This window comes from Castanea sativa, chromosome 7 (genome assembly GCF_040712315.1).
Source record: "Castanea sativa cultivar Marrone di Chiusa Pesio chromosome 7, ASM4071231v1".
Lineage (NCBI taxonomy): Eukaryota > Viridiplantae > Streptophyta > Magnoliopsida > Fagales > Fagaceae > Castanea > Castanea sativa.
The window spans coordinates 6654602-6779080 of NC_134019.1; the positions used below are offsets into that span (position 1 = coordinate 6654602).

The following is a 124479-nucleotide window of genomic DNA, read 5'->3' on the forward strand; positions in this document are numbered from 1 at the left end:
TTTGTATCTTTCATTAATGGGAATTTTGTGATGTAGTGAATACTTTGGTTATTTGTTGTTCAAGATTTCTTTTTTCTCATATCATCCGCACCATCCTAGTTGTTTGTTTAACGAGGCATTTATTTCTTTGGTGGTTTGCTTTATAAGACATTTTTTTCCCATTATTTCTAATGGAATTAGATAATGGGAGAAGTGCCAACAGCATCCTTAGGAAAGAATTAAAGAAAAATATTGTTCTATATTAAAGATTACACCTTGTAAACAAACACATAGACCCAAATGAGGTTTGAAGGAGAAAGTTAGAGAGAGAAAATGTACAGGCAAAACTATTTCTTTCTTCAATAATATTTTTATATGTGATGTTGGCACTTGCCAAATCATCAAATTTTGTTAAAAGATAACAGAAATGCTCCATAAAGTGAACCACAAAAGAGATAAATATCCCATAAAACAAATTACAAGGGAGGTAAGTGTTGTGAAATAAATCGCATGGTAATTCCATATTTAATTAAAAGGTAGTTATATGTGTAATTTACCATGAATAATAGGGGGAAAAATGTGCCATGTTTATCACAGATGCCTATGCATTTCATTAGTAACGCAAATGAATCAGACATTGAATCCTATCATATAAAATAAAATTAGATATCCAAATCCATCACACTGGGTGTAAATATAGGGTTCTGCACACAATCCTTACTGAATTTAATATAGTGCATCAAACAGTTTATTATTTCACACATTTTCCTTTTTCGAATTTCACCATTATCATTCAGATTCCAAACAAGTAGAAACTCCATCACTAGAAAAATAAATCTCAATACAGAAAAGACATCAAAACAACCCATTGCTTTGCAACAAAAATGTCAGGTACTGCTGGATTCATAAGTTTTCTTGGAGCACCAACACTTTGGTTGATTGTAGCACCTGACTCGTTGTAAAATAGAAACTGCCTTGGATTTAGCACTATCATCAGTCTTTGGGTGATTGCGGCGCCAGATTCGTTGTAGAGTGGAAGCTGCCTCAACTTTAAATTGCTTGTGAAAACCTAGAATAGAGATTACCCTTCAGGTCGTTGGCCATTAGAGCAAAGGCTTCCACCTTTGTATGGGTTTTGAGGGTTTTCGAGGAAAGTGGGAGTTTGGATAGGTTGTATATGTTGACAGAGGAAGGTTTCCAAGCCCATTCAAGAAGTTTTTTTCCAAAGAAGTGACCTTTTTAAAGACGCTTAGCATGCCTTCCTTCATCAATATTACTGTTTGTATAGGTCCATGCGATGCCGTCCGTAATCAACATGAGCCACAATCTCTAATAGGCCACAACACATTAAAAGAATGAGACATGAGATAATTTCCAAATAAACCGAGGTAAACTATGATTTGAAACATATCAAATTACGATCACAGGACCTAAAACGAATGAAAGAAAGTTAAATTACTACTGATACTGGAAGTGGGGGTGTCTGTAGAAGAGTTTGTTAGAGAGTGGGTCACTCTTCTATGGCCACTGATGGGAAGATTAAATTGGGATTGAGAGTTGTATATCGAAAGGAACCAAAATTGTGGGAGAACCTAAATTAGGGTCTTGAAAATTTGATAAAAACCAATTCTAAATCTAAACCACCAACCAACCAAAATAGCCAAACCTAAACTATTAAACGCCCAAAATTAATATAAAATATTTTACCTGTAGCCATTCTAGAGGTCTGAGGCTAGCGGGATGCTGAACATTGGGTTGGTGGTGTGGTTTGGTGAAGTAGTAAGTGAGGTGGAGGGCTTTGCAACCATGAGAGCAGAGATAGAGGAGAGGAATAGATTTTAAAAACAGGATATTAAAAAATTAAATAGAAAATAGCAATGAGGTGGAAAATTGTGGAGGTTTTAAAACTAATGTGATACAACATGTAGAAATCAACTATTGGTCGAACATATTCAATTTTATAGATATTTATAGATGTACTCGAATTACAAAAGCGAGATAAAAATTTCTTATAGAAAATTACAAGAGAGATAAATGTCTCATAAAGCAAATTACAAGGGAAGTAAATGTCATGCAATAAACTACTGAGTAGTTTCATATTATAAGGGTATACCACATGGGTAGTATGTGTGATTTACCTTTTATAATGTCGAAGAGAAAAAGTCCTATATATCGTGGTGTCCATACATTCCACTAGTAACGAATTTATGAAGCATAATGGGATCCTATTGTATGAAATAAGATTAGATATGCATCGCATGTGTTAATACTTACAAGATAAAGGTTTTACGCAGAATTCTTATTTAATGTTACCCTAAAGAGTTTATTATTTCAAGACCCTAATTTAGGTTCTCCCTCAATTTTGGTTCCTTTCGATATACAACCCTCAATCCCAATTTTTCATCTTCCCATCATGATGGGAATATGAAATTGTATGAAATATATTGTATGAAATAAGATTAGATATGTATCGCATGTGTTAATACTTACAAGATAAAGGTTTTACGCAGAATCCTTATTTAATGTTACCCTAAAGAGTTTATTATTTCACATATTATTCTTTTTCTAAATCTACCATTATCATTTTCAGAATGGTGCACCTACACAGAATCCAAACAAAGTAGCAGCTGTATGACTAGAAAAAACTAACCGATCCATCAAAACTAACTTAATACATGTAATTAGACATCAAAAGTACTATTGATTTACAGCAACAGTGTTGGCACTGCTTGATTTTGACGTTTTCTTGTAGCACCAACACTTTGGTTGATTGCAGCAACAGGCTGTAATAGTGAACAATTCTAAATAGAAAGATTCTATTATTGCATAAAATGGCTAGCCAATTAAATCATTGAGTCCAGCTCTGTTTATATAGTCACAGAGGAGAGAGCTAAGCTAAAAAGGTGGAGATTCTGTTACAACAGGCTTAACAACAACTTAACCACCTATTACACGTGTGAAAAACAGAAATCAAAAGCTAAAATAACTGAATAAATGAAACACAGCGTTTTTCTCTTGATTACAAACTCATGATTTTAAGTGATACGGTGCACCTGACAAATGGGATTCAACACGACACCGTTTCCATTGTCTTTAGCAAAATCATCTCTGATCCTCTGCTCTTCAAATAGAAGCTGTCCTGTCTTGAACAACATCATCATCCTTCTTTGGGCGACGCCGGCGCCAAGTTCGTTGTACACGGATTGCAGCCTTGGATTGCAATTTCTCGGGTCCTAATAGTGAGAACTTAGACTCCAATATTTGTTTGAAGTCGTGGGCCATTAGAGCGAAGGCTTCCACTTTCGTGTGGGTTTTGAGGGTTTTTGAAGAAACAGGAAGTATGGATAGGTTGCGCATATCGTCGGAGATAGGTTTCAAAACCCATTCAAGAAATTTTCCTCCAAAGTACTGACCTTTTACAAGGCGCTCAGCATGTTGGGAGTTAGTTCCTTCACTATTATTGCTTGTACAAGTCCATACAATGCCTTCTGTAATCAAGAATACTGCATCAATAGGGTCTCCCTCCTTGACGATGTAGCAATGCTCATTGTAGAACTTTGGCTGGAAAGAGTCGCAAATCTTAAGCAACAGATGTTTACGCTTAGCCAAGCCATTCTCTTTTATGATTTTGAGCTGATCAAGAAAAACAAATAAGCTGAAGTACTCCTAACAAATAAAATAAATTAAAAAAAAAAAAAAAGATGCTTACTTTCAAATTACCATAAAATCTATTAAAAAAATTTAACGACAAAATAGTGGGCCAAAGAATTTTGGATAGGAATGACAATGGGGCGAGCCAAAACCGAATGATGGGATCTTCAAGATCCACAACAATTCTATTAACTATTATATCTTTTTTTTTTTTTAAATTATAAAACTTGTTTCGTTAATATAAATATACTTACAAATACATCTACATTATACATCTAAATGACTAGTCACGATTTAAACTCTTTATAATTATTTATAAAGAGTTAAAATGTGAGACTCATCACATATCCACACAACACACACTTAAACAATGTTCACAAAAAAAAAAATTAAGTATGATGTTTTTTTTTTAGTAAACAGTAATACTTATTGAAATACACACAAAAATAGTAATACTAGTATTTTAAACTGGGTGTATAATACATTACATAACCAGAGTATAACTGCAAAATGACATAATCTTTGTAGTTGTAGATTAGAGTTATAAACAGTGGATACTAGACACACACAACTAATATGGGATAAACGTCTCAATTTAAATATGATGTTAGTATTTTAAACTGGGTTTATAATGTATTACATAACCAGAATATAACTACAAAATGACATAATCTTTGTAGTTGTAGATTGGAGTTATAAACAACGGGTACTAGACACACACAATCAATATGGGATAAACATCTCAATTTAAATATGATATTAAGTATAGGTTATGTAGCTCTAAGAATTAATCATCTGATTCATAAAAAATTAAAAAATTGATAGAATAAAATAAACAAGCCATGCGAGCTGCTTCAGCCTGCTTGTGTGATCATAAAACCGATCGTTTATTAATAAAACTATTCTCTTTTTCATATTATTATTAATGAAATTTATAATACAGTTATTTAGCAAATTTATAGAGGTAATAAAACTCACATCCTTTAGTAGAGGTAAGCAGATGTGGCGCTTGACTTTCGTTTGAAGATCTGGAGGAAAATCGGGGATCCGGCTCTCCACATTAACGTCTTCGCCTTCTTCATATCTCTGATTTATGTATGCCATAATCAGGCTTTTTGTTGTACCATCAAATTTCTTTCGGTAAATCCATGATATCATGCTCTTATGTTGTTTTTGTCGTTGACTTGACTTCATCTTCATGCGTAGCTTATCCCATTTTTTAATGCATTTTGATTTTGTCCACTGCATGTACATCTGTCCCACCTCTACAAAGTCAGTTCCATTTTACCAAATCTGACCTTGTATAATTTTTTTTTTTTTTTTTAAGATCAAAATATAATTATTTTCAATGCCTAGAATATTTCATTGGATTAGTTGGGGGGGGGGGGGGGGGATTAAAGTGTATTTCAGTAATACTTTTCTTTTTCAAAATAAATAAAAGGAGGCTTAGGTTTCAAATCCTCTACCAAAGGTGTAGAATTTATGGACTTCAATATTTTTTTCCCAAACCACTACCTTGGTTAGGAGAAGAAGGAATAAAATTGTTAGCCTTATGGATGATGCTGGTACCTGGCTTTCCAGAGACTCAGACATGCATCTCTTATATTCGATATAGATTCATTGATTTAGAAGTTTATATGGCTCTTCCACAAGGCTTTCACAGTGAGGGAGAGATGATTTGTAAACTTAATAAGTCACTTTATAGACTGAAACAGGCATCAAGGCAGTGGCTCTCCAAATTTTCTATCAACTTTTCTCCAATTGGGCTTTACTTGGTCAAAAGCTGATTTCTCTCTCTTTACTAGGCAACAAGGGCACTTTTTCATTATTCTTTTGGTGTATGTGGATGATGGTCTAATTGCTAGTAATGATCAAGAAGCTGTGAATCAATTTAATGTGTTATTGGATTTAAAATTCAAGCTTAAGGACTTAGGTGACTTAAAATTCTTTCTTGGGTTGGAGGTAACAAGATCAGAAAAAGGAATCACTACTCTTTGTCAAAGTAATGCATTGGAGATACTGAATGATGCAGGTTCAATTTGTTGCAAGCCTGTCAAAACTCCAATGGAACAAAACATTAAGCTTAGTACATATGAAGGTGAGATTCTCGATAATACAAGCATATATAAAAGGTTGGTTGGTAGGCCGCTATACTTGACCATTACTAGACCAGATATCACTTTTGATGTTCATAAGTTGAGCCAATATATGGCAAAACCAGGGAAGCCTCATTTGAATGCAGCACACAAAATTCTATTGTATTTGAAGAATGAACTAGGGAAAGGAATATTTTTATCATCTAGTGCAGAACTTCTTGTACAAGGCATTGTTGATTCAAATTGGGCTTCGTGTCCAGACACAAGAATGTCTGTGATTGGATATTGCATCTTATTTGAGATTCTTTGGTGTCTTGGAAGTCTAAGAAGCAACCAACAGTCCCAAGATCTTCAGCAAAAGCTGAATATAGATCCATGGCAATTGCTACTTATGACATAGTTTGGATATTATATCTTCTCAAGGATATTTAAATTGAAGGGAAGCTTTGTTATTTTGTGACAATCAATTTGCTCTCCACATTAGATAAAATATATATTGTGTTCCATGAGAGAACTAAATACATAGAAATTGATTGTCATGTGGTAAGGAATAAGGTATTAGCAAAAATTATCAGAGTAATCCATGTCAAGACTCAATGCCAATTGGCAGACCATTTGACAAAAGCTTTGAGTTTGAATCAATTCTCTAGCCTTCTATCCAAGATGGGAATAGTAAATATTCACTCACCAGCAGCTCATCTTGAGGGGGAGTATCAAAATATAGAGAGCAAGAAGAGAGAACAACCAAAAGAGAAGAACGAAAAGAATCAGATAAAGTGCATGTTAAACTACCTGCAGTTTTTTAGTTACAATTACTTGTTTTGGTTAGTAACCACGTGCTACACACGTGACTTCATTATGTAACAGAATTAGGCGGGCTTATAATTTGGATCCATTATCCATGTCCTAAGGGATTGCCCCTTTGCAAGGCAATTTGAGCTTTTCCCTTGGGGACAATTGTCTTGATGCTTTTTTTTTTTTTTTTTTTTTCAACTTCTTTATCCTCGTAGCATTAATTTAACTCTTCATTCCTATCGTTCTCCTTGGAACTTGGTCTTCTCTTTGGGAATATGGGCCTTGTGGTTACATAGAAATAGATGTGTGCTCAAAAACTATACTCCTAGTCCTTCTATTGTCTTTGAGGTGAGTAGTGGATTTCTTCCACTTTGCATGTGAAAGACCAAAAAAAAAAGAAAAAAAAGGAATCAAAACCACAGTGCAAGTTGAGTGGCGCAAACAAGCAGATAATTGGGTTAAGTTAAATATCAATGGTTCCTCTTTGGGTAATTCAAGTTTGGTTAATGCTGGTGACATAGTTGAAGTTAGAGATTATAGAGGGTGTTAGGACATATGTGGTTCACTTGTTAAGGATATATGTGGTTCACATGTTAAGAGCATATGTCATTCTTTTATGTAATTGGCTAATTCTTTGACAAAACGCACTTTACTTGTATTTGGGTAGATCTAGGATATTTTAATACTTCAAGAAATAAGGTTTCAAGATCAAGTGTTAAAGCCATGCAAGTCTGTCCAAGAAACAAGTTGAAGAAGTGTCTGTCATTAAAGCTCGACAGCTGGCATCTATCAAGCTTAAGAAGCTCTTCCACCTCCGAGGCTCGACAGCTGCTCGACAACATCTCAACACCTCTAGCTGTCGAGGTTTAAGAAAAACAGTTTTTCAGATCTATTTTGATTCCAATCCATGGATATGTCTTTGGGCCTTCTTTTCTCATAACCCTAGACATATAAAATGATTATTTTAAGGGCCGTCAAAGTAGACACAAGTTGCATAAGCATTGAGCAAAGTCTGTTCAAGCAATTTGTGACCAGAGACAAAGTTTGCCCTAGTTCATCTCTTTGTGAAGAAGCTGTTGTGTTTGTGCATCGTAGGGTTTTGTAACCACGCATCTTCTTGTTCTTCATTGTGAGAATGATCTGAAGAACTATGCAGACAACATCGTTCTCAAGTTGGTGATTGAAGTCGCGTACTGAGATTTGTGCAATTGGTTAGTTATGTACTGGAAGCCGTGCATTGAAAATGAGAGATTGTCACTACAAAATAAGTCCAATTGGGTATTGGGATAAGGGTTCAACTGTAGGTTGGTATAAGGTACTAGGATTCCTTTACTTGTAACTGCTTGTTGTGATAATAGTGGATTCTCAGAAGTGGTGACCTTAAAATCACCCGGTGGGGTTTTTGTCTTGGACGTTTTCCTCATTTGTAAACAAATCACCGCGTCAAATTTATTTTCTGCTGCATTTTAGTTTATTGGTGATTTGTTTGTGCTACCACGCATTTGCATGTTAAATTGGTTAATTAATTAAACTTGGCTAATTAATCAATTAATATATCATAAGGGGTCAATACGTTTTTAGCCTATCAGAGAAATTTGAGTTTCAGGCTTCTCAAGGGCTGTAGATATCCCAACAAGCGTTACAGTAGAACCTTGAGATATCAAAGACGAGTTGAACTTATTCAACCAACTTCAATTACAACTTGATAAAGGTTGTTCTGAAACGGTAGAGACTGTTTGGACCAACATTGATCACTCTGATCTTGGTATTCGGGTGGTTCATAAAATTGATAAATGTGGAAAAGCCTTACAAAAATGGAGTTTAAGTTGTTTTGGCAATGTATGGAGGAACTTGGATTTGAAGAGAAAACAACTTCAGCAGGCCGAGAAGGAGGCACTGGTGTTTAGGGTAAATTTTCGGGTGTTGGAGTTAAGAAGTGAAGTTAATGACTTACTTGATAAAGAGAATATAATGTGGTTTCAAAGATCACAGTCATTACTCAGTCTATACTTTCTTTTCTTAATTCTGCTTCCCTTTCTCAACATCTCAACCATACTTTTATTACTCTCATTCTGAAAGTAAATAAGCTTGAACTTGATTTTGAATTCAGACCTATAAGTCTTTGTAATGTTCTATATAAGATTTTTTCTAAGGTCTTGGTTAATAGACTGAAGAGAATTCTACCAAAGATTGTCACCATTGAGCATCAAAGTGCCATTACCAAGAACCGTCTCATCTCTGACAACATCATGGTGGCTTTTGAGACTTCATAGCATGCAACATCACAATTCAGTCAAAGATGGTTTTATGGCCCTAAAGCTGGATGAGTAAAGTTTACGACAGAGTGGAGTAGTCTTTCCTAGAGTCTATAATGAGAAAGATGGGGTTCATGAATATTTGATTTTTTTTGTTAATGCTTTATGTCAAAACAATCTCTTACTTTACTTTAGTCAATGGGGAACTAAAAGGTTTTAACAAGCCAACAAGGGATATTAGACAAGGTGATCATCTTTCCCCTTTCCTATTCCTCTTATGCATTGAAGGGCTCCATGGTCTTATTTCTCAAGTGGCTAAACAAGGGATTATTCGTGGATTCTTTTTGAGTTTGAGAAATCCCAAGTTGACCGATCTTTTATTTGCAAATGATAGCCTTCTATTCTGTAAATCTGCACCTAAGGAATGTCAAAAAGTGTTGGATATCTTGGGGGTTTATGAGAGGTGTTCAGGTCATTAGATTAATAAAAATAAGACTACTATCTTCTTTAGTAAATCTACCTCGGAAGACAAGAGGACTCAAATTAAGGAGGCTCTTGGGGTTACGGAGATAAAGCAATATGAGAAATATCTAGTTTTGTCCTCTTTTATTGGTAGGAAAAAGAAGGCCAACTTTGAATACATCAAAGAACATATATGGAGGAAGCTGCAAGGATGGGAGGAAAAGCTTTTATCACAGGCAAGAAGAGAGATTTTGATTAAGGCAGCTGTGTAAGCAATTCCAACTTATTCTATGAGTTGCTTCAAGTTGCCATTGGGTTTATTTAATGATTTGGAGAATTTAATCAGGAGGTTTTGGTAAGGAGGGTGAGGTAACTGTAGGAAAATTCATTGGGTGAGATGGGAGGAATTGTGCAAGCCTAAGATTGAAGGTGGTATGGGTTTTAAAGATTTAGCTATGTTTAATGATGCTCTCCTATTGCATAATATAAACTCTATTTTATAGGGTTTTTAAGACAAAATTCTTCCTCAATTGCTCTATTTTGGAAGTCAAACAAGGTGCGTCAAGGTCTTATATTTAGAAAAGTATTTTGAAGGGTAGGGATGTGCTTAAAAAAGGAGTCTATTGGAGAGTGGGAATTGGGGAAGACATTCTTCTATCTAACTTGTGGCTATCTTCTAGGGATCAACCTCGGCTTCAATTTCCTTTATCTGAAGAGTTATCCACAGCTCGTGTTGTTGATCTCATAGATGAGCTCACCAAGCTGTGGGATTTAACTCGGCTAGATAATTTGTTCTTGCCTCATGAGGTTAGTTCTATTTTATCCATTCATCTTTGTAGAAATCGGATTCAGGATACACTTATTTGGCCTTTTAATCAATCGGGTCAATACTCTTTAAAATCTTGTTACAAGTTTTTAGTTGAAGAGTTCACGGACCTGGATCAAAGAGAGTCTTCATCGGGTAAAGTGGAGTGGAAGAAAATATAGGGTTTGACAGTTCAGAGTAAGCTAAATAATTTATTATGGCTGGCTTGCAAAGACTCTATCCCATCTAAGCAGAATCTAATACGTAGGAAGGTCATTTTTGAAGACATTTGTGATCATTGCCATCAATCTTCAGAAGATACTTTGCATGCTCTTTGGAGTTGTCCTTGTCTTTCACCAATCTAGGATTCAGACTCAATGTAATATTTTCTAAGTTCAACATCTTTCTCTTGGTTTGCGGACCTAGTTACGTATGTTATTGATAGAGGAGAGAACTTAGATCTCTTCAGTGAAAATGGCACTGTAGCACCTTTAGGCGAAATATATGAAAATTTACCACTATTTTGGAAATAAGTAGTAATCTACCACTTTTTTGATACTCGAGTTCATGGGACTCGAGTTCATGGAACTCGAGTGCTTTCATGAACTCGAGTTCCATAAAAAAAAAATTAGGCTATTTTGAAAGCTATTTTTTCAAAGAACTCGAGTTCATGGAACTCGAGTATCATTTAGAACTCAATTTTTCCAAACTCGAGTACAAAAAAAGTGGTAGATCCCTACATATTTTCGAAATAATGGTATATTCATATATATATATATATATATATATATATATATATATATATTTCCATGAACAGTGATAGAAGGCCATTTTTGCCAATCTCTTCAATGTTTTGGTGTGGACAATCCGGTACAGGAGGAACTTGCTGTGAACGAGCAATAAATGATTCCCCATTGGTTAGGTGAGGCCTATTGCAATTGTTTCTTATGAAGATTTTACTCAAAATCACCCAAGTGTTGCTCCAGACATTTCCCGTAGTCCAGCCATAGTTTGTTTGATTCCTCCGCCCCGGCCACTTTTCAAAGTTAATTTTCATGGTGTTGTGTTTAATGAAGATAGGAAGGCTGGTGTTAGGATTGTGATCCAGAACTGTTTGGGACAAGTTATGGCTTCCATGGCAGAGAAGTGCAATCTACCCACATTTGTTGATGAACTTGAAGGCAATTTAGAGAAAATTATGAATACCTTCAAAAATGATGAACCTTCTTTTGCTTCTTATGGTCATTTGATTGAAGAGAAAGTTTTTTTTGCAGAATCCTTTGTTGTTTTCAGTGTTTTTCATGTTAAGAGACAAGATAATTCTGTAGCTTATAATCTTCCTAAATATGCTAGACATATTAGTGATTTGTCGGTGTGGATTGAGTGTGTTTCTATCTTAATGTTGTAATCTTAGTTGATATGATTGTTTAGTTTTCATTAAAGTTACAATGTTTCTTCTCATTAAAAATAAATAAAATAAAAACTTCAACTATTAGCTATGATAGTTAAAACTTTTGCTAGAGTTGTTGATCTAGTATCTGGCTATCTTTCAACTACCATTGGGCTTTCTTCTATGGTTAATGATGTAGGGAATTACCACGAAATTCCCAACCTGTAAGAAACAAAAATAGAGAAAACACAAGCTAAAGAAAAATAATCACACGCACAAGACAGTATTTACGTGGTTCGGCAATTTGCTTACATCCATGGAGTTGTAGAAATTTCACTATTATCAGGGAAAAAAATACAAAGTGCGGCTACAGTTTTTCTCTCTCTCAAAAAACAACAACCGAAACCCTAATCACCAAAATAACGTTTTTCTATATCCTACGCACAGAATTCACAATGAGCGCTACGGCTTGGGCCTATCGGCCCAAGCCTTCGTTTCATGGACTAAGCCACAGAAAATCTCTCATTAAAAACCACGCAACATTATTTGGGTTGGGTAGGGTTGGGTCATCAACCGAATCAAACACAACTAGGCTCCACAAAACCCAACAAATGATTGCAAGGCTCTTCTAAGTGAGTGATGAGGACCCAATTTTTGTGTTGATTGCTTCCCTCCCAATTTTTGTGTTGATTGCTTTGAGGGAACCAAGACCTCCAAATTGATAAATGGACTACTAAGGAGTTCATACCTTTAAAGTGAAAACTCACTCAATAATCATATTTTTTAAATGGCTTTACAAGATAAAGTAACATTCAAAATCAAAGAAAACCAAATCTCTCTCTCTTATAAGTAGATAATATTTATTTAAAGACTAACCTAACAATGTGTCATATTCTTATTTAATTATCCAACCCCTAATAACAGAACTATAATCTTGAAATGATAGATTATTTCTGGTGTTTTCAACAAAAACATCTAATGTACAACTTTCACTTACCCTATTGAAACAATCAAATTTATAAAATAAAAAATAAAAATTTGTATCAATAAAATAATACTACTAAAAATAATATGATTATTAACATATAACTTATTAAATTATTGATGTGTCATTCCTATCTAGAAATCGCACTCTCTCTCTTCTTCATTCAGTACATTATGTACCTAGTGTATTACAAACCTCTCCACATAAACATGGGTTTTATTTGTTAAACCCACACCAATTAGAGCTTACTTTCCTATAAGAGAAACGTGTAATACATTAGATCTATTGAATAATTTCACATGTAACTAGGAGGCTTAAACATTTTTTAGAGAGAAAAGAAGAAAAAAAAGAAGTGAATTGGGTACTCACCTGCAAATTTCACAAGAAATATAGAAATAGAATCAAGCCAAAGATGGAAATAGAAAGTGCAAAGCAGTTTTCCCATATATAGTTACTTGTTTCGAGGTTTCCACCAAGAGAACTGCAAAAATGGCACAAATATAGTGTCTAAGATACTAATCTCAAAAATTTATAACTACAATGCATAAGATAAAAATACACAAATTTTAGGGGGAACCAAGCCATTAGAAGGAGATGTGAAAATCTACACTTGGGCATTCAAGATAATTAGTTTATGGCCTTTGGTCCTCCCAAAGGACCACGTAAGCAATATCTGATGATCTTCCTATCTAATAATATTGTGCCATTTGTTATAATTTATAAAGTAGGATCCTAATCACTAGACTAGTCATGAAAAAAAAAAACATAAAAACATAAAACATTAAAAAAGAAAAAGAAAAAACAAACAAATAAACAAAATCCTTCCCCTTCACTGTTTCTGTCATTGACTCCATAACCACCACCACTATCCCCAACTCCAATGTCAAGAGTGATATTGGTCCTCCCTAGTTAACTTTAAATAATTTGCAACCTGATTTAAATAAAACTCATTTTACATTTTACATTTTCTCTTTCTTTTTGTTTTTTGTTTTTTCTCATGGCAAGGTTGCAACCAAATCTACAAAGTGAGTCCCGAGAAAAAGCCCAAACTCCATTTGCAATCCAAAGGTTCTTGTGCACTCATGTAATGCGACCAAAATTCAGGAACTCCAAATGCCCTAAGATTTATGTACGGCCTCTTTGGCAATATTAATACTTAGAATGGAACTAGCCCAATTGGTCGCATAAGAGAATTTAGATCCAAACATCTAAAAAATTTAGCTAGCATTTCAAAAAGCTATTTTATCTATTTTAACACCATTTCATAACTCACACTATATCTGGTCTTCTATTTTAACATTCAACACATATAAATAATTTAACTACTTTAACACGCAACCCATTAAAATAATATGTATAAAACAAAAAATGAAAAGAAACTGTTAGTTTCTCCAATCCGCCTCTTCATTCTCTCTTCCCCACCTTTCAATCTATCTTCCTCAACCTACAGCACAACTAGACATAAAACCCAAATTGAGAATCGAAACAACCCATGATGATCCATGGCACAACCAACCACAAAATCCATAGCAACCAGCCACCCAACCACCACCGTAACCCACAGCCCAAGAAAAAACCCATCCATAACCCAACAAAGTCAATCCACAACCCACCACCAAGAAACACCTTCCTCGGCAAAACCCATTCCAAAATCAACCCATCAACGCAACCGCAAGCCTATGAACCCACCGTGGCCCATTCCAAAATCAATCCCAAGCAATCGCCAACCATTACCACCATGACCCTGAGAGAGAGAGAGAGAGAGAGAGAGAGAGAGAGAGAGAGAGAGAGAGAGAGAGAGAGAGAGAGAGAGAGAGAGAGAGAGAAGAGAGTGATTTTTTAATGGATAAAGTTTGATTATAAACTAGATTGTAGCCTAAAGTTACAATTGCACTTAATATCTTTTTATTGGATGTGAAACAAATCCACCATTAGATCTATTTTCTTCTTTTATTCTCTATGTTTGCAAATTTTCTAGAAAATCAAAAATCAATTAGCTATGTCATCAATCAAATTTTTAAATTTTTAGTTTTTGTAATCTAAAATTATGCATAAAAAAATAAGTTTATGAATCATATAGTAAATAACATCTGATTGACATAAAATTTAATATATATGTTAAAAACACAAAGAACATACAATCCAACAATTAGATTTTCAAAATATATAGCAATGTTTATTTTTTTAGTGAGAGTTAAATTTTAGCCTTAGACTACAACTAAGTTTTTAGCCAAACTTAGTCATTTTTTAATTGAATGAAAGAGATAGAATTGAATAAATAATGGGGTTAAAGGTTTAGCTTGTTGCTATAGTAAGTACTATTTATAGCAGTTTACTGTAGCTTGTTCCTAAAAAAATTTGGATATATCCAACCAAATGTATGCACTTTATTTGGTATTTGAGGTGCTAAAATAGCATTTTGAATGTGAATGCTCTTAACAACTAAGCCAAAGAATTTTGGGAGTGTAAAAGAAACCCCATGAGAAATTTGGTGGCAATTTAATAAAGGGTGCGTGGAATGGATGGTGAAAGTTAAGGGGAAGGGAAAGAGTTTGACGATGAAGGGGAATGGCTATATATATATATATATATATATATATATATATATATATATATATTTTTTTTTTTTTTAATTGAATTGCTAATTAGGATTTGACTCAATAAATTATAACACATGGCTCAAGATAAGGTTTTTCTACCGTGCAAAGCTTGGGTCTATTAGACCTGTTATAATGGTGACATATGTTCATTTTTGGTCATGTGCCATTATCGCAACAAGCATTGACCCAAGCCTAACTCTTTCCTCCAACCAAATTAGAGAATGATTGGAGGAAATTTCCTTCAAATTAGATTGCATAGTGCATAGTTCAACGCTTCTTTTATATTAAAACAATTCATTAGCGAAGAGAGGGGAAATTGGTGGATTAACAAATGTGTGACGAGGATTTATGTTCTTTTTGAAAAATTTAAACGAGGGGAAATTAATTATTATAGTCACAAACATCAAATTTAAGAATAGATTAAATATAGAAAAATAAAAGTCTACTATGTGCAAACCTCAGATTTCGCATGCCCCACCAGAAACTGAAAAATAATTGTTGTGGAAAATCTGGCGATTCTAAGACACCAGACTGAAGGGCTAGAAGAAATATTCCAAAGTCAAAGGTGGACGTTGTACTTGGGACATTTATTGGGCAAATATCATTTATAAAAGAGAGATCTCCAGAACTGCGATCATTGCAGTTAAAAGAAGTTCCATAACATCTAGTACGATTTTGATCACAAGCTACGTGCCAGCAAGCTGCTACTCGTTGAGTAGAGAAAAAAAACCAAAAGGCTCCCAATACCTAAAAGACCGCAAAATCATTAATTAAACATTAATAAACTATATACGTAGATATCCTAACTAATTATTATTAATTGTGAGCAATAATAATAAAAGAAAAAAAAAACCGTAGACACGATGAAACTTCTTAATAGCTTTAAAAGATTATAAGAAAGGGATTACAGTACTTTATGTTCTGTTCTTTAAATTCTCCTTTTAAAATTCAGCCATGTGACTATTTAACTAAAAAATACACTTCTAAAAAATTCATATAGCAAAATCTTAAAAGAGGAACCTAAGGAACAACACTTAAGTATTGTACCTAAGTCTTACTCTTAGAAATAAACCATTTTCGATAAGCGAATGTAGATATTCTAAAATTCCAGGACCGATAAAAAGATACTGAGTAAGCTTACTCAGTATTTTTTTATTGGAAGTGAATTTTAACAAATCTACTATTGGATTACATCTTCTTCTTATATCCTCCATGCTTGCAAAATTTCTTTAAAATTAAAAATCAATAGCTATGTCATCAATAAATTATTTAAATTGCAAGTTCTTGTACTTTAAAATTATGTATAAAATATAACTTTATAGATCATATAGTACATAATATCTAATTGACACAAAATTTGACATATGTATTAAGAGTGTAACGAGCATAAAATTTAACAATTAGATTTTCAAAATATATAGTAATGTTTATTTTATTAAGTAAGATTATAGCCTTAGGCTACAACTAATTTTGAAGCTAAATTTTGTTCAAAAAGTAATGCAAGATAGTAGGATCATCACCAAGAGCTAGTTTAGATAGAGTAAGAGGAAGGGAGAGCAGAGGGGAGCTGAGTAAATTTGGCTGGAATCTATACTGGCCACAAGTTGATAACATGAAGCCTTTGGAATCTTTTTTTTTTTTTTTTGTACGTTGGTTCATTTGAAATGAATGTTTATCAAAGCCAACAAGCCATTGATAAAATATCAAAACTTGTCAAGAATAAATTTATGTTGCATTTGGAAACTTAGATTTGGATTTGAATTTTAAATCAATAGATTTGAAATGCCATGATTTTCAAATCCATTAATTTTAGATATCATTATAAATTCAAGAATTTTAAACGTTTAAAATTCTCGGTAGATTATATTTGTCAAATCTAAATCCTTGACATTTTTAAAGAAAAATGATATGTCCACAACATTTTTACAACAAATCTTAAGTGGTAGGTTGTTACTGGTTGTTATTGTTAGGACAAAAAAGTAATTTTAGTATTAGGTTCAAATTTGAACTAATAACAACTAACCACCTATGATTTGTTGTGAAAATATTGTGGACATAGCACCTCTCTTTTTTAAACCATCCAAATAAGGTATTTAGATTTTAATCACCCAAATCCAAATCTATATGTCCAAATCCTGCCATCCAAATACACACTATTAATGAATATGAAATTACTCCGTAATCAAACTTACATGTCCAGCAAGGATGTATAGAATGAAATTCAATGAAGCTTTGACCAGTATGATTCTATCAAATTTCTTGTCATTTGTTATTAGTTTCCTCTAGGATAGGTAGATTTGATAAACTCTAGGCACATATTGGAAGAGAATAATAGCGTTCAGGAATTTTACTTTATTTGTAGATTCTGTGCCTCCCATTTCTGAAATAATAATTGGAACTACCACCTGAACAGATTACAAAAAATTTCGTGTTTAAAGCGAATGGACAAAATCCATGTGTAGGGCAATGATAATTTAAATAAACTAGTGATTTATGGGTGTAGTGGAAATTAAACTAGGATTTAATCTTTAAGGGGTCAAATTTTGAATCCATTTTTTTATTAAAAAAATTCAAAAATAAAAAAATAAACTAATGGTCCATTTGGATTGAGGGGAAGTAGAGTAGAATTGGCCCAAAATTAACCTATTTTCAACTAACTCTACTCTACTCTTCCTCTCTCTCCCCTCAATCCAAACAGGCCCTAAGATTCAACACTAAATTAATACAGAAAAATGTAAACTTTTTTTTTTTAAAAGAAAATAAAAACGTAAACTAGCATATACTAATTGTTGACAAAATAAAAATATAAGGAACAACATAAAATAATTATTTTTTAATACATGTCAACTTAATCATTAATTAAAGTAAAACTCGACAATTTTTAATACTCAAAAGTCACTTAATTGATTTTGTATTGAGTTTTGGGGTAATTTCCCTTTAAATGTACAAAATTTAAGAGCCGGTTAGAAAATTATCTTCTCCTTTATTGTGAAACCTAGTTTTGACCATTTTTTTATTCGAAAAATCAAATGCTATACTTGAATATAATCAACAAATAAATTAAACGTCATATTTATTACTAGATTATATTTCCAATATTTTGTTAACTAAAAATCTAATTAATGTTGTCAAATAAGAATAAAATAAAATAAAAGCTTAATTTGATAGTTATAATGAAAGATGGTGCATTTGAACTTTGGAAGTCTCCATTATAAATACCAGAAGATAACAGTTAAGCTATAAAGCTCTTGAAAAAAAAAAGCTTACTTGCAAACAAAGGTTTGAAAATATACAACTTTGACCGCTTAGTATTACAAACATAGGTTTTACTTACAAATTTTACTATATGAGTCCCAAAAATTGATGTCAGAATTCTGCACACAACATGAAAAGTAATTCAAATACTCATTTATTTTCTTATTAAAGTGTCCTCAATTATATTCCTCCCTACATCACTTTGTAATTAGAGTCAAATTGTACTAATTTTAGCATTTCTAGAAAGAAAAAAAAATTATGGACTAACATAAACTTAACCCCATAAAGTGAATTAGTCATATCGAAAGCTATGAATAGCACATTTAATATAAAATATTAACTGAGATCTCCCTTACCTGTGGAATGGGAAGAATAGATAGAATGTCGAATAAGAACCAAGGCCACAAATATTTCTGAGCTATTTTCCAAGCATCTGTATTTAACTCAGGTTTTCCCTGTTTCCGAAGTTCCTCGTCAATAAAACTAGTGCGAAATTGCAATATAATATGCAGTACGTGAATGATATCGAAGAAAGATCGCAAAACGAGAGTTGTTTTCCACAATCTACTGTCAAACCCAATGCACTTCTTGCTTTGATTGATCACAGGAAGGTAAAAGAACAATGGATCCAGTGCTACTGCAGTCACACACGACAATACAAATCCTACACTCCATCTTTTAAGGAATTTCTCTCTCGGGTCAAGAATATATGTCTTCAATGTCTTTGTTTCTTTCACTGAATCACCTCCACCATTCTTAAGAACTTGCCCCTGCCCCTCAATGTCGTCCTTCCTGAATAAAACACCACAAATATAAAATTAGGGAAATCGATTGTAATTTTGCTAGGGGAGGCTTAGGTCCTGTAGGATTTGGATTGGATGCAATACCTAGGGTATTGCTACCTAGGGTATTGCATTAGGTGCAATTAATCCCTTAGAGCAACTGCATTAGTTGATGCAAAATTTGTTCCATTTTGCACATCTAAAACCTACTTTTTCTATTTTACACTCACATTTTTACAAAATACCAACATCAATTTGTCCATTATACACATTTATTCAAATAAAATATTCATTTTTTTACCCACACAGCCACCGACCCACACCCACAATCCACACCGGTATCACACCGGAATCCACACAACCCACTGGCAAAAAACCAGAAAAACAAACCCAGCAGAATAAAAAATGGATCAAAACCCACTTATCAAGATCGACGCCTCGCCTTGAGCAACAAGATCAACGCCTCCGGTGGCGATAGCGAGAACGAGAAACAAGGTCAACGCCTCTACTGTGCAACAACGAGAAACAAAGGCAAGCGGTGGCGAGAGACATTCAACCCCATTCAACCCAAAACCCACTGATCAAGCCCATTCAACCCGAAAACAACGAGAAATAAAGGAAGAAAGAGGAAGAAAGAAAGAGCGGTGGCGATGGCGATCGGCAGAAGCTAGAGGAAGAAAGATTGATGAGATGAGATAAGAGGAGAGCTGTGCGCTTGAGAGAGAGGGAGTTGAGAGTTAGTACAAAGAGGAGAGAGAGAAATAATTATTAATATATTATATGCACATGCTACAGTAATCGTGCATATTTGCACGGTTACTGTAGCAATTTGCATTTATACACAAGTTTACACCCACTGATGTGGGTGTTTTTTTTGCTCAGATTGTGTAAAATTAGTGAATTTTTCTTTTTTGCAAAATTTTTCACAAACTGATGTGGTTGCTCTTACCTCTTAAAACATTTTTACCACTTTTACTTTTTAACTTTTGTTTATTTAATATTTGAGATTGGAAATTGCGTAGTACTGCACCTAATGTAAATCTGATCTAGTATGTCCTATACATTGGACCCTATAGAATGCTACCACATGGTAGCATCCTATCGAGGGTCAGCCTATCAAGTCTAGTGCACAGGACACTAGACCCAACATGAACTCATTAGTAATAATAGTTGATTATTCAAATAAATTCGATTAGATTGGGATTAGGATAGAGTTTTAATAATAGATTATAAGAAGTTAGTATTTATCTTGTCTATTTGAAAGTTTTTCTTGCAAAAAATTATGAGTAATGCTATTAGTAGTTCGGTATTACAAGTTTTACTGCATTGATCTTATAAACTGATATGTCACCAATCATAAAGAAACAATTCAAATATTCAGTCATGAGATAACTGAAGCCCACTAATCACATTCATTGTCATATCAATTAATAAGACTTATGTTTTAAAATTCAAAGAACTTTTAACATTTTCCTAAATTACATGGAGGTTTGGACTCTCCACCCAAAGCAATTCAATTTTTTGTGATCTTAGCATTGTTCCAATTACATTGCAATACATGAAATAGTTTAGTAGGATACGATCTTCTCTTGCTTTTTTTACAATATGTAATTTGAAGTAACTATTGAAATATCAAAAAACAAATGTATGGAGATTCTGAAGGTATTTTGGCATGACGATTTTTAGGGATGGAAAAATGCACCCAATCCGAGGGTACCTGACCCGTTTAACATTAGGGTCGGATCTGGGTTTTCATTTAAAAAAAAAAAAAAAAAACCGAAGCGGGTTCGAGTCAAGTCTGGGTATTAGGCATACTCGGCCCGAACCCAACCCGTATATATGATATTAAATTTTTTTTTTTTAAAAAAAAAACTCGAAGTATAAATACTCATTTTTCTAACCCTAAATCCCTCAGACCCATTCACTCTCACCCTCCCTCTGTCTTGCCAAGTTGCCTCCCATTCTCTCCCTCACCCTCACTCTCACTCTCACTTGAACAAGATCACTACTGCTCACTTTGCCGGTGCCGCTGCTCCTCGCATACCTCACCTCCCCGGCACCGCTCCATTCTCCACCTCACTAGTCTTTCCTCCCTGCCTCCCTTACCTTGCTACAGCCTGCAGATGCCGCTGCTCCTCCCTCACCTCACCAGGCCCTCCTTCACCTCACAAGGCTGCACCTCTCTCATCTCCCTTACTCAAGCTTTTGCAATGAAATTGTTCTTTTTGTTCAAAGAATCAAATTTTTTTGTTCCGAGTTTAAGTGCTATTTTTGTTGAATAGGATCGACTTGTTTGATTTAATTTTGTAGGGTCTTCTTGTTCGGACCTAGGGTTTATATGTTAATTCTTGTTTTTACTTTTGATGTGGGAAAATTTTGTAATGAAAAAAAAGGGTTTTCGATCTGTTGGTTGCTGAGAAAATAATGGGTTTTGTTGGTTTCCAATCTGTTCAGATCTGGATTTTCTTGAGTGTTCTTTTTCCCCTACAGTTTGGTTGCTAAGAAAATCGGTATCAGCAAACATTTTTTTATTGGGCCACAAAATGGGTCCTAAAGTACCATGGCCTAACGGGACCCGTGGAGCCTGACGGGACGGGTTTGAGATTTAAAAAAAGAAAGCCCGTTTATTAAACGGACCAAGTTCGGGTCATGGGTGCAGGCCCACGGGTTAGGTTCAGGTATAAAAAAAACCCGCTTCGAACCCGACCCTTTGCCATTTCTAACAATTTTTAGGATTTTTTTTTCTTATATTTTTGAGGTTTATGTTTTCTTGAGTTCAAAAATGGCTGAAAATGTTTTATGCCTTAATAAGAGTTTTTTTTTTGGTCTTTGAAAAATGATTTCACTTTGACCTACTTTTTTAGTAGTTCAAAACACCTAAAAATAAGGAAAAAAAATTTATTTTATTTATATTTTATTTTTTTTTAAAAACATCTTCTTAGGCTATGGCAAGAAAAGATAAATGTTACTCCCTTCATCGCAAATTGTTTCGCCCACTTAGGAATCCCAACTATTTAGGGAATTATCATTAAATGTCTTATTTCTTTAAAAATAAGCTAGAAGTTTCCTAAATTACCCTTAAACAAATTTATCAAAAATTTAAAAATTTAAAAAACTGTGAATATAAAAAATAAAAAAATAAACTAGTTTGCTAAGAATTTTTCAAAGTTATTCTAGATTGCAAATTCTATTGGTGTACTACTGCTACAATTACATACTCTATTGGCAGTAGATTACAAACTTATCTTCAAATTTAAATTATGTAGCCACCACGCCTCACCCAAATTTAATCTTGATCTTCAAATCAAATTTTAATACAACTACTGATAATTTCTATAGTGGCATAATGGAAATGTTAATAAAATAATGGGGTATAAGAAAAAAAAAATCTCAAAAATCATCTTACCAAAATAAATAATAGGATAAATTCCATTCATACTCCTTGAGGTTTGGGCTAATGTCATCCAGTTCCAAGACTTTTCAAAACTAACTAATTTGGTCCCTAAAGCCAATTTAGTCCCTAAAACAGTTGAGAAAAAATAACTAATTGTTTAAGAACTAAGTTGGTTTTATGGACCAAATTGGCTAGTTTTAAAAAAATTTGAACTTGATTGGCATTAGCCCAAATCTTATGGTATATTAGTGTAATTTACCCTAAATAATAACAACAACAACAACAACAATAATAATAATAATAACAACAACAACAACAACAACAACAAATTGTCCTAACAAATTAGAGTTCGCCGCTTAAACGACTTGAAAGCGAGCTTGGAAGGCTGCTATAATAATAATAATAATAATAATAATAATAATAATGATAATAATGTCAAGAGCAAAAGAAACTAACCTTGCACTATTCCTCGTGGATAGCAAAGATAACTCATAATTGCTTTTTTGAGAATTTGGATATTCTGATGACTCTGAACTAATGCTTACTGATGATTAAGAGCCTATTTGGTTTAGACATGACTCAATTTTCAAAGCTCAATACTCATAACTCATAATCCAAACCCTACTATCACTCAAAAACTCCAAAATTGTTGTTTGGTTATAAAACTTAGTCACATATCTTAACTTTTAAGTCCACTTTTGCCAAAATGGTGGAACCCACCCCACTGACACTACACAGGGTTATGGTTGCTACCCGTGTCCATTTTCTCTTCCCCTCTTTCATATTCTCCCAAGTCCATCACCACCATTAATGGCAAACTCAGAACCCACCACTGTCAACACCACCAGAGACCACAAAATGAAGAAAAAAAAATCTTAACCAAAAGAAAATCCAACCGTTAGCTACACCCACAAAAAGAAAAAATTTCCAATCATCAATGCTACCACCAAATCACCAACCACACAAACCCACCTCCATCACAACCCAAACTTCAAACCACAACTACAAACCCTAGAAAACCCAAACACACCAACACAAAATCTTCAGATTGGTGATCCAAAAATTGCCAACCCAAACCCTGGAATCTTTCGATCGAGGACCAAAATCACGAAAATGAGGAGTGAGTTTCTGTTTCTGGATATATATTTATGCGTGGATGAACATGGTGAGTGGGTCTGAAGAAGAAAGAAAGAAAGAAAGAAAAAGAAGAAAAGAAAGAAAGACAAAACCAGGAAGAAGAGGAGGAAAAAAAACCGTTGGTGGTGGAGTGGGTCTAACGAAGAAAGAAAGAAAGAAAGAAAGAAAAAGAAAGAATGAAGAAGAAGTAAAAAAGGCTGTTGGTGGTGGAGTGGGTACAAAGAAAAAAGAAGGAAGGAGTAGAGAAAAAGCAAAATAAAAAAAGCCAGTAGAATTCTGCAAAAGAAGAAAGAAAAAGAAAAAGAAAAAAAAAAAAGTAGTATGACAGTGTTACTTGACACTGTCCAAAATGAAGAATCAAACTTTAAACTGTGTCTGGACCCTGCGAACTTTACCAGAAAAGTCTGGATTTTGATCCCTGGAAAATTGGAAAACATATTTGTGCTTAGAAAAATAGTGACATACTACCAATTTTCATTTATCTCAAATGCAACTTCCCATGACCTTACAGGTGTGCACCACAAGGCTTTTTCATTATTTATTTTTTTCTTGGAAGAAATGAAAAGATTTTCTTGAACCATACTACTCACAATCACAACTATTGACTTGGTTTTGGCTTGAGTCCAGTACTTCAGTCCACTGGATCTGACACATTTCGGATTTGTGTTCCTGTTCGTGTTCAAATCATGTATCTCATAATGTACTAGAGTCTGAAACTTTGGACGGAAGCTTTACTCCTTAGCTTGATTGTTCAGAGTATGTAACAATAATAAACATAACAATAAGTTGTTCTAACTTCTAAATATAAATCCCCTTAGAGTAGAAGAGAAGGTGTATATATATAAAACGTACATCGAACCTGACTAACTCAAGTCGCACGCATTTTACAATGTGGAGCAATGCATAAAGTGGCAGAAGTTGGCTTTGTTATGGGATTTTAAGAGTGCGCAGAGGCAGAGCAGATGCAAGTAATAAGCAAGAGCAATTCCTGGCTTGCTCTTAAACAGTGTGTGAAGTGTGAGAGCTATTCACAATGGTCAATCCCTCAAGTCTTATAATATTGTCGTTTTTTCAGCCACCGACAAGATAAGTTCAGAATCTTTGAGTGGATATTTTTCCGGCCATGTATGAGAAAGCTGCGTTTCACTGATATACTAACATGTATGTTTTTATTTATAATTTATTATAAAAATATTGTAAATATAATATTTTTTAATAATTGAGACCCAAATATTTGATGTGGTGGACTAAATTAGTGAGGCCATAACAATTCTGTTTGTTTTAATAAAAGAAGATTAATTGCAACAACTAAAAGAGGAACAAAAAGAATCTTAAAGACCTGGCCATCTTCAATCTGCTTCAGACCCAAAAACACTTAGTAGCAGTGTGTAGTGAGAACCATGGACAGTAGTCTGGGGTTGTTTGGTGTTGTTGTTTAAATAACAATTTTCAGTATTTAAATACCATGATATATCTTTTTACAATACTTTTTAATCCATAGTATTTTCACGACACTTGAAAACGATACTAGAAATCTCTTACCGAACAGCCTTAGTCTCTCTTTAAGATTATCTTCTTCACTAACAAATAAGAACTCATTTTTTCTCTAAAAAATTATTAGAGAACTATGTTGGTGTCACAAATTGTGGCACAACTTATACCACAACTCATCCGTATGGTAAGTTATAATTGGTGAAAGAATGATGATGGGTCTATGTAGAGACACCCCTCAACCAATTCCAACTCACGGCATGGTGAATTGTGGCCTACAAGTTATGCCACCAGCATTAGTCTTTATTAGGCCCTCAACGGATAAGAATTCAATCTTTCTAAGAAATTAACAGGTCCTTCCAAAAGGACATGTTTCATTTATTCCAAAGTCTTTATTTATTTTTTATTTTGAGAATCTCCTTTATTTCAAAGTAAAATCAGCTAACTAAACATAGCAGTGTGGAATATGAGAAAGCTACGTTTCACTGACAGACTGACACGTATATTTTTATTTAAAATTTGTAGTGAAACATAATATTTTTTAATAATTGAGACCCAAATATTTGATGTATCGGACTAAATTAGTGAGGTCATAACAATTCTTTGTTTGTTTTAATAAAAGAAGATTAATTGCAACAACTAAAACAGGAACAAAAAGTATCTTGGAGACCTGGCCATCTTCAATCTGCTTCAGACCCAAAAACACTAAGGTTCCGTGTGGATACTGCTGAAAACTAAAAACTAAAAATACTTTAGTAATATAATTTTTAAATTTGTGAATAGTGCAGTGAGACCCATTTTTAATGAAAAAGTTACTAAATAAAGTACTTGTGGGTCCAGTGAACAATGCACGGAATCCACTGGAAAAGCATAATCTGCTCTTCTCAAGCAAAAAAAAAAAAAAAAAAAAAAAAAAAAAAAAAAAAACGTGAAATGCTGGACGTGAAACGCAGACTCAATATTCAAACAGGTACTTAGTAGCAGCGTGTTTAGTGTGAACGATGGCCAATGGTTTAGGGGTGTTTGGTATTATTGTTTAAACAACAGTTTTCAGTATTTAAACACCACAAAACATTTTTTCACAACACTTTTTAATTTACATATTTCCACAATACTTAAATAACGATATTAGAAATCTTTTACCAAATAGCTCTTATTCTCTCTTTTAAGATTGTCTTCTTCACCAACCAATAAGAACTCAATTTTTTCTAAGAAATTATTAGGGAGCTATGTTGGTGCCACAACTTGCGGTGAGTTGTAATTGGTAAAAAATTAGTGATAGGTCTATATGAGAACACCCTTCTACCGACCACAAGTCGTCACATATCCAAATTGTGGCACAATTTATAGCAACGACATTAGTCATTATTAGGCCCTCATCGGATAAGAATTCAATTTGTTCTGAGAAATTGTCAGGTCCTTCCAAAAGGACATGTGTTATTTATTCCAAAGTCTTTATTTATTTATGCTTTTTGAGAATCTCCTTTATTTCAAAGTAAAATCTGCTAACTAAACATAGTAATGTGGAATATATGGCGGAAATGAAAATCAACATGTTAAAGCTTAAAAGGACATATAATATTTTCCAAAATTTAATAAGCCGAGAATTATGATTTAAGCTAAATTACTTTTAAAAGAATTTGCTATTGACAGAATTTTATATTATAGGCTAATCACCATATATCATATTAATAATTATGAAATATTTTATATTTTTTGAATAAAAAAAAAATCTAAGTTCGCTACTTCTTTAAAAAAAAAAAAACAATGGTAAATTTTAAAAAAAAAATATGTACGCTTTGCAATATTTTTCAATAAGTTTTTTTTTTTTTTTTTTTTGTAAAAATACAAAACTGACCTTTTAACTTTCACATTTTTTCATTTCAGTCCTCTAACTTTTAATTATGTCAATTCAGTCCTCTAACTTTCAATTTTTGTCAATGTAGGGTTTCGTTACATTTCTGTTAGTGGCTGCCGTTAGACCCACTAAAACGATGTTGTTTTGCATTTTTTTTTTAATTTAGAATTAAGAGAAAATACGAAAGATCTAGAAAAAAAAATAAGGGGAAGACCCAAATCCCTAACCCATCACCGATTCAGTATCCACACAATCCTAATCCTCTCCTCCTCGCCTCAACAACAACATCAGCGAAATCCTCCAGCAACGCAGCCTCATCGAATCCCTAACCAGCCCTGACCTCCATGACGCTGCTGCCGTTTCCTCCTCCTCCTCCTCAGCTCTCAAAGTTTACTATGATTTCGACCCCACCTCTCACCTCGGCAACCTCATCGTCCTCTCCTGGTTCCACCGCTTCAGCCACCAGCACGTCGTCCTCATCAGCGGGGCCACCGCTCGTGTCAGCGACCCTTCCTGCAAGTCCCTTAAGCGTCCCAACCTCGGCCTCGACTCTCTCTGCCACATCACCGAGTTCACATACCAACTATTGCAAGGCTATGATTTCTGAATCGGTGATGGGTTAGGGATTTGGTTCTTCTTTGTTTTGTTTTGTTCCCTTAATTTTTTTTTCCAGAATTTTTTTTTAATTCTGAATTAAAAAATTAAATGCAAAACAACGTTGTTTTAATGGGTCTAACGGCAGCCACTAACAAAAATGTAATGGAGCCCTACATTGACAAAAATTGAAAGTTAGAAGACTGAATTGACAAAACTGAAAGTTAGAGGACTGAAATGAAAAAATGTGAAAGTTAGAGGGTTAGTTTTGCATTTTTGCCTTTTTTTTTTCTTATTACTTCAACTTTGTTAGCAATTGCACACTTGTAATATTTTAAAAATAAGTACACTTTGCAAAAATTTTCAGCATATATGTTTTATTAATTAATGAGTAAATAGTTAAAACCAAATTAACTATAAATTGAAAATAATATGAACTAAGTACCTGTTTGGATACAGCTTAATAATTCCAGCGTCTGCGTTTTGTTTTTTTTGTTTTTTTGTTTTTTTTTGAGAACGTGCACTGTGGATCCCGTGCAAGAAGAGAAGAGCTTTTTTTGCTTTTCCAGTGGGTCTCGTACACTTTTACGAGACCCACAGGTACTTTATTTAGAAAAAAAATTTTAAAAATGGGTTCCACAATATTACTTACACATTTAAAAATTATTTTACTACAATATTTTTAATTTTTAATTTTCAATAATAAGCGGTATCCAAACCACCCTTAAATTAACCATTTTCGTGACCAAATTAACTGTATGTGACCCATGCCGTCTGTTTAAAGCTGTTTTGTTTTGTCCACTTGTACCATGTGAAAGACAGTCGATGACTTTTAGAATAATTATTTAACATATGACTACCTATTTAGTATGATAATTTCTTAGGAGAAGCTATTTGGTATCAAATGATACCAAATGATATCATATCAGCAATATCAAAATCCAATAAGTGTGAAATATATTAGCAAAAAATAATTAACCCACTAACAATTGAAAGACATGTGTTAATGGGTAGTTATTTTTGTACACATATCTCTCATTTATTAAATTTTGATATAAAATATTTTTTCATTTCGTAGAATCTATTTACTAAAGACAGTATATATCTACTCACAAAAAAAAATTCTACTAAGAATGATAACAAATGTCGTCGTCTTTTAACAATAAACAACTAAGGTTTAATAAAACATTGTCACAATATATAAAATTTCACAATAAATGATGACATATGCTACAATTGAAACTCTTTATCAAATTAAATACCTACAATCATTCGCAATGAATATTTTGTTATTCATACTTCCTTCTTTATCATTTTATTTTATGAGCCTAACTATGATGCTTAGCTTACTTAATTTTTAATGAACACCTTTTTAAGAAAGAAAAGAAAAAAAAAACATACGTCATTGAAATTTCTATTAGATAAAATTATAAATCTAGAAGATTTAAACCACTAATAAACATTGTAGCTACACGCATTGGCACTTTTTGACCATCTATTTTAAGAAAGTTTTTATGAAAAATTGAAAAAACTATCAAAATAATTAATCACTTTTTTTCTTTTTTTCCATAAAAAGTTTCCTAAAATAGTTTCTAACGTACACTCTAAGGACACACGTTAGTAAAACATATATATATATATATATATATATATATATATAATTATGCAGGTAGGCAGTAGCACGTAGCATATGTAAATATATTATTATTATTATTATTATTATTAGAAGTAGTATTGTTGTTGTTGATATTCATGGTTAGGTTTCTATATCATTTAGAGTTCATTTAGTTAGAAGATTGGAAATGTGAGAGGATAGAAAATAGGGAAGGAATAAAAAAAGTTGGAAAAAAAATGGAGAAACTGAAAATTTTGAAAAATAAAGTTGGTATAAAGTTACAATTATGTCACTATTAAATAAAACAAAATACAACATAATTTTTTATATACATTTATTTATTAAAAAAAATTGTGTATGAACACTTCACTTTTTTTTTTTTTAAATATATATATTTTTAAAAGCATAAGCCAAAACAATCCAAAATTGCCGAAAAATATAAAAAAGAAATAAGAAAAGAAAGAACGAGAATGAAAGAAACCAATAAAAAAAGAAGTGAAATGAGTGCGCGTGCACACAAAAAAGAAGAAGAACAAGAACAAGAACAAGAAGCTCAAAACCAACGAACAATGGAATAAGTTTAGCCCAAAAAAAAAATGCAAACAGTGAAATAATACAAGGAACGGAAAAATAAAAAGAAGGAAAAGACAAAAATTTACTTATTGGTTGGGAATGACATTTTTGTCAAAACACATCGTCCTTTTTTTCATTTTTATTTTCTCTCCAATTTGAGGAGATCAAGTTTTGGTAGGCCCAAAGAGAAAGTAGTTGGACCCTGTTAAATATTAGCATTGATACACTATGTTGAATATGCTATTATAGATGCGGAAGCGAAAACATAAAGTATAGAACACAATAACACAAGAGGATTACGTGGTTCAGCCTAACGGCCTACATCTTCGGAGGAAACCCTAAATGGCTACATCAATAATATATTAGAGTGTAGAACAAATCCTGTGTTACAATGAACCATAACATGTGTATATATAGTAGACTAAACCCTAAACTAATAGACTTCTAGTACAAGTAGGAAACTTGGCTTGCACACAAAGTAGAATTAGGCTTGGGCTTATGCTAATGGGCTAATATATCTCTAACAGACCTTACTATTTTTCTCTCCCCCTCCCCTCCCAACCAAACATTCCCCCCCCTCCACCCTATTTTCTTTCCTATTTTCCATTCTTTTTTTGCTTCCTTCCCAAAATCATCCCAACCAAGCATACCCACTAAATAAAATAAAATAAAGACTGAGGTCTTAACAAATTATATGAGCTTATATCAAACAATATGTGTGTGTAGAGCTGGCTTAAGACAATAGGGCAAAATTTTGAAAGGGGTCTATGTATATCTAAATATAACTTAAATAATATTTATTTAGTTTTTTATATTATAATTTTTTATTGCAAATATATTATTAATATGATTAATTCATCCAAAGCTAATGATACTACAAATTTTACTATATAGGTTTTACAAACTAACTTGTTTACCAATTTTTTTTTTTTAATGTTATTCAAACATTCTATTACATTGTCCAAGTGACACCAATCATATTTGTCTGGGTGAAAATGATTAACTACTCTCTCAAAGACACAACTAATTTGTAGTATGGGGCTACCAATAATCCATAGTAGGAGATTTGAATAAGAACAAAATTCTACGTGAAAACTAGGAAGGCGAAGCTATATTATTCATGCAAGAAGCAATACAATACACTTGGTTACTTTCTTCTCAAGAACATGCTCTTAAATATGTTCTAAAGCTCTATTTTATGTTCACAATTACCTCTCTTTCTTTCATTCTCTAAGTTTTTGTCTCACTTAATGTGTGTTCTCCTCTTCGCCCTTATCCTCCCTTATATTTGCCCTATTTTCTTCTCTGGAATGTGTTGTCCCCGCATAGCTGAAGGGCTTCTTATCCCATCCGGCTCTAGCTTCCCTACTTCATGATAAATGGAGACTTTTAGGACTTCCTACACTATTCAGGCCAGTCACTCATCAATAAATGTGACTGTGCCAAGCATGTGAGTCTTACGAATGCATAGGTAATTGTTAATTTATCAGGAAGCTTCAACAGGCTTCCTAGGACAATTCTGCATTTCCCATAGTTCTTCCACGATAGCTCGGCAAATGCATCATCCTTGGTAGCTTAGTAAGTGTCTCATCCTCAGATTTTGATCTGTAATATTCCCAAGGAGTACAATATTCGGTTCTAGTATGTGGTTCGAGGTCTGATTCTTCCAAAGTGGTCTGCAATCAAAATGGGCCGGTCAGTCTTGGGTCTATTTTCATTCGAGATCCAATATCATTTGGGCTCCAAAACCACTTTCCTACAATATTCTTGCCATATTAGTTTGTAAGTTTTTTATTGTAAAATTTGTAGTAGTTTTAGCATTTTTCATTCACTTAATGGTGATTGAATTGAATTTCTATTAATTCATAATTTATTTTTGGAAGAAAATACTAAAGTTATTCAAATTATACTGTAAAAAAAGCTTACAAATTAGTATGACAATGAGGCATCACTTCAAAAAGAATAAATGAGTATTGAATTACTACTTCTTATGATTGGTGACATATCAATTTACCTATTTTAACACACAATTTTACAACTTACCCAACATCCCATTTCTTATTTATCACATCCAGCCAAACACTATCCATTTATTTATTATAAACTTTATATATATCTTATTGAAGCAACCCAACAACCTCAAACCCACCGCTGCAACACCACCACCGCCAACAACCACTAAACCCATATTTGTCTCAGCCCAACAAACCCACATTAACCACACACACTATCAAATATAACAACCACAATCACTATCACCCTGCCATAATCAACAACCATCACCAAAACCACAGTCAACAACCACTATTAAAACCACAAACTCATCGGAATTCACCACAAACCTAGAACAACAAACCTGTCCACCACCCACCACAAACCCATAACAACAAAACCCATCCACCACCCACCAAATCCCAACTTGTCGATCCATATGCACCCATTGATCAACAGCCTAACCACCAATCCACAACCACCCAAATTGCCACCCAAAATTGAGAGAGAGAGAGAGAGAGAGAGAGAGAGAGAGAGAGATGAGAGAAGAGGAGAGTGAGAAAGACCGAGGGAGAAGAGAGAATTAGAAGTGAGAGAGACAATAAAATTATCATTTTTATTTTTACCATCATAGCTAATAGTAACTTCTATATTTAAGAAGTTAATGTAGCTATTGCTAAAAACTTTAGCAATACCCACCCGATTGTTGCTTGCTCTTTGTTGTTTTAGATGTTAAAACAAAAATTTGGATGTTTTGAACACCCCGATGCTAATGCTCTTAAGAGCATTAGCATTGGGGGTTGTAAAACCCCCCAATTTGCTATTTTACAACCTAAACATGTTAAAATCCTTCTTTACCCTAGTGTGCAAACCCAAATTTTTTTACAACCCTGCTATAATAAGTATGGGTATATAGAACCTACTGTAGCAGGTATGTAAAATTAAAATAATATTATTTTATTTCCTATTTCTTCTCACTCTGACTATGTGACTCTCTTTTCTTTCTTTTTTTTTCTTCTTCTCTCACTCTCTGTCTCTGACTCTTCTTCTCTCACTCTCTGACTCTCCTCTCTTCTCTATTATTTCTGTGTCCCTCTCTCTCGCAATTTTTTGGCAATGGATTGGTGGTGCTGTGGATGGACAATGGGTCTTGCGATTTGGGTGGTAGTTGGTTGAGATTTTGGGCTGGTGGGTTGCAATTTGAGTTTCAATGGTGGTTGCTGGCAGAGTTCTGGTGGTAGTTAGGTTGGTAGTTGTGGTTTACGATTTGGATTTCGATGGTGTGGTTTGGTTTTTGGTGTTTTAGTTCGCTGTTCTAATGGCGGTGACCGTTTAGTGTTTCAGGGGTGGTGTTGGATGGGTGTTTCTATGTTTATTTTGGATTTGGATCGCTTGTTGATTTTGGTATGGATGGATTTGGTTGCTGGGTAGTAGAAAGAGACGGAGAGGAGAAGAAGACCGGTTGCTAGTAGGTAAAAGCAAAGAGAGACAAAGAGAGGGAAAAAGAAGATAGAGAGGAAGAGAGAGAAAGAATAAATAAATGAATAATATTGGTTGGGATGTGAAAAATAAGAACTGAGATGTTGGGTATATTGTTAAATGAGTTGGTAAAATAGATAAAGTAGTGTTTAAGAATGTAAAATAGGTCTTTTTTTACATCCTCAGATGTAAATGCTCTAATAGATGGAAAAAAAAAAACAAGTAACTTGCATATTTTAATTTAAATTTAAAGCTATTTGGAAAAGGAAAGCACAAGCACTTGGGCGGAAAACCCTCTCTGTCGACTCCACGGTCAGAAAACTCCAATAGTATGCATAGTTGAAGAACAATGATTACTATGTCCAAGCCCATGTCCCCCTAAGTACTTGAGCTCTCCAAGCTCGATATAGCTAGCAATCGGCTTCATCATGTTGGAAATATTCATGAATTCCTAGATATGTGAGATGTGAAAAACAAAATAAAAACAACACACATACAAAGGCAATCACACAACACAAGAAATAACGTGGTTTGACAATTTGCTTATGTCCTTGGAATTGTAGTGCTTCACTATGTTTAGGGAAATTATACAAAATGAGACAATACAATTAAAAAAGTCTCCCAAGTCTTCACTTCATGGAGTAATCCTCAAAAATCTCCCATGAATAAATAGTAACACTTTCATATTAGGTCGGGTCATAATCCGGATTAAACACAAATTAGGCTCCACATAACTCAATACATTGAGCCATTTCTTCAACTAGCTTCCCAAAATCACCAATGTTGAGCCACCAATGGAAAGCCACCAATATGATTCGGATTTGAACTTAGGCTCCAATGGTTTCCATGCCTTCAATAACCTCACAACATTTATTTGTTTGGTAATGGAAATGAAAGTTACAAATTTCTCTCAACAAAACGGAATGTTTAAGATGAATAAAATGGACTCTCTCTAGGTTTATATACTCAGCTTTGACTGATTTTTCACGTCTAGCATGCACAATGCGTGTTATTTGTCATATTTGATAAAGCTGAAAAGTCGATCATGACAGCGTAGGAAATGACGTCTGCATGCTGGTCGCAGCTTGCATATAACAAAGATCCCAAATTTAGCATGTTATGCACGTCACAAGCAGGTTGCAGAATGCAACTTTGGCCGAGGTTTAACCGGCTCGAGTACATTCTACCCAAATATAATAATGCCCCAGAAAAATACATAAAGATGAGATAATAAATACACACAAAATTAAGCCAATAAAAACAATGATTAAATATCAAGTTTAGTGTCTAGCCGCTTTCTTGTAAAGAAATCACAATGAAGCAAGCCAAACTTGTGGAACCCTTCCTCATTAATCCTAAAATCCAAGGCCATTTTAATCTCATAACTCTTGATTTTGTCAAATTACATTATGTATAATTTGAACTCATCTTTTTATATTATAGTATCTTCATATAGATATAATGAGATGTCGCAGTCCTTTTCCATCCCATGGAATTAATCATCGGAAGAATTTGCTATTTTGAGCATTTCAGTAGTTAACACGAAAAAAAAGATTGCAGCTTGGAGCTTAACAGTTAACAATAATGATTGAAACTGTCGCAATATATGAATACCAAACATAGGCTAACAAACACAGTTATTAATATTAAACATTACTACTTCAAACAACTGCAATTATATATCAACTTATCCTTCTTTTCTTTGTCTCATCCTCCAGATATAATTAATCCTCAATCCAAGGACTCAGCTTAGGCTTCCCAACATTCCTAAGAGCCTTCCAAACAATGTTGTATATATAGGTATATACAAGAATAGGTTGTAATTATGATATTTGAGTTTAGAGAATATGGTGTTCATAAAGTGAAAATTCAAGTTATGGAATTTTCTAAGTGAAAATTCGAAAATCTGAATTTTCAAGAATTTTCTGGTGACTGTTCAGAAAGGTTGAAGAGGTTTCAATCTTTGTTAACCGTTTTATCAAAAAATAACTAACTCTTCACATGTGCCTTTTCATGAAATATACATGCCTTTTCATGAATAGAGGCTCATGTTCTCTTGAACAATAACTAACTCTCCATATGTGTCTTTTCATGAAACATAACTCTATGGGTATAAATAGAGGCTTATGTTCACTTAAAAAATAACACAAGAACCACAAGAAATCCTGTGGTCATTCTCTAGAATTGCTATCTGTAGAACCCAACATCTTGGTTGTATCCTAAGGACAAATTTGCGATAACCTTTTAGCAACAAAAATGTGGGAGGCAAATATTGTCTAATTAAAACGATATAGTGCCTTCAAGTTATTTATTTTTTGTTTGTCTTTTGTGTTAACCTTATTTTTCCATTATTACTTTGTGTAATATCCTCAACAATCTTAGACAATATTTGACTACAAGACAAAGAGTAAATAATGGTGCAACTTTGAAGATGTTGAACCATAGTTTGGTATAATTGGATCGCTTTGATGGAACCAATTTTCCACAGTAGAAAGAGCAATTGTGTGAAGGAGTTTGTAAGACAAGCAAAGAGAAAGATTTAACGTATGGGTAATCAATTCAATAAAGGTACGTGAAATCGTGAATATATAACCCATATAATATATTCTGAAAAATCCAATTCACTTTATTTTGTTTATTACTTTCATGTTTATTGCAATCTCTCCTTTCCAAAAAGAATGATATCATTAAGATTTTGTTGTTTTTTTTCTTTCTTTTTTTCTTTTTTTTTTTGGGTGCGCGTGCTTGTGAGTAAATAAGATTATAAGAATATGGATATGAGATAGGGGAAAGTATGAATATAAATCAAAGGCAAGACTTAGGTACAGTATTTAAGTGTTGTTCTTTAGGTTCATTTTTTAATATTTAACCATGTAGATTTTTTCTTATAGGATGGAAGTTTATTTTTTATTTAAGTAGCCACATGGCTAAATCTTAAAATGGGAACCTAAGGAACAAAACTTAAGGTACTGTACTTAAGTTTTGTCCATAAATAAAATATGGATATGCCTCACACACTTGTCAAACACCTATTCAATTATTGATTCCTCAAGAGACTTTTTCTTTTTTGGGTGGTATGGACTCAATTTTTGTGTTTGTTGCTTTGAGTGAACTAATACCTCCTAATTTGATAAAGAGAAGTGTTATGTCTACAGTATTTTCACATTAAATTATAAGTAATAAGTTGTTATTGGTTATAATTTAAATCCACCACTTAAATTATTTTTTCATCCACCCATAACAACCAATAGTAACCTACCACTTAAGATTTGTTGTGAAAGTGTTGTGAAAATATTGTAAACATAGCATTTCTCTTTGATAAATAGACTACTTTAGGGAGTCCAAACAAATGCATTAGATTAGCCAACAATTTTAACTAAGAAATTTATGACTATTTTTTATTCATTGTCAACGACCTTTGAATTATATAAGACAGACTTCCAAACATGGGCGGAGCTGTTATTGGACTAGGGGGGGCAATGGCCCCCCCTAATTTTTTTTATAAAAATATTATTATATTAATAGGTACTAAGTTTAACAATTTTGTCCAATAAAATTACACTTTGCCCCCCTTAATAATGCCATTAATTCTTTTTGAGAGTAATCTTATAGCCAAAAACGTTTTTACAATGTTTATACAAACTATTAAGGTAGCAAATTGTTATTAGTTCGTACACTTGCATAACTTTTTATATATCAATAACCACTTATCACATTAGCAATTTGTAAAAATTTTGTAGTTTTAGCATTTTTCACCTTTTAAAGGACATAAAAAATTAATAGACTAAATCTAAAACAAAATATAAAAACTCAAAAAAATTAGCTCAACAATAAAAATTACCAATATAATAAAACTAAAAAAATTAAGTCCAATCAATATATTTTACCCAGAACAAACTACTTGGCCATTTAAAAAAATTTTAACAAAAATCCTTAGTAGTAAAAAAATAGACTCAAGGGTCGGAGTCACCGCACACAGCTAGCAGCAAAGTCGCCCCCCCTAACTCTAAGTTCTGGCTCCGTCCCTGCTTCCAAATAGATCAATACCACGAAACATAACTCATCCTAATTCTAAACCAAACTAATTTATTTGAATAAAAAAATCTAATACTAATTCAAATAAAGTAATCACATAATTTTAAAATTTTAAAATTTTTTTTATAGAAAAAATAGACAATACAGCAGCTGCTTGTGTGAACATAAAACCATTAATTATTAATACTTTTATACAGTCATGATAACAGGTGTGCAGGGCAAGAAATAGTATAATGGGCTTATATTTACACATGATATAAAAAGTTCTATAACAAAAAATTAGGAAAAAATGGCCTGACATGCCTTGAAGTAGTGGCCATTACATCTTTTGAATATTTATTTTAGTCAATTTACTCTAAATTTTACACACGAGCCAAATTAGCAATTCTGTTAAATCTGCCATTAAAATATATTAAAATGAACTAACGTCACTCATTTTGTTTAGTACGAAGCAATCCACTAAACTAGTATTATCCTTTGTTTAAAAATAATGTTTATATTTCGACGAATTATGTTACAAATTATGATCATAAAACCGTATTAGCTTTGACAAGCCAGTGTTTAGATTCAAATAGAATTTTGATTGAAGAAACCCAATATTTATCTTCGAAACTGTCCAACAAGACTTGATGTGATTTATTATTTCTTGCTGATATGGAATGGAAGTCTTTTCTGTTTCTCAAAAGAGAAAGAAAAATGAAAAATTAACCGTATTAGCTATTCTTTAAATCAGCCTAGTCATGAACTAAAAACCAAAAGAGAATTTTTGGCATTCAAAAATACCTTCCCATCCCAATAGCCCTACCTTTCCGCACTCCAACGTTAAAATACAAGTAGCTTTCAATTCAAGAGGAATAATATTAACCCACAACGCGACCATGATTTCAAAGGATAAGCAATTGGAAATTAGACCAAAAAAAAAAAGAAAAAGGCACAAAAGTAGAAGAGAGAGGACGGATGAAGCACGCTCTTGAGTAGTCTTCACCGCACCAGATCAGAGTAGGCTACATCGTTGCTGCTATCGAACGGCACGGTGGGACCACAAACAGCGAGATTGGAGACGGGAGGGAGGGAGGGACGCCGCTGTTCAATTGAGAGAGACCATCTCCCTGTTTGAGCTGTCTCTCATCAATTTATGTCTCACAACTGAACCTCTAGTTTCTCTATCTCCCATTTCTTTGGTTAGGCAAATTTTGTCCAGCTGAGAGGCGTTAGTAATATATTTAAACTTAAGACCTAACAGAAGTATTAATTTGGCTTATGTATGAAGTTGAGAGAGTAAGGTGTTTAGTAACTAGTTTTTCCCTTTATTTTATATTTTCAAAAATAATTTTCTATTTTTGAGATTAAAAAACTTGTTTGGCAATTCAAAATAGACAGAAAACAAAAATTGTTTTCAAAACTCAATATACAAAGGAAACTGAAAACATGTAAAATGCTGTTTTTAGTTTCTAATTTTCAAAAGTCAATGAAAACACACATTTAATTTAATGAATCTGTCTCATTTAATGAGTTAGTATTAGAGTTCAAATCCAAGCAACAACATATTGTAGTATTTTTTTTTTCTTCAAAAAACTATATTTTTAATTTCAGCTAACCAAACATATATTTTTTTTTCCAAAAATACAAGAAAATTATTTTTTTCTTTATATCCCCAAAAACAAGTTTTTAAAAATTAAAAACAAAAACTGTTATCAAATATAACCTAAGTGTCCGTTTGAGATCCACTTATTTTATTGAAACTTAAAACTTTTTTCTAAAAATACTATAGATAAAGGTAAAAATTGGCTAAAATAAGACCCATAAATAGTAGCAAAAATAAACTAAATAGTAAAATTAGTTGACAAAAATAATACTTGCCAAATGCACACTAAATTGACTGAAATAAAAGTTCAAGGGGTGTAATGCCTACCATACACCCTTGGGAAGGTGTAAAAGCATTTTTCCCACAAATTTATAGAGTTAAACAAACTATTCTTTTTAAAGCAGATATGGTGCTTGGCATCGCTTTGAACTTCCCAAGAAATATTATGGATTAGGTTCTCCACATAAACATCTCCGTCTTTGTTAAATCTCTTCTATATGTGATCCATAATCAAGCTTCTCATTATACTAGGAGATTGTTTCTGGAAATCCACAATTCTATGATTGCCTTTAATTTATTCTTCAAGTTTTCTCCTTTTAGTTGGTAAAGGTTTTTCTTCTTATTTCTTCTTCTTTCCCCGCCGTAAACTTTTAACTAATTGTGAAGTTCTCTGCTGCATGTACACCTGTCACACTTCTACTCGTAAGTTAATATCGCCAAATATTACACCATATAGGCATTAAAAAATGTATATTTTTACGAGTATTGTTAGAAGTATGTGTTTAAATGATTAAATATAACACATTTCAATAGCTTAAACTTTTGAGACAATCAGTAATTTAATATGGTATATATAACATCTCATTATTCCACACACTGATGCACACAACCTAATTGGGTAATATACAGTGACAAAGTCTGAATTTTTTGTTTGGAGGTTGGATTATATTAAAGACATATCAGTTAAAACATACTCAAAACAGTGTGTGTATGAAAAATACTCAAGAACATACACAACCTAATTGGGGTGACAGTGTGTGTGTGTGTCCGCGCATGCATCTATGAAAAGAAGTACCAATCTTAATTTTATAATGATAGAATAAATTATAACTTATAAATATACAATATACAAAGTGTTCATACATAAAAAGACAAAAATATTAAAGAGAACTTATCATCTTCCTAAATTTTACAAAGCGAACAAAAATTGTGTGATTTGCTACAAACATATATATAAAAAAGTTATTTAAAAAAGAATTTAGACTTAGTGATATTATTTTATGAAATAAAGTTCATCCTTTTTATTATTATTTTTTAGATAGGTAGATAGTTGGGGGAGGTGGAGTTCAACTCATGGTTTTAGAAACTAGAATGATCAAAGAACTAGAAAAGGGATCGGTTCTTGATTTTTTCTAGTTCTTAACCAATTTTCACTAGCTTTTGTCAAACCGGTTTCTGGTTCGGTTCAAATGGTTGAACCGATCGGTCTGATTTTTAAAACAATGGTTCAATCTCTTTAATATGTTTTTGCTTTGTCTCGTTGACCATCAAACCTTTTTCTTCTCAACACATGAATGTGATAATTTTGATTTTGTGGCTGGCTTATGAAATTTATAATATTTTCATCTTCATTTGAATTTATAGATCTATAATCCACAGTTTTATAATCTAGTATTTAATAATAATAATGAAGAAACCATAAATAAACCAACACTTTTTTCATTCTTTACCAAGAGAAAATTTTATGCCCATTGACACTTACTATTGATTTGAATGTTATCCCACCATTTGGCTTTTCTCTATCCAATTTATTAGATACATGGCGCACTTTTTCTTCATCACAAATCTCCCAATAATTAAAGTACTCTTCCAAATCTAGAATCCAATCAATAAAATCCAAATTTTACATCTCTCCATAAAAAATTGAACTTTCTCACATTTGGGAATGCATCTACGAATAGATTAACTAGTGTTGTTGGGGAAGGATTTCCTAGCAAGAAGAGTAGCGACTACTTGTTGTAATTCGTGTAATTCTTGTTGGTTCTCTTCACAAAAGTGTTAAAACTCAAACTTGGTGAGGATTGCATGTTCAACTTTATCATCCCTGGGATGGTAGCCATAATGTCTATTAGTCATCAAACTAGAGTATGTCAAGTCTCTAATACCAACTCATGCGGTGCGGAAGCCACAATAGCACATCTACTTCAAGGAAATAACCTCAAATCCATAAGGGTTCCTCTAATCTACAAGGGTTCCTTGAATCCACAAAATACCTGTACTTTTACTAAATTGAATTTGAATTACAAAAAAACCTTTACAAACTTTGAGATCAATTTAAAGGATCTAACATATGCTAATTGATAAAATCCATCAATTTAAAGGATCTAACATATTCTAATTGTCTCCATTTGAATCCAACCCTCGATCTCAATCCCAATCCTAAACCCAACTGCACAATCCATCACCCAATCATTACCATTGAAACTCCTTCCTCCTATCTTGGCCTCCATTGTTGCCTCCTCCATCCTCTTATTCTTGATCATGCTTTACAGTAATATCACCTACAAGTGCACCACTCTTGGCTCCTGACTCCCACATCGATCACTTGTCCTACTCTATCCTCTATTATGCCACTAATTCCTTCTCCCATTGCCTCGTCCTGGGTGACATTGGCCCTGTTGTATTCGGTTGCAAGTTGTTATGATCCTAGTGTCCCACATTGGTTAAGTGTAAGATTAACCATGTGTTTATAAGCTCTTGGACACTCTCTCCTTCTAACCCGATTTTCAAGGGTGAGTTCTACCCATGGGTTTGTAATATTTGGTATCAAAGCCAACCATCACCTCGATTAATCTGGTGTAGCTCATTGAGTATGTGATCAAATGAGTTGTGGCTTTGTGGTCGAATCCCAAAAGGGGCGACCTAAAGGCTGGATTAAAATTACTGATAGTTGAGTGAAGCCACCAAAAAGAGCAATGGCTACCAACGGGTCAGTATCTCTAGAGTGAGCCGTCATGGACGTCAGTTGCAGAGTGTGGTGGTATATTATGATCCTAGTATCTCACATTAGTTAAGTGTAAGCTTAACCATGCGTTTATAAGCTCTTGGGCACCATCTCCTTGTAAGTCGGTTTTCAAGGATGAGTTCTATCCATGGGTTTGTAACACAAGCACCCTTATTACCATTGCCATCAAGGTCATCGACTCTTGTTCACTTCAATGCATGTGCTAGTTCCACAACAAGCTCTTCTTCTACTTCAAGCTCCACTCCCCTCATCTCATCTTTGTAATTGTGTTTTTTGTCCCACTACAAATGACATTTTGTGATGTTTTTGGTTGCCAAGAAAGTAAGGGGAAACTAATAGGGAAAACAAAGCAAAGTAACTTTATTTGAATTTCCTTATTTTAAGAGTAATTTTTAAGCTAATGTGCCTTCTTTTTGTTAGAAATGTTTTTTTTAATTATTTTTGTTTAGCTAATGATGAAGAATAGCAATGTAACAGGCTTCAAAAGAGTTAGGACTAAAATAAAACAAAAAATTGTTTAAGGACCAAAATGAAGCTAGCCTTAAAAGTCAAGGACTAAAAAAGCATATTTAAGGCTCAATCACATTGGTAACAACAACAACAACAACAACAAATGGCAATAACAACAATAATAAACTAACAATAATATCACTGGTAAAAAAAGAAAGTAATAATAATACTAGTATAATACTATCACTAATAATAGGGTGATATAGATGTCCATAATTTAAATCTCTTATTCCTAATTGTCATAACTATTATCTAGATTAGCATATTACTTGTCAAATTAATTAACTCTCTCTCTCTCTCTCTCTCACACACACACACACACACACATTTATGAGCCTTAAACAATTTTAAAAGGAAAAGAAGTGAAAGGAAAAGGATTGGGTTCTCACCTGCAAGTTTCCCATGAAATAAAGAAATAATAACAGACCAAAGATAGAAATTCCAAGTGTAGACAAGTTTTCACCCAAAAAAAAAAAAAAGTGAAGGGAAAGGATTGGGTACTCACCTGCAAGTTTCCCATGAAATAAAGAAATAATAACAGACCAAAGATAAGAATTCCAAGGTCAAAGAAGTTTTCTCATATGTAGTACTTGTTTGGAGGTTTGACCCAAAAGAACTGCAAAATGCCATCTATAATGTATGAGACACTAATCTTAAAAATTTGTAATTAAATTCAAAAAATGAGAATTCACAAAATTTTGGGGAAATGTATAAGTTAAAGAGAAATTGAAAGATCTATACTTGGCCCTTCAAAGTAAGAAACAGGGTCAAGATCACTTGTTTATGGCCTTTGGACAAATAAGAACTCCAACCCCATACACAAGAGTAGTGGTTAATTAAGGATGGGGTTCAAGCCCATTACATCCATGAGAGAAGGAAGCATGAACACGACACAATTAGAGGAACTTAAGGAAAGAATGAAGAGCCAAAAGAAGACAATGGTTACAAACTTCCCTTATATTTTATTATCATTAGGTTGCATTTTCTTATTATGTCCTCAATGCTAGTAAAATTTCAAGAAGATTAAAAATCAATAACTATATCAACAATCAAATGTTTAAATTTCAAGTTTTTATAATCTTAAATTATGCATAAAAAAAATTTATGGACTGAATAACAAATAACATCTTATTAGAATGAAACATGACATATAAGTTAAGAACATTAATATTGGCTTTTGATACTGTAATGTAAGTAGTGGTGATGAAGGTTGAAGTATCTATTTACTATATAAGACAAGCTTGACAATGCAAGAATGAAGAGGCACAACTGAGAAGGTTGATAACTTGACATGGTCCACAAACTTTAGCATTTTTTTTTTTTTGGTTATTTTATGGTGATGATATTATTAGTGAACTTTGGATTGTGTAAACTTAGAAATCAATGTATTATTTAAGTTTTATTTAAATTGTTTTTGTTATTAGTTCTCTTTTTTTTTCTTTTTCCTTTTTTATTTATTTGCTCTCTTATTTGTATTGAAAGGAACCGTTACGTTCTAAAGATTTAAGATTAAATGTTTACAATTTCAACTTGTATGTGTTGGCAAATTGAGAACAAAAACATGTTTATAATAGGTGTTAGAAATTGCTCAAAGTTGTACAGGTCAAGACTCAAGAATGTACAAGTTGCAGGAAAAATAATGATTTTTCAATTGGTTAGATGTTAACTTTCATTTTGTTTCATTGGATTATTAGGTCGATTCCCGTCTAGATTCTTAAAAAAAAAAAAAAAAAGTATTGAGAATGTGAGACATAGCAGTAATTACATGTCATGTCAAAGTACAAACATATTACCTAAAACAATTTATTATTATTATTATTTTTGTTAAGAGGAATAATAATTAAAACAACACAAAACATGTTGGGTTCTAAGATTTTAGGTTTAAATGTATTAGAAATTCATTTTGTAATGTTGACAAACCATGATTAAAACGTTTAGTATTGTTTTTAGACTTGCTCAAAGTATGTTTTTGTGTAAAGTTGAAATCGAGTGCACTGCAAGATATATTGTGTAAATCTACCTGGCTCGATCGATCGAAAATTAGACTCGATCGATCGAAGCTTGTGCAGATTGTTTTTCTGCAGAATTTTTCCAACTCAACCCAAGCCCGGTTTGACGTGTAGGGTTTTATGTTTTTCCCTAGATATAAAAGGGTAAACTCTAGCCATGTTTAAAGGTTGTTGCAGTTGTTGTTTATGCTGTGTATGTGAATCTATTGTGAGATCTAGAGATGTTTGCCTTCACATATACTTAGGGTTATCAAGAATCAAGATTATGTCAAGAACTTGATGATCATTCAGTTGCTGCATTAAGAGCTTAAAGACACACAAGCGAGAGTGCTTATACTTGCTGAGAATCTAATAAACAAATAGTCCGTGGACTCAGAGCTATCACGTGATTGTGGTAGTAAGTTTCCTACTCAAGGTAGCAATAAGATGTTAGTAGTCTAAGTCGCTATTGTGTAAACTTCAATTCTTTCATAGTGGATTCGTTTTACCTTGAGGATAGCTAGGTTAAATCCTCCTTAGGTTTTTTACCGGTTTGGTTTCCCTAGGTTATCATATCGTTGGGTTATTTATTTTCGCACTGTTTCAATAATATGATTTATATGTGTTAACCTAGATCTGCATAATTTACCTAAGTTAATCACTTGGCTAAATAACTAGGTTAATCTAGTTGTGTTTAAGGGGTCTAAAAACGTATAAAACACAATCACTGCCTCGCCACAAGGGCAAGGCTAGCGTTCACAATTCTACAATAGTGTATATCAATTACATCCATATCAACAATAGAGAGAATGTCAGAGTTATGGGGTAAGTCAAAAACAACAAAATTCTCCGACATGGTCGTGCCCCATCTAGCAAGCGCATCTGCTCCCTTATTCCTTTCCCAATACACATGCTCCACACGAACTTGGTGAAATCTGCCTAGTAAGGATCTGCAATCATCAAGGATAGAAGAAAAGGTTCCATTAGCCCTGTTGTTAGAATTAAGTAGTTCCACAGTCACTTTCGCGTCCAATTCCACAACCAAGCTCTGGATTCCAATACTATTAGCTAGCTTCAACCCGTCCCTCAATGCCTAGACCTCTACCAAAATGCTAGTAGCATACCCGATAGATCTTGAGAAACCTTTCACCCATTTTCCTTCACTGTCCCTAATCAGACCTCCACCCCCAACCATACCTGGATTTCCAATTGAAGCTCTATCTGTATTCAACTTGTGCCATCCCACCAGTTAAATGTTGACTTTTGTTTTATATTATTGGATTATTAGGTCGATTCCCGTCTAGATTCTCAACAAAAAAAAAAAAAGTATTGAGAATGTGAGACATAACAGTAATTACATTTAATGTCAAAGTACAAACATATTACCCCAAACAATTTATTATTTCACACATTATTCTTTCCCTAATTCTACCATTAACATTGAGAATCCAAAAAAGTAGCAACTCTAATCACTAGAAAACTAAACTTAATACAAAAGACATCAAAACAAACTGTTGCTTTTGCAATAGCAATGTCATGCACTGCTTGACTGAATTTGTCCTGAAGCACCAATGGTATCACCCATCTTGGATCTATGCGCACGCCAGGCTCGTTGTATCATAGAAGCTGCCTCGAGTTGTAATGACAAGAAAGACCATATCTTCGTCAAGTCGTCGACCATTAGAGCAAAGGCTTCCACTTTTGTGTGTGTTTTCAGTGTTTTTGATGAAATGGGGAGTTTAGATAGGTTATTCCTGGAGGTGGAGGTAGATTTCCAAAGCCATTCTAGAAGTTCTCCTCCAAAGAACTGACCTTCTACAAGACGCTCAGCATGTGTGGGTAAAGTTCCTCTACCATTATTACCGGTTGTATAGGTCCATGCAATGCCATTTGTAATGAAGAATATTGCATCAATTGGGTCTCCCTCCCGAATAACATAGTTGTGCTCTTGGTAGAAGACTGGTGTGAGAGTGTGGCACATCTTAAGCAACATTTGTTCATCCATACCCCGTAGCACTTCTACCTAATTTAAGCAGATATTAAACAATCAAGATGAATGTATACTTCATATTTTCATTTAAAAAAACAGCTAGAGGGATTGATTGTATAAAGTGTAAGTTGCAATGGCAGTCATGGGTTTAGAATAAGATTTAGTCCCATTTCAAGTGTCACTTTATACACGATTAGAAATATAAGGAAAGTTCACCTACCAAACTTGTCGAGAAAAACCAAATCATTAAGTGGGTTATTATACAATACTCCAATAACACAATAAATGTATATTCATTCCTCTTACATAATAATAAGTTCCACTAATTTAATTCATGGTAGTACCCCATGAGAGGAGGGAGTACACATTTAAGACACTCCCAATGTATTCTATAATTTTCCATTTGTAAAGAAAATGAATAAACCCAATCAACAAAGGCATTTCAGTGCAAACAAAATCAAATGGAAAAGAAAGGCAATGGCTATAAGCCTATAACCATATGTACTCAATAATGGTAAGGATTCTATTTGGCAAAGTTGTGTATATAAACAAATTAAGTGTTTGTTTGGGAACAACTTATCTAAATTTTTTTTTGGAAATGTTTTACTAAAAGTTTACTGAAGTATACTTGTGCTTTGAAAATTTTTTAAAAAGTGAGACTTTAAAAAACTATACATAAAAGTTAAAAGCTAATACAAAATGCTGTTCTTAAACACACTCTTAAGTAATTTAATTGAGAAAGAAAAAATAAAATAGAGAAACAAAGAGCTCTATGGACATAGGCCCTTCATGGTCGAAGCGTGTTGAATTTGTTGTTTTGTTTTATGTTTTATTTTAATATCCTCATGGTATCAGAGCAGTGTTGATCAATGATCAGTGTGACCCATTCACTATCTGTGAGGTTTTCTTTCAAAATAAAGCATGACCTGAACTTTAATTGGATTTTATCCTTGGGAGCCCATCACCTTTTTGGGCATTTTCATCATCGTTTGGGGCTGATATTCATTTTTTTGGGCTGTTCAGAGGCCTTCTCGCTCGGTTCAGCCTAACTCAATCCGGTTTTGAGCACCTTTACCTAGTTCAGCACGGTTCCAAGTCTTTTAGGCTATCCAGAATGTTTTAGGTAAGATTTTAAATTTTGTGGGCTTTTATTATTATTATTATTTTTTTTTTATAGCTATTTTCCATTTCTATGGATAATAAAACAAGCACTGATAATTCTTTGAGTGTAAGCACAAGTCTTAGACTTTTAGTCTCACTGATCCAAAATTCCTTCTTCGTGTTGATCATCTTGACTATTCTTGTCTCTTAAACCCTCATAAAGCACAATTATACTTATAGCTAGTTTATTTGCGCCATGGTCATGGCATTAAGTGCAAAGAACAAACTGGGGTTCGGTAATGGCAATGTTCCCAAACCTACAACTTCTTGGGATCAGCTGCAATGACATAGTCAAAAATCCTAGGAATCACGGACACTAGTATTGGTACGGACACTGGTACGATACAGTGATACAAGTAAATTTTGAAAATTTTATAACATAAGACGGCCGGAATTATAGGGTTATGACACAGGTACAACACACTAAATGAAATTTCCATGTTTCCTAGGTCAAATCATGGTTGCTCAATTCTGTCTCTCCTAAGATATCATCTAGTGTGGTTTATTGTGATACAGCTTATGAGATCTGAACGAAACTCCACGAAGTATTTTTTTTTTTGGGCATATGTTACTATTCATAATCTTGTTCAAACTACGTATGTTACTAAGCTAATAGAACTATAGGACGAACTCTGCTTTACACACAATCCTGGACTGTTTATGCGGAGCATTTAAAAGATCTCAAATTCTCAATCAACATATCAACACTACCAGCACATCATGAAGTTTCTCATGGTGCTCAATGACTCTATGGCCCAATACAAGGTTAAATTTTACTCATGGATCCTCTTCCCTTAGTCAACCGGGCTTATGCACTCATCCAACAAGAAAAATGCCAGCACAACATCTCACATGGCGTTCCACTTCCTAAATCAGTAGCTTTGGCCTCTATAACTCTAAGACACCCTTCCCAACAGAATAAAAATCCTCCACTCGCAAGAAAGAAAGACCCAAATGCAATCCTTGTGGATGTGAAGGACACAGCATGGAACAGTGCTACAAACTTCATGGTTACCCCTCTTACTCCCAGAATGCTAAGACCAAATCTAGACCAAATTTACAATACAGGAGTTAGAAAATTTTTTGAACTATCCTACATAATAAAGGCATTGGAGATGCTTGTGTGATCATCATAAAAACATTAATAAATAAATTCTATTCTCCCTTTTTTTTTAAAAAAAATTTGAAAAAAAAAATTGTATTGCCATTTCTCATGTGTGGGGAAAACAGTTCTAAAGCAAATGTATATAAGTAAAGAAACTCACATTTTCTAGTAGCTTTAAGCAGATATGCTGCTTTACATTATTTTGAAGTTCCCCAGGAAGATTAGGAAGAAGGTTCTCCAAGTAAACATCTTCGTCTTCTTTGAATTTCTGAATCATGTTGTCCATAATTGGGCCTCTCAAATCACTAGGAAGATCATGTTTGGAACTCCACAATTCTATTTTTTCTTTCTGTTTTTTTCGTTTTTCTGATTTCATTTTTATGCGTAACTCTTCTGATCTTGAAATTACCAACTGAAGAAAAGTAGATATAGATGCAGTCAAGAGGAATAATATGCAAATGAAGATGAAAGTGATAGAGAGGAAGAAAATTGAGAAATATAATCAGTATTTCTTATTCACAAGTTCTGTACAAAGATTGATATATATACATGTATCTGTTGCTAATCAGCCTTAATTACTTTACATTCTGTTGCAACTGTACATAACAGAAATATAGAACATTAACCAACTGACAATTTTAGTGCCATCCAATGCTGTTGTTTAGTTATCCGAGAGTTATATGGCAAGAGTGTGTCTCTTGAAGAGCCTGTTTTCCCAGCCAACTCTAAGCAACTTAGCATTGTCCATACACTTCCAATTTTCAACCAATCCTCCATCCTTTTGGCATCAGAGCTATATGTTATTCTCCAATTTCGAGTCCATAAAACCCCTTCAAGAATCAGTCTTGATTTTGTTCCCTAGCCTTGGAAATTATAGCAGCCCATAACCAAGCCTCAAATCCGAGAGTACCCAAGAGTATATTTTCTGAGTGGTTACTGCAACATGGCACCAACAGACAGATCCGGGAAGTTCAAGAAAGGTTTTGTAGCAATAGAATGAGAAGTGGAAGTACTAGCCACAAGTTCATGTGGTTGAGTTGAGGCTCAGATTTTTGTGATAGAGATTTGTGGATTTGTTAAGGAAACAACTGATCAAGGAATTAAGGAGAAGCCAACTAGCCAATCAAGAGAGTGATGGAGATCAATCAATGGATGCTAATGCAGATATCAACAGAAACTTTGACAATCATTTTGGCAATACTAGAGGAGGAAGGCAAGCATCAGTGCAGCAGCCAAGACAGGCCCCTGTGCACATGCCCTTCAAGAGAAGAGCCAAAATGGGAGCCCAATATCAAGATTGACCTGACCGACTAGAATTTCAAGGAAGCTTGAATCTTGAGGAGTTTATGGACTGTTTGATTGAGCCACATTGATAGAATCTTTGAGCATTATGAAGTCCAAGATTCCAAGAAAGGTGAAGCTAGTCTCTAATAAACTGAAAGGAAGGGCCTTAGCCTGGTGGGAACAATTGCAAGTAAAATGAATTACAAGAGGGAAGAAAAAAACTTAAGACTAGTCCAAGATGAAACAGAAAATGAGGAATTATTTTTTGCTTTTCAATAATATGTAGACATTTTACCAACAGCTGCATAATTTGAAGCAGCATGGAAGTTTTAACTTTTAACAAGTACACTGATTCATTATATCAATTGGTGGCTTGAGTGGATCTCAATGAGAGTGAAAAATAGATGGTGGCGAGTTCATAAGTGGCCTCAAACCAGTATTTCAAGATGCGTTAGGGCCTGCACTCTATGTGGCCAGTTTCTAAGGCATTCAACAGGGCCTTGTTGATTGAAAGGTAACATGCAAGAAGTTAGTTCTTGCTTTCACAGCCCTTTGGAGGTCAAAGAAATGCTATAACCAGCAATCAAGAAAGGCCTGTGATTGCACGGCCTTTCAGGTTTGCCAATGCAGGCATGATTTCAAACTCTGGAGCATCCAAACCACTAGCAAAAAAGCCTCAGCACTTAAAATTTAAGTGTTAATAAAGTGGAGAAGCAGGTCATAAGGCCACTGACTGCAAGAGAACTGGAGAAGTAATCCAAAACAGAGTCAAAGGCCTTGATTATTGAGGCAATGGAGGGAAAAGAAGATGGAGATTATGCCGTGTATGATCTCTTCCCTGAAGCGACTTAGAACGAGCAGAGGGGCTTGCATTGGTCATGAAATAGACCTTGCTTTCATCCAAGAAAGAAGACCAAGAAGGTTGGCGTAGGAGTAATATTTTTTATACCACCTATTGCATTAGTGGAAAAGTATAAAACACGGTGATTGATGGAGGCAGATGTAAGAATGTTGTATCACCAGAGGCTGTGGACAAGTTAGAACTTGAAACTAAAGAGCATCCATAACCCTACAATTTCACCTGGCTCAGGAAAGGAAAGGAAATGAAGTGGAGGTGACCAAGAGATGCATGGTTTCCTTCTCAATCAGAAAGAAGTTTGAGGAAGTAGTCTTGTATGATGATGAAGGGTACATGGAGAATGTGCCCTATCCCTAGGCTTGTTGACATGTTAGATTGTTTCGCAGATGCTAAGGTCTATTCCAAGATAAACCTTAGGAGTGGAGATCACCAAATAAGATAAGGCCTGAACATGAATGGAAAAATGCATTTAAGATTCATAATGGGTTTTTTGAATGACTTGTAATGCCTTTCTGCTTAACCAATGCCCTTGTCACTTTCATGAGGCTTATGAACCAAATGCTGCAGACCTTGCTTGGTGAGTGTGTTGTAGTCTATTTTTGATGATCATCTAGTATACAGTTAGTGTTTGGAAAATCATGTGAAGCACCTGCAATCAGTGTTGATCTTTTAAGAATGAATGAGTGTTATGCCAACAGAAAGAAGTTTACTTTTGTTGTCAAGAAGGTAAGCTTCCTTTTTATATGGTATCTGATCAGGGCATTTAAATGGAAGAAGCGAAGGTCAAAGCTATCCGATACTAGCTTGTTCCTAAGTCTGTAGCTGAAGCAAAAAACTTCTATGGTTAACCAATTTCTATAGAAGGTTCATCAAGTACTTCCAACACTATTGCAGCACCATTCACGGATTGACTGAAGTTGTTTGCCTTTGAGTGGAATGAAGCCACACAACAAAGTTTTGATACTTTACAGAGTGCCTTGTCTGTTTTTCCTTTTCTGCAAGTACCTGACTTTCAGAAAGTGTTTGAGCTGGACTGTGATGCCTCTAGTGTGGGCAATGGTTGTGTACTCAGCCATGAAGGTAAACCAATTGTCTTGTTAAATGTAGCAAAGATGAAGTACTACACATATGACCAGGAGTTTTATGCCATTGTTTAATTATTCTAGCATTGGAGCTATTACTTGGCATACAAAGAGTCCATCCTTTACACATACCATGAAGCCCTCAAAAACCTCAGCAACAAGGCCAATCTCAACAAAAGACATGGCAAATGGTTACCTATCTATTACAATTCAACTTCAAACAAGGTTATATATGGTTTGAGCAGGAAGTCCTCTTCGCTGCTGTAGTTGAGGAATTTAATGAATTTAAAGAGCACTACAAATATGACGAGAAGCAGAATCAGATCATGCAGATCTTGAAACAAGGTAATAAAATTGCGGTCCCTGATACACTCATCAAAATAAATTTCAGTTTAATGGATTGCTGCTATGTGTGCCTAAGTGCTCTCTAAGGCATAAGGTCCTCCTCGAATTGCATACTCAATGCCATTTTGGAAGAGAGAACACCCTACATCTCCTACAACAGAAATTATATAAAACTGGGATGCTCAAAGATGTTTGGCAGGTTGGTGCAAAGGTGCCTTACATGCCAGCAAGGGAAGGACACCACTGCCAATGTAGGGTTTATACTTTATACTTGGCCTTGCCAATTCCTAACAAGCCATGGACTTTGTCCTTGGTCTTCCACCTGCTGCTAGAAGACCAGATTCAACCCTAGTTGTGCTGGACAAATTCTCCAAAATGGCTTGTGCTGTGGCTTGTAGAAAATCCAATGGTGAATCTAACATAGCTGGTGTAGCAAGGAGCCAAGTTGCAAAGGATTATCACAAACCTATTTCGGCTCACACAAACAAGCAATCATCTCCATCTCTTGGATAGCGAGTTCAGATACGATGAGTGAAACCAACATTTTGTATCATTGCCTCAGTCGAACTGAGATGAGGTTTTCATTTTGGAAATGAGACCATGCATGATTTCATCCCATCATCATGTAGCTTAGAGGAGATGGATGCATATATATAGCAGGCTGATAGAGGTCTCAAGTCAAGTATTGATAGTGACTAGGCTAAGATTTTTACAATGAAAATATACATTAATACATTACCATATACACTCTTTAAGACAAAAAGAATTCCACCATAACAGGTAGCCATATCTTATGTGCTTGTTATGGCCACCAGATAGTGAGGTGAGAGAATGGATCATTGTTTCCTCACCATGTGAGTCCTATGTTTCTTGTTGGAAAAAATATATAACGCAATGAAGGATTAACAAAAAATAAAGGGCAACAAAACAAGCTTAGAGGCATGGAAAATCATTTATCTTTAAACAATATTTGCCCCCACAAAGATATTAAAGGGTTACTGCAAACATGTCCCTAAGATACAACTAAACCTAGAATTCTTCAAGTAGTATTCTTGAGAGAATTCTTATGAATTTCTATAGGAAGGTGAGGAGAGTTCATTGAGATAATGAGGGCCTGTGTGGTTGTGTTGTTTAAACAATAGTTTTTGTTGTTTAAACAACACAACAAGTATTTCCATAATATTTTTTCACTTACATGTATTTTTACAACACTTAAACAACGTTAATAGAACAACATTACCAAATGGGACATGAATATGAAACACTGTTTATGAATCAATGTGTCCCTTCAAAAGAGACCTTTGGAGAATTACATCAGTTTAATTTAATGTTTACAAGGCATTGCAAACATTTTAGTTACTCAAAATAGTTGCCAAGAATTCTGAAAAGAAAAAAAATTATTCTTAGTACCCGTTTGGATCCCACGTCCAACGTCTACATTCTGCGTTTTTGCCTTTTTTTTTTTTTTTAAACCAACGCCTCTTGCATTGTTCATGGGACATGAACAGTGCATTAAGGCAAAGCTACAGTGTTTTCAACAGTGAACAGTAACTCAGAAATTATTTTTTTTATTGTTTTTAGCAATAAATTTTTAATTTTCAGCAAAATAAACAGTATCCAAATACAGACTAATTCAAATATTGTATATTACAACCTACCTTGTATACACCTATATATACATCATTTCTTACTTTGTACCTTGGGTGATGTTTGACCATGTCATAAAAAACACATATTGGTTTGGCATGTTGCCTATGGCTATGAGTTATTCATCCTCAAAGGACATAGCTGGGCGAACCATCACACCAAGTTTAAGGGCATTAGAGCTAATGGAAGACGATATGGTAAAGCATATTGGATTTGTGATTACTTCTAGGATTGTGTGGAATCAGGGAGTTTGGACATGAATACATTACTGCAAAGTTACAGTCGAGTATAGTTTTGAGTTGGTTAAGCTCATAAGGGACTATAAGATAGTAATTCCAATTGATCAAATAGGCCTGAAGTTTAATACACCATCTTTTGTGGTCTCGTTTAGGGGTTACATAATGTTGGTTTTGATGGAACTTGATTGTGGTGGTTATACGTGTAGAACAAGTTAATAGAAGCATATGAAAGACATGATTTGGACTGCGCGCTCATCATGGGCAAATGGGAGAATGTGACCTTAACCAGTTGCCAGACCCTTTTTTTTTCTTGGGCTTTCATTCTTATTTTCCCAGCTATCCTAAATGGTCTAATCTTCTAACCCTCTCTCACATCGAGGTCTCCAACCAAAGATCCGAGCTCCTTTCACCAATTGCCATCGCAATTGGTCGAAGATTGCCAAGTTAGGATTCGAATCCACCATCGGATTCCACTTTTACAATGCCCAAGTCACAACAGTTGCAAATTGCTGTTAGCATTACTGTTGCCGTTTGTAGCCATGAACAAAATGGGACAAAAAATTAGGGTTTTTAAATGTGGAATTAGTTCATCCACTAGGATTGAGGGGGCAAAAGGTGAATAGGTAATAAAATTCGTAATTGGGATAGTTTAGGGAAGTAAAAAAATTTATTCGATGGTTTTAAAAACTGGAACGATTAAAGAATCGAAAAAGGGACCAATCCTTGGTTTTGTCTTAGTTTTACCAAATAAATTGGTTCTGGGTTTGGTTCCCATCCAACCAGTTGAACCGAACCATCTGCTCCAATTTTTTCCTTATAGAAGCTTGTTGTATAACCTAGACTAATTATTTGTAGAAGTTTGTTGTAGAAACTATTGTTAAAATATTAATTTACAGGAGAGAAGATTATAACATATTGTTAGATAAATTAATTATAGAAGCTTGTTGTAAAACCTATTATTAGAATAATTAATAGAGCCTAAAGCCCTAAATCTAATCCATGTTAACCCCATTTGAAATTAATTAATCACCCTAATTTTTTCATGCAACCCATGTAAAAAAACACTAGAATCAAGTTTGGTACATTGAATGAGGATTTTTTTTATAGGTAATAAGACTTTTATTGTAAAATTGAACTTCATGTTCATGATGGTGAATACTTTGAACAAGAAACAGATACAATATAATCAAGAACTAAAGAAAATAGAGACTAAAAAATCAAATAATTAGATAAAAAATCAGATAAAGAAATACAATTCGTACACCCCCAAATACAAGTCCAAAGAAATAGGGTACCAAAGAGGAGTGGTTTTAGATGATCTAACGTTCTCTCATTGTCTTCAAAAGTGCAAGTATTGCGTTCTTGCCAAACTAACCATATTAAACATGCCAGGACCATATTCCAAATGGTTGAATGATGCTTTCCAAACCAATTTCTCCACATAAAGAAAAAAGAGCCGACTGACCTTGGCATTACCCATTGGATCTCAAATAACACAAAAGTTTCGCACCATAAGACGTGAGAAAACTTACAGTGAAGAAGAAGGTGATCCACTGATTTCTCATCACAGCAGTATAAACAACACCTATTAACCAGAAACCGACCTTTCTTGACAAGATTGTCAATGATGAGTATCCCATCATTAGCTGCTATCCATAAGAAGAAAGACACCTGTTTAGGCACCTTTGCACACCAAATGCACTACCAAGGAAATTCATCAGTGTTAGGACCAAAGAGAAGCTTATAAAAAGAGCGCACATCAAATACCCCAAACATAGTCAATCTCCAAACCAGGTGATCACCCCCCTCACCCCTCATCATAGAGGAATAAATAAGCTCAAAAAAGAAATAAATAGTGTCTGCCTCCCAATCTTGAGGACCATGATGGAAAAATAAATTCCAGCTCTTTCTACCTCCTTCAGAAGTAGATATTATCAAGTTAGAGACCTATGCTTCTTTAGATAGAGAGCAAGCAAACATAGCAAGAAAAATTTCCTTCAAAGGAATAGGCTCACACCAAGGATCATGCCAACAGCTAACACGGCAACCCTCCCTTACATTATACAGAATTTTACTAAAGAACTTCTTCGTTCCTTCCTTAATACTCCTCCACATCCCACACCCATGAGAACTGTGCCCTAGCTTCCTTTCCCCTCACCATATTTGGCTGCTATAACCTGATGCCATAATCTGTTACTTTCTTTCCCAAAATGCCATAACCACTTCCCAAGTAAGGCCTTGTTAAACAACCCAATCCTCCGGATCCCAAAACAACCACTCTTAACAGGCAAACATGCCTTATCCCAAGAAACTGAAGGATATTTAAAAACATCCTTTAAGGCCCCCCAAAAGGAAATTCCTCTGAATTCTTTCTAATCTAGTTGCCACAGCCTGAGGGATAGTAAACAAAGATAAAAAGTAGGTGGGAAGGCTTGAGACTTTTTAACAAAGTAAGCCTGCCACCTTTTGACAAATAAAGTCTTTTCCAACCAGATAGTCTTTTCTCCATCTTTTCTATAATAGGATTCAATATCAATGCATCCTTATAATAAGCCCCGAGAGGCATGCCCATATATCTCAAAGGCAATGTGCCCACCTTGCAACTTAGTGTATGGGCCAAAGCATTCCAATTCCCAACATCACTAACAAGAACAATCTCACTCTTACCTACATTAAATTTCAGTCCCATAATAGCTTCAAAGAAGACTAGCACCATCCGAATGTATAATAATTGCTTCCTAGAAGCATCACAAAGCTAATTAGTATTGTCAGCAAAAAGAAGATGAGAGATATGCACACCCCCTTGTCTATGGGACCCCACTTGGAGCAAGAAAACCACCATTTTCGTTCTCTTCAGCATTCTACTCAGCACTTTTGTAAGGTTGAATTTATTCAATCAAGTGTTCGCTTTATTCCATACCAAATTTGCTTGTAATTTAGCAATTAGTTACCTCATATTTAGGTAGAAATTATGTAAGAATAGTGTGTGAGAGAGTGTGAAGAAACCTCAAATGTGTGCACTCAAGAAGAGCCTCGCGACTGGCAAGTCGCCAAAGGTGACACATGTGTGAAGCATACAAGGGAGCTGAAGGGTCGTGACAGTTGAAGTACTACAAGACAAAATTTTCAGTTTGGCCAGGCAATTAGCTTGCGATTCAAACTCGCAACTTGTTCCAGTCGTGAGGTTAAGTCACCAGAATGCCCTGTTTGGATGAAAACTAACGTTTTACATTCCTCATACAACCTACTATAAATACCTTCATACCCACGAAATGTAGAGAGCTTCTAGCGAGAATTTTGAGAGAGAAACCCTATAGAATCACAAGATTAACTCATCCAAAATCTTCATCCTTTGATTCTCCAAATTCCTCTACTTTCACCCTCTCCATTGTCATATCCTTGAAAGGTACATTTAGTCAAATCCTTATCTCAATATACCCTTATTAGTGAGGAGGTGTTTTTGTGCTTGAGAAGTAGTTTAGAAGGGATCAATTCATTTGGTTGATGCAATTGGCTTATTGCGGGATCTGATAAACTAGAGAAGACAAGGTTCGGCATAACCCTGTTGAAGTAAGAAGCTTAGAGGGCTTAAGTGCACTGAGTAGATTAGGCTTGGAGGGTCTTCTTCTATTCATGTATCCCAACTTCATTCTCTAGTTGATTATTGACCGCTTGGAGGGCAGCGGAAAGGTTTTTCCCCGAGCACTTCGGTTTTCTCTTTGATAACACATCGCCGTGTTATCTTTGTGTTTGCATCTCTCTTCCCTTACTCTTTACCTTTTAATTGTTGATGTGTTTGTAATTAATTATGGTTTAGAGCGTGTTACCAATTTAGGTTTAGCTTATATTCATCATTCCGCACATATATTGTTTGTGTATAAGCTTGTGTTGGTAATTTTGGAATTGGGAATCTAAACGTTCATTAGAGTTTTACACGTTATTTGAACTTTCAACTTCCATAACTAACAGGAATAATAGAGGAGACAAAGAATCCCCATGGCGAATGCCACAAGAACTACCAGAAAAACCAACAAGAGACCCATTAACCAAAATTGAGAATTTAACTGTAGAGGTACACACCTTAATCCATCCACTCCACCTTGCCCCAAATCCCATCCTTTCCATAAGGTAAAATAAAGCATCCCAATTCACATGATCATAAGCATTCTTAATGTCCAATTTAACTATAACACCAGGATTTCCACTCTTCAACTTGCTATCTAAACATTCATTAGCAATTAGAACCGAATCAAGAATTTATCTTTCTCCCAAAAAAGAATTCAGAGAATCGGATATTAGTTTATCCAAAACCCCTCGGAGTCTTTGAGCCAAAACCTTAACCAAAAGCTTGTAAAGGCTGCCCACAAGACCAATAGGGCGAAAATCTTTAATATTGACTGCATTAGTCTTCTTAGGGATCAAACATAGAAAAGTAGCATTAAGAGATTTCTAAAAAACATACTGGCTATGAAAATCCTTGAAGAATGCCATGACAACACTTTTGAAAGAAAGCCATAGTAAACCCATCTAGCCTAGGGACCTTATCACCTTCCGCCTCCATGAGAGCCTCAGTAATATCCTTCTTCCTAACTCCCTCTCCAACATAGACCTCTCAGTTTCGTCTAAACAAGCAAACTCTAAAGGACAATGATCTGACACCACCCTAGGTAGAGTCCTTTCAATCACATCTAAGAAATGCTCCTCCCAATCAGCTGACATCAAAACTCTATCAATTTTGGACATTGAAAGATTATCAGAATCTCGAAGCCAAGTATATTCACCTCCCACCAGAGGCAAATCCACCAGCAAATATTTTGCTATAAAATCTGAAAATTTAAACATAGTTGGACTAAAAGAATTATAGTCAAGTCTCTTAGCTAGGTATCTGATAACATTGAAATCACCAAATAAACACCAAGCCCCAGCCCACTGTGATTACAAAGTCCAGTTCTGCCCACATTGCATCCCTTCTTCCGTCAGTCGATCTGTACACCCCTGAACAAATCCATTCAAAGCCATCTTACACTCCCTTTAATAAAACTGAAACTGAAAAACTTCCAACCGCAAACCAACTTTCTCAAAAACCCTTCTATCCCACATCAAAATTACACCCCCAGTTGTATGCAAGGCATCTAAGGCCCCCCAGTCTACAAAAGGGCTACCCCAGAGATTTTTTTTATCAAGATAGAGTTGGTCCTGTCCAGTTTAGATTCTTGAAGACATACAATATCGCACTTCCACTCCCTTAAGAGATTCTTCACAACATCTCTCTTATGAGGATTATTCAATCCCCTCACATTCCAAGATAGAAGTTTCAAATTCATTGACCAACAGCCGAACCCAAACCAGAGAATGTCAAACTGTCTCTTGTACTTCTACCAGAATGTCCATCATAATTAATAGAAGAAAACAAATTCCTTAATTCTCTCATACCTTTTTGGGTAGAGTTGTTTATTCAGCGAGTAGTAGCAATAGTAGCTTGTTGCTCCCAAACCCTCTCAATTTTTTGGGAAAAAAATCAATACACTGTTTCTTGCTACAAGCAATAGGGAATCCCACAAAAGTACCAAACCCTTTGATCCATCGTTCTCACCTATTCTGAAGGCTCCAATACCTCCTCCATAGAAGACCTTTCTAAATCATCTTCTAAAGTAACGAGATCACGAACACCATTTGGGTCCCACAGAGCCAGAGGTGTGACATCCACAGAATCTGCCTCACTCATATCCGAAGACAAAAAGTCATCCTAAACTAGTCTAGGAATTTCAAACTCAGTCAAACCACAACCCACCTCAATTAAATGAAAGGACAAGTCTGAACCCACTAAAATTTGACTTTAAACCAAATCTGGACACCCAGAATCTGCAACGTTCATTGATCGGCCACCAATAGGTGGATTGGCAATCAAAAACCCAGCCCTTTGGTTATTGGTTTGCTCAAGGGCAGTAGGGGAGTGGACCAGTTCACCTTCGGTGCTCAAACCCACCTCTTCGATTATACCGTGAGCACCCAGTTCGACATCAAGGGAATCGGTCACTGAAACATGGTCATCAGGCTATGTGGTAGTGGTGGGAGGGCAGCCCAATTCCTCACCGGAGCTCGGGATCTCTCCTTTCTCTTCCTCGTGTGTCCCCGACACTTCCCCTATCTCCCACACAGAAGATCGCATGTTATCATCCCTGTCGCTGACAACTAACCTGTCTTGGAATGACAATCATGGGCTGGCCAGACCCTTTCTCACGGGTGGTTGTGTGTTGGGCTTGAGCTTGAGAAGGCCCACTTACATTGGGCTATGTTTTACCCCAAGAAACAGCCCACTTACCCTCACCCACCAAATCAACCGATATTTTTAAATTAAAATGGACTTGGGTCCATTTCAGGTGACTTGCACATACAGGTCTGCCAGCTGTTGACACACTAGCATTACTTAGCTTTTTGGTAAAATCAAATCCCTCCAAAGGCTCAAAATTATTAATCTGATCAATTATATTTGGAAATTGCTTCACAAAACGTAAATTACTCCCTTTATTTTCGTGGACTTTTAATTTTTTCCAAACTTGAAACTTTTGCATGTCAACTATTTTTTTGGAACTCACCACCTGCGGCCACCACCTTTTTCTCCAGCCTATAGGTGGTCTTTCCCAAAAAATGGTCACGCAATCTCGTTCCAAACAAAGCCTAGCCGCCTATTACAATTGGAATTGTAATATTTATTATGGGAATAAAATGTGTTGTAATGGAATAACTAAACATATTCATAAGTTTGGTTGTGAGTAGTAATATTATAATAAGAATTAAAATATATTTTAGAAAATATCTTATTCATACTATACGGACCATGAATACCGGCCCAGCCTAAGCTCACGGCCCGCTCCCTAGATTGGCTCAGCCCATCCTTACACTGGGCCGAGCCAAACCACCAAACCGAGCATTTAGATAGCTTATCTCCCACCATGCCGAGAATAAAAGATAATGCCTTGGGAGAATTTGTCTGCCCAGCATTAACCGGGGTGCAACTTTAAAGGAAATCATATTAACAGTATGAAATGGGTCCCCTATGGTCAGGAATATAGCATAGAAGGGCCCACTGACTTGGAAAACACCCCCCTCATCATGACGACCCCACTAAGGAAAGGTTATGAATAGGGGAATAGAGACTTGAGATAGGGGTTAGAGGAACTGGGGGAGTGAAACATGAGTAGTGAGAAAAGATTCAACTCAAGAAAGGGAGAATCTTACTTAGGTTCTAGAGCAGAAGCTCAGTTGTATAACGTTCATCTCAATTGAGCTAAGAACTAGGGAGTTTGGTGTAAGAGTGACTTTAATTCCCTCAGATATTTAAGAAACATTTCTTGGACCTCCCATTGTGGAATAAGCCCAACCTAGAATACAAGTAAATTGGGGGTTAGAGCACAAAAGCCTTAGGTCACTAGAACCTGACTGCCACACATTCAATTATATTTCCTAAAAAATAATTTTTAAAAAAAAATCGAGAGAGAGAGATTCGTTATTTTTTATATATTTTTTCTTTTCATAATTGTTTTTCTTTTTTGGGATACAAGATAGAATTTCTACTCTAACCTAATCTAAGTGTATATATGTGTGAAACTCCTTCTTAGAAACTTGAACCCCAACCCTTGTCCCCCACACCCCACAAGCATTTATACTTGTGGAGTGACTACTGCACCAAGGGTGCGCGGTGGTATTTTCATAATTGTTATGTGCATACGAAAAGTTTGTTTATTTAGAAATATATTAATTTTAGAAATTATTATAAGGTCAATGGGTGATTAAGAAATTATTACACTTACTAAGGAATAACTATTATAACACTTTTAAAGATTAATGATTATTCTTCATTTTAAAGAATATTTATTCATAAGAAATGTCTATTTCTTGTAATAAAAATATAACCAAACAGCCGCTTAACTAAGCCATAAGAGCAACCACATCAGTCCGTTTAAAAATTGTCTATTTTACACTAAAAAATTACTTTTTCTATTTTAGACTCACATTTCTAAAATACCCACATCAGTTTATCTATTTTACACCTCCATTCTAATTAAATATTATTATTTATTATTTTGTTATTATTATTATTTATTAATACTCACTAACTCTCACCGGTACACCATTTACATTTTCGGCTCTCTCTCCTTCACTCACTCTCTCCATCACAGCCACCTCACGCCTCACCCAGCCCGCCTCGCCACCGATCCAGCTCACCGCCTCAGCCCTCTCTTTCCTTCGTCCCTCCCTAACTCTGATCCACAAGCGTCGATTTGCCTCCCACCCCCAACCGACGAGCACCGATCTCCCGCTCCGATCCACAAGCGCCAATTCGCCTCCCACCCCCAACCGATGAGCATGGATCTCCCTAGCTCCGATCCACAAGTGCCGATTTGCCTCCCACCCCCAACCGACGAGCACCGATCTTCCTAGCTCTGATCCACAAGCGCCGATTTGCCTCCCACCCCTAACCGACGAGCACCGATCGTTCCACAAGCTCCGATCTGTGTGTGTATCTCTATTTTTTTTCCCCCTGAGCAAATGTGTATCTCTGCCTTGATTCTCTGATTTGTCTGTGTGGGTGTATTTGTGTGTGGGTGTGTTTGTGTTTGTGTGCATCTGAGGAAAAAGAAGAAGATGAGGAGAGACGTTGCTGAGTTTGTTGAGCTCGAAAAAGAGAGAGAAAAACACGAGCAAACCGAAAATTGATAAAAAAAATAAATGAAGGAGTTACAGTAGCCATGTATATTTACACGGTTACTGTAGCTCATGGATGAGTTTTCACAATTTTACACAGTTTTGCACTTACTGATGTAGGAGATTTTTTGCTCAAAATGTGTAAAATTAAGAAATTCTTATATTATACATGACTATCCACCCACTGATGTGGATGCTCTAACTATTATATTATAGATACAATACCTATTACAGTCTACCCAACATATCCTAGATAATAATATTTCAATACATTTCAATATATTAGACAGATATTTATATATATATGTGTGTGTGTGTGTGTGTGTGTGTGTGTGTGATAACTATATTTAGTATTTGGTGCCTCACTTTAATCCGCTAGCACCTTTTTATTGTCTCACACCTCAGGCGATACGTGGCCATGCCTAAAGGTCTCCTTTCATCTTGTCCAAAAGGTTGCGTAAGCATCTTATTCTAGACAAAAAAGTGTGCTGCGACAGAGTGGCCTCTCTCATAGGCAGGCATCTTATGGAGAGAAACCCTAAGTTCCCTATCTCTCTCAATGGTGTTGTTTCTCTGTTCTAGGGTTCCATTAAGCAATAGCTTTGGAACATGGCATGCAAATGACAGTAAGCATTTATATTATTCTATCCGAGGACTGACAACCGAAAGAGCTTGTGAAATTCATTAGTGAGGCTTGGTGGACGTGGAATTGAGTTGAGTTTCTTACTCTTCTGTTACGTGATGGTTCTTCATTGGGTATTGAATAAATAGCAAATCAAGATTCAAAACCCAGTTTATTTTAACGCAAAATCATGTAAATGTTTGTTTCCTTTAGTTCCTCAAAAATTTCTACAATCCATATTGTACAAAAGAAGGCAAATTGCTTGAATTTGGCCGGTGGTTGTAGCTTGTGATAGCCCTAAGGGGCTATGGTGGTGGCAACGGAGGTGATAGTTCATAGGGGCTTGACCAAATTCAAGCCAGTGTAGACATTTGTTGTGACCAAAGTCGATGACTTTGTCCAGCTGTATGGGAAAACCAGGTCCCACTTGATATTATTCTTATACAACAATTCAATGGGCTTTAAGCCCTAGCCGACCTATACCATTATATATCAAGTTAGCGAGTTAGCCGCATAGGAGAATTGCTACAAGCTCTAGTGCAAGTATAATAGTGTTCTTTATTCTTTGTGAGAGAGAACTAGAGGTATATTTGGAATTTGGGTATTGTGAGAGTACTTGTGTGTTATTTTATTGTGAACATAAGCATATTACCAAACAGAAGTCAAGATTTCAACTTAGGGGACGACAAGATCAAAAGAAAAAATTGAAAGTAAAGTGAATGTGAAAAATATTAATTGATATTAATAACAAACTAAATAAACAGTTATATAGTAATACAATTTTCATACATAAACTAAAATAAATGTAAAATTTAATTTATTTTTTCATACTTCGAATTCAATTTAAACTCATATTATGATAAGGCTTCTCTATAGTCTCAATCAATTATAAATAAATATTTCATATAAAATAAAGAAAACAAAAGTAATCAATTCATAATTAATAACAACACAATTAAGGATTACTTTTTCTATTAAAAAAGGAGATTACTCTAAATACATCAACTTTGAACATGTAATTTGATTACTTAAAATAAATTAAAAAAATAAGTCAACATGAAGTGTTAAGAATATTTGTGTAATTTGTATATTCTGTCTCACTTTCTTGAATACTTTTAAAAATGATGTAAATTTCAACCTTTTTTATTTCTTTTTGGCTAGAGACAATTTTTTTTTAGTTGTTAAAGTAAGGGTAGCAAAAACTATGAAACTATTTTTTTTTATTAAAGTATGAAGATGAAAGAAAAACTTTAGTGGGAGTCTATGAATCTATGTTTAGTGACTTATACAGTACAAGGACATAATATAGTATGATTTTTTTTTAGTTTTCTAATTCAACAAAAAAAATATGATTATTATAAAGTGGGATCCATTATTTTCATACTTGTCAAGGGAATAGTGAAATTGACTTGTGACAAGTAGATATATATTTTTTAGTAATGTTGTGGACATAACAGTTTCACAACAATTTCACAATATAACCTAGGTAATAAGCAACTATTTATATTAATCTAGGCTTATCATTGATTTTACTTCTTTATCTGCTATTAAGAATTTTCCATTTAAATTTTATTGTAAAATTGTTGCAAAAATATTGTAGCTATAACTTTTTATTTTTTTACTAAGTAAATATATTACATTTAGTTGAAACTTTTGGTCTAAAAGTCAAAAAAAATTGTATGTGCAGAAGTTTGTCCGTGGAAGACTAATGTGCAGAAATTTTTGGGAAGCCCATGGGGGGCAATTAACCCTCTTGCCCTTGGGTCTGCCAGCCGAACTACGTAAATTTTATGTGTCTAATTTTCTTCTCTTTTTTCTTTAATTTTGCATAAACAACTTATTTTTCACAACAGAGAGAAAAGAATAAAATTGGCCATTGGGTACTAACCTGCAAATTTCCCAAAAAATATAAGAACAGGAACAAGCGCGTGATAGAAATATAAACCGAAAAGAAGTTATCCCATACATATATACTTGTCTTGAGGTTTTGACCAAGCAAACTGCAAAAATGGCACAATTATAATATATGAGATGCTGATCTTAACAATCTTAAAAATCATAATCGCCAGGCATAAAGTATGAATCTACACAATTTCAGGGGAAATGGATAAGTTAATAGAATATGTAAAGATCTATATAATAGGAATAGGGATTTGAATGTAAATATCTCTGTTAATATCACTAAGTGGTTAACATTTATACTTAAGGTTTTTAGAAAAGAAAAAGGAATCAAGATCATAGATTTATGGCCTTTGAAACATATAACCCTCTTACACAAAAGTGTTGTAGTTAATTAAGGTCAACTGCCCCAAATTTAAGTCCATGAGCAATTCCAACTCTTGAAGTTTGGAGTGTTTGCTTTTAGTTCCTTAGATGACGATATCAATCTAAAAATTGGCACTTCATCACGCCATGAGACACATTAGGAATTAAATGCAATCACGTTAAGTTTATTTGGGGCCAAAAGACTAACAGATATTAACGGTATGGCACATTGAGTTTGTTATAATACTTAAGAGTGTACACAGGTGGCTCTAGGTAGTGTCTAGGGGTTCATTTGAACCCCCTATGCTAGCCCCAAAAAAAAATTATAGTTAATTTTTAATTTTTTTATTTGACCTTCTAAAATAAAAATTTGAACACTCTGATATTAAACTATTTTTTTAACAACATTTTGGTCTTTTTTTTATTTTTTGACGTGAACATTTTGGTCTTTTTAAACTGAAGAAAAAAATCCCAACAATAAACTAATTGGATCTGAAATCTATGAATAAAAATTATTAGCCCAACAACAAAAGTAGAAATTTGTTCATCTTAAACCTAAAAAAAAACCTATTTAGATCTTAATAAATTTGAAAAAACTAATTAATAAAAGTTTATTATATTTAGATCTCGCTTGAAATTCACTTAACAACAAAAATTAATATATTTATTGTATTTAGAATAGCTTAATATGAAACAACAGAGTGTAATTTGTAAGCAAACCTCAGATTTTGCATGCCCCACCAGAAACCGTAAAATATTTTTCCTAGAACCTGCCTGGACTCCACCACACCAGATTGAAGGGCTTCTAAATATAATCCAAAATTAAATTGTGTATTTGGTGTACTTACGTTGCAGAAATCATTAGAAAATGAGAAATTTCCTCTACTGTTGTCACAGCTAAAATATGTTTGAACACATCCACTAGAACTCTGAATTTCACATGATGAATGCCAGCAATCCATCATTCGTTGAAAAGAGAAAAAATACCAAAAGGCTCCCAATACCTAAAAGACCAGCATGTCATTAAAATCAGTATATTCAGCAAATATTATAAATTTATGACCAAACAACAATAATAATAAGAGAAAAAGACAACTATGTGGATATAAAACGTTTAGTTTATTTGAAAATTGTTTAAATTTACTTTTCTTAATTGCTTAAAATTCTGATAGAATCACTAAAATTTATTTGAATATGTGGTCCTAAATTTTTGAACCCTGTCTTCAAGGTCTTGAACCACCACTCATAGCTGAGGATACCAAGTGTTAGATCAGAGGGTTTGTATTACAACTTTACAAGCTAAGAGATTTTCTCATCTAATGTGATGAGGGAGATCAGGTCTGGTACTCTCTTATAGATGGGTAGTGAAGTTTTGCAAAAAGGTTTGGATCACATTGTGCTAATACAACTCTAGCAACGCCAATTAATATATACCTATTAGTCTCTCCCTATTCATTATATAAAAATAAATAAAATTAGTCTCTACCTATTAAAAAAACAACTTATTAGGCTTGGACTTGGTTTAAGTCGAGTGCATTGGACCCGGTCATCAGATGGTGACACATGTCCACTTTTGAACATGTGTCACCATCTCAACGGATTCAATGCTACTAGATACTGAACCCAAGCCTGACCCATTAGGCTTTAGGTATTGAGAGTGAGAATTCCTGGGGCATTTGAATTAGAGATTTAATCCATGTAATTGCAAAAACTAATAAGATAAAGCATTCTTCATTTGTAATTTTTATTGTACTTATGCGTTATAAAATTATTATTTTCCAAGGAAGATTCAATTAATTAATTTTTTTTTTAATCAATAGAACCAGCACAACGTTGATAATACTTGTCAAGATTTAAATTAATATGAAATCAGTATGTAATCAAACTTACGTGACCAGCAAGGACATACAGAAAGAAATTTAACGCAGCTTTAAACCAAATGTTTGCTTCAAATTTCTCGTCACTTCTTATAAGTTCCTTCCAGGATCGGAATATTTGGAGAATTCTTGGCACATATTGGAAGAGAACAGCGCAGTTCAACATTACTATTTTATTTGAAGATCCCGTCCCTGTCATTTCTGAAAGAATACTTGAAATTGCCACCTGAAAATATTACAACAAGTTTTGTACTTTTAGGGTCAATGGATAAAATCTACTTATGTAAGACAATGTTAATTCAAAGGAAATAATAATTATGAGTTTGAAATTGCCTAAATTTTTTCTTGGCTAATTTTTTTTTTTTTTCCACTGCTAAAATTTGGGTGAATTTCATTTTTCATCCCCTACACTTTTTAAAGAGCCATTGAAATGGTTTAAGGGCCAAAATGTTACTGCTTCCACCTACATCGGATTCTACTTTCAAACTCAATGTGCTATCTCTCACATAATTGTCATAGGTTTGCTAATTCAAAACCACAAAGGAGAAGTGACGGCAGCTTCCTGTGACCGAATAAATAAAGCTTCAAATGCTTTGTGGACTGCTGCTGATGTTATGAGGAAGACTACTTTTCTATCAAAAAAATTATTTTATTGACATTATTGCAGAATGCAGAATGTGCATTTGGTGATCTTCTAGATCTTCTCAATTCTAACAGAGTTTTCCCTCTTAAGGTTGCATGGATATTTAAAAACATTAATTTAATTTGTGAAGTTTTTTCATTCAGTCTCTTTTGTTAGTGTGCCATTGAAATATATGTAATAAAGCCACTCTATCTTTTGCTAGTGTTGCCAAAGAGAAAGAATAGGCTTATTTTTTTTTGGTTTGAAGAATGCCCCTCTTTTGTCTTCCTAATTGTAAAAATAACTGTTTTCAATATTTTATAGATGAAAAAAAAAATCTATTTTAAAAGTTTAGGAACAGAAATTGTAACATTTTGACTTAATAATCTCTTTGAAATTTTGTGGCATTAAAGGAAAATGTTTTACCTTGTCAAAAAAAAAATTCCAATTCATAAATAAATAAAAAAAAACAAAAAACAAAATCAAAATCAAGTGTTCTGTTATGAATTGGAAGAGATTGAGATAATGAAGACAATTCCTACGCATTTGAGTTATGTCCAGAGATAAACTATAGCATGTTGGATGAGACTTTTTCTAAGAATTATAGAAAAGTTTAGAATATATATATATATATATATATATATATATATATATATATATATATATATATGTTTCTCTCATATGTGTTTTCTCTTTTCTTCCGAGTTTTCCTTCCGAATCAGGAGGATAAAAATTTGTGGGCTTGGGTGGATTTTTTTCCCAATGTTTTCCATCTTTTGTGTTTTCTCTCCTGAACCAAACAAGGGAAAACATCATTTTCTCCCTTATTTTCTTTTCTTCCTTTTTTATCCCTCTTATCAACCAAACGGAACCTTAATATCTTTTGTACTTGAAAAATGAGCCACATCAATTACACATGGAGAAAAGTGCTGATAATAGGAATCATTTGAATGCTTTGGGTAATCTGACTACTTGCTTGTTGGTGTGGAAGTAAAAAAAGTTTAGACAAAATTTAACTATAAAATTGGTTAAAGTCTAAAGCTACAAGCCTTATCCAAGATCTTTTTATAACCATCGCACACCCTTGGTGCGATGGTCACTATACAAGTACAAGTATTTGTGAAATGTGAGAGAGTAAAGATCAGAGTTCAAATTCTAAAAAAGAGCTTCACACACATATACATTTAGATTATGCTAGATAATAATTTCTATCTTGTTTAAAAAAATATATATATATTGGAGGTGAATTTTGATAAATTCACCATTCGATTAGATCCTCTTTTTATATCCTTCATACTTGCAAAATTTCTAGAGAACTAAAAATCAATAGCTATGTCATCAATAAATTGTTTAAATTGTAAGTTTTTGTAGTTTAAAATTATGCGTAAAATATAAGCTAATAGAAAATATAGTAAATAATGTCTGATTATAAAAAATTTGACATATATATTAAGAACGTAAAGAACATACAATTAAAAAGTTAAATTTTCAAAATGTATAGTAATTTTTATTTTATTGAGTAAGACTGTAGTTTTAGGTTACAACTAATTTTGTAGTTAAATTTTATCTAAATAGTTTTGGAGCATCAAGCTTTGTTACTTTTAACCTTGCTCCCCCATCACATGATTCTTATCATATCCTAGTGACTACACTATTTGTTGGAAAAGTGACGATCAAGGCAGCTAGAAGAGCTAAATATCATTCTCTTCAAGGCAAAAATGTTCAGGAAGCTAAATATCATTCTCACTAACCTGTGGTATTGGAAGAATAACTAGAATGTCGAGTACGAAGTATGACCTCAAGTACCTTCTAGCAATTGCCATAGCATTTGTATCCAACACAATTTTTCCAACTTTGCGAAGGTTCTCATCTATAAAACCAGTACGAAATTGCAATATAATATGCATTAGGTAAATGATATCATTGACTGATCGCAAAACAATAGTTGTGATCCAGAAATTTTTGTCCAACTCAATGCAGTACTCTGGGATGTTGATCACGGGAAGGTAACAGAACAAGGGATCCACTGACACTGCAAGTGCGCACGACAACACAAATATTATATTCCACCTTCGAAGGAACTTCCCTTGTGGGTCAAAAATTGTCTTTGTCGTCATTATTTTTGCCGATGAATCTCCTCCACCTTCCTTGAGAGGTTGCCTCTCAATATCCTTATTCCTGAACATAAATACAGGAGGAGTAGAACACCAAATATATATGCTGATGACAATGAGGTTACAAAAGCAACAAGGCGTGGATCAAAATTATCTCTCAAAGTGTAATTTGCAAATTTATAAAAATATTATCATTAGCAGAGTAAAAAAAGAATAAGTTAATATGGCTAATTAATTTGAAAGTGTTGATGCAAAGAATTCAGAGGGTTCAAATTAGCAGAGGAAAACAAAGTTGTCAAAGAGCAAAAGACACTAACCTTGCACCGTTTCCCCGCCGACGTGAAAGATAACTCATAACTAAAGTTTACCAATGAAACGATGTCCAAAATAAAGAATCAACCTTTATAGTTCCGTTCACTTTACAGGAAAAAAAAAAATCTGAATTTTGATCCCTGGATAAATGGAAATTATTAAAATTAATACTGATTATCATTTAAATCAAAGGCAAACTCCCAAAGACCTTGCATCATAAGACCTTGCATCATAAGATTTTATTTATATATTTTGGTGCTATATAAAAACAAGAGTTTAAAAATATTCTATGATAAATGAAGTGGTTCATTTAAGTTAAAGCAATCTTTTGCAACTACATCGTCATTCATTAGTGCTACAATATACATGTATTAAAAATAAAAATTAAAAACATATTAATTTTAACCTAGTTTTTAAAAATAACTATGAATCAATTAAAATACAATAGTTGTACCTTGTTTAATTATTCCTCAATCTTTATTGACATTTCTTCATCTCTTCTTCTCTTTGATATTGGTAAAGGGAAAGAAATTTAGTTTGATATTGGTAAAGTAAAAGAAACTGGATATTAAAATATTGGTAAAATAAGATTTGGTGGGAAATAAAAAGTGAAAAGGAGGAACGTGAAAAAGATTCTAAAAGAAAAAAAAAATACAAAAACTATAGTTAAAGGTTCAAATCCATGTCTAGTATTACATTAATAAAACTACTAATACAATGGTTAATCAACATCATGCACTAACATTCAGCGAAAAAAAGGGTGACACAATTATTGGTGTCTTAGTTAAGGATTTAAAAAATAATAATAATTATAATTACTTGGTTAAGGTTGAGGTAGCATAAAGATGTGAGATCTTTTCCTTAAAAAAATTGACATTTTGAAAAATTAGTAAAAAAAAAAAAAAAAAAAAAGAGATTTGTTAAACAATCACATGATAATGAATGGTAACTTTAAGTCTTCAACTAAGGCATAAAATTTATTACCAATAGAATAATCACACACATGCTCTGGTGGTAGTTTAGGTAAGGCACAAAATAGTAGATTGTCGTTATTTCACACATGTATTACATTTATGCATGCATGCCAAGTGCATCCCAAAGTTAATAAAACATTGAAAATTAATAAAATCCTATCATTCAAAAAATAAAAATAAAAATTTTCCACGAGTTGTGTTAAAGAGCAGCAGCTCTTCAAAAAAACAAAATTTTTTCATGGATTGAGTTAGACCCCAACTGATCCAAGTTGCTAGTGACACTAATTGGTGTGTGGATAGAGTGATTAGTAGCATAGGAGTTGTCTCTGTAACTATGGGGTGAAATTATTTGAGAGGGACAAAGAGCTCTCAAATGAGAGGTAGAAATTGGGTAAAGATTATTGGATTTTTGTGATTTGTTTTGCTAGGATTTATAATTGATTTGTTATAATTTTTTTTTTTTACTTAGGTCGTGTCCAAAGATTTTTTTTATTATCTGAATATGTGAATTGTTTTGTAGATTTTTCTTATTGTCTGGATTTGTAAATTGTCCAAATGTTTAGCTAAATGTTTTTCTTCATATTCTTGGAACAACTAGACAAGGGATGATTTGATAATTTTTTTCATTTTTGGTTTCATGAGTCAGCTTGTAAATTATTTGCGAGAGGGGGGCCAAGTATATTAATTTTAGAGCCAAGCGTATATTTTTTTATACTAATATATATACTAGGGAATTTTTTTTCAAAGGCTGGGAAAGCCCTGGCCCCCCTTAGCCCTAAGGTAGTTCCATCCCTGAATAGTGGAATAAAATAATATATTGTTCTAAGAAATGATCAAGCTTTCTGGTGGAGGCTGCCCCTCATCAAAGGGGTTGGGCCAAGGGGGAAGACCTCGAAAGGACTTAATAATTCCTCTTTTTTTCCAAAGTCAAATTAGTTGGCTAAACATGGAAATGTGGAATACATGGGGAAAATGAAAAATGTTAAAAGAACACATTTATTGAGGTGATGAGTTGTGATTAGAGCAATAAACTTTTTATTTTTTATACAAGATAAAAATTTTACTTTAGTCTAATCTAAGTGTATATTTGTATGAAACTTCCTCTTGGAGACTTAAACCCTAACCTTTGCTTCACACCTCACAAGCACTTATACTTGTGGAGTAATCACCGCACCAAAGGTGCACGGTGGTAAAGCAATAAAATTCTAATTGGACCTATGATTGAAACAATTTTTATTATTCATAAATCACAAATTCACAATTTCCTAACAAAAAAAAAAGTAAGAAATAATTACACTTTTTTATTTTTAATAATTCAAAGTATGGTTTTTTTATTTTTTATTTTATACAAGATAAAACTTCTACTCTAGCTTAATCTAAGTATATAGGTGTGTAAAGCTCTCTCTTAGAGACTTGAACCCCGAGCTCGCCCTTCATACCCCACAAAAATTTTGTACTTGTAATGTGACAATCATGCCAAGAGTACGTGATGGTAAAATATGGTTAAATAATCTAACGATTGTGCCCAATTAACATTGTCATCTATTATGAATTAATGTTTGCAAGTTCTTTTATTTTTTATTTTATAAGATAATGTATGTATGTTAGTTAAGTTAACAGTACTAAATGTATGAGACAACATTAATGACTAGTCACTACTTAGGTGATTAGAACATTAACTAATAATAGATCATGATATGGGTTTAAGCTCCATGGTAACTTGACTAAATTTACACCTTTTAAGGTCATATATTCTCATTAAATCCAACGGTCAATAAAATACTATTTCCCAATAATTAACGTAGAGTTATTGATGGAGATCATATTGTCAAACGTTGGTGGAGCCAATATTTAGTATACTAAGGATACTATAAATATTTCTCTAAGAATAAAGATTAGTGACACACCACTAACCTTTACTCTAAAGAGTATCATGAATTTTTGGACTTAACTCTCCTTATTTATTTACATTTATCAAATCTAAGGGGTGTTTTGGACAGTTTTCCTTCTATTTGGCATTTCCGAAAATTGACCCCGACAAATTTCAAATCATATTTCTCTAATTTTGGACATCAAAAACCAGTGAATTTCAATTAAGAATTTCTTATAATTGTATGTCACATAATCTCGCTTTTTAAATCAACATAACCTTATTCCTATTCGCTGTGATTGGCTACAGGATTCATAATCCTCAATAAAATTCATGTTCAGTATATGATTAAGAGAGTGAACAGATATCAACTAAAACCTTAAACTCTAAATCTAAAGGGTTAAAAAGGACCAAATAGAAAAAGGCCATAGTGGCTAATCCATCCAAGCTCAATTGGAAATGCTACATCTTTTATAGATCAGAAAAATTATGCAAAATTAATTAATTTAACATGGAATATGAGTTCAAATTTTGCATAAAATTGATCAAAACTCGTAAAATAAAAATGCATAATCAAAACAATTTAAAGAACTCAACGAAAACTTGAACCACAACCATCTGTTATATAATATCAACATGGCTTGCCAGTCCACAATATTTGCCCCAGGTGTTTTGCTTGATGGATCTAAATTGCATCTTTATATATAGTTCTCAACTCCATGGTATCCACTAGAACTAGAGGACCATATTAGCAAAAAATCACTTCCTAAACTCAAACTTATTTAACCCAGAAACAAAAACGCATAAACCCATTATTTTCTCAAATAATAGATGTCGGTTGACTCGGTGCTAGTGTCTAGCGGCTTCCTTGTAAAGATGTCACAATGAAACAAGCCAATCTTGTGGAACCATCCTCATTAATTCTATAATCCAAGACCATCTTGGAGCCTTACATAAATGACACCAAATGTAACTTAAACGCATCTAATATATATATATATATATATATATATATATATATATATATATATATATATATATATTAAATACAAATGGATGCTCTTAAGACAATAATTAATAATCTATTTAAATAAATTTTTTATGGAAAAAGAAAAAAAAATTAATATTTTGACAATTTTTTTTTCATTTCCCATAAAAGTTGGGTCAAAACTTTCTTAAAATGGATTGTTAACTATTGTCCTAAGGGCACTCGTTAGTATGATCCTATATATATATATATATATATATATATATATATATATATATATATATATATATATATATAGAGAGAGAGAGAGAGAGAGAGAGAGAGAGAGAGATGAGTTGGCCAGAATCCATAATTATTAGCAATGTCTGAAATCAAACTATGTTTGGAATTCTTTATGCATGGTAAGTAATGTTTGTGAATGGGGGGTACATATTGAAAACTCACTAAGTGTTTAAAACACTTGTGAATGTTTAGACCCCCAAATGCAAAATTTCCAATACAAGCTTATATTCAAACAATATATGTGCGAAATATGTGTAGAATATGAAATATAAGCAATACCCAAATAAGCCAACTATTCTAAGCCATTAATTAATCACAACTAGCAGAAATTAAAAGCTAAGCATAAGGGAAAGAGAGATGCAAACATAAAATAACACCGGCACGTGTTATTGAAGAGAAAACCAAAGAACTCGGCGAAAAACCTCTTCACTGCCCTCAAAGTGGTAAACGATCCACTAGAAAATCAGTTGAGATATATGAATAGCAATAGACCCTCCAAGCCTAATCTACTCAATGCACCTAAGCCCTCCAAGTTTCTTGCTCCAACAAGGTTACGCCGAACCATGTCTTCTCTAACTTTCTGCTGGATCCTGCAATTAGCCCATTGCATCAACCAGTGTGAATTGATTCTCTTTTGAACTGCTTCCCAAACACCAAAAACCTTCTCACTACTCTGAATTTGGTGAGGTAAGGATTTGGTTTATGATCCTCTCATGGGTATGACAATGGAAAATGTGAGAGTAGAGGAATTTGGAGAAATAAGTACATAAGATTGTAGATGAATCAATCTTGTTTTTCTCTAGGGTTTCTATCTCAAAATTCTCTTTGGACGCTCTCTACATTTCGTGGGTATAAGGGTATTTATAGTAGGGTAAGAGATGGAATGTGAAAAGTCACTTTTCAGCAACATAGGGTGCATTGGCGAGTCACTCGCGATTGGGATGGGTCGCGAGTTCTAGACGTGAATTACCAGACTGTTCTTTTTTTCCTATAATGATCCAGGTGGCCTGACTCTTCATCTTCCTGCAAGTTTTACATGTGTGCTTCATTTTGGCAAGTTACCACTCGCGAGTCTAGTCACAAGTCACCTTCTTGTTGCACACTCTTGATCAAATCTTCACACTTTCTCACACATAACTCTTACATTATTCTCACCTAAATATAGGGTTTTTAAATGCGAATTACAAGAAAATTTGACACGGAATAAAGCTAATACATAGTTGAATAAATTCAACTTTACACATATATATCAAGCAGGTTGAGGTGGAGTGTTGTTGACAAGAAGGTATCTTTTATGGCCAGCATATAAAACATTCTCCCTCTCACTCAATGTGAAGTGAACTCCACAATTTGTGTGACTCACATGTTGTGATAGAGAGGCTGCATATATCAAATACATAAGATAATTATTAGTGACTGATAACCTGGTTGCATGGATTTGCTCAATGTGCCCTGGAAATATTGTATAGCACCCAAGTCGACAAGGGAGTACTTTGATTACATGGCTTCTTTGTCTAGAAAACTTGTCGTCTCAACTTTTAGGCAATAGGGTCAACTTTTGTAGGTCAGAATCCATAATTTCAGTAAGGAAGAGAATAAAGTTTCTCGTCTTTTATTCCTATAGAGCCTCTTTCACATGTCTAGTTTGTTCCCATGCTTGGCTGGCTTTAGATGCTTGTCTATATAACTATTCTCTCTCTCTCTCTCTCTCTCTCTCTCTCTCTCTCTCTCATAGCTGATTATTCATCCTACCACATCCTCATTGAATAAGCAATATCATCACATGCATGAATCAAAGCCAATAGAACTCCTGGCTTGGTGGAAAAATAAAAACGAGGAGGGCTTATCTATGAGTATGCAAAAACAGTTCCTTATTGGAGCCATACAAATACAACTCAGCATGTTCCATCGAAATCCGTAGCAACTAAATTAGAAGACCATGTTTTTTTGTAAGGTGGTAGTGCTGATGGCTGCTACGAAATAGTTCCATTCCTTGACATTTGAAGGCCTGGAATGATTTGCGGCTAATAATTGTCGTCAATGGGCTGGCCGGTCTTGTTTTTACTTGACCCATAGGCCTATTAGGCTGGGTCAAGTGAGCCGTTGACTAGTCAATAGGCAGGGCTGACTAGTTAATAGGCAGGGCTGGCTTGGGTTGAAAGAGAGAATCTTAACTTATAGTCCTGCTTATGGGCAATGCTCATTTTATCTTTAGTGGACTGGGTCACCAGGTTAGGCCAAATTGGCCATCTATAGGCTTCTTAATGTTTTTTTTCTTTTTTAAATAAAAATTTTATCTTTAAAGAAATGAAATCAAACTATTATTTTTTTTAAAGAAAGAATCAAAGAATTCAAAAAAATATTAAATTTATGGACAAAACTTAGATACAATATCTTAGGTACTGTTCCTTAGGTTCTCCTCTTAAGATTCAGCCATGTGGCTACTTAACTAAAAAATACACTTCCATCCTATAAAAAAAAAAAAATTACATGGTAGAATCTTAAAAGATGAACCTAAAGAACAACACTTAAGTAATGTACCTAAGTTTTGCTCTTAATTTATTTACTATCAAAACCTAATAAATTTTTTTTGCTAGGGTTTTAAATAGTTTTTCTTTTTCTATCTTTTAATAAACAAAATGTCTAGCATTTATTTATTATAAAATTACCAAGCTATTAGCAAAAATATATATTTAGAAAACATAATTTAGATCAATCACGAATTTAAAGTAATGGCCTCTCATATCCTAGGGATTTAACTTGGAGCTCATTTTACTTGCTTCATTTGACTGAACCCTAGAATTAAGCAAAGACGAACTAAAAGGGAAGGAAAATAAAAGGCAAATATTAACAAAAGATTAAAATATTTTTGGTATTTTAGGTTTTATAAATAAAATTAAAATAAAACAAACAATGGCTGAACATAAATTATTTATAAAAAGAAAATAAAAGGGAAAACTATACAACACTTATTAGAATTAAGAAAAAAAAAAGAGAAGGAAATAAAGTCAGAATCTGGGTTCTGACCACCACGCACCCTTGGTGCAACAGTCGCTCCATAAGTAAAAGTGCTTATAGGGTATAGGAGGAAAAATGCTAGGATTCAAATCTTCAAGAGGGAGTTTTACACACATATACACTTAAATTAGGTTAGAGTAGAATTTCTATCTTGTGTGTGTGTGTGTGTGTGTGTGTAGAATCTGGGTTCTGTCAAAAAATGCGTACGTAATGTGTCATTATGCTGGAATAAGTAACTGGGCTTCAACCAGATTTCCAGATTCATATTATTTCTAAAAACTAAAAAATGAAATTAAAACATAAGTAAACAACATGTTATCATTTAAATTATCCTACATCATACATTATATTAATAACAAAATATAAAAACGAATGTAAAAAAAGAACATAACACAATATACCAGGCATCATATTAATAAAAAAACATACAAGAAATAAAAAATAACATAAGAATATACATCACGCATCATACTAATAATAAAACATAAAAATATAAAATGAAAATAAATTTTAAAAAAAATGACATAAAGCAATAATAATAATAATAATAATAATAATAATAATAATAATAATAATAATAATCGTCATCGTCAAGGAGGAGAAATATGGGTCATGCAAAAAGATCCATACCTCACTCTTTTACCACCTTACATGGATGTAAATGACCAGTCTAATGGTTGAAATGAACTACTGCAACTATGTTTGTGAATCAACATCTTGAACAAAGGTGAGATTGTTTTGATATTTTGGTGGAGAATCTTAAGACTAATGAAATGATGGCTAAATGATCATAAAAATAGTGAGTTTAATTGAGAAATCATGAGAAAAATATCAGCTTTCTAGCTACTAAAGGTCAAAAAACTCAATCAAGTTCTTCCAAAAATTGTTTTTACACTCTTTGAAACTTAAAAGTATTATGGAATGATTGGTAAAACTTCGCTACGGGTGTAAAAAGTGGGATCTTTTGAAGGTTGAAAGTGGGGGTATTTATAGAGTTTATTAAGCTCTAGGGTTTGGTGGGACATTCAGGCCGGCCATTTGGCCAGGCTGATTGACTAGAAGATCCCACCAAAATAGAAGTGAAGTGATTTTAGGCTTTTGTCACAAAGATGCACATGCCACAACTTTGGTGCATAAGCATCTTTGCTAAGCCATTTGCAAAAATGGGTTAGAAATGGAATTTTGGGTTAAAACTTGGGGTTTTTGTTTTTGGTCATTGAACTTCATACACAATACTAATAATTTTGCTAGTAATTTAATTTTTCATCATTAAGACCGGGGACTTTGAGTACATATAGGCCATGCAGAACAAAATGAGATTACTACGTCAGTTATAGCTTACAAACTAAAATAATTAAAAGGTGTAAACTAAGACTCTAGGCAAAATCCTTATTTGAATTTAAAAATGTTCCCCTTAACAATTTATGGTTTCACACATTACTCTTTTTCTAATTATACCATTATCATTTTCAGAATCCAAACAAGTAGCAATCGTATGACTAGAAAAACTAACTTAATACTACAAAGACATGAAAACAAACTATTGCTTTGCAACAACAGTATTGTCTGGCTTTGCTGGATTTTGAAGTTTTCTTGAACCACCACCAACGCTATTGCTATCATCCGTCTTCGGGTGATTGCGGCGCCAGATTCGTTGTACACGAGCAGCTGCCTTGGACTGCAATTGCTCTTGGCCTAATCTTGACAACTTAGAATGCCATATTTGTTTCAAGTCATGGGCCAGTAGAGCAAAGGCTTCCACTTTTGTGTGTGTTTTCAGGGTTTTTGAAGAAATAGGGAGTTTTGATAGGTTGGACATGTCGTCGGAGGTAGGTGTCAAAACCCATTCAAGAAGTTTTCCTCCAAAGTACTGACCTTTTTCAAGACGCTCAGCATGTGGAGGGCCAGATCCTTCACCATTGTTGCTTGTACAAGTCCATACAATGCCTTCTGTAATCAAGTATACTGTATCAATTGGGTCTCCCTCCCTAACCATGTAGTGGTGCTCGTTGAAGAACACTGGTTTGAAAGAGTCGCAGATTTTAAGCAATAGTGGTTCTTGCTTAGCCAATCCACTGTCTTTTATGATAGTCAGCTGATGAAGAAAAACAAATATAAGTCAAAGTACAAATGTAGTTCATAACCATATAAAGAGATGCTCAAGTTGAAAATACCATAAAACTATATATATATACATATTGACAAAATACCATAAAATTTATTAACCTTTAATTATATTACACTAGCAATATGAGCATTTAATGCATTAATTAATAAAATAAACATATGTATATTAATTTAAGAAATGATTTGAGTAATATAATTTAATTCAAATATTAATTAAAGAAACATAAGTAAATTAATTAAAGAAATTATTCTTTTAATAAATAGTTTGATAGTTATAAGTTATAACAGGGGAGAATTAATTCAAATCCTTGATGTCTTTGTTGAAAACATCAAGAGTTAAGTTACAAAACTCTTAGCAATTAAAGAGATGTTTTAAATAATTAATATCATTGATCTTAAAAAAAATAGACAAGTATTTTTTTTAAATCGCATGTGGAAACACATTATGTAACATAAAGTAATTTTTTTTAGGAACGTAACTAACTATATATCAATACCTACTATTACGGTAAATTTTTTATAAAAAAAAAAAAAAAAAACTTTATTTTAAATTTCGTAGGAATTTTGGTAATAAAATTTTAGCCAGAGTATTATTTTAAACTTCCATTTGACATAAGCACAGTGTTTAAGACCCGAGTTTTATTATATTAGCTTAAACTTGTATTATATCTATATGTATAACAGAATTCACAAGCCATAGCTACCCACTGCCGTCTATGCTGCAAGCCCACTTTGTGGATAATTGTTTGTACATAAATCTATAAATTGTTAAGAAATTGTGGATAATTGTAGATCGAGAAATCATAGAAATTATGAAAATTTATAAAGATGTTAGGGAAATTGCTGCGTATATATTTTTTTTCTTCTGGTTTTTGTACAAATAATCAAATTAAAAAATAATTTTTTTCATATATCTAATTATATCATCTTTAGTGTTTAACTATTTTTTTTGTTCTTGGGTTATTATTTACTAAAATTATTAGTTGTAGAATATTTTAATAATAAATTATTATTTGATGAAAAGTATATTCCCAAAAACATAATCGAATGCAATTTCAATCGGCATAATTATTTTTTCATAAGAGTTCAACATATTTGAAAATTATATTTCTCTAAACAATGTATTTTGCCAAAATTCATATTTGTTAGAATCGATTCTACTAGAATTTCTATTTTCCAATAGTCTGACCACACGTAGCCACGACTATTCTTATGTACACTTAATAAATTCTAAAATCTATTTATTTCACATTTTTAATTTAATTCTCAAATGATATTTTATTATTAATTAGATATTGGATCTAGTAGGATTTTATTATTAATTTTAAAAATAAGTCATTCAAACTATAAATAATACATTAAAGCTAATAAATACTTGTTTCTAATTGTTATTCATGACGATATGTAATTATATAACAAGCATATACAAATAACAAATTACATAAATTAGTTGTATTGGGTATACATGTATGTTTGTGTAAAGTCAAACATTAAATAGCAATGACAATAGTGAGTGCTTAATATAATTCGGCTTAAGATTTCGTTTTTGGGTTAAGTAATATTCCCTATATATTATATTTACTAATCAATTGAAGTCTCTTCAAAGTATTTTCTATTTCATTCTAAAAAGAAAAAAGAAAGTGTTCTCTATCTCAACAAGCTGGGATTTATTTATACTATTCTTCTTTTTTTCCCTTTTTATGTATGAAATTTAAAGTACATTTCTTAGTCATTAATTATGCATGGGAAAAAGAGTTATTTACCAAATTTATAAAGGTAATGAAACTCACATTCTTTAGTAGATCTAAGCAGATATGGCGCTTGACATCGCTTTGAAGTTCAGAAGGAAGATCAGGGATAAGGGTCTCTACATAAACGTCTTCGTCTGCTTCAAATATCTGATCTATGTGGTCATTAATCTTGCCTTTTGTTGTATAACCAAAGTCATGTTTGGATATCCATGACTTAAGGTTTTTTTGTTGCTTTTGTCGTTTACTTGACTTCATCTTCATGCGTTTCTTTTCCCACTTTTTTATTGATTTTGATGTTGTCCACTGCATGTACATCTGTCCCACTTCTACTCGTCAGTTCAACTCACCAAATCTTAACATGTATAGGCATTAAAATTAAGAGTACGAATTCAGTAAGCATGAGGTGTAAAACTCATATTTTACACCATTCAAGAAGATATTGAAACATTAGTTTTTTACTTAAAATTTAATAAATCCTACTACACATAATAACATCTCAATAAATTCATAGTTAAGTTGGATTTTTCAAATCGGTATTAGAATTAATTGAGTGTGTTCTTTAATACGTAATATGATGATGTGGCATGTTGAAATTAAAAGGGTAAAACTTAGGCTTTACACCACATTCTTGTAAAATTTAATTTCTAAAATTAATAATAGCAGTTTACATTTTACAATTATACGTCTCATTGTTCAACTTCAACAAACAACTTCATTGGGTAATTCAACAAAACAAAAAAAATGTTACCCTGAAATTACATATGTAGTGCACTAGTACATTTCCAAAAAAGGAAAAAAAAAAAAAAAAAAAAAAGGAAAATAAGATATAGAGAGGAGGTTTAGGTTTCAAATCCTCTACCAAAGGTTAGAATTTATTGACTTAACAATTTTCTGAAGGAGAAAAAGTTGGGGGTTTATTTATGAAAGTATGGGGTTTCATGGGTCTCATTTAAAACGACAGGGCTAATGAAAAAACTATAAGTCTTGTTGTGTTTTCCCTAGAAAGAAAATACTAACTTGTGGAATATGTGAAAACGTTCACTAGAATATGCACACACAAAAACCTCCCCCCACCAAAAAATAAAATAAAAAACTAACCGATCTAGTTTCTAATGCAGAAAACATAACAAGAAATTCTAAATATGGTTCCTAAGGGTGTTTTTGACATTTTAGGTAGGCAGTTTTCTACAAATACACAAAAGTGACCAAAATGACCTAAGGAACCTATGACATCGTAATGTGGATATCATAACGTAAAGTCTCACATACACGGGACACCATGGTTCACCTTGGTGCACCATAAGCGGAATGCTGTTGTTGCATGTTAAACGTGTAAAATGTGGAACTCTGCAAGATTTCTACTTTGAAATTAAGATGAAACTTTGCCGAATTTTCGTTGCGAAAATTTCTTCTTGACTCTTTACAACCAAGGGTGATATGCTCAATAAATTGAACCCTTACCCTCACCAAGAAATGGGCCACATTTCTTCTAATCTAGTTAGTGAAATAGACACCTAGTTATATTAGGTTAGAATGGGATTTCGAGTACATCCTGACGCTAACATATTGATAAACCTTGGTTTCTTAAAACGTTGCCTGTTTGCATCATTTTTGATGTAAACATATCATGATGGAACACTTACCTTGAAAACTAGAAGTTAATTTTATTTATTTATTTTCTACTTATTGGTCAACAAGAGTCAGTAAAAAAGGATGGGCATAATGGGATGTCTAACAATTTTCTTATGCATAATCGAATTTCCAAACTCATGTTTTTCGTTCAAGAATTTATTATTAATAATAATAATGATGTGTCATACTTCCTAGTTCCTATCTACAAATCACTCTCTCTTTCTCTGTCTTCTTCATTATGTGCATCTACATCTAGTGTATAACAAATTTCTCTCGCATAAACATGAATCTTGTCGATGGGTCCATATATGAAGCTTATTTTTATGTGAGAGGAAAATGTAATATATTGGATGTACTAAATAATTTCACATATAACTAGGAGACTTAAAAATTTTCGGAAAGAAAAGAATAGAAGAGAAAAGAATTGGGTACTCACCTGCAAATTTCCCAAGAAATATAGAAATAGTATCATGCCAAAGATGGAAATACAAAGTGCAAAGCAATTTTCCCATATATGGTTACTTGTTTGGAGGTTTTGACCAAGGGAACTGCAAAAATGGAACAACTATAATGTATGATAATTAATGTTAAAAATTTATAACAACGACAATGAATAAAATAAGACTACAATTTTTTTTGGGGAAATGTATAATTCAATCCTCTTACATTAATGAGAAAATTTCTCAATGAAAAGAAAAATGAATAGAAAGAAACCATAATCACATGCCTAAAAGAAGAAAACAAAAATTGAAGACTAATATTGAACTCGAATTCTATTTCTTTTTTTTGAATAGAAGGCAAAACACTCCCTTGAAATTTGCGATATTTGGATTTTACACTTTAAAGTTTCAGAATTTTGATTTTGCCCCTAAACGTTCTATGTTGTTTGGATTGTTAACCCTCCATCACTTTTTTTGCTAATGTGTCTGTTAAGTGCCATATTAGCTTATGACATGTATTAGTCGTCCCAATTAAATTGTGACATGGGGATTATTTATTACAGGTAATAAAATAACTTTAAAAAACTTTAAAATAATTAAAATAAATCCTAAAATCTAATTAAATAAAATAATTAGATTAATTTTTTTTCTTTTGAATATAATTTCGGAAGAACAGTATGAATGTGTTCTTCCCCAAAGAATCAAAAGTCCTCAAGAGTGCAACACCGAATTTGATGAAGACTAGTGACTAGGTTTGGCATCAAAACAAATCCGACCCTTACGATCGATATGAACAGAAACAACAATGATAAAACCAATAATGAAAGGCTCCGTCGACCCATTCCACTCTGTTGGCTCTTTCTTTCTCTATTATAACCACAACTCCACAAACAAGGTCCACTCCCATCAAAGAATCAGAGAGGCGAAATGGCGAAATACCACTTATTTTTGAAATGTTTAGCAAAATAGCATTTTTTCCAAACTATCTAGCAAAATAACTCCCTTTTGGAATTCGATAGTTTGAAAATCGAGTTCTATGTAGAACTCAATATTACCAATATTGAATTCCACGTGTGTTTTGCCATGGTGGTAGGTGCTGATGTGGCTTTTCTGAATAAAAATTACCGTGTGAAACTTGATATTAGAAAAATCGTATTTTGTACAATTTTTTTTTTTTTTTTCAAGTTGAACTATTGAGTTCTTTGCAAATTATATTTTTAAAAATAAAGTGGAACTCTGTTGAGTTCCAGTACAACTAAACTTAGAAGCAAAAGATTATGTGAGAGAAGAGTACTTGCATATGCTACTTTTGTGAGATAAGAGTACAAGTCAGAAAGCATAAAAAAAAAAGAAAAAAAAAAAGGGATACAATAATGTAGGGCTAGGAAAATTGAAACTGATTTATTGTGGAAATCAAGGAAAACATGCACAGTACATTAACAGCAAAAGAGACTATGTTTTTCTCTTTCCCACTTTCTTATACAATCTGCCACACAAAGGCATACATATAGAGCAAAAGTTCATTCATAGTTGTATAAGGCACAACTTCATTTATAGTTGAATATTTTTGTTATTCTACCCCCTCGCCTTGTACAATTTATAATTTTTTTTATATGATTTTGTGTTGTCCTAGGAAATCCACAGAAGGGTTGTTGTTTTAAGGATTTATTTTGTGTTTTTAGGTGGTTATATTGCAAATTTTGAATGACTATCAGGAAAATAGTTCTTAAATCACTTTTGTGACATTAAGATAAAAATATCATTCTTATGCTCCATTCTTAGGTTCTTTTACATATTACATTTTAAGTGCAAACGAATAAGTTTGCTTTGTTTGATTTGATATTCTTACTGAAAGATAACTTATAATTGTTTTTTTTATACAGTGATTGGATAATTTATTCTGGAGCCTAGTAGAGATATAATGGATATAGATACAGTGATACACTCTCATTTGAAAATGTAGATTATAGATTCTAGTTATTGAGTGTAAAAACCAAATAATCCAAATTCAATTAGATTCTAAATTAGATTTCAATTAGAATCCAATTTTTTACCACGTGTCTAAGTTTCTAATTTTTGTAGCAAGTAAATTATTAAGTATAAAAACTAAAGAGTCTAAAACTATTTAAATTTTAAATCATATACATACATACATACATATATATATATATATATATATATATATATATTAGTCCTAATATGTGCAACTATCAAATTTAAGAATATATCTAAATAGATTAATAAGGAATATAATATAGCATATGTGCATACCTCAAATTTCGCATGCCCCACCAGAAACTGTAAAATAGTTTTTGTGGAAAATCTGTGGATTCTAAGACACCAGATTGAAGGGCTTCAAGAAATATTCCAAAGTTAAATGACGTTGTATTTTCGGTCTTTATAGGGCAAATATCATCTATAAAAGAGAGATTTCCAAAATTTCGATCACAGTTAAATGAATTTCCAACACATTCAGTATGATTTTGACATGCTATGTGCCAACAAGCCGCTAGTTGTTGAGAAGAGAAGACATACCAAGAGGCTCCCAATACCTAAAAGACCATAAAATTATTAAACATTGTGAATAAATTCTATAGATGTCCAAACCAAATAATATTAATTGTTGCTGGAGACTTAAACCCCGGCCCTTGCCTTCCACACCCCACAAGTACTTATATTTGTGGAGTGACCATCGTACTAAGAGTGTGCGGTGGTAAAAAAATAATAATAATAATAATAATATAGAGAAATAGAGAATTATGTAGAGATGAAACTTCTAATTAATATCTTTGAAAGATTTTAAGATATGTATTAGAAATAAATCATTCTCAATCAACGAAAGTAGATGTTCTAAAAAATCAGGACCGGTGGAAAAATACTTAGGATATTATGCAGGATCATCTACTATTGTTGGATAAGGTGCTTATTTTGCACAGATTAGGCACGAAGGCATCCTAAGCATTTTGCTAAGACATTCTATTTGAACGTGACATGCAAATAACTCATGGGTTTGAACTAGAAAGTAGCAAAGAAAAATAAAACATGTTCATAGAGTGAGAACAAAATATTATACATGATTTGGAAAGATCCTTGCGTCTAAGGAGTGCAAGATCAAATGAGTTTCACTCACTAAGGATATAGATGTTGGGAAGATAAATACCTTGGAGAGCTTCTTTAACTAATTAATATAACATATAAAGCCACACATTAACTCAAAAGGCTAAGCCCAATGGATATATACTCAATTATATTATAATTTTTTGATACAAGATAGAAATTCTACTCTAATCTAATCTAAGTATATATGTATTTGAAGCTCTCTTTTATAAACTTAAACTCTGGCCCTTGCCCCCCACACTCCACACCATATACTCCACAAACACTTTTTTTTTTTTTTGGATAAGTAAAAAGGATATATATTGAAGAACACTACCTTATGCAGAAAAACATAAGGCAGAGAGAAAAGATGAAGGAAGAAAAAGGAAAAAAAAAATACTAATTACAAAAGAGAGTGCTAAGGAACATAGGGATAGAGTCATTAGAGGTGAGTCCCAAAGCTTTAGACCAACCAAATAGAGAGCCATTGAAAGAGGCCAAAAGTTGATCATCCGTACTTTCCATATCCTCAAACATCCTCCAATTTCGCTCCCTCTAAATGCACCACATTAGGCACAAAGGAACTAAATTCCAAATACTAGACGAGTGTTTTCCAAGTCAATTTCACCACCCAAAGAGAATATCCGCAACCGTTCTTGGCAAGACCCAAGAAATCCCAAAATTTCTAAACACCAAACTCCACAACCTATAAGCCTTACTACAATGAAGTAGCAGATGATCCACCGTCTCCCCATTACAACGGCACATAATGCACCAGTCAACAAAAACCATCCCTCTAACCCTCAAATTATCACTTGTAAGGATCTTATCCCATACAACAGTCCACACAAAGAATAAGACACGTCGAGGAGCCTTAACCTTCCACACACCTTTCCAGGGAAAAATAATGGGCAAAGGTCTTCTTAACTTATTATAAAACGATCGGATATCAAAATCCTTATTCTTTGTCAACTTCCATCGTATACTATCTCCATTCTTAGTGGGAGTTAGATTTGAACCCAAGGTGCGGAGAAAATCATCCACACCACCTATTTCTCAATCATTTGGTCTTCAAATAAAATGAACATCCCAACTTCTCTGTTCCTCTATCCCCAACCGTTCAAGAGAAGAGGCCACAGATGCCTCTTTATTGGAGGCAATCCCTTACACACTTGGAAAAGTCGATTGAAGTGGAGAATCCCCATACCATTGATTTGTCCAAAGCTTATCTCTATTTCCCACCCCTACCTCAAACCAAAGATTTTTGCTAAATTCCTCCCAACCCATTCGAATACTTCTCCTCAAGCCACACCCATGTACCCTTCTTACTAGCTTAGATGTCCATCCCCCCATTCTTCCCCAAACTTTAGAGCAACAACCCTTCTCCACAACCTTGTCTCCTCAATCCCAAACCGCCATAACCACTTTCCTAGTAAGGCTTTATTAAAAGTAGTTAATTTTCTTACTCCTAATCCACCATTTTCCAAGGGTGCACACACCTTGTCCCATCCCACCAAATGTGTCTTGGAATTCTCCCCCAAGAAATCCCTTTGCAACCTCTCAATGTTATTGGAAACATGCGTAGGAATGGTAAAAAGAGATAAATAATATGTAGGAAGACTAGATAATGTGCTTTTAAGCAACGTTAGTCTTCCGCCTTTTGACAGATACATCTTTTTCCATCCAGCCAACTTACGCTCAATTTTCTCCAAAATAGGATTCCAAACAACAAGGGACTTGTGTGATGCCCCCAATGGCATACCAAGATAGGTCATAGGCAAAGACCTAATCCGGCAACCCAAAATCTCTGCCAAAACATGGACATTAGGAACCTCCCCAATGGGAACCCTCTCACTCTTTAGCGTATTAACCTTTAAACCTGTCACTGCCTGAAAACAAAGAAGAAGCATCCGGACATGTAGAATCTGCTCCTCATCTACATCACAAAACAAAATCGTATCATCTGCAAACAAAAGATGCGAGACACATACCCCTCCACCCCGTCTACGATCCACTCTAAAACCTCAAAACAAACCAACCCCTTCAGCTCTTTTCATCATCTTACTGAAGACCTCCATCATAACTAGAAACAACATGGGAGATAGAGGGTCTCTTTGTAACAGACCCCTCGAACTCCCAAAAAAATCTGCTGGAGACCCATTAAACAGGACAGAGAATTGGACTGTGGATATGTAAGTGCGGATCCACCTACACCACCTCACCCAAATCCCATTCTCTTCAACAAATCTAGGAGAGCCTCCCAGTTCACATGATCATAGGCTTTCTCAATATCTAATTTACAAATAACCCTCAGAATCTTACTCTTCACCCTGCTATCAACACATTCATTAGCAATAAAAACTGAATCAAGTATTTGTCTACTACCCACAAAACTGTTTTGATACTCAGATATCAGTTGATCCAAAACCTCTCTCAGGCGGTTTGCCAAGACCTTTGCCAAAATCTTGTAAACACTCCCCACCAAGCTAATAGGTCTAAAGTCTCAAATGTTGGAGGCATCATTCTTCTTAGGAATTAAGGCTATGAAAGTTGCATTGAGGGATTTTTCAAACTTACTGTATTGATAAAACTCGTCAAACACAGCTAAAACATCTCTTTCCACAACCCCCCAACAATGGTGATAGAAGGCCATAAAGACACCATCAGGACCTAGAGCTTTATCTCCTTCCAACTCTTTGACAACTCGAAGAACCTCCTCCTTTTCAAACCTCCGTTCCAGCCTATCCCTTTCCAACCCCTCTATCTGATTAAACTCCAAACCTTCCACAAAAAGCCTCCACTCCTCAGTCTCCTTGTACAAGTTTTTATAAAACTGTATAGCTTGGTTTGCCATCTCAGATTCGTTCTCATAAATAACCCCATTCACCTCCAACATACTAATATGATTAAACCTTCTCCGAGAATTGGTCACCTTGTGGAAGAATTTGGTATTGTTGTCTTCTTCCTTAATGCAAAGCATCTGCGACTTCTATCTCCACGAGACTTCTTCCAAAGAGAGAAGATTCTGAATTTGAGATCTCAACACAGCCCTCTCACCTATCTCGACTTCCGAAAGGCCATACTCCCCTTCCTTAGCATCCAATAAATTCAAGGCCTCCAACAATGCTCTTTTCTGACGCTCTACATTTCCAAACTCCTTACTATTTCACTGAATAACATATTCCTTCAAAGCCTTCCGTTTCTTGGCAAGTACAAAACTAGGAGTACTTGAGAAGGAATAATGATTCCACCAAGACTAAACCCTATCTTTGAACCCATCCGTCCCCACAAATACTTAATACTTGTGGAGTGACCATAGCACCAAGGGTGCGTGGTGGTTCAATTATGCTATATTGAATATTCATTATTCTCATTATTATTTAATGTGGAATTTCAGTCACACTAGTAACCCAACAACAAGACCTCTCACTGTAGAGAACTTTGTGTTCTATTACATTTTTAGAATTGGGTAAAACATATGTACAATTCCTTTTTCTATTTTCGAGTGGAAAAGAAGCCGTTGTAGGATGTGGGTGTGGGTTAGGGCTTTGTTTGGTTTGGGGAAGACCAATTCGAAATGGGTTTGATTTTGGTCTTCCCCAGGTCATGTGTTTTCTAATATGTCATGTGTACTTTTTTAACATAAAAACATTGTCAATCAATTGAAAATTGTCATGTCATTGTTCCAATAACTAAACAGGCAATGAGACTAACGACACATAATGAAAGGAACAATAGCACTCATCCTTAAACTTTAAGGACTAATAGTACTCATTTAAAACTTCAGAAGCTTAAAGTTCTTATTTGGTAAATTTCAGGGACAAACAACATATTTTGGCCTTAATAGAATGAAATCTTTGGAATCTATAACGATTCTTTTGTATGTTGCTTCATTTGAAATCTAATTTCTTATCAAAGTCAACAAAACATTGATAAAACATCAAAACTTGACAATATTATGTTTAATGATTACGAAGTTACTCCTTAACCAAACTTACATGACCAGCAAGGATGTATAGTATCAAATTCAATGACGCTTGGACCAGTATGAATCTATCAAACTTCTTGTCATTTCTTGTTAGTTTCTTCCAGGATAGGTGGATTTGAGATACCCTTGGCACATATTGGAAAAGAACAAAAGTGTTCAAGAGTTTCACTTTATTTGAAGTTTTCGTGCCTCTCATTTCTGAAAAAATAGTCGGAATTACCACCTGCACAAAAGATTAAAAGAAATTTCGTGTTAAGTGGAAAAAAATCCGTGTGTAGTACAATGGTAATTTAAAGAAAATAGTGGTAATGGGTGTCTAGGAGTTACTTTATATCTTTTTTTGTTGCAAACCTACTTTTGACAATTTTTTGGTTATAAAATCAAATATTATACTTGACTTTCTCTTAATATAAAAATAAAATAAATGTTACATGTTTTTTACTTCATTATATGTGCAATATTATGTTAACTAGAAAACTAATTAATGTTGCCAAATAAAAAAAAGAAGTTTATACATACAAAATGTTGGGGAGACTTCAAAATTCCAATTCTCCAATTGAGGGGTTAATATATATATATATATATATATATATATATATATATATATATATATATATATATAAAAGAACACTATAAGCTATTAAGCGTATGGGTTTGGACTTAATTATATTATATTAACTACTCTGATCTTATCATTGTTATTTAATATAAAACTTCACTCACACGTTTATACTCAACACAAAATTTTGAAACTACTCATCTTTAGCCACATAGTATTATGTTCTATACTATATCCAACTTTCCTCTAGAGTATTGCCAATTTTTTTTTTTTTTCAAAAAAGAAAAAAACCAAATGAATCATTAGATGGAGCAAGACAATAGCATGCACAAAATCTAAAATTCTATCGTTAGAGCATTAGCATCAGTATGTGCCAAATCTTTCTCTTTCCCCGTTCTCTTTCTCTATCAAATTATTGCTCTCTTCAAATCTGAAAAAAATCTCTCTACCAAGCTTCCATGGCTCAATACACTCACACTCTCTCTCTCTCATGGCGGCGGCAAGCTTGAGTTTTGGGTTGATTTGTATTTTGCCAAATGGGTTTTCTGTTGTGTTTTATTTTGAGTTGATTTTAAGTTAGGTTTGAGATGATTTTCATTAATTTTGGGTTGATTATGTTTGGATTAAATTGATGTTGTAATGGGTTGGTTGTGGTGGTGGTGGTGGTTGGTTAGTTGTGATGGTCGGCTGCTGCTGCTTCTTCTTCTTCTTGGCATTGAAGAGTGGGTGAGAGAGAGTCTGACAAGGCAAGGGAGAGGAGAGAGAAAAAATACATAAAATAATAGATAGAAGAGCTATAGTAACTGTGCATATATGCACGGTTATTATAGTAATTGTGCATAAATGCACAATTTTACATCCATTGATGTGGGTTTTTTTTTCTCAAAATGTGTAAAATGAGCAATTTTTTCTATTTTGCAAGACTTTATACATACTGATGCTAATGCTTTTTTTTTTTTTTTTTTGGGATAAATAACGTAAGAATATTTTAGCATGAACTGATGCTAATGCTCTTAAAGTTCTAAACAACAAAGTTTCTCAACAAAAAAAAAAGTCCTAAACAGCAACAAGATTTAAGCAACAATTAGCAACAAAATTTAAGTAACAATAAGCTAAGGCCTCCCTTACCTGTGGGATGGGAAGAATAGCTAGAATGTCGAATATTAAGCGTGGCCACAAATACTTCTTAGCTATTTTCCTAGCATTTGTATTTAACTCAGGTTTTCCACTTTTCAGAAGCTTTTTGTCTATAAAACCAGTGCGAAATTGCAATATAATATGCACTAGATAAATGAAATCGAAGAAGGATCGCAAAACTAGAGCTGTGATCCACAATCTATTGTCGAACCAAATGCACTTCTTGTCTTGAATGATCACAGGAAGGTAAAAGAACAAGGGATCCAGTGCTACTGCAGTCACGCATGACAACACAAATACTACATTCCACCCTTGAAGGAATTTCTCTCTTGGGTCAAGAATATATGTCTTCGATGTTGTTGTTGCTGTTGTTGCTGCTGCTGCTTCTTGCACTGCATCTCCTCCACCATTCTTGGGTAATTGCCACTCGATGTCATGATTATTGCTGATTATATCATAGCAAACATAAAATCAGTTATTGACTCTTATCCTATGTAGGGTGCGAGTAAAACACAAAACATACAACCATTAGAACTACGAAGTATTACACTCACAAAATAATGTCATTCAAACATCAAATTATAAACTTTTTCCTGAATAGGAAAGTTTATTATCTGATGTTTGGCCACTGAAGAAATAGAGGAAATCAAAGGGAAATGTAAATTTGGATTAGTGTTGATTTTTGTGCTGATGTGGCTTATTGTAGCGCCAAAATGGGTGACATGACAGGAGAACAATTGACAATGATTAACTGGGAGACATGTTAGGGCCTATTTTGTACTTTGAGACTAATAATAGAGATGGACCATTTTGAATACGGAACCAAACTTTAAGGGCCAAAATGAAACTTTTAAAACATCAAGGACCAAAATAAAAAGAATCTCACACATTAGAGTATTTACATCAAAGGAGCTAAACATTTTAGTAACTCAAAAACTTAGGGCCCGTTTGGTTTAGTAGTATCTCATTTTTCATAATTCAGTTTTCAAAATCTATAACTCAAACTCAAAACTCATAACTCAGTTCTCAAACCTCACTTTCACTCAAAAATTACAAAACACATATTTGGACTCATAACTCAGTTTCATTACTATACAACTTTTCTCCAAAACCGTGGACCCCACACACTGATAGAACCCATGCTACTGTTGCTACCCGCGTCCCATTAACAAAAAAAAAAAATCTTCCTCCTTAACTTTACACCTTTCATTTCTCTGACTCTCCCTCTTTCCTATCAATTTTTTTTGTATCTCTTTCTCTGTCTCTCCCCTCTTCACTCTATTTTGATTTTTTTCCCACTCTTCTCTGTTTCTTTCTCAACTTTCTCTGCCTATCCCCTCTTCAATTTGTATTTGATTTTTTTTTTCTCTTTTCTGTTTCTTTCTCGGCTATTTTTGGTTGGTTTGAACCGGTGGTTATTGGGTTTAAAGTAGTGGGTTGTTTTAGTGGTGGGTTCGGATTGGTGTCGGTGGGTTGATCGGGTTTTTGGGGCTGGGTTACAGTGGAGATCGAGTTTGAGATGGGTCAGTGTTTGGAGATCGGGTTATGGGTCAGCGTTTGGTCAGCACGGCTTGAATCGGTTGATTTTGGTGTTTCGGTGGTGTGGATCGGCATTCGGTTTTGTGGGTTGATTTTGGTGTTTTGGTGGTGTGGATCGGAGATCGAAGATCGAAGATTGGAGGTTGAAGATCGAAGATCGACGTGGAGCTTTTCGGCGTGTGAGTGACCAGTGGGAGAAGAACAAAAAAGAAAGAACAGAAAGAAGAAGAGATAAAGAAGAAGAGAGAAAACTGAGTTATGAATATTTCTGGTGAACTAACGGGACAACACAGCAGCTCCGGGTCCCACAGAGTCCGAATTTTTACCATCTTGCCACTGAGTTATGTAACTTAGAAACTGAAAACACCAATTTGGTGTTTTCGGTTTTCATCACTCAAACTCAAAAATTTTGAGTTTGAGTGATGAAAACAAGATTAGGAAATCAAGCCAAACACTCAAAATTATGTAGGTCCCACATTTTTTGATAACTCAGTTATGAGTTTCCACTCATATGACTCAAAACACCCCTAATCCAAATAGGGCCTTAATTTTTCTATTTTACCAGCTCACTTTACAAATTATCTAATATCAATTATTTTATTTTAGCATTCAACACATTAAAATAATATAAAAAAAACAATAAAATAATATATCCAACTCAATAAATAACCGCCATAACCACCACCACCACAGCCACCCATAACAACTACCGCACATCCACAACCACAACCACAGCCACCTCCACCCACAGCTGCGACACCCAACTATCACAATCCCTCCAAATCAAAAAGCCCACCACCAAAATCAAATCACAAACCTACCAAAACCCAGCCACACTTGCCGGAACCCATCCACACTTGCCAAACCCCATCCACATTTACCGAACCATTGCGAGACCCACAAACTGAGCTACCCACACTGTCACCGATCTTAAACTACACGACATGCCCACATTGTCACTGATCTCAGCCGTCTTGATTTTGAGTTAGAGGAGTTCGTGTGCGTTTCAGAATTTTTTTTTTAGCGGAAAAGTTTGACTTTTCTTGTGAACAGTGCACATCGTGCACTGTTTACGGACCCACAAATTTCACTTTTTAACAACTTTTTTATTAAAAATGGGTCTCACGGTACTATTCACATATTAAAAAATTATTTTACTACAGTGTTTTCCAGTTTTCAGTTTTCAGTTTTCAATTTTAGCTACATCCAAACGGACCCTTAAGCAAGAGAGGAGAGAGAAAAAAAAAAAGAAAAAAAAAAGAAAGGGAGAGACATGGAGATGTTGAAGAGAAAAAGAAAGGCAAGAGAGGAGGACGAGAAGAAGAGAGAGACAGGAGAGAGAAAAAAAAAAAGAAAAAAAAGAGAAGAAATGGAGACACGGAGAGAGAATGAAAAAAAAAAAATTATAACTTTAGAGCTATAGCAAAGTGTAAAAGATAGCAGTTTACTATAACTTGGTTATTAAAATTTTTAGTTTTAACACAATTGATGTAGTTTTTTTGTTTGGTTGCTAAAATAACTTTTAAGCAATGTTAGAACCATCATGTGAATGCTCTTATAGGCCAAAATATAAATTTTGAAATGTTAACCCTAAATATTAAGGGCCAAAAATATATTAAATGAGAGAGAGAGAGAGAGAGAGAGAGAGAGAGAGAGAGTTTGTGTGTGTGTGTGTGTGTGTTAAATTAAATTATGTCAAGAGCAAAAGAAACTAACCTTGAACCGTTACCTTTTGGATGCGGAAGGTAACTCATAACTAAAGTTTATCAATGATTAATTAATTTGCAAGGATTTATAGTATTTTGAATAGATATTAAAGACAATAGATGAAGTAAAAAAAAAAATGATGTCAAGAGCTAAGGAAACTAACCTTATACCATTCCCTCGCTGATGTGAACGAGAATTCATAACTAAAGCTTATCAAGGAAACGATGTCCAAAATAAAGAATCAGCCTTTAAACTATGTGTAGGCCCAGCCAACTTAAACAGGAAAATCTGAATTAATCTTGATCCCTGGAGAAATGGGAAACAAATTAGACAAATAAGGCAAATTTTTTTTTCTTTTTCTTTTTCTAATGTTTTTTTGCTCGAGAGAAGCAAAAGATTTTCACCAAATGGTATTACTAGCGTGTGAAGTGTGAGAAGGTCGAGCAATGCATAAAGTGGCAGAAGTTGGCTTTGTAATGGGATTTTAAGAGTGCTCAGAGGCAGACACAAGCAATAATAAGCAGAAGCAAATCCTGGCTTCTAATAGTCAATCCCTCAAGTCTTCTGATGTTGTCTACTACTAGCGTGTGAAGTGTGAGAGCCATTCACAATGGTCAATAGTCTTCTAATGTTGTCCTATTTCAGCAAGTCATTGTTTTTTTTTTTTTTTTTTTAATAATATTATTATTATTATTATTTTTTATATAAATAAAAGAAGATCCGGTCAACTCCATCTGCTCAGACTAGTAGTGTGGACCTTGGTCCATGGACAGGGGTCTAGTCCTTTAGCATTGACTTCTTCTCTAACCAATAAGAACTCAATTTTAAACCGTGTTTTACAGCTTGATTTAACTCACCCTCCAAAGCAGGCCAACTTGAATGTATTTTTGCAAGATTGCAACTTTATTTTATTTTATTGTTTTTCATTACATTGGTAGGCACTAGGCAGTAGCAAGTACGAGTCAATTGTTTTTTTTTTTTTTTTTTTATTTATTTATGAAATTGGTTATAAAGTACCGCAACCTAATTCAACAACTTTTAATTTGATTAATTTTAAAATCCTAAACTATTTCACAGTTTGTTGTTGCTACAACTTTAATGAGGTAAATTATGAGTAATTATAAAATAAATCTACAAAATTAATAAAAATATTTTATAAATTTTTTATATGGGAGCATTTTTTTATAAAAAATAAATCTTATTTTCATTAGATAATTATGTAGCTAATGGCAATATTTCAATAGAATTAGTGAAAGCAAAGCCAGGCTCAAGCATATATAAGTAGGTGATGCAATATCCTAAGCCCCCAAATAAAATAAGGTCCCTAATTTTAACTAATACAATATAATATTTTTTATTTTAATTTAGAAAAAAAAAATTAAGTCCTTTTATTGGTCAACAAAATGCATCAAAAAGGCCTCAATGTATCCCAAAATATAGAAAATTAAAAAGGAAAAAAAAAATTAGTCAAAATTCGACTAACAAATTCAAAGGAGACAAATTCATTAACTCATTCTTGAAATCCACTAATATCAAATTTAATACTTGAAAAATTCGCTAATAATACAACGTAAATATTTTGAAATATGCTAAAATAGAGATTACAAATCTCTAAAAAAAAAGAAAAGACAAAAAAAAAAAAAAAAATCTCTCTCTCAGGCTTATACCCATATTGCTATGCAATCAGGAAATCTCCACTAACAAAGGATGAAACAATTAAGATTTCTAGAAGTTTATTCACAGATGAAATTGATAGGTCAAAACATTTCTTCATCCCTCTATTCTCTGAGTAAAAATAAAATACTCAGAAATCACACTAAAGCATCACATAAATGAACTTCATCACAAAAAAGTGGTTCAATTCTTTTCCCATTTACCTAAAGTAAACTACCATTGTTTCTTGGATTGGGTATAGGATAGGAGGCCTATACATATCCACTATCATAGCATAGTTGGTGTGTCAGTGAATGCTGAATTACTTTATATGGTCACTTACACTTTCTCAAGTAGTAGTTTTTTTAAGCTTTCATTATACTTATAACTCCTCACAAACCCGTGGGTTCCAGTTAGCTTAACTGGTAAAATCTCTGATGGTTGTATAAGAGATCTGGGGTTCAATCTCCGCCTACACAAAAAACTGATTGGTGTCTTGGTCTGATAATAAAGAGCTATCATCAGAAGTAGACGCCATAGGTTGAAACTCTCTCTCAAAAAAAAAAAAAAAAAAAAAAAAAAAAAAAAAAATCCTCACAAACCCAACGAAACAACTTAACCAAGCTATAAATTGAGCGCCTAGTGTAGAATACTCCTACAACCCATAATACATCACTTGGGTGGAGAGCACTTGCCATCTTTATTGTTAAAATAGCTATCTAAAAAGCTTGATCTCAAAGTCTTGAATAAAGTTTCTACATTGACATTAATATTCTAGAACAATCAACAATTTATATACTGTACTTCGACGTTCTAAAGCATTCTAAACATCATTATTTTTTTTTTTTTTTGAGAGTAAACATCATTAATTATTAGTTTAACAGATTTAACCAGAGCAACAAAAGATATTAATTCAGTCCCCTAAATTAAAACATCATGCTCCTCCCCTTCTTGGCACAAAACTAATCAAGACTCTAAAGAATTAAAATTTTCACTTTTAATAAGTAAATTTTGAAATGTCAAGGTTTGGGTAATGTGCTTCATACGCTTATCTTTACACACAATCTTGCTCAGTTTCTCTCAAATCTAGGAGAGGTATCATATTTACAACCAAAAAAAAAAAAAAAAAAGCCTAGTTCATGTCAAATTACTGTAACTTAAAGTATTTTCTAAATGATATATATATATATATGGCAAAACTTAAGTACAGTATTTAAGTGTTTTTTCTTAAATTCTCCTCTTTAAATTCAGTCATATAGCTATTTAACTAAAAATACACTTTCATTTCACGAGAAAAAAACCACATAACTAAATTTTAAAAAAATGACCTAAGAAACAACATCTAAGGTACTATAAGTTTTGTCCATATATATATATATAGAGAGAGAGAGAGAGAGAGAGAGTTACCTCAAGATCAAGGCAGCGGTAGAACTGCAGGTCACGGGCATCAACAACCACTACAAGCTGAAAAGAACAAAATGAAATCAGTATTAACCTAAACTAAATCATATGATTTAAGACGAAGGAAACAATGTGTTCCAACAAAAGAAATGCAAAAAAAATATAGGGAATGCTTGATATGTGTGCAAGGAATACTAACATGAGACTTTAAAAGGGAAATCTAACAGGATTTCATAATTATGGTAGATTGCATGTATCAACATTACAAGTGAATAAAAATTGCTATCAGCCCAGTAAGGTCAATGCTCAAAAAAGATAGCTCATTAAATATGATCACAAACTAAAACTTAAAGAAAACATACTATGACCACAAGGTCCACAAACTAAAACTTCAAGAAAACATACTCCAAAAATGCATTAAAGCAGTTATTGCCAAATATAATCACCAAATGCCTACAAGAATCTTAAGTGAAATAAAACAAGTCTTACAATTACAGGCGATGACACCTAATCTACAATATTTACGCATGTTTGTTAAATTAATTGTATGATAAGTAGAATTCTAGCATGTTTATAAAAAAATTACTGCCTGTATAACAATGCTGAAGGCAAACAAACATCTCGGGTGAACAAGAGTAAGAAAAGAATCAAAATCATATGCCTTAGCCTATGAGATATTTTTATGCAAGCAATAATTTCCTAAAATAACGGAGGTTTAGAAATATCATTACAATTACACTCCTAAATAAATGTCAAAACAATAAAATATCGTCATTCCTAATAGTTTATTAAGTCAATTTAAGAATGAAATATTCCTGTTAACATCTTGTATTAAATTTTGACATCCCAATCGTTAAGAAAGCAGCAGTGTTTAAAGCCAATTAGAAGTCCCATTTGATTATATGATAATAGTAGGTAAACCCAAAACTGATTTGTGATGTATGAAATTTTCCTATCTTTCCAGGATACTTCTACAGCCATTTAATAGACTAAGAAGATATCGCCAGACAAATGCAATAATTTTTTTCAATTGGTCTCTTTGTAAATTCTCTCTGTTTTAATACAAAAAATATTTAATAGCTATAAAAAGAACGTAAGTAAACAAGGCCAAACATGAAACCAACAAACGGCATGAGCACTCAAAAACCCCAAGCTATAAACCATTTTGAAAAAGGAAAAAAAAAAAAATATATATATATATATATATATATATAGAAAATAAAAAAATAAAAAGCAAAACTAACCAGGTAGATTGAAGCCAGTTTCCTACCCCTACATGACATCTTGTTATCAAGGGTACTTCAAAGCAGTGGAGTCAATCTCGTACCGTACCGGCCGGTATGGCCGGAATATTTCGTACCGGCGCCTGAGACGGTACATAAATGTGTTTGTTTCGTACCGGTTTAAATACCGGCAATACCGGGTCGTTCCGGTCATACCGGGAAACAAATCGGATTTCGGCCGGAAACTTCATACCGGACCGAAATAACAACAAAAAAAAAAAGAGGGAGAGGAAGAAGAAATCCAAAAAAACAAAAACAAAAATAGGTTTTTTGAAAACACAAAAACACTTTTTTATTTTGGTTTTTACAAAACAACACAATGGCACTCTCAAACACAGCCACCCTCTCAGCCAAAATCTTGTACAGCAACACCCACGCGTTCTCACACCAGCAACAACAACCCAGTTTCACTCTTGTCCCCACCGCCAACAGCAAGCCACGTTGCCTGTAGCATCTCATTTGTCGATCTTCTCTTCAGCTCCTGCTGCTGCTGCTGCTGCTTCTTCTTTGTCTGCTCAGAGTACAGACGTTTCTTCCCATTTCTTTTCTTTAGTTTTGGAAGCAGTTTCTTCTCCTTTTTGCCTTTAATGTTTCTTTTTATTTTAACCTTTAAGTTTTGGTTGTTTTGTGTGCTTGACAAGTGACAAGTCACTGAACCCACGTGAACATCAATCAAAAATTCAAACTCTACCTTCTTCTTTTTTTTTTTTTTCTTTTTTTTTTTTTTAATATAACATTTTAACCATTTATACGGTTCTGCCCACACATCAGAATACTACCAGTAAAAGTACAGTGACTAAGACTACTTATTTGAGGCTTATTTTAGTATTTTAATACATCAATATCAATTTTTTCTATTTATTTATTAGTATCAATATCAATTGTAATATAAATATTATATATATATATATATATATTTTTTTTTTTTTGCCAAGAATACTATATATTATATATTACTAGTATAATGAATTAACATTTTAGCTAAAGTTTAAATTATTAAATAAGATATGAATTGATAATTTTAAATATTATAAACAAATTATATGGGCCTTGATTAATGGATATACAACTAATATATATATATATTTAATACTTAGCAATAAATCCGAAACGGTACACCGGTATTGACCGGTATCCGAAATATATCGTACCGGTAGCCAAACCGGTACAGCCTCCGGTACGGTATTGACTTCCTTGCTTCAAAGCCATCCATATCCCATATATGGGGCAGTGTCATAGTATACAATTGTTTACTAAAGCGACAGCCTTTACAAAGTTACTAATCTAATCTTACATGGTTTTTAATTGAGTAAATCCCTTCCGGCTTCATCATTATCTAGAGTTCCAATTTTCATGCCAATTTACAGAATTACTCCTTCAGATGTCTAGTACTTGCCATAACAATTTCAGAGTCAAAGAATAAAGCCATTAATTATTAAAATTCATACAAGCCAACATACTCAAATCTGCCTTAACAGAATTTCAGTCAACTTAGAAATTGCACCATTATTTCTATATTCATCCAATTGCTATGAGACCAATTCCATTACAAAAATGTGTATTAGCTTTCATAAGAACTGCCCCTAGCTTCCAAATTCACGGAATAGGATTTAATCGAACATTTTCATGTTGAGAACACAAAATTTGTCATAGTGGCTGATTTAACACACTTACACAAAATCATAAAATAATATTATATTGTCTTATACACTCATTAGACATGTCAAACAACACTTATAAACACACATTTCACCATTAGACATGAGTGGGATTTTTATACACTCATTAGACATGTCAAACAGCACTTATAAACACTCATTTCACCATTTATAACAAAATGAATTATAACAAGAAATCCAGCAGGAATTTAGTAATCAAAGTCTAAACAATAAACACACTAAGAATTTTGTTTTTGGCAGTTTCACCATGACTGTGAGGTGATGCGGGAGATGTAAGAAAAACAATAGTCCAAGGTGCAGGCAGTTACTTGGCAGTAACTGCCATTGATAGTTATTTTTGTGTATTTGACCCTTATGTTGTTGGGGGTGTTAACAGCAAATGGTGTAATTGGCTCTGTGAGAATTCTGTGTATTTCTCCAATCTTTGTAAGGTTTTCCTTTGTCTTGAGAGTGAGTAGTAAAGGTTAGGGTTTTTCCTACAAACATAATGTGTGTTGTGAGCTTGTGTTCCTAATAATCTATTCTAAGTGTTCTTGCAATGTGTGTGTGTGGTGTTGGCTAACACTAAGTCAGGGACTTAAGGCCATCACAGACATAAAATTAAGAGAAAAATTAACCCTATAATAATTGGTATCAAATAATGGCTGTAATGTTTTTGGACACCAAGGTAAGGGTGAATGTCTTGGAAACCGTTCTTGCAGAGAGGGAACAACTATCAGTTTGTGACAGATTTGAGGTAGAAACTTTGGTGGTTAGGAATGAACTTACTAAACAGAGGAATGTTGTATTGATGCATGTAGAAGAGTTGGCTACTATATTGGATGCCCAGAGTAGTGCAGTGAGGGAGACAACAAGCCAATTCGAAATTGAAATTGCCTTGTTAAAGAGGGCAGTTAGTGGTCTTCCTAGGGAGAGGAAAGTTTCCACAAAGGTGAAGGTCTCTGAACTAAAGCCCTTTAATGGTGCTAGGAGTGCCAAGGATTTAGAAAATTTCCTATGGGATATGGAGTAGTATTTCAAGGCTACTAGGGTGCTAGATCAAGAGAAGGTGACAATTACTAGCATGTATCTTTCTAGGGATGTAAAGTTATGGTGGAGAACCTGTGTGGAAGATGATCCAGATGTTGGTAAAGGGATTAGTTCTTGCCTACAAACACTGTTTGGGTTGCAAAGAACTCCTTGAAGAAATTGAAGCATATTAGTATGGTGCGAGAGTATGTCAAACCATTTAGTTCTTCGATATTTGATATCATGAACATGTCTGAAGAAGACAAGCTATACAATTTCATATCTGGTTTGCAGCCGTGGGCTCAGTTGGAATTAAAGAGGTAGGCTGTGTGTGATCTACCCATTGCTATGTCTAGTATAGATGCCTTAGTGGATTAAAATTACATTAAACCCAGTGGGGACTATGAGAAGTGTAAGTCCAAGGACAAAGGAAAAGACTAGTAGAAGAAAGATGACAAGGATAAGGATAAACAAAATGTTAGGACATATGTGATTCAATGTTAAGAACACATGTCACTATTTTATGTTATTGGCTAACCTTTGACAAAACGTACTTTACTTGTAATTGGGTAGACCTAGGATGTGTTTGATGCTTCAAGAAACCTTGTTTCAAATTCAAGTGTTAAACCCATGCAAGTTTGTCCAAGATTCAAGTGTGAAAAGTGTTGTTCATTAAAGCTCGACAGCTAGTATCTATCGAGCCTTGAAGAGCTGTTTCAATCCGTGGCTCTACAGTAGCTCGACAGATAGAGTATTTGTCGAGGTTTATGAAACTCAAAATTTCTAATATGTTTTTCATTCAATCCGTGATTGTATGTTTGGGATTTCTTTTCTCACAACCCTAGAAATATAAAAATATTATTTTAAGGGTTGTCAAAGGTGACACAAGTTGCACAAGTATTGAGCAAAGTTTGTTCATGCAAATTGTGACCGGGGACAGAATTCGCCCTAATTCATCTTTCTTGTGAAGAAGCTACCGCGTTTGTGCACCGTAGGGTTTTGTGACTAAGGAGCTTCTTGATCTTCATCATGTGATGAACTGAAAAATTTTACAACCAACAACCTTCTCTAGTTGGTGATTGAAGTTGCGTACTGGGATCCGCACAATTGGTTAGTCATGTACTGGGAGTCGTGCATTGAAAGGAAAGATTGTCACTATAAGGGTATTGGAGTAAGGGTTCAACTGTAGGTTAGTATAAGGTACTGAGATTCCTTTACTTGTAACTACTTGTTGTGATAATAGTGAATTATTGGGAGTGGTGACCTTAAAATCACCCAATGGGGTTTTTACCGTGTAGGTTTTTCCTATTCATAAAAAAATCACCATGTCAATTTATTTTTTGCTACACACTTTAGTTAATTGGTGATTTTTTTGTGCTACCACGCGTTTGCATGTTAATTTTATTAATTAATAAACTTGGCTAATTAATAAATTAATTCATCACAAAGAGTCAATACATTCTTGGCCTATTACAAAAAAAAAAAAAAAAAAAAAAAAAAAAAATCGGGTAACAAGTTTTTTGTCAAGGGAGAGAGTTCCAACTCCTAACAAGGAAAATAACAACCAAAACTTAATGTAGGCTGCTTCATATGCAATGGGCCTTATCGAGCACGAGACTACCTTAAGTCAGTGAGGGTGATACCATACCGTACCGGCCAGTGCACTGGTACAAGTACATCCCTATTTCGTACCGGAAAAAATACCGGCCATACCGGCCGCATACCGGATGTACCGGCGAAATCCGGCTGTTTCGGCTGGTAAATGGATACAGGACCGAAATACAAAATGCAAATCTGAGCAAGCCAAAGAAAACCCAGCAGAAAGAAGGAGAAAAATGAAAGAAAAATGCAAAGGGTAATCGGTGAACATATATAAATTCCAAATTTACAACATATATAAACTCAAAAAAAAAAACAAACAAACAAACAAACACTCCTCGGCGGCGATCTGGTACTGAGAGTCTGTAACGCCACTCCTCAGTCGCCGGTACACCTCTTTCTCTCTTTCTCTCTTGCTGAACACTGCTGTGAAGCAGTTCATTTTGTCTGAACAACTGAACTTCTAGACTAAGTAATGAAGTGTTTTACTGCTGTTTGGTTTACCCAAAAAAGAGAAGTGTTGTACAGCTGTAAAACATTTCACATATAATAGTATAAAATATAATAGTAAAGAAGTGTTGTTCCGGTGATTTAATGGTCTTTAGTCTCTACACAGCACACTACAATTAATAATAACAATAATGTGGTTTATATTAGAATTTTTTTGGAGAGTATTAGATTATCTATAAAACATTATTATATAAAACATTAAACATACCAATAAAATAATCATTATAACTAAATGTTTATAAAAAAAATTATTATAACTTTGTATATTGTATAAAATAGTAAAAAATAGAGGTAAATCCGAAACGGTATACCGGTATTGACCGGTACCCGAAATATATCGTACCACTGGCCAAACCGGTATAGCCTCCGATACGGTATTGACTTCCTTGCCTTAAGCATGAGAAACTTAATGCCGTGATTACTGAAGATGACAAAGGGCAATTAGATGAAGAAGTTCCCAACCGTGTGAATTGCTTACAATTACTAAATGTACTTAGTGCAAGAGGTACTTCTAAGGGTTTGTTTTATTTTCAAGTGGAGATAAATGGAAATAGGGTTGAAGCGATGCTTAATACTGGTGCTACCCATAATTTTGTTGCTGATTGAATGGTCTAACAACTTAGGTTGAAAGTGAGCAAATTTCCAAGTAAGATCAAGGTAGTAAAATTAGAAGCAAAACCTGTTTTGGTTATTGCTTTTGGTGTGCACTTTAAGGTTTGTGAGTGGATTGGAAAGGTGAATTCCTTGAACATGCAGTTGGATGACTTTGATGTAATTTTGGCTGATGAGTTTTTTATGGCATCAAGGGCAGCCATGCCGCCATTCATTAGAGTAATGTTGATCTTCGACTAGAAGCAGCCATGTTATGTTCCTACTAGACTTGGGCTAGGAAATAATAGGACTAACAAGGGGAATGGACTGATGGTGTTAGCCATGCAGGTTGAGCACGGCTGAAGAAGGGGAAGTAACTTACTTAGCTGCCATGATTGAGATCAAGCCAGACAAAGTTGTCCAGATGTTCTTGCCAGATTACTGAGGGATTTTGTCAATGTGATGCCTCCAAATTTGCCTAAGACCCTTCCACTGAGGTGTGCTATTGATCACAAGATCAAGTTAGTTCCTGGTTTAAAGCCTTTTGCGAAGGCTCCATATAGAATGTCTCTTATGGAGTTGGCTGAAATGAGAAGCATTTGCTTGAGTTGCTTGATGCTGATTACATTAAGCCGTCCAAAGCTCCTTATGGTGCTCCAATTTTGTTCCAAAAGAACCAAGATGGGTCGTTGCAAATGTGTGTGGACTATAGAGCCTTAAACAAAGCAACGATGAAGAACAAGTATTCAGTCTCTTTGATTCAAGACTAGTTTGACAGATTGTGCAAGGCCACCTACTTCACCAAATTGGAATTAAGGTCAGGCTATTGGCAAGTGAGGATTGCTGAAGTGGATGAACCAAAGACAACTTGTGTAACTCGGTATGGTTCCTATGAATTTTTAGTTATGTCTTTTGGTTTAGCAAATGCCTTTGCTATATTTTGCAATTTGATGAATGATGTGTTCTATGAGTATGTAGACCAATTTGTAGTGGTTTACTTAGATGACATTGTGAGATATAGTGAGTCCTTGGAAGATCACTTGGAACACTTAAGCAAGGTGTTGTCTAGATTGAGAGAGCATCAATTTTATGTTAAGAAGGAGACGTGTGTTTGCCTAACAATAGATTATTTTTCTAAGGCATAAGGTCAGTCAAGATCTTGTAAAGATGAATGAGAGCAAGGTGCGGGCCATCCTTGATTGGCCTCCACCAAATAAAGTGAAAGCTTAGATTTGTGCTAAAACACACGAGCTTGTTTAGACCCCTAATTAAAAATTTCAGCTTAATTACTTTTACTCTAACTTATCTAAGTGCAGAACAAGAGTAAATGAAGCGCAATCACCGGATCTACTCTCTAAGCCATAAGCAAGCAAGAAAAAATAAATATCAAAGCTTAAAGAGTAATGGAAGAGAGATGTAAATATAAGATAACACCAAAATGTGTTATCGAAGAAGAAACCGAAGAACTCGGTGAAAAACCTCTTCGCAACCCTCCAAGTCGAAATTGATCAACTAGTGAATAAGTTGGAGTATACTAATAACAAAAGATCCTCCAAGTCTAGTCAACTCAATGTACTTAAACCCTCCAAACTCCTGCTACCAACAGACTTCTCGGAGTCTTGTCTTCACTAGCTTTCCAAATCCTGCAATACCGCCCAATTGCATCCGCCAAGCCTCACCGGCTTCTTTTGGCAAGTCTCTAAAGTTTCCCAAACTCCAAAACACTCTCTACACTCTAAAAAGGTGTGGTTTGTGTTTAAGTACAAATCTCCTCTCAAGGTATAACAGTGGGAGAAGGAATGAGAAAAGGCTACAATGATTTCTCACTAAGAATAAGTAGCTCTCTCTCTAAAAGGTGGGTGTATTGTGTTGTAGAAAACCTATCTAGAGTTTTTCTCTCTGAATAGCCTCCTTTACTTTTATGGGTAATGAGGGCATATATAGTAGAGGTGAAGGGTAAGAAAGTCACACTTAAAATCCTCCAAGCAGGGAGTTTTGCGGGTACCTCCCAAGATGGCCTGTCTCGCGAAGTACTCGCGAAATGTATCCTGACACTTGACTCTTCAGTTTCCAGCATGTGCTTCTCAAGTGCCATTTTCATATGAACCTTTCTTGCGAACTTCTTGCGAGCTAGTCGTGAAATTGCACTGATGTTCATTTCATGCTTGATTCTTCACCAACTTAATACTAAACTCAATACAATAAAATCCCACAAATTAAATACAAGGAACAAAATTAAAGCAATTATAACACTTTTTGTCATGGAATAAAGTCAACATAAAACATAATTATAAACCACAACTTTATATAAAGTAAATGAGAATTTTGTGTATTTCTTCAAGCTCTGTAAGGGTTTTCTTTGTACTTGAGAGTGAGTAATAAACGTTGGAGTTTTCCCTATAAATATAGTGTGTGTTGTGTGCTTGTGCTCCTAATAATCTGTTCTAATTGTTCTTGCAGTGTGTGTGTGTGTGTATGTGTGGTGTTGGCTGAGACTAAGTCAGGGATTTATGAACATCACAAGTAGAAAATTTAAGAGAAAAAGTTGACCCTGTGATACTCGTACCATTTTTTTCCTCTATCTCTGTATTTTTATGCCAAAATTTTGAAATGTAATTGTTAGAAATATGCTAATTATACTTGTATGTATATTTACTGTATTAAAAGCATAACCTATTTTACTAACTACGATCTACAAGTGCATAAACTCACTTTTTTTTTTTTTGGCAAATTATAACTTACCTACCCATTGTTTAACTGGAATTTAAATTGCCTACTTGTGATTTGAAATCCCATGATGCAAGTATTTTGTTGGATTTTTTTGATTTTGTATTTTTATGTTTTTTGTGTTTTTGAAGGAGAGAGACATAAAAGTGGAGCAAAATTACATATTCAACCATGTTTTTATCAGATGTGGGTTACAGAACTTTAACTGAGTTAACCTCAGGTAAGTAAAATGTGAAATTTTAAATTACAAGTAGACAATTTAAATTTCGGCCAAACCACAAGTGGGTAAGTTATAAATTGCCATTTTTTTTTTCATATAGTTTAAGTATAAAATGTTTATTCTAACTCAGTAAAATATGAATTTTAAAATTTAAATTTCCCAATTTATCTTTATATCCTCAATTTATTTTATTTTTCAAACATTTTTAATGAGATAATAGGTTTATTTTTAGAAATATAGAAAACAAAACACTAAAGAGTTAATATATATATATATATAACTATATATAACATTGAATAATGATTAGTAGAATGAGTAGTTAATATAACATAATTGAATACATGTCTATTGAGCTTAGGCCTTTTAGGTTAAAGTATATTTTTAAATAATGATTAGTAAAATGAATAGTTAATATAACATAATTGAGCACATGCCTATTGAGCTTAGGCCTTTTAGGTTAAAGTATATTTTTATATGTTATGTTAATTACTTAAAAAGACTCTCCAAGATATTTATCTTCCTAACAATTATGTCATCATTTCTAAATAAAAAAATAAAAAAAAACAGTTATGTCATCATTGAAAATTCATTGTTTGCTATAGCAACTTCTTTTTTCCCTCTCTTCCCTTATTCATCACAACTCTCAAAACGTTGATTGAGTGAGAATAACTAAAATTATGTAAAGAGCGAAAGAAATTAACCTTGAACCGTTCCCCTGCGGAGCCAAATGACAACTCATAACTTTTACTTATCAAAGATGAAACCTCTAAAATAATAAATCAGCGGCCAAACTCTCTATGAAGCTAACGAACTTTACCACCAAGATCGGAGTTTTGATCCCTGAAAATGGGAGAATACATTAGAAGCTTTCCAAGAGCATATATACACACACACACACACCGCTGAGTTATAGATGCAGGCATGCAGCAATGGGTTCTGAATCTACATCCTCATTAGTCAAATTACTCTTTTAAGGGGAAGAGTGCATGTCATTCTAGCTTATAAATGAACAAGAAGCAACAATTTATGTAAAAATTTCGTATACCCATCTCAATAGAAATGGCACTTAGAAGCAATGCCACCCCAAAAACATGCAACATTCTAGTTGTTTAGAAAATGTAAGTGAAACGGACTGTGTAAAATGAACCTGCTAAACTCAAGTAGGAAGCATTTTACAAGGCGCGCGGAGCAAGAAAGACCGAGATTTAGACAAAGCAAAGAGAGGACAAATTTTGCTTTGTTATAGAGTGCAACATTGGTTTTATTTATTTTTAGCTCAGTCGGATAGAGATGCTTTGTATCCAAGTAATAAACATGGATAACTCCTGTTACTCTTTTAAACAGTTGGTTTGTAAACCATAGACACTAGTCCACCCCTCAAGTCTTTCTTTGAAGTTATATTTCGAGCCCACCGCCAGTAAAATTTCAGTTTATTACATATTCAATTCTTCCAGCTAACGCGGTAGTGTAAACACAAAAAAAAATTTAACTTCGTGACTTCCCCGAGACTAAAATGGTAAACAAATGAAAAAATAAGCATATGTTTGCCATTTGATAATTGACTATGACCTTGAAATTGCGACTCCACATGCACGGTAGCACTGTAGCAAAAAATAATCCAACTTCACGTCTTCCCAGCAGTGAAATTGGTAAACATATGAAAAAATAAGTTAATGGCAATTCAACTTTTTTTCAAGTTTGTTTATTTGTTTGTTTTGTTTGGGTTTGACTTACTTCCAGTACTTTTTAACTGAAATCTCATTTTGTTTTAATGAGATTGTCCAATTACCCCCTCTCTCACTCTCTCTCTCTCCTATATATATATATATGTGTGTGTGTGTGTGTGTGTGGCAATTGAAGGGTTGGTTATGAATATATGAATGAGACAAATTCTTTGGTAAGTGGCACAAATTAGGTTTATATGAAGGAAGCCTTATCCTGCAAGTATATTTAAATATATCACTTCTTGCCTAACATTACCTCTACCAATTCCGACAATCACATGCATATAGCAAGATTTTTATGTGTAGGTACTGGGTAGGGGTGTTTGCAGTGCGGTGTGGTAAGATGCGATTTTGAGCCATTTTTAGCACCGCTTTTTGCAGTGTAATTTAACTAAAGCCATAACTGCACCGTACCTTATTTTTGCGGTTACATGTGCAGTACAGTATATAAGATGCAGTTTGAACGGCTTGAAGTTGATATATTTTTCAAATTTTAGGTTTTTCCTACCTAGCCCAAAACTAATTTTTTCCTTTGTTTTGGACCAAGTTTTAAACTATTAAGCTAGTTTTCTTTATTTTGGCTTACTTTCTTAGTCAACACTTATTAGGGTTATAAACCTTTTTTTTTTTTTTTTAAACTAGGGTTATCAAACTTGTTAGGTTCTAAGACTTTAGGAACTAATGTATTAGAATTTCAATTTGTATATGTTAACAAACCATGATCAAAACATTTAGTTTAGGTTTAGACTTGCTCAAAATTTGGTTTAAATTAAGTTTAGAATCGAGTAATTGCAAGAAATTACTATTCAATTTTTGCAAGGCTTGATTGATCAAAAATTAGATTTGATCGATTGAAAGTCGCATATCAGCAAAAATCAGCAAACGTAAAAAGACCATAACTTATCCATTTGAAGCCCTAATTGTAATCTGTTTTTTTCCAGTATTTAAAGGACATCATAAGCTAACCCTAGTTAGGGCTTTTCAGAGTTTTTCTTTTCAGAGAGAGAAGAATGTGCCTCTTTTGCAAATCTAGGGTTTTGTACCCAAAAGCTTTCTGAAGTCTTTGATGTGTTCTGTGTTGAATCTTTTGTGAGATTTAGAGGTGTTTACCTTCATACACACACATTGAACTATCAAGATCAAGATTCACATCAAGAACTTGATGGTTGTTTTAGTTGCTACCTAAAAAACTTTAAAGAAGATCTTAAACCTAGTAGAGTCTCCAAGTCACAAGTAGAAGAACTTGTGGTTGCTGCAGATCAAATAAAGAAGTAGTCTGTGAACTCAAAACTGTCACGTGGTCATGGTAGTAAGTTTTCTACTCGATGTAGCAATAGGATGTTAATGGTCTAAGTTCTATTGTACAAACTTCAATTCCTTTATAGTGGATCTGTTTTACCTTGAGGATAGTTAAGTTAAACACTTCCCAGGTTTTTTACCGATTTAGTTTTTCTAGGTCATTAGATCTTTGTGTTCATTATTTTTTGCTGCTTTACATGATATGACTTTATTGTTTTAACCTAGATCTAAATAATAAACTTAAGTATTCACTTTGTTAATTAATTAGGTTAAACAACTTGTGTTACAGGGATCTAAAACCTAACAAGTGGTATCAGAGCGAGTTAGCCCTTGATTTAGGTTATTATACCTAGAGTTGATCCTTAATCCCTATTATCATAGATAATTTGAAGTATCTTTCTGCTCATGTTTGTGATGATTTGAATAAAAAAGACACTATTGTTTCTGTTGATCTTTTTGATGCTTATGAAATTCTTCCCAAGGAATTATCTAAATCTTTGAAAATTGCTAAGAAATTTATAGAAGAGTTAAAATTGGCTAATCTTGAAAAAGAGGAATTGATTGTGAGATTAGATGAATCTAATAAAATGAGTAAATTTTTGAGAAATCAAATTTCCTCTCAAGATGAAAAGATGAAAAACTTGGAATAAGAGTTAGTTGAGTCTAAAACTAAACATGAAAGGTGACTAGTGCCAAGCCTACTATTGATAACAAAATTGTTTCTATTTCTCTTAAGCCTAAAGCTGAAAAAATATTATATCCCTCCTTTCAAAAGGAAGAATAAAGAAAAAGCTTATTTTGCTAGGTTAGACAAATGTAAAAGTTCTGATATAGACGTTGAGGTTTCTAAACCTAAGTCTAAACCTACTGCTAGTGTGCAAAAGAAGTTTGTTTTTGTGCCTACCTATCACCTTTGTGAGATTAGATGAATGTAATAAAAAGAATAAATTTTTGAGAAATCAAATTTCCCTCAAGATGAAAAGATGAAAAGCTTGGAATAAGAGTTAGTTGAGTCTAAAACTAAACATGAAAGGTGACTAGTGCCAAGCCTACTGTTGATAACAAAATTATTTCTATTTCTCTTAAGCCTAAAGCTGAAAAAATATTATATCCCTCCTTTCAAGAGGAAGAATAAAAAAAAACTTATTTTGCTAGGTTAGACAAATGTAAAAGTTCTGATATAGATATTGAAGTTTCTAAACCTAAGTCTAAACCTACTGCTAGTGTGCAAAAGAAGTCTGTTTTTGTACCTACTTGTCACTTTTGTGAGATTAGATGAATTTAATAAAAAGAATAAATTTTTGAGAAATCAAATTTCCTCTCAAGATGAAAAGATGAAAAGTTTGGAATAAGAGTTAGTTGAGTCTAAAACTAAACATGAACGGTGACTAGTGCCAAGCCTACTGTTGATAACAGAATTGTTTCTATTTCTCTTAAGCCTAAAGCTGAAAAAATATTATATCCCTCCTTTCAAGAGGAAGAATAAAGAAAAAGCTTATTTTGCTAGGTTAGACAAAGGTAAAAGTTCTGATATAGACGTTGAAGTTTCTAAGCCTAAGTCTAAACCTACTGCTAGTGTGCAAAAGAAGTCTGTTTTTGTGCCTACCTATCACCTTTGTTGTGTTGTTGGTCATATTAGACTAAATTGTTCTTTGTTGAGGCAAAAACCAAAATTTGAGACTAAATTTGCTGTTAGAAATACTGATGTTCATAAATTTTTTCCTGTTTGTCACTTCTGTGGTGTCTCTGGTCACATTCGTCCTAATTGTCATAAATTGAAATTTAAACATTCTGTATTTTAATATAAGATATGTGATGATATTTCTCTTGCCATAAGTCCATATAAATTGTTTCATATTCTTTTGAAAAATTTGAGCTTGTTGGCTTGTGAAAGGAATCTGCAGGATTTCAGTCTTTGTTAGAAGATTGGTGTGATCTTTCAAATACACTCTGCTTCATATGGATTTTCACCTACAAAGCTGAATACTCGTGCTATATGGGTGAGAAAAGATTCTTTAAGGTGAGTGTTGCTAACTTGTCCCTGATTTAATTCTTTCAATTGTTTGTGGATATGTTTTGTTTCTGTTTCTTATTGTTTTTTTTAGGTTGTTTTTTATTAAAAAAAAATCCAAAAACATTGAAAATTTCAAAAAGAAATAAATATTTTATTTTGTGTCTAGTTTTATTTTTCTTGAGGATTACATGAATTATGATATTTCTTTCGTGATTTTGAACATGTTTGACATTGTGGATAAACTTGAATAGTATGTGTTATATAAGTGCTAAGCTATTTATGATTTTGTATGAATATGTACTAGTTTGTACATGTACTCATGGATTAATTAAGAAATTGATATTTTTTGTTTGTGTACCCTCTATAGCTTAGTTAAGCACTATCGTGCATTGTTTTGCATTGTTCATTTAGCATAATGTGTGCCTTTTGTTTTTGGTCATTTTTTTTAAATGAAAAAGATTTTTATTTGTTTTGTATTACACGTCATGAATTTGTAATCAAGGTTGAGCTATTATCTTTATGTAACATACTTGTGTACCTTATTTAGCTTGGATTAGCTTATTTTACTGCATTTTGCTAGTTTTAGCTATGTAATGCATGTTGTGTGGGAGTTGTCTCTTAGGATTCTTTAGTCCTTACAATTAAAAGCATGTGACTTCAAAATCAAGATTGTGTGATTAAAAACTATAATTTCTTATGTGATTATAGTTTTTAATCACATAATCTTGATTTTGAAGTCACATGCTTTTGATTGTAAGGACTAAAAAATTCTAAGAGAAAGGCATAAATAACTATCTCACCACTGTTTACTAGCCAATCATAAACACCTTAGTACATATTATAAAATTTTGTGCTTGAGAAAGTGTAGCACATGCACAAAAAGAACATAAGGTATAACCTCAGATTATTACTCAAATTGGTGTGTACATTATTTGGCTATAATAAATTTACAATGAAATAAAATTGGTGTATACATTTCGAGGCAAAACAAGAAAATTCCATAATTGCAAGCTTGTTTTCTAGGAAATGTGAGAGTTATATGATGTAACTTTTTAGGTGATAGTCTCTTTCAAACTTATATGATAAATTCTTTAGAAAATGTGATTGATTACTATCTACTTAGCACCTCACATGTATCTTATGCTTTTGCTAGTTGCACACACTACACAAGTTATTCCTTACTAAACTTAGTACATGATATTGTGTGTGAATGTGTTTTGGCCATCCAAGATTATATATTCTATGATTTTGATACAAAATATGTTCAATGGTTGAAGATTTGGGGTAAAAAGGATTGAAAACCTTGTTTTTGAAGTTCTGAGTTGAAAACAAATGTTTTTGAAAAACATTTAAACTCATTCTCATGTATTTCATTAATGAAATTATTTGAATTAAGTGTTTTCTGCATAAACTTCTGCAATTTTTCAAAAAATTCAAATTTCCAGAATTTCAATTGATCGAATGTGATTTTTGACCAATCAAAAATTCCTTGATTTTTAATCATTGCTCTCGGGCTAGCCCAATTGGTGTTCGATTGATCGAAACTAGAAAATTTTCAGTTTTTAAGTTTTTGACCAAAAATTTTTTCATGCATCATTTGTGTTTTCACATGTATTGCACAGTTTTTTTGTATCCATCTTTCAGTTTTGCAGTCATATTTCTCATTATTTTCACACATACCATGCATACACTTTGCTAAAAAGGGTACTCAAGTTGATTTAAAAATTGATTGATTAATTTTTGAGTTATGTACTTTTTAGTATATGTTATTTTTATGTGTAAACTACATAAAATATTTTTCTTAAGAGATATGGTGGATAATAATTTGCAAATATTTTCTCTACTTGATCTGTGTTCATACATCATTGGTTTATGAGTCACATAGTGTCAAGTTTGCATTTATTGAAAGAGAGAATATTTGTATTCATGTGTAACCTCAATTTTTTTTTGGTTTGGTTTGTGTCTTTTTATTTATCCCCACCTCCTAAATTTTTTCCAAAACTGTTTTTTCCCAAAACTTGTTTTGTTTTTCTGATTTTTATAGGGGGAAATCTGTTGCTAAAACTTACGTTGTTTATAGGGGGAGTTGTTGCACTTTATAGGGGGAGTTGTTGCTTTTCATAGGGGGACTTGACTCTATTTTCTATAGAGTTTGAATTTTGTGGTTTCTTAGTTTTCTTTTTTCTCTCATGTTTACTGTCAATCTACTTTTTGTTTGAGTTGTCTTTGTCAATACGTGACAAAAAATGGGAGAAATAGATGAAATATGGGAATCTTATTTAAAAAGGTTTTTAAAATGTATCTAACTTAGGGGGAGAGTTAGTTTGCATATTTGTTGTATTACTGTTTTTATGTCTTTCTTTCCACACATGCATTGATGTGTTCTTTTGAGTGTTTCAGGAAAGACATGTACATTCTAATTAAGATCTTCTACCTCTTTTTGCAACTTCTAGGTTAGGAGTCGATTGTGATTTGTGATGTATTTGGGCAATAATATGTTATTGGGCTATTTTCACTTTGAGCTCTATATTTTTTGTAATATGTTTTGTCACTGATTGCCAAAAGGGGAGATTGTTAGGTTCTAAAACTTTAGGAACTAATGTATTAAAACTTCAATTTGTATATGTTGACAAACCATGATCAAAACATTTAGGTTAGGTTTAGACTTGCTTAAAGTTTGGTTTAAATTAAGTTTGGAGTCGAGTAATTGCAGGAAATTACTATTCAATTTCTGCAAGGCTTGATCGATTGAAAATTAGATTTGATCGATCGAAGATCAAAAGTTGCATATCAGCAAAAATCAGCAAACTATAAAAGGCCATAACTTATCCGTTTGAAACCTAAATTGCGATCCATTTTTTCCAGTATTTAAAGGACATCATAAGTTAACCCTAGTTAGGGGTTTTCAAAGTTTTTATTATTATTTTTTTTCCAGAGAGAGAAGAGTGTGTCTCTTTTGCAGATCTAGGATTTTGTACCCAAAAGCTCTCTAAAGTCTTTGATGTGTTGTGTATTGAATTTTTTGTGAGATCTAGAGGTGTTTGCCTTCATGCACACATTTTGAACTATCAAGATCAAGATTCACACCAAGAACTTGATGGTTGTTTCAGTTGCTACATAAAGAACTTTAAAGAAGATCTTAAACCTTTGAGTGGAGTTTCAAAATCACAAGTAAGAGAACTTGTGGTTGCTGCAGATCAAAGAAAGAAGTAGTCCGTGGACTCGGAGCTATCACGTGATCGTGGTAGTAAATTTTTCTACTCGAGGTAGTAAAAGGATGTTAGTGGTCTAAGTTCTATTGTACAAACTTCAATTCTTTCATAGTGGATTTGTTTTACCTTGAGAATAGTTAGGTTAAATCCTCCCCAGGTTTTTTACCAGTTTGGTTTTCCTAGGTCATTACATCTTTATGTTCTTTATTTTCCCTGCTTTACACGGTATGACTTTATTGCTTTAACCTAGATATGAATAATAAACCTAAGTATTCACTTGGTTAATTAATTAGGTTAAAAAACTTGTGTTATAGGGATCTAAAACCTAACAAAACTATTAATAATATATTTAATATTAAAAATAAATAAATATATTAATATATAGAGAGGGTGTGGTGCAATGCAGTTTATACAGATTTCTTATTATAAAACCACAAACTGCACTGCGCCATGTGATGCAGTGTGGTGCAAGTTATGCCATTTTGCTGGCAGTTTTGGTGCGATTTTTGCAGTTTTGGTAGTTTGTGCGATTTGGTGAACCCCCTAGTACTAGGTAAGGAATACAAATTCTTTGTACCATTTTTTTGTGTATCACTCTATGTTTTACTAATCACCATGTGCCATGTTTTGATTTTACTTTCTTTATAAAATAATTGAAGTTTAAAATGGAAAGCAATCATACACATAATAAGTAGTGATTGATGGAATGTATAGTGATACACAAAAAGTCGTACAAAGGATTTGCTTTGTAGGTAAGGTACAAGTGATTTAACTGATGAAATTTCAATTTATTACAAATTCAACTCAGCCAGCTAACATGGAAGTGTAAACGGAGGGAAAAAAAAAAAAATTCAACTTTGTAGACTTTCTAACAAATAAAATGTTTAAATGAAAAAAATAAGCTTGAAATTGCAATTCCACGTGTGTTAGAGTACTGTAGCAAAAACAAAGTCCAACTTCGCGTCTTCCCAGCAATTGAAAATTGGTAAACAAACGAAAAAAAATAAGCATAGCTAATTGACTAAAACCTTCTTCTAAAAAAAAAAAAAAAGAGAGACTAAGACCTTGAATTTGCAATAGATAACTATCATTTTAGTATCTACCATTGAAATTTTCAATTTCATCCTCGTAACTTACCTTGGTTTGGTCCTCCAATTCGTCCAAACTGTTAAAGAAGTTGTTGTTACGTAACAAAAATAATATAGTTTCCTAATAGGATTCCAATTCTGTCATTTTCTTTTATTTTTTTATTTTAATAATTCGATAGTTATAACAGAGTGGGGGATTTGAATTCGGGATGTTTCGGAAACACTAGATAATTACAAGACTTTTAGCAAGTTCTTAGAGTGGGAGATTTGAATTCGGGATGTTTTGGAAACACTAAATAATTACAAGACTTTTAGCAAGTTCTTATTCTGTCGTCAGTGCAACAAAAACAATATACATAGTTTTACCATGTTAAAAGAACTTTCTCTAAAGTACTTAGGGAGTTCCTAAATTTATATTGATCTATTTTAAAATGATTCATTTGGATTTTGATACTATTAAAATCTAAACAATTTCTAACTATTATCCATCTACTTATTTTAAAATAGATGGATAACATTCAAGGAACTTCTTCATAGGGTTATCCTAAAATCTCTAGAGAATCAAATACAACAAAAACAATATACATAGCTTTACAATGTTAAAAGAACTTTCTCTAAAGTACTTAGGGAGTTCCTAAATTTCTATTCATCTATTTTAAAATGATTTGTTTGAATTTTGATATTATTAAAATCTAAACAATTGCTGACTATTATCCATCTACTAATTTTAAAATAGATGGATAACATTCAAGGAACTTCTTCATAGGGTTATCCTAAAATCTCTAGAGAATCAAAGACAGAGGCATGCTTAGACAAAAGGGTGCCAACGCCCACTTGAATTTTTGTAAAAAACATATTAGCATGTATATAATGTATGCAAATTTGGAAGTTTGGATTCAAAAAATTTATATATTGGCTCCTAAAATTGAGAAACTAACCATTTCAAATTGAAAGTTAAAGAATCTAAAAAATGAAGGTACAATTTCTTGGGTGCAATTCAAATACATTAGGTTACCAAAAATATATTCAAAACATATCTGCATTGACCAATATAATAAAAAATATCATCTTTCACAATGAGAACTAACTACTATCCACTTATGTATTTGAAACGGAGGTTGTTTCAGTTTAGTAAGGGAAATGAAATAATTTTCAGATTTACCACTAATTTTATATATTTACATATATAGATATAAATATTTATTTATATGTTCATTAGCTAAGATATGTATAATTATTTTTAAAAAAATTTAAAATATTTAAAACCATAAGCTCATATCTCATTTATTAATATGCTAACCTTTAGCTAAAATGTCAATTTATTAATAATAATATACAGTTGATATATTTATATTAGACGGTAATGAGGGCACACACTGTTCTTCTTTTCTTGATGGGTATTATTTTATGATGACAGTAATATCTTATCTTGTAATAAAAAAAAATTAATTTAATTGTGGTAGGATTCATTTAAAAAAATTAATTTGTTTTTTATGGGAAAATTATTATTATTATTATTATTATTATTATTATTATTATTATTATTATTATAGGTTTAGTCAAAATCAGACATAATTTTTTTAATACGATTTGATTTGATTTTAAAATTTCTTTTAGTCCGATTTATTTTTTTAAATTAAATTAAATTAAAATTTCCAATTTCCAATTCAATTAGAATTTAAAATAAACATTTTATTTTAAAAATGATTTTAATGGTAAAGTGGTCATGTGGCCATTTTATGTCAATTATAGTTGACAAAATCAAGATAGAGGGGTCATATATATATATATAACCAAAACCTTGACCATTTTATTTTACATTTTATATTTTAGTAAAATATTTTTTTTTTTGTCATTATGTTCTTCTCCTATAATATCTAAGTTGATAAAATTTTAATTTGATTATAATCCAAATTCATCATCTAATCCTTTTATTATTAATTTATCTACAAATTCTAATATTGATATTACAATCCAAATTCTTCTTCTAATCCATTTATTATTAATATTAATTTCTAAAATTGTAGAATTCTTTTTAGATTTTTTTATAAATATATATATATATATATATATATATATATATTTTTGTCTTTATCTTCTTCTCCTATAATTTCTAAGTTGATAAACATTTTAATTTGATTATAATCCAAATTCTTCTAATATTTTTATTATTAATATTAATTTCTTAAAAATCATATCATCATAAATTGCTTTTCGTTTGGATATGCTTAAGGGAAAAAAAAAATACCTATAGCTCTTTTTCCGGACTCAACCATTCTCATATTATTATTCTTCATAATAATTATTGTACAAGAATTTTTTTTCTTCCTTAAAATATATAATTGTTAATAAATAAACAAAGATTAAATCATATATTATACTTAATATTTTTCCCGTGCATTGCACGGGTTTGTGATTAGTTTTAGATAATTCTTAAACCACATGCGTCAATCATGCATATCAAACCAATAGTACAATTGACCCAAACCCTAAGGAATCTCGTTGCATTTTGGCGTAAAAACAAAATATATCTTTTTTATGGTGTTAATCCAAGCTTCTTTCTGTTCATGTAGTCGTAATGACTACTTAGATAACTATTGGAAAATTTAAGGACAAAATTATATTAACAAAATTGAAAATTTTAACTACAAAAATGACAGTTATTCTAAGCTAAAAATACTAACAATAAATAAATAAATAAAAATTGTAATTTCAGATTTATTAAGGCCTTGACATTGGTTCATAGCATATAGGGATAAGGATTTTTTTTTTTCCTTAATTTCTAATTTACCTTTCTCATAATTAATAAAAAAAATAACAAGTTATGGAAAACAAGACCTTGACGACGTTGCAGCTCAATCCGTGAATCCAATAAATAAAAACAAATCTGTTAGGATCATTTGTTGTAATGCATTGTAACTCAATTACTGCATAATTACTGCATAATTGTTGTATGAGTGCTTTAGTGTTGTAGTTGACCATAGTTAGTGAGGCAAGGTTAGTTAGGTCTGTGGTGTGGTTAATGGCAGTTAAGGGTAGTTAGTTGGTTAGTGTGGGCTGTGCAAGTGTGGGCTGTACAGTTGGTTAGTGTGGGCTGCGCAAGTGTGGGCTGTACAGTTGGTTATTGTGGGCTGTGCAAGGTGGTTAGAAGTAACAGTTCATGTACAGAGGATACGGGTAGGATTGGAGGACTTTTCAAGCAATGAATACTGTCATTCTTTCTCTATCTCAGTCTCTCTATCTCTTCAATTTCTTTTCCTTCTTTACTCCTCTGTTCTCTGCATGTTGTTCGGGAGGTTCAGCTGTCCTCTAAATCAGCTATTACCAATCCAAGCCATTGATAATCCTTGCAAAATCCTTGTAATGGTAGTGCGACAAATAAATCCATCTCTTTTTGTTGATAACAAAATATTTTCCCAAAAAAGCTAGAAGAATCTAAGTCTAAAATAAATGAAAAAGTAGTTGGTGTCAAATAGAGATACTTGAACTTGTTTCATTTCTATTCAACCCATTCTTTTTCGAGTCCAAATCTTCTGTACCATTTTTTATGTACCACTCTATGTTCCACCAATCATTATTTGCCATGTTTTCATTTTACTTTCCTTATAAAATAATTGGAGTTTAAAATGGAAAGTAATCATACACATGGTAAGTAGTGATTAGTGGAACATAAAGTGATACACAAAAAGTGGTACAGAGGATTTGCATTCTTCTTTTGGATAAAAATTTATAAGTTTGCACCTATGAGAGGGCAATTGTACCCTTAGAAATCTGGCTCCACCGTTGTTGAATATCCAAAAGAGTTGTATTCAGTACCGGACCATCAACAGGACCGGGGGGTCTTGGCCCCCCCAAAATTTTTCAAAAAAAATTAAGGAATGTTTTTAGAAATTTTCAGATAATTTGAAAATTTTTAAGAAATCCTTATCAGTTTGGCCCCCCATACCCGATAATATACATATATATTTAAGAAATTCTAAAAATAAACATAACTTTCATTTAAATAGAATAATAATGCTAGAGATACAAAATATTTTATAAAAAAATATTACAAACTGCTGATGTGGTGAGTAATTATTGATAAATGAAAAAGTGATATTAATGTTGGACCTAGATAAAAACCAATAAGATGTTGGCCACATAAAAATTTTGTAAAAATATTGCAAAATAGAATACAATCCATAAATATATATGTCAAACAATTACAATAATTAAACATTTAGCATTTTTAAAATGAACACATAGGTATTTTAACAATTATCTCAACAAATAAAAGAGAAAAAAATTTATAACTTTCATCCCAACACATCTTACTTGTACCACAGGAATAGAAAATTAAAAGGTCAGCAGCTTTATTGATTCGCCACACCACCAAGCCCCCAACACAATTGCAGAAAATTTTGCTCACAATGCTCTTACAAGTCTCTCTCTCTCTCTCTCTCTCTCTCTCTCTCTTTCTCTCTCCGTTGGCATTTGCCTTCTTCTTTTTTTCCTACTACTGCCACAGTTTTGTGTTTATAATATAAAAGTAAAACAAGCTTGAAGTTTTCATAGGCCCCTCAACCTAATACAATACTCTTGTGTTACTTTACTTTTCATTTGATTTCTTTTTTATTTTTCTTATAATATATTATTTGTTATTATAATAATCAATATATTATATATCGTATGGCATTATAATTTATAAATATACTTTATTAATTTGATTGAAATATACCGTATATACTACTATATTAACATGTATTTAGAACTTCAAAAAAAAAACTTGTATTTAATTTGTTTATAGTATATATTGAGTTATGAAGTATTGTACACAAAATTTTATCTATATATATATATATATATATATATATATATATATATATATATATATATATATATATATAATTATGACCTTCAAAGATAAATTCCTGGTTTTGTCACTGACTGTATTTTATTGTGATTCTAGCATTTTTCATATATTATTTGGCATTACAAAATAAATGCATGTAAGTGAGTAAGTCCAAGAGGTCTCTGTTGGTCATTTGGTGGCGTGGGAGATAACCTCTGATCTAAAAATACGATGAATATATATATATATGACTCTCAAAGATAAATTCTTAGCTCCGTCACGGATTGTATTTTATTGTGATTCTAGCATTTTTCATATATTATTTTGCATTACAAAATAAATGCATGTAAGTGAGTAAGTCCAAGTGACCTCTGTTGCGCTCAAAGGAACACGAGGATAAACGACAAGTAGCATACGAATTGAAGTGCTATCTGTATTCACAACTATAAAGTAGCTCAATGTTTTATTTTATCACACGTGAATAGCGCGTCTTATATAATACGCGTGTACATGTAGCCATTAGGTTTGTTAAGTTTGTTTGAGGGAGTAGAGAAAAGTTTTAGTTAATTACTGAAACTGTTACTTATTGCTTAGCTTTGTTTTAGTTAATTACAGAGATTGTACTAGCTTTAGTTAATTAATTCAATTCACAAAATTTTCTCAATTCTTGGTTGTAAATTGATACATTTCAAGTAAGAACTTCCGATTGGTGTATGTCACAGTATTGTCATATAACCTCACTTTTCAAATCAACAAAACCTTATCCCAAAATTCTTAATTAAATCCATGCTCTGTATATGATTGGAAGTGATAAAAAGAATAATTTAACATGCAAAATTAATTTAAATAATTTAACATGCAAATCAAAATAAGCTCAAGCTCTGGACCCCCAAAAAAAAAAATCATCAAAAATTATAAAACAAAAAAGCATAATCTTAACAAATTAAACAACTCAACGAAAATTCGAACCACATTGTTAATGAACCTCTCGAAACAATCTATTAATGCATACTGGGCTGGCTTAAGGCCTAGGCCTAAGGCTCTCTTTGCCCCCAAACATTTTGAATAAGTTCTTAAGCCCCCCATTACATATAAAAAAGCCCGCCAAAATTGTATAAAAATGTCCCCAAAAAAGAAGAAGAAAGATAATTGAATATTTTTAAAAAGAGAATAATATAGGTAGGTTTTGTATTCTTCCCCCACCTTCAAGTATACATTCAAAATATTGAGTTAATAGAAATCCAACCCAATTAAAATGCCAAAAAATTTCACTAAAAAATGTTATTAGTGTGGCAAAGAAGTACGATATTTCTCTTTTTTTTTTAATAGTTTTTTTTGCTCAACTGCATTCTTATCCTGTTTTTGTTGTAATTTATCCCTTTTTTAATAGATTTTTTAACATATATTTTTTTCACTTGATACAATACATATCATATGATACGTATGAACCCTCATTGAGCCAAATAAGGTGCGTACAAGTCACTAGCTAGCTGTGGTTCACGCCATTGATGTAGCGAGTGAAACTGTGAAAGGCATTGTGGTATGTAAAAGATTGTTTTTGAAGGAACTCTTGCAGCTGGACTGCGACTTATGAACACCACCAATCCTATTTTTTTATCTTCTGGTAAATGGTTCTTGAAGACGCTAGAGGCAGGTGCACAAAACATGCAAAGTGAGTACTGGAGCTTTGTTAGTGTCCCATCTATTATAAAGCAAGTTGATAGGGCTCCTGCCCACTATGCATGTAAATGTAATATTTATTCCACGCTTGAGTGGAATGGTCCGAATGGATTGATGTGGTCCATCCTTCTTAATGGAAGCGATCAATATAATAAAGATTTATACTCAAAGGATATAGTTTTATTATCAATAAAAATTTCTACCATTTTTTTAAAAGCATTATTCATTAAAAAAAAAAAAAAAAAAAAACATTAGACACCCATATTTTGTGCATCCCATGCATGAGTTACA

The 124479-nt window shown here is 33.3% G+C and overlaps 2 protein-coding genes and 1 pseudogene across 2 annotated transcripts; all 3 read right to left on the reverse strand.

The window, feature by feature from the left end:
- Nucleotides 1-3102: 3102 nt before the first annotated feature.
- Nucleotides 3103-32158, reverse strand: LOC142643901 (cyclic nucleotide-gated ion channel 1-like; annotated as a pseudogene).
- A 13001-nt stretch (nt 32159-45159) lies between these two features.
- Nucleotides 45160-70697, reverse strand: LOC142642864 (cyclic nucleotide-gated ion channel 1-like). The gene is made up of 7 exons (XM_075817303.1): nt 70567-70697; nt 69887-70313; nt 67527-67739; nt 66357-66640; nt 65260-65371; nt 48748-48999; nt 45160-46354 (listed from the first exon to the last, which is right to left on the reverse strand). The coding sequence occupies exons 1-7, from the start codon at nt 70602-70604 to the stop codon at nt 45866-45868; spliced, it is 1815 nt and encodes a 604-aa protein (XP_075673418.1). The 5' UTR covers nt 70605-70697; the 3' UTR covers nt 45160-45865.
- Nucleotides 70698-79233: 8536 nt separating this feature from the next.
- LOC142643902 (cyclic nucleotide-gated ion channel 1-like) lies at nt 79234-92801 on the reverse strand (the record flags this gene model as incomplete). Its single annotated transcript, XM_075818620.1, has 6 exons — nt 79234-79788; nt 81611-81886; nt 83640-83751; nt 85915-86195; nt 90738-90950; nt 92415-92801. Coding segments are annotated over 6 exons (1824 nt in total), but the record flags the coding sequence as incomplete, so codon positions are not given.
- Between the last annotated feature and the right edge of the window lie 31678 nt (nt 92802-124479).

Coding starts and splice junctions, on each gene's coding strand:
- LOC142642864 (XM_075817303.1), bottom strand. CDS start 70,604: ATGAGTTATCTTTCACGTCGGCGGGGAAACGGTGCAAG. Junction 70,314..70,566: donor CGGCGGGGAAACGGTGCAAG/GTTAGTGTCTTT, acceptor ATTTATGTTCAG/GAATAAGGATATTGAGAGGC. Junction 49,000..65,259: donor ATTTTTTGGGAAATTTGCAG/GTTAGTACCCAA, acceptor ACTTTTCTTCAG/TTGGTAATTTCAAGATCAGA.